Source organism: Ailuropoda melanoleuca, chromosome 3 (assembly GCF_002007445.2).
Source record: "Ailuropoda melanoleuca isolate Jingjing chromosome 3, ASM200744v2, whole genome shotgun sequence".
NCBI lineage: Eukaryota > Metazoa > Chordata > Mammalia > Carnivora > Ursidae > Ailuropoda > Ailuropoda melanoleuca.
The window spans coordinates 106,660,362-106,800,033 of NC_048220.1; the positions used below are offsets into that span (position 1 = coordinate 106,660,362).

The window sequence follows — 139,672 nt, forward strand, 5'->3', positions numbered from 1 at the left end:
AGGGACTATTATTTTTATTATTAGTAGTAGTACTATTTTAATGAGTATTGCTTAAACTCTTTGGGGCTCTGTAAAAGTAAGATGACAACATGCACCTCATTGCAAGGATCAAATGAGGTCATGGGATGGAAAGTGCATTTTGAAATGCAAAATCCTATGTAAACGTGTCAGCTAACGGTCATTGATAATAAATAATGGGAAGCCCTTCTAAGCAAGGAGGCCTGTTTTTCCAGGGTAGGCCACAAGGGGGCACCGTCTCTCCCTTGCCCCAGTCACGCCCCCTCAGCCACTGCCCCGGGCTTCCCAGCAGTAAAAGGAGGCGTAGACTCTCCTGCCCGAAGAGCCTGAGCCTGTGGTCCTTGGGATGTATCACTGGACTTGTCACCGGGGGTGCCAGTTCCTTCTCGTCCCAGGACGGAGGCCTGTGGCATTTAGGGATGTGTCGAAAACTCTCGCTGCTTGCGGGCTGTGTTCAGCAGCGGTCTTAGCGCTGAACTTGTGCAAGGGAGCGCAGGATCTCGTATTTACGTGTGTGGGGGAGTCGGTCCTCACAACGCGGGAGTCCTCTGGTTGCCTCGTTGGCTGCCGGAGCCCCAGCGCCCCAGCGCCGGATGCCCGCACGTGGCCGCGCAGCGAAGGCCGGGGGCGCTGCGCCGAGGTGAATAACGAGGGTCCTCCTTCTGTGGGACAGCTGCTGTCACTCCTGCCCACCGCCAGCACCCGGCCACCTCAGTCTGCGGTGTGGGACCCTGTCAGGAAGGCCCAGCTCAGCCGGTGATAAGTTCCCAGGGTGTGCAGTGGGAATTCTAGAAGGAACCACTGCAAGGACAAGGCCAGTGAGCTTCTGACTGGGCCCTGTTTCGAAAGTGAAAACTGGGGGCGGCGGTGTATGGCAGGGATGGGTGGAGTGGAGTGCACAGCGACAGGGGCTTGCCCTCGGCCTGCCTCTCCCACTCCCTCCCTTCGGCTCCCAAGCGGCCACAGGGACGCCTGGCTCCTCGGAAGAGGAGCACCTGTGCTGGGGTGCAAAGGAGAGACGTGGGGAGGCCTTGTGCATCTGGGAATTGTCAGGTAAGTGGTTGTTTGTCAGGTGGTTGGATTTTTTTCCCCCTCAAAATGTAGCAGAGCTTGGAGGGTCGTGCTAGAGGGGAAGCGATTGTATTTCGAATGGCCCCAAGTGTTGGCCATGATGCTCGTGGTACAGCAGAAGTCCCGAGTTCACTCTGAACCCTACGCCTGTGTGAGGTGTGATTTCCTATTTGACCCGGTCAGTCACACCTTTGGGACTGAAGGGGAGAGGTCGCCATGTGGCTAGTCTCCTCGGCTCGTGCCTTGGTCCCACCCCAATGGATCTTACCTCGAGGGACTCTTTCCATCCCTAACCCTCCATAGCCGAGTGTTCCTAGACGTGGCATGGAAGCTTCCTGGGGCTTCTGACTGCCCCGAAGTGGGTCCTGATTGGTATCTTTACTGGCCTCTGGAAATGGCTGGCAAAAGGAAGGCATCTGGGGATTATCTCAGCGGGGGTTTTGTTCTGGGCTGAACTGTGTCCTCCCTCACCCAATTCGTGTTGCAACCCTAACCCCCAGTAATTCAGAATGTGGTTGTATTTGGAGAGAGAGTCTTTACAGAGGTAATTAAGCTTATACGAGGTCATTGGGTGGCCCCTAATCCAATAGGACTAGTTCACAAGAGGAAATGGGGGTACAGACACATGCAGAGTGAAGACACAGTGAGAACACAGCCGTCTACAAGCCAGAGAGAGAGGCCCCAGGAGAAACCAACCTTGCCGACACCTTGATTTTAGACTTCTAGCCTCCAGACCCTGAGAAAATAAAATTCTCTTGTTTAAGCCCCCCAGTCTGTCGTACATTGCTGTGGCAGCCCAACAAACTAAAACAGGCTGTTAGTTTCTTCCCCTGCCTTCTCCTCCTCCCCCCGCTCCCATGTTCCCAGGAAGAAACAGGACACAAGTCAAAGGTCCAGCACTTTATTAGAATCACAGAGCACAGGATGGACCACTTGGGTCTCACTGAAGGATTGTTTTACCCTCTTCCCCAGGGGAAGCCCCAGGGAGACCGCCTGCCCGGTAGGCCTGGCCCACAGGAGGGAGGGTGCAAGGGCAGGTTAAAAGCATAAACACAGACTTGATGTGATCCCAGCTTATTATCAGGTGGGTGACCTTGCAAGCCTCTTAACCTCTCTGAGCCTTGGCTTCCTCGTCTGTGAAATGGAGACAATGATAGAACCTTCCTCACTGGGTTGTAGTGGGGACTGAATGAGACAACTCCTGGGAAGTGTCTAGCACAGTGCCTGGCAAATTGTAAATAGTCAATGATTGGATGCCATTATTATTATTATTAATTATTAATTATTATTTAACAGGAGCAAGTCAGCTATCTCTGTGGTCTGGCTGGCTCCACTCTGTATAGGAGGAGGAGGGGATCTCATCTGTCTTAAATGTCCTCAATACCGTCTGCTAGGAAGAGAGCTGGAGCCCCATGTGAGAGCCATCTGGTCCCTGGGAGTACGGGACCGACCCGCAGGTGAGGATTCTGGGGCTATGGCACCTACCGTCCCTACCAGCTCCATGGAAAGCACTAATAAGAGTCGGCAAAAAGTTCTAGCGCAGCAGGACCACCTCGGGTCCGTGGCATTGGGTCATCAGCGTTCCCTGTGTCTATTCAGACAGAGTCTTCTTTTTCTTTCTTTTTATAGCTTTTGCTTTTGGCTGAGGAATTGCCACAGGCCCCTGAACTTGGAATCAAATCTAGGTCTGCCTTTAGCTGCCTGCGTGACCTTGGGCTGGTCACTTCACCTCTCAGCCTCACTAACCACACTGAGAGATTTGAGGCCGAAGCCAGGCTATAGACTTAGGACTAAACTCTAAGTGATGGAGGCATCATAGGTAATGAGATGATGGGCGGGCTAACGCGTTCACAGGTGCAAGGTGATTGGGGCAAAAGGAATGTCGGGGCGGGTGTTGTGTGTGTCAGAGAGCCCTGGCACTCCTGGAAGGCAGTAGAGGCAGGTGTCACCACAAGAGGGCGCTCTGAGCTTTTGTTGTCTTCTGGGCTTTGATGAAAGAAGTTTTCATTTTTCTGTGGTTGCATTGCAAATTGAACTAAGACTTATGGTTTTTAGTTTATCTAGCTGATTTAATACACTACTAAAGTAAACTCATGTGCGTTTATTAGTTTATCAGTAATGTAGATACCATATTGTGCCCCACACCACATGGCGTGCTAGGAAGTACAGTAAGGGGCAGGGGTGGGGACGAGAAGAAGCTCATACTTTATGGTGACCTGGTTCAACCACTCCTCAGCTGAGTGCCTGGACAAATTTCCCAAGAGTACAGCCGTGGCGAGATTCCCACGTCCAGCCTCATAGGAATGTTACGAAATGGACAAAATGGAAAGTAAAAGCAGCTTAAAGGTCAAGAACACTGTGTGCGAGCCCTCTTACCTCCAGCGCATGGCCTTCTACTTGAGCCTCATCCCGAGCTTGAGCTGAGGTCCCACGGGGACAGCTCTGGGTGGGGGGGAGGTGAGTCCAGCCGCTAAACCATGACCTCAAGAACAGTATTTCCAGGAATCCCCATCTTAGCATCTAAGGGATTCCTGGGAAAACTGGACCGTGAGGACAAGGTGAGAGAGGGGCCTTCAGCACCAAGGCCCTGCCATGTCCCTAAGGACTGGCGAGAGTCTTCTTCGGCGTCCAGCCCCGTCTGCAGGAGTCAGTGTGGATGCCACGGATCGCAGAACTGGCTGATTGCTCCAGCAGGAGCAGTGACTGGAACTTCAAGTGCCCTGGAAAGTACCTTTCCTGTAGTCAAAGGCCGCGTTGTTGACCAGAAACCATCTGGTGGCATCCCAGCACCCCCGCCCTCATGACGGCTGGGGCTGTGTGTGTTCCTGAGTCTCCAGCCAGAGGGAGGGTTTGAGTCTAAACCCTGGGCCAATCTGCTTCAAGGCAGCTTCCTCCCTGGGGATCGCCAGCAAGCCCGGTAGCCTCAGCTTTCCTCAACTGTCAAATGGGAGAGACGAGGACTTCCTGGATAAGGTGTGACAGATACAGTTTGGGAGGAGGGATAGGAGTAAGGTGGTCCATGGGATTAGTGGAAACTCTCTACGTCTGTCTTTGTGAAAAGTGACCCAAGATGAAAGGAGAAGACCAGATTTATTTATTATACTCTCCTCCTGCTCTCCCACCCCCCGCTTCCAAAATCACATGCACTGGACTGGGTGAGATCACAAACCCGAAAGGAGACCGATTAGACTACAACCCTGCCTGACACTACCATTGCCTGGCTGTGGGGGAATTGTTTAACTGAGCCTCAGTCTTCCCATCTGTAAAATGGGTCAAGAACACTGGCCACCTTCCAAGCTTGTTGGGACGTTAAATAAGACTGCGCTTAGCCCAGTGATTCTCTGCTATTTCTTGCTTGCCTGAAGCCTCTGAGACAGGCTGGACATTTGTGTCATGCCTGGATTGGTTCAGGCAGTAGCCTGGAGCCAAGGTTAGGCACCCAATGCACGAGGAGCCTAACTCAAAGTTCAGGACTTTTGTCCTTAGGGATGCAAGGGCTTTTTAAGAATTATCCAATCCACAAATGACGATGGGGTTTCAGCTCTGAATCATTAACAGGAGCTCTCCAGGACTTAGTGTTGAGAAGGATTCCGAAGGTGCATCTGAATGCTTCAAGAAAGCATGGCCTGACTGATGGGCAGCGTCCGCCATGGGCTCAGAAAGAGAAAGCAGGGGCAGGGTGTCAGGTACCGGCCACCACCAAATGCCCCGACACCTCAGTTACAGATGGGCCAACCGTGGTGCACGGAGGAGTCAGGATTCGGCCAGAAGCATGAAGCCGATCGTGGCACGGGTAGGACTTGAGTCCAGACGCTGCCTCGGCACCAGCAGCCAGCTGCACGGAGACTGGAAATGCTCCTGTCCTTCCCGGTGTCCCTGAGCCCCCGCCACCACTTACCGCGTCCAGGCCGCATTGGGGGGGGGGCTGCAGAAGAGCTTCCCCCTTCCCGAGCTACAGTGCTTCATCTCAGACTCCCAGCTGACCAGAGATGCAGCACTGCACCTCAGGCTGGGAGACAGGGCGTGGCAGAGCTGCCGCCAACGTTCCACCCGAGGCAGGAGAGCGGGCGTCAGCGGGCCGCGGCCCCCCACCCCGCGCAGCCGTCTCCCCCCCACACCCAGACTGCTCCAACGGCCCTGCCGTGCCTCCCTCCCGGCCCCTCCTGGCCCCCCGGCCCTCTGCAACCCACCCTCCACCTGCCTTTCCTGTTCTTCTGTTAAAAACCAGCCTTATGAAGATGGGAACCCCCCCCCCCACTTAAAGTATACCACGAAATGGTTTTTAATCTGTTCACCGAGTTGAAGAAGCGCTGTCGCAATCAATTTTAGAACACTTCATCACCCCGGCGAGAGCCCTCTTATCGCTCAGCCCCTCCCATCTCCCATTCCCCCCCCCCCCCCCCCCCCCCCCNCCGCTCTGGGCTGACCGCCTTCTGTCTCCAGAGCAGCCGATCCTAGACATTCCAATAAATGGACTCATCCGATATGGGGACCCCGTGCCCCCTTCGTGCTCTGTATGCTCGAGCCAAACAGCACGTTCATGGTACTCGATAGTTTACACCATCACACGTTAGCCTTGGCCTCCTACCTGGTGTCCCTGCTTCCACTCCACCCCCCACACCCCTGACTTCCCACCCATCCTTCCCAGACATCCTTCCAGAGTGATTTTTCAAATGTAAATACGGCCATATCTCTTCCATGCATAAGATCCTGAAAGTGCTCCCCTCCTTCCAGCTCACTTCTGAAACCCTCACCAAAGACCGTGATGCGTCTCCCTCTTCTCCCGTGCCCACCACTTCTGGGTTCTCGGGGGCTGAGCTGCTCCCCCTCACGCCCCCTAACCAGCTCCTCTTGGTGGGCTTAGTGCCCGCTCAGAAGGCCACCTTTTCTGGGAAGCCCTCCTCGACTTCCTCAGACACAAGGACACCCCGGTCCACGTCCTCACGCATGCTGTGCCCTCTTTCTAATCCTGCACCACACCTGTGAGCCGCACGCTCCCCCCACCCCATGAGGGAGGGGACCCGGCTGGCTGTGCTCACCCCTGAAAGCAGCTTCCGGCAGTGCAGACACTCAGTAAGCATTGCTCCGATGGCTGAATTATTTTCCTCAGTCACATTCTCTCCAGGGTCAGAACTATTTGCATCTGGGTCTGACTGGGCTAGTATGCAGTTCCCTGGAGATAGTGCCTGCATTTGTTAATTTGGGGGTGCCCTTGGGCCTTGCCGAGGCCTTTGTACATGGCGATGGGCCCTAGGGAATGCCATTTGGTGGATGATTGAATGGCCCATGTAGATAATTCGTTTTCCTCTTGAGACCTGGCTTGGGTGGGAAGCTCTCCGAGCGAGCAGGCAGAGCTCCTCCTGCCCCTCCCGCCCCGCCAAGTTCTTAGGGCGCCCTCGGAGGACCTTCCTGCTTTGCTGGATGTCTCCTGCGGGGGCCTTGAAATGGATGGCAGATACTTTCAGAGATATCTGAAGGCCTAAGGGGGGGGTGGATAGCCTGGTCTTAGGGCTGGAAGAAAGCAAACAAAACAGAACAAAACAAAAACCTCCTTAAAAAGAAGTGTCTCTTATGCCTCTATCAGAAATCCGAAATCTGGGGCACCTGGGCGGCTCAGTCGTTAAGCGTCTGCCTTCAGCTCAGGGCATGATCCCGGCGTTCTGGGATGGAGCCCCACATCAGGCTCCTCCACTGGGAGCCTGCTTCTTCCTCTCCCACTCCCCCTGCTAGTGTTCCCTCTCTTGCTGGCTGTCTCTCTCTCTGTCAAATAAATAAATAAAATCTTAAAAAAAAAAAAAAAGAAATCCCAAATCTGTCCCTGATCTCAAGAGTGTCTCTCTCGGGTGTGCCACTTGGGGCAGGTCAGTCCCCGTGGCCTCCTGCATGGGACAGCCCTTTCCTGCGGTGTTCCCAGCCAAAGAAATGCCTGTAGAATTCTCCTGTAGGAACTCTGTCCAAACTGCATTTGGCTGGGGAAGGATTCCAATGTCGGGACCCACCTTGGGGGTCCTGGACAGCCCACAGCCTGTCTGCTCCACTCTCGGATGGCCCCCCCATCAGCCCCACGAGAGAAAGAAAATGCTCGGCCTGCCCCACTCAGAGGTTTCAGTAAGCAGCTGGGGTGAGGGGTTGTCCCAACAGAGTCAACTTTCAGGACCAGGAGCCGGGCTGATGAAACTAGCTTCCTGAATTCCTTGGTGCACAACTGTCTCCGAAGCCTTTCCCAGACCACCTTTGGAGCAGGGAGCAGCCCTGTGGCTTACAGGGGCCTCGGCACTCACTGCCTATGGGAGACAGTGACTGAGTCACTCCCTGTCCGTGTGCTCTCTGTTTACCATGGGGGAGAAAGCCTGGTGCTCTCCTGTCTCCCACACTTTGCTAGCCCCTGCTTCCTTCTCTCTGGCCTCAGGCCCAGGGCCTTGCAAGCCAGGACCAGGGGAAAGTGTATTAACACTGCTCCGTTTTCACTCCATTTCTTCTTACCTTCATCTCCTCGTGATGGGCAGTGTTACGGGTTTTCACAGAGAGTACAAATGTACCAGTGACTCATCTCCAATGTAGAGATACTGGGACTGTTTGCAGATTAGGGGAGAAATACAAGAGGGTGTATCTGAGTGGCCACGGTTCGGGAAACGGCGCCCCGTGGCATCTAACCTTCAGCGCAGCTCCGGAGGCCGCGGGGCAATGTTGTCACCTGCATGTGGAGGACCTGGATGGGGGGAGATGATTCTACGGGCACAGCCCAGCTTGAAGCAGGAGAGTTGAGGGCTGTTTTCAGCACACCCCTCTGGGCTCCAAATCTTGTTGGAAAAGTGGTGCCTCTCCCGGGGATGGAGATGGGAAGTAGATGGGAGGCAGTCCCACGTTCCTGTGAGAGAAACTCTGACGCAGGGACAGGGCCTTGAAGAGCAGCCTTTGACCAGGGAACCTATTTGCCTCCCTCTCCTCTGGCTATACGCTGTGCCGTTCTGTTCCCTAGTATCTAGAAAAATCCAGTGATGCCGACTGTCATAAGAACAGTTATTTATTGACTGTTTTAGTTGTGCTAATCCTCTTGTGTCCCCAAGGCTCTGTGGGAAGGGAATTTTCCAAGGCCATGGAGTTAGGAGCTGAGTTGGGTTCCTACCTCCGAACAGTCGGCCCCTGGCGCCCTCCTTTTAACCTCTGTGCTGAGTGTCTCCTCCCCCAGCCACTTTACCAATCCTCTGGGTTTGGGACAGGGTCTAATCATTTCACCTGAACATTCGGCAAACCGAGGGGGTCTTCTACCTGCCAAGGGGAGGTGGGACTGAACCTGACTGGATCCTTGCCCTGGAGGAGCACAGTCAGGCTGAGATGGAAGGAAAACATCCCTGGCAAGGTAAATAGGGGGCAGACCCAAGTGGCACAAGAGAGAGCCTGAGAAAGGACTGCCAAGGTCTTAGAGGACAAAGAGGTTCCCACCCCAGGGGGAAGCTGGGAGCGCTTCCTGGAGGAGGAGGGGGTGGTCTGGAAGGAGGGGCAGAGATGCAGGAAGGGTGTCCTCTTGGCTCTCTGGCCCTGGGAACTCTTCCCTTGAGTTTTTCTTACTTGCCCAGCATGGAGACAGTGCTGGCCCTGACCTCTGGTTTCCTTCAAATGAGAAGGGGTTCAGTAGCACTCCCTTGCCCCACGAGAAGCTCCTTCTTACTCTTGGACCCCAGCTGGGAGACAGGGGGTCACTTGGGAGCCCCAAGTTCTATCACCAGCTGGTGTGGTCCCTTCTCCCAGGTGCTCCCCCTCTCTGTGGCTCCATTTCCCCTCTGTCAAAGGAGATGGTTGAACAGGTAGCCTTGGACTCCTATAGGGCAGATTCTTACCTGGTGCTGGCTGGTGGCGGTCTGGGGGGTTGCTCCCAGAGAATGGGCCAATTTCCCCTCCCTGCACCCCACTGTCTCCAGGAAATATCGTGGAGCCCAGCGGGGGGGAACCTCTGTCTTCCTGGGAAGCTCCGGGAGGCTGGGAAGGAGAAAATAAACAGTGGCTGTCTGGGTTTTCTCGCCAGGCCTGAGTGAGGAGGCCTCCCTGGCTCCTTCCCTTATATGGCCAGGCCACTCTGGGCTGGGAGCCCGTCACTGCGCTCCCCCACCCTCCGCCACCACCCACCACTGAGGGCTGGGGGCCACTGCTGGTCACCTGGGACTCTGGTGCTGCAGAGGCCGGGGCAGGGCTGAAGGTGGAGAGTGGGTCCCAGGACATGTCCCCAGAGTCACCTATATAGGCTGGCCGCCTGTCATGGCCTCTGGGCTGCTTGGGGTGGAGCCAGTGGGGAGGATTTGTACTGGGAGGAGGGGCGGGGGAGGGGGGTCTCCACCTGGTCCCGACTTCATCCTTAACTCACTGTGTGACCTTGGCCGAGCCCTTTCCCTCTCTTGCCTCTGTTTCTCCCCGTGTCAAATGGGGGTTTGGAAAATAGTCATTAATCCTCACAGTCAACCCCACAAAAGGGGAGCTTTTGTACCTCCATTTCATAGAAGGGAAAACAGGCTTGGAGAGGCCCGCTGGACCACAGCTCTCCAGCTAGAAAGGGGGCAGGGCAGGGTTTGAACTCGGGGCTGAACTCGGGGTCTGTGTTCTGAGGGGCTGATTGCTGAGGCTACTGCTGGGGATACTATTCAGCCGCTCACGTGTGCCGTATGTAAAAGGCATCTATGGCACTGCTCCCCTGGAAGACCAGGGAGGCCCCAGTGCCCAGTGCCCAAGCCCAAGGGGGTGTTCTGTGTAGGTGCTCTGAGCACCCCACACAGGGCTGGAGCAGACTCGGGATTCAGGGAAGGGAAGTTGTGGAATCACTCAATAGGAAACCGTTGTAGTCCCATCTGTGCTACAGGCCTCATCTCCCAACTCCCAGGCCCACTCTGAGGATTGTGCAAAGCAATGGATGAGAAAGCACGGAGCTGTCACTTTTATAATTGGCATTGTCTCTCTGTTCCTAAGTTCCTTTTCCCTGTGTGGTGCCTGCCTGTGTCTTGTCCCCAGGTCGTTGTCTCCCAAGCTGAGCAGTTCTCGCTTGCCCAGCTGTGGGACTGAGGGACGAGGGCGGATCTGCTCAGGGCCTGGGCTCTGGGCCCTGGCGGCAGCCATCGTGGGAGAGGCTGCGGGAGGGGAGGTGGGGGCGAGTTGCTGGGAACAGCTCAGAAACGAGCCTTGCACAAGCACCGACATCCTGTGTTCTCTTGAGCTAGCCCGTCCATCATCCTGGCATCCTCTCAGACGCCCGGCTCTCTTCCTGGGGCCCGGGGGCAGGTCTCCGGGGCTGAGGACGGACTGTCAGCGTGGCCGAGAGACCGCAGCTGGCAGCTCTGCGGGCCTGCTCAGTGTCGGAGCTGGACAGTGGGGGGAGGGGGGGGGCACAAGGTGCCTGCAGCCCTCCTAATCCAATTTGTTTAGACCCAGGCTCTGAGGCTCATTGGCTAGCGAGCTACGGCCGGGTGTGCGCGCTGTGCGGGAGCACACGTTTGCTCGCACGTGTGGGCCATGCAGGGGTGAACAGGTGTGCTGCATTATGTAAGCCAGGCCTGGGCCTCGTCACCTGTCCTGGAGTGTCAGCTTCTTGCCAGAGCCCTGCGTCCTCCCACCATCAGATCCTCGTCTACTCTTCCCACCCTTATGAGATATAGTGCCAGAACCCCGTGCTGCGACTGACTATCTGTGAGAGTGAGTTCCTTCACTTCCTTGTGCCTCAGTTTCTCTACCTGTCTTATGGAGCCTATACCTCACCCCGCCTGCTCCACACACAGGGAACTGGAACTGGCAAGTGTAGAAGAAAGTGACGGATGGGGGGAAACCTGCTACGGTTTCTTGAGCCCCACTGTGTGCCCAAGCGCGGCACATCCCAGGCCCACTCCTGAGCTCCCAGACCATTTCTAAGCCCCCGGAGCTGGTTCTGTCATCACCAGGCTCACCAACCCCAGGTCCAGCCTGTTCCTAGAGCCCGACCCTGTCTACTCCTTCCCAGGGAAGATTGCTGTCATTCTCCACGTGTTCCCCCAAATCTGTTATTCTCTGTAGCACACAGGCTTTGCCTTGCTAGCTTATAGGGAGCCTGGGGCGGGGTGGATTTTTGCCTCCCGGTTGGTTTTCCCTTCTTTGACTCCACTTCTTTCCACTTACAACCCACATCTAGCTGCCCTGAATTGCCCGCACCCCCTCCATCAGCAGGGGCCTTACTTCAACTCCTCCCATGCCCAAGACCTGGTTTCTCGGTCCTTCTGAGGGTTGGGATGGGGAGTGCGTCCTGAGGCGCAGGGCTCCTGCCTGAGCCTCCAGTGGCAGGGGTCGGGCTGTGGAGGGGGTGTGAGAGCCAGGTGGGGGTGGGGGAGGCACTCACGGCTCTGTTCTCAGGGCCCCTGCTGCCTGGCCTCCTCTCTGGTCCTCAGGAGGGCCCTCTCTGGGGTGCTTGCTCTCCAGTGTCAGGGTCATAGGAGTGGCTCCCACCATCCAGTGCCCTTGCCTGCAAGAAACAGAGATACCGCCTCTCAGAAGCATGCTGGGGGGCCCCGTGGCCAGAACCCCGGCTTCCGGAGAGGCTCCGAGAGCCTGAGGATGGGCCTGGCCTCCTGCGGGGTCCTCAGAAGCCTCAGGCTGAGACTGCTGGGATCTTCCAGGCCCTAAAGAGCCTGCTCCTTGGGCCTGAGGCAGCCACTGCACTGCTTTGCCTGCCCGGCTTTCAAAGGGAGCCTTCTGAGTAGCAAGCAGTTCCCTGGGGCCGCTCTCCCTGCCCTGCCCAGCACACTAAGGCCCATCGTGGAAGAAGGGGTCTGGAAAGAAGCTTTCCAGAGGTCTCGCTGACGAATGGCTCCACCTCCCGCTTCGTACATCAGAAAGGTGCCTGTTAGGGGCAGGTCAAAACTTGCGGTGAACGAGGTGGCCAAGGCCGAAGGGACGGCCCTGGGGCCACCTGTGACGGCTTCCGGCTGCACGAGGCTTTCACCCTACGAAGGGCTTCCTTCCATAACTGAAGGTACGCTCACAACCACTGCCCGGGGTAGGACTAATGTCCCTGCTTAACTGAGTGGCTCTGCGATGCGCCCAGGCTCATCGTCCCCTGGCAGGAACCCGAGGCGAGCCTGACCCCAGGGCTGCTCACGCTCCATCCAGCTGTCTCCTGAGCCAGAGCGGCGGCCGGCTGCATGACCCCGAAACGAAGCTGACATCATTACGGCCATTGCAAAAGCCGCTGTGCCCTCTGCTGGCCTTGCTCATTTCCAGGGAACATGAGGGCCTGGGAATGGGCCACATCTGCGAGCCAGATGGCACGGCAGTGGGAGAGGGCTGAGGTCGGGGCTCCCTGCAGGCACATGAGCGCATGCCTACGGTCGGTTCTCTCTGGACAGGCCTCCCCGCCCTCAGCTCCCCTTCCCTGGCTCGCTCATGCATGTGCATGTCCTACAGCCTGTGCTCTCCTTGGGCTCCAGGGTCCCGGGGTTTCCACCATGCATTTGCAAAGAACAGAGAACACCGGACCCGGAGCCAGGCAGGCCTGCACTGAATCTCACCCCCAGCTCTTTCTAGCTGTGTGATCGAGAGCTGGTGCCTTCACCTCTCTGAACTTGGTCCCCGGCCTCAGCTTGTCTGTGAAGGTCAGCTAAAGTCAAAGTCAAGTGCAAGGTCAGTTGGTGGCACGTAGTGAGCCCACATAAATGGCTGTGATTTCCATTATGAGCCCAGAGCTTGACCCACAGCGAGGCATCGGCATGCGAGAAAGGGAAGCAGGAGGATGAGGGCAAAGGTCCAGAGAGGCATCCAGAGAAGATGTGGAAGCTGGGGTGGGAGCTACCGTGTGGGGCCCCGTTCCATGGCCCCTCTGTTACGTGGCTTCTCTGGGGCCTCTGTTCCCAGGACGCCCTTCCACCCCCTTGACACCCCAGCTGAGTTCACTAGCCTCACACGCTCCCTACTTCCTCCCCAGGGAAGGCTGCTGCTGGGGACTTTTGAGCCAGCCCTGGGAATGCAGTTCGAGGCTGCATGGAGAGTGATGGAGGAAAAAGGGAGGACAGGGAGAGGAGAGGGGCCCCCACCTGCCCGGCCCAGAAGACCAGGCCTGCCTGGAGGTGATCAGGCTCCGGGAAGGGGAGCAAAAGATTCCCCATGCCTCTCCTACACCCTGACCTTCCAGTGAGAACACAAACAGGGACACGCAGTGACAGTGACAATAGCCACCACGTAGTGACTTACACTGGGACATGCTGTAATCATAACAATAGCTTTCAATGTACATCACACATGCCAAGTACTTCTCGTACAGAGGCTTTCTCACAGTCACTTAGGAGTTAGCTACCATTGTCATTCCCATTTTACAGATGAAGAAACTGAGGCTCCCAGAGGTTACAGCACTCCCTCAAGGTCAGGCAGCCCGTGAGTGTCAGGCTCAGGATTGGCTTCAGGCAGTCCAACACGCATTTCCACAGCTCCCCTGTGAGACCGGACTATTCCTAGCCCCATTTTGACAGAGTGACAACCTGGGTCAGTGTCTCATGGCATTTTGTCAGGCCTGTGTTCGCTTTTATGGGAAGGCGGTTGTGAGCAGAGAAAGCATCTTTCAGCGTAACTGTAAGTGTGTGGGCCCTGGCAAGGCCGCATGTCTCCAGAAGCAGGGAGACTTCTCGTTTTGGTTGTTATCATGCCTCTTGTCCACAGTATTTCTCCCTTGCATGCTGTCTGCTTAAAAAAAGCACAAAGGAACATGATAAAGGGATTAGTTCTCCCTTCTGTCCTGTCCACTTTGCAAAGAGCTGGGATCTCCAGGTCCCAGTTTGCTGAGACTGAGTGATGCTTTTTGGATAATATAAATGCTGGCTTCTTCTGGAATGTGTTGGATGGACAGAGCAGCAGGCTAGACACCAGGTCACCTGTAGACAAGCTGTGTGATTGTAGACAAATGTCTTGGGTCTCTGGGCCTCACTGTGATGTGGTGGGGAGGGGTCTGGACTCCATGGACAGATAGACAGGGGGGATGGCTTGACCCCAGGCCATCCCTTCGGTGTTAGTGTCACTGTGAAGGAAGGTCTGCATGGATCTCCATGGAACGAGGAGAAGGAGCATCAAGGGTTGAGGTTGGGGCACCCCCAGCTGCCTCTCAGTCCCTTTCCCCCATCCCACCGTACTGCTCAGCCCCGAGCAGACCCCAGGGACCTGAACCAGCTGGATTTTCTGCAGCCGGACTCAAAGTCTCGGGACAGTGCCGGAAGCATTCTAGTCATGCACCCGTTGCTCAGATAGGGAAACTGAGGTGCGGAGAAGAGAAGCAACCAGCGCAAAGTGATGCAGTCCGAGGCCCAGCCAGGACTGACCCTTTCCACTCACTGAGGGATCCTAATCTGTTAGATCTTAGCAAAGAGGCCCTGGGAGGAAGGCTGGAGAGAGGGGGCCTTTAAGTTCCTTTGGCTTTGAAGATGGAATAATCATGACTTCCTTTTCTAAATATCTTTTGGCCCTTCCTAGAACCAGATGGCGGATGTTTGGAATTTATGTTGTAAATAGTGTTTAAGAAGGGGATGGGGGTGCAGCTGTGTTACTTTCTCCATCCTCCCAAAGCAAGATCTGAAGGAGGGAATTGGGGGAGGGGAGCTGGCTCTGAGACTGGGGAGAAGAGCGAAGTGAGGGGGAGGAAGAGAGAGGAGAGGGGGAGAACAAAGGAGGACAGACTGACTGAGAGTGAAGGCAAGAGGGAGAGAGGCAGAGAGGGGAAGAAAGTGAGGGAAGAGAAGGTGGGGGGTGAGGAGGTGGGGAGAGGAGAGAAGGTGGGCAAGGGAGATGGGGAACGGGCGCCCAGGCTGCAGGCTCAGACAAACTCCATCTTGAGTTCAGGAGCAAACCCTTGAGTTTTCTAAAAATAGCTCAGCCTTTCCCCCAGTGGGGCTGGCAGCAGGGACGGGAGAGAGGCACGCTTGCCCTTTTATGGTAAGAATAATTCAGATCCTCAGAGGGGGAGCTGGGCCAGAGCCTGTAGTTCTGGACAAAGCCCAGCCCTGGGGTCTGGAGTGGGTCAGTGTGTGTGTGTGTGGGGGGGTTGTGATTTGGTGGGATGTCCTGGCCTGGGTAGCTCCGTTCTCTGTGAAGCAAGGGCTGAGGTGACCACACTGGAGAGCTCTGGGGTCCTGGCAGAGCCCTAGCGATGGGGGTGGAAGGGCTTACAGAGACATCTGGTCCACCCCATCTCCCTGTTTTGAGAAGAAACTGTATCCCAGAGATAGGGGAAGAGACTGTAGGTTCCCTGTGTGGACATTTGAGGTGTCAAGGTAAATAGGTCCCAGGCTCACATGGGGATGGCTTCCTTGCCCGTTATTCTAAAGGGCGGTGTGGTTAGTGGAGAGAGCACTGGTCTGGGCATCAGGAGACCCAAGACCCACTTCCCCGTTTTGCTGTGCGACCTTGAGCGATCTGCTGAACCTCTCTGGTCTCAGATCCCCTCACTGGGGTAATGTTAAAGTCCTTCTTCACTTTTTTGCCTCTCTGGGAATTCCAAGGCTGGACGGCAGATCTCGGGCGCAGAATATGCAGCCCCCAGGCAGAGGGGCACCTGCAGACCACTGGTCCTTCCTGGGCCTGGCCCACTTCCTGTGCTGAGGCCAAAGCTCAGATGGACCAAGGCAGAGAGAGACCAGGCCTCACAGGAGACGGAGGCAGATCGTGGATGGATCCTCTGACTGTTTAAGCTGACTGGGGCCAGCCCCCTCACCGGACACACTGAGGCTAGAAAAGGCCTCATGCTCATGGTCATGCTCAAGGTTATGCGAAGGGTTGGGGCAGAGCCAAGAATAGAACCAAGGGCTTCCCCTCCCAGCCTTGGGCTCTTTCCTCGGCAGGAGGCCTCCTGTCTGCAGCAGCCAGCAATCTGGGGGATTCTCTCCGACCAGGGAAAGGGCCTTCCTGGGCAGGGCAGCCAGAACTCAAAACACACCATCATCTTTTGACTCCTTCTTGGAGATAGTTACGTCCCGGTGGGGCACCTGCCTTTCCACTGTCCCCTTCCCTTGGCTTCAAGGACCATACCATAGTTTCCATCTCCGGATAGAGGCAGGGAAGAGGCCAAAAGAAGGATGCCCAGGGCTGGGCAGCCACTCTGGCAGTCCCTCCCTGCCATTGGACTCCAGGTTTTGCCTCTATAACATGAGGAGGGGGCCTGATGCTCTTGGAGGTCCCTTTTAGCTCTAACAGATAGATTATGACTCAATGAGTTTAAAATTCAACATCAGGAATGGTGACCAAGCATCTGCCAGGATCACCAGGGTGAGTGAGGTGGGTCTGGTACTGCCCTGTAGCTTTATCATCCATTGAGCTGGGAACCCTGTGCCCAAGGTTCCTGGGAGCCCTAATCCTGAGATCTTCTGTCTATTCTGAGAACCTGGGCTGATTCTCTGCCCCCAGCCTGAATCCATAGCTCACAGAGCTCTGGTCGTGAGGGTCCGGGAGCATCTTATGCTCACTGCCCAGGACACAGCCCAGGCCTGGCTGACCCCTGGACTCTGCCCTTCCCTCTCCTCTTTCCCACATGGCCGTCTACCTCCCCAGCCCCTGTGTGGTTCCCCCTCCCATCTGCCCACACCTCCTCTCTCCACACTCATTCTTTCTGTGACTCAGCCCACAGAGGAGGCTTGCTTTCCTCTTCCAGCCTCCTGCGACACCCCCACCCACTGCTGGGGGAGAGGAGGGACAGGAAAGAAAGGGGGAACAAAAATAAAGCATCTTGTTCTAAATTGGAAGCTTCCCTGTGACCCTCCTGGAATTTCCATGTAGACTCTCTGGGGCGTGTGAACAGAGCTCCCAGGGACCCTGGCCCCCTCTGTCTCATTCCTGCCGGGGTGGAAGGCCATCGGCTGAGTGTTCCCTGGGGACCTAGTCTTATAACCAGGCTCCAGGTCTCCCTGGTCAGTGCTGGCGTTCCCTGGGAAGGGCAAAAAACAGCAGTGGGGTGAAAGGAAGTGGGAGGGAGGAGGGTCCCTCGAGGGCCCTTGTGAAGTCAGGGCAGAACTGATGTCATGCCTAGCTGGGAATTTGACATCCAGGCGGCAGGGGAGCTCAGTCCCGCAGGACTGTTCCAAGGCAGCTAGGGCTGTGATGTGAAGAGCCAGGCTGGTGGTGGGAAAGGCCATGAGGCCCAAACCCCTCTAACGTTTGATTTCTCTCCACAGTGTCTGTGCTAAGCTTGCATATCTCTGGTGATGGGCGAGCTCACTGCTTTCCAATCACCTCATCTCTCTTTGGACAGACTATTGGAGACTCACTCCTTCCTAATATCCCACTGACATCGGCCTCTCTGGGGCTGCATGTTCTGTCCTTGAGGGCTAGAAGGAATACGTTCCTGTTCCCTAGAAAACTCTTTCAAGGTTTACAGATGGTGACTACAGCCCTTGGCCTTCCTACCCCTGCTGACCCCACTCTGAGGTCTCCTGTCCCATGATTAGACATCTCGGAATCACCAATGTCCAAATCCCCAGGTGTCTTGCCTGCACTGGGGCTTTCGGCCTGGCGGTATGGGGTCGAGGAGACAAACAGGCTAAGAAAAGAAAGGGACTCCCTCCCAGAGCCGGGTACCAAGAAGGACTTCTACCACTCTATGGGTCTTTGGTTTCAGGCTGTTTAAGCCGCTCCATGACCAAACCTTCCCCACTTCGCCAGCCTCAGATCTCACAGAGCTGTTAGGCCTACTCTCTGTTCCGGCCAAACGGGCTTGTTTGCTGTTCTGAAAGTGTCCTTCTAGTCCTGCCTCCATACCTTCGTATGCAGAACTCTCCACTGAGAGCCTTCTGCTTTCTTCTCTGTCTATCCAAAACTTGCCCCTGCTACTCTGACCACCTCTACCCCAGATTTTCTCTCCCCGAGAGTCCGGGCAGCCACCACCATACGTGGGATGACCCGAGCTATCTCCCTTCCACCCCAAATCATGGACCATCACAGCCCAAAGGGCCCACAGGGACAGTGGAACTTACCCGAGCGTGTTGGCTACAGAGCTGGGGTCAGAGTCTTAGCCTGAGTCTTTCCCTTTCTTCCCATCTTGTTCCAGCTTATCTCAGCCGACGCCCTTGGGCTCAATGGGGTTGTCGAGTCACATGCTTGAGATCTGGCAGTCTCCAGGTGGACTGGCTAGTGGCCTTTGAGCCTGGTAGACCAGCTGGGGGGGTGTCATGGGCACTATGGATGCCATCCTGAGATGGCAGCCTCCCTCTGGACGCTTTGCCCCCATCCCTGTTTGCCTGAATGAGGAGGAGGAGGAGGGTATGGGGTGGAAGCTAGTGGCAGCTGAGCGGCGTCCCTGTTAAGCTCACAGGGTCCAGTGTATTTCCCAGTTTGGGGCTTTTCTGTCTCCCTTGCAGCATGGCCTGGGGCAGAGGAGGGCCATTCAGGAGGGACTTGGGCTTGTGGCCGTTATGGGCACTTGACGAGGAGCCGGGGTGAGGCTGCTTCTTCCAGCCTTGGTCTAGCTCACTGTCCCCTCCTCAAATCTCCGATGGGCTCTGCTGGGTCGGGGGCACCCAGGACTGATGGGGCCCCCAAGGGTGCTCAGCCCACACGAAGGGGTGCTCGTTGGCAAGGAAGACTGTTTGGTTGAGGTTTGCATTTTTGAGCAAGTGTGATGCCGAGGGGCTCGGTCTATCCCCTTGCCATAACAGCACTTAATTAAGAAGGTGCCTTTGGGCTTCCAATGGTCCCCTTTCCAAGTGCTAAGAGTTGGGCCGTTTAGACCAGCCAGCGGGAACTGGAACTACTCTTGCTTACAGACTCACTGGGGTGCTGCTGGAGTGTAAGTGGAGGGGTTCTGGAGCCAGCCAGACCTGGGTTTGAGCTCTAGCTTGGCCTCTTACAAGCTCTGTGACTTTGGGCATGTGACTAAATCTCTCTGAGCCTCTGGGTCCCCAGAGAGGGGATGGTACTTACCTCAGAGAGTGCTGGGCAAAGGGCCCGGTGCTTGGGAAGACTTGGTATGCGGCAGTTGTTATTTTTGAGGGGACAAGGGCCATTTATCCCCCCGGGGGAGAGAAGAGTGGGAGCCCACTACGGTGCCTGTTTGCTTCTCGAAGAGCCTGCCTTTAGTACAGCAGTCCCCCTGCTTCTCCGGAGTTCCATTTCCTCATGGTCGACTGCCATCGAGAAGCAGATGACCCACTTTCTGGAGTAGCCTCAGAAAGTCGACGGTAGCCCAACGCTATGTCAGTGCCGACGTGATGACGTGGACACTTTTCCTGTCTCCCAGCATCTCAGGGAGGGGTGAGCGTAGTACAGGAGGGTGTTTTGAGAGAGAGACCACGTCCGCGTCACTTCTCTCCCAGTAGATTGCTGTGATCGTTCTATTATAGCCTTAGTCATCGTTAACCTCTTACTGGGACGCATACATTAAACCTTGTCATCGGTTTGCATGGATAGGGAAAAACATAGTACATGCAGGGCTCAGCACTACCTGGGGGGTCCGCTGGGGGTCTCGGAACGTGTCCCCTGTGGATGAGGGGGACCTCTGTTATCATATTTTAGCAGGTAGCTGTTGTCGAGCACTTCCTGCGTGCCAGTCCCTGTTCTGAGGGTCTCAGGAGTCTTAACCCATTCAATCCAGACAACTCAATACCCTGATGAGACTTAGCGATTTCTTAGCAAGCCTGATGTCACAGGTGCTAGAGGAACAGCTGGAATTCAAACCCAGGCGACCTGACCGCCACTCGGCACCTTTATCCACCAGCCTCTTGCGTCTTAGCCCCTCTCTGGCAGCCCCCTGGCCCGCCAGCCCGGGCCCCTCTTCCCCTGGGCAGAGTTTCACCCCACCTGTGAAAGCACCCTGGCTCCAGGGTTGGCCTCGGTTTCCTCATCCGAGCGCAAAGGGGCCTGGATGAGTCGGTCCCCACAGGCCACGAGAACGGGTGACTCGCGCCGTGCATGGAGGCGTGTTCTGACCCGGATGGAAGGTTTCTGGTGGAGAAGCATGGCTGCCAACAAGCCTCTTTTGCAAGCGGGGAGGGGGCCGCCTCTGCGGGCTCTTGCGTGCGTGGTGAAGACCCGTGGGGCCTGTCTAGACAGGCTGTCAGGAGATGGCAGCCACCGAGGGCTCTTTCCCCTGAATTCCTGCAGATCGATCTGGCAGGCGGCCTCCGCTTGGCGCATCTTGCCTACTGAGGGGCTGGGGGCAGCCACCAGGGCAGTGCCCGCTCCTGCTCCAGGGCCTTCGGCACGCTCTGCGATGTGGTGCATGCAGGGCACATTGTGAGATTCCCATGTGGACCGTGGTGAGCAGCGTTTTTGTTTCTTCCTTTTAGTTTAGTAAGCTCTAGGCCCAACCTGGGGCTTGAACTCACGACCCTGAGATCAAGGGTTGCATGCTCTACTGACTGGGCCAGCCAGGCGCCCTCCTGTCATTCTTTATTATACAAATTTGATAGAGACAAAATAAAACATGTTAACATACATACTTCAAGAAATCTGACAATTTTCAGTGAAGTCAAGGAGGGGGCTGCTCGTATGCAGCTGGTAGGAGTGTAACCTGGTGTGGCCACCTTGGAAAATAAACTGGCACTGTCCTGTCCGGTTGACAGGCATGTGCGATCTCCCTCTCTAGGTACCAGTTCCAGAGAAACTCTGGCTCCTGGGCACCGGGAGACATGGACAAAAATAGTCATAGTAACAACAATCAGGAAAAGCCTTTATCGCAGTTCTTTGCATGACCCCATGGCCCTGAGCCCTGGGGACCGTTCACTTGGAAAGTTGCGGTTGAGGCAGGGCCCAGGCGTAGCCCAGTGGTGAGGACCTCAGAGACCATCTCCCTAGCTCCTCCAGGCTCACGTGGGGAATCAGATACAACCCCGAGAGTCCGTGGTGGCTCTGGGCCTGGAACTTTCTATTCCTCAGAGCTACGTGTACCAGCAATTCCCCACAACTGGCCAGTCTGGGGAAGGGCTGATTTTGCTCAAAGAGCTGCAGTGTGGTTCTTAGGGACCAACGACAAGCAAGGTCCTTTCCATCCTGGGGCAGCAGCGGGGTTGAAGGGAAAGCAGTGGCTTTGACACTAACTAGAACACTCGGGTGCAAGTTCTGGTGAGGCCACCCTCTTAGCCTCATCTCCTGTCTGAAGTGGGGTGCCTCATCACTGCTTTCAGAGGGGCCGTGGTGGGCAGGCTAAGAGCAAACCTTTTGGAGTTGCAGACTCCAAATTGTTTGGACTTGGGTTCAAATCCCCTCTGCCACGTTCTAGTCACATGACCTTGGGTAAGCTCCAGTGGTTTCCTTCTCAATAAATTAGGGATAAGGGAACAATGCTGATTCCTGCCTCTCGTTAATCCTGAAAGGATCAAATGATACCACAGGCCATTCAGCCTGGTACCTGGTTCCCAGGAAATCCTCCGTGAATATTCGTGAGGGTCCTGGAGGGTTGGAGGGTCTGCAGGAAGTTCCGGGGTGCAGTGGCCAGGGGGCAGGGCAGGGGGAGGGAGAGCCCCGGGGACAGAGCAGCTGGGGCAGCTGGCACAAGTGTGACCTTAGGCAAGCCAGTTAACCTCTACACCTCAGTTTCCTCATCTGTACAATGGGGATCGTGATTACACCTATGATGATTACAGGGCTGTTGTGATGATTAAGTGAATTAATTCACGTAAAGGCCTTTGGAAATGCCCAGAAAGTAACAATCGCAAGAGTGTTCTCCTATTTTCAGTTCCGTTCCAGCCCTGTCATCAGCTCTCTGTGTGACCTAGAGCAGCGCTCTCTTATCGTGGATCCAGTTGCTTCAGCTGTGTCTGCGAGGGTCCCAAGCTGTTTGGCAGCCCAGCATTCTCCAAACTCCACATGTGTGCGAATTCTCCTGGGACCTTGAAATGCAGATTTCCGGGGCCCCACTCAGGACTCCCTGTCAGTGGATGCGTGTCTAGCGGCTCAGACACCGCCCTGAGGGACACACTGCCCACACAATGTGCAACAAATTCAGGAAAGGAGACCTCACCTAGCCTTTTAGGCATCTCAAGCTGATTCTTCCTCTGTGCCCCTTAACCTCTGACCTTTGAACTCATGCCTCCTGCCTCTTTCTAGACCCTGTTCTCTCTTTAGCAACTCTGAGCACTCCCTGTCTGGGTCTCATTCCCACTTCGCTCTAAACATAGCTAAGGTCATTTTGCCCCTCAAGTGGAGGAAGGTCTGGTGGTAACGTAAAAGCAGCCCCATTTACCCTGCTCTGTGTGCCTATGTCCCTCACTCTCCATGATAACCAAGCGACATTAGAACCAAGACCAGACCCATTTTATAGAGGAGGAAGCTGAGGCTCAGGGATGGCAAGTGACTTGCCCAAGGTCACTTCTCTGGTATGTAAACAAGCCAGAACTGGACCCAGGCAGTTGGATTCCAGAGTCTCCTTTTGGACCATTATGGCCTCAGGCCTTATGGGATCCGTGTGGGGCTGGTGAGGGTGTTGGGTGGGCTGGTGCTGGAGGGTTGTGTCCACTCTGGACCCTAGATGTGACCAGAGCATATTCACAAGAACGATATTGCCTACATGCCTTCCAGTGCTGCTCCCAGGCCTCTACCCCTGCACAGCCCTACCTCCCACATCGCCTGCCTTCCTCCGAGGCCCCCACCACACCGTGTCACCCCTCCTGAAACCCCTGCTGTCCGTTCGATCTTCCCCCCACTCTGAGGCCCTGGCCCTCCTGATCCAGACCCACCAGAGGCTGCAGAGGGGCCAGGCTCATCCTGAGGCCTCAGGGCTGTGGGCTCTGGCTGGTCCCCCCCTGGCCAAGCCTGTAGTCAGAGACCCTTTAGCTCCTTTCTGTCACTTGAAGCTCAGCCTCCGAGAGCTGCCATGGGCTTCAGCCATCTGCCTGGACTCTAAACCTCTGGTCAAAGGGCAGACTCAGCTCAGGGACTCCACGGGAATATCCCAACACCCGCCATCTTTCAGGCTCCAATAGGGCTCAAGAAACCACATCCTGCATGGACACCATGTTATCCGGTGGCTTCATGGTACAGATGGCCCAGAGAGGGTAGGGTGCCTGCCCAAGGCCGCAGGGCCAGGCAGCGAGAGGCCGAGCTGGGGCTGCAGCCCACGTCCCCATCCCCCGGCCAGCTCCCTGGCCTTCCTGCCTCTCTGCCTGTCTGCTGGAGCCTGAGCTGACATAGCTTTGCCTCCAGCTTTGCTTCTTGAAACCATTATTTGAAAACAGTTTTCCTTGCCAGGAGCCCCAGGCTCTTGGAGCTGTGAAATCAAACCTCACAGAACAAGGAAGAAGCAGTGTCTCTGGAGAAGCCAGAGAGACGGGCCCAGACTTGGGCATGGCAGTGAAGCTGGGGCCGACAGGACATTACCACCCGCCACTCCCTCTGCTCCCACCGCCATTAAACCACAGCCACCTGGAGTCCTCCCGGCCAATAGCACCGCAGGTCAGGGCAGGATGGGCACGTAGAGATCACCCAGTCCAGCTCCTGTACAGATGGGGAAACTGAGGCCCGGAAAGGTGGAAGCACAGAGCAGGTTAGCAAGACAGCAAGGACCAGACCCCTGGCTATAGCGTCCCCAGGGGAGGACGCCAGAGATGCCCCCCCACTCGCAGACCCCGTGTCTGCCACTGGTTCTTACCTCTGCCGGGGTCTGGTCCAGGTGTGGCTCCTTGCAGCCTGGATACGGGGGCCACCAGCCCATTTAGGGGATTGTTGGGGGTGTCATTGCTTCTCAACTAACTTGACCGGGCCTCTGGCACCCCTCAATGCCACGGGGCATTTTTAAACGGCTGGCACGGGGCCCCCCTCCCCTTAGCCCCTTGCCTGCTGCTCCTTGGCCACAGAGGCCCCTCTGCCTTTTACCTTATATGAGCTGAAGAGGCGAGCCTGGTGTTGGGGTGAGGCGGGTGCTGAGTCTTCCCGGGGCCCCCCATTGGCCCGAGCGCCTGCCACGTGACCGCCTCGCCTTGACCTGCCCCCGGTGCCGAATGTTGCTTTTACCCCCTAAGGAAGGAGTGGTTGACAATTTTCATATTTCTTCTAAATTTGGAGATTTCAGACAATGCTGGGAGGCTTGGCTCCAGCTGCCAGAGGCCCATGTGGAAGTCATTAAGCCAGAGAAGGGGGGCTGGGGGAGAGAGGGAGGCAGGGGGAGGAGGAGGAAGAGAAGGAGGAGGAGGAGGAGGGGGAGGAGGAAGGGGGACGGAGTTGTGAGGGTTGCCAGTTGTCAGCCTGGGAACATGAGCAAACTCCCTGGGAGTTTGCTGTGTGTGAGAATTTCCTTCCTCTTTCCCGACCCTAGTGTCCCAGGACTGGAGAAGGAGTTCTGAGATTTTCTGGGAACCCCCGGAGGGGAAGACACCAGTCCCGGCTCCTGAGGTCCAGTGGTCTGGTGGGAATGGCAGGAGATGGGAGACCACAAGGAATTAAATCCCCTTTCCAGAAAGCTGGGACCCAGATAGGCCAACCCCACCATTGTGCAAAGGAGGTCCAGGGCCCCAGGGTGGAAGGGCCCGTCCAGTCACACAGGAGGCTGTGAGGGTGTAGGAGCTGGGATCCAGGCTCTTCCTGCCGGGCCTCTCTTTCCCCACCGTCCCAATGGTGAGAAATGCCCATCTCTCGCCATGTGCCCCCTTTCTTGTTATGCTTCCCATAGATTCCTTAGCGTTTCTCATGCCCGGGCCTTTGCACTTGCGGTCCTCTCTGCCAGAAGTGCGCTCTGCCCAGAGTTTCCCATAGCTGGCTCCTTCTCCAGCATCTGGTCTCAGCTTAAAAGTCATGTCTGGGAGAGGTTTGCCCGGCTGCTGCATTACCCTCTACCACTCCCCTTGCTGCTTGCCTTGCACGGTGCTGATTCTATACGTTTATTGGGTTAGCTGCTCATTGTCTAGCACTTTTAGGAAAGTGTGACTCCCCCCCTCCCCCCGTACAGGGTCTGTGTCCCCAGGCCTCCAACAGTGCCCTTGAAGAATGGCGAGAAAGCTGTCTTCCGAGCAGCGGCCACCATCCTAGCATGGGAACAGCCTCTCTGAGGCCCATGGAGGCCTCCTGCCAGTGGCCAGCTGTGCCCTGTGTCAAGCAAGGCCACCTCGTCCCTGCCCGTGTTGCTCAGAGTTTCCCTTCCGTGGCCAGGCTGGCTGACCCCCGGCTATGTCTGTCCCCACTCTCCTTCAGTCTCCCAGACCCCTGCCCTGCACCGCTGCCCCATCCCATCTCCTTCCTCGGGGTCAGGATTCCCTCCAGCACAGGGCCTTGTGCCACCCTGCGTGGGGTGGCTGAGTGTCCCCGAGGGGGGTGGGGTGCTGAACCCAACACTAGCCCTGACCTTCAGAGGCTCCTTATCTGGTAGGAAGATCTTCACCCCTGCCTCGTTCCTTCTGAGGAAAGAATTCGCTTTATGTCAGGAGGCCCGTGCATTTGTTCCCATCTTTGCCACGTCCTAGTTGGGAGGTCTGGGCACAGTTTTCTAACTGCTGCTCTGAGCCTCCCTTCCTCCTCTGTGGAATGGGTAAAGCCTGCCTTGCAGTGTTGCCGTGGGGGTCGGGGGGGGGGCACCTGCAGGCCTGGGGAAGGCTCTGGAATCAGACTTAGACCGTGCTCAGCGCTACCCCTGCTGCTTCCTGCGGGGGTGGTTGGGGGTGGGCTTGGGAAAGTGATCTCACATCTGTGAACTTCACTTTGCTCCTCTGTAGAATGGCGCAAGACACAGTCCCTACCTCCTGGGCTGCTATGAAGACGAAATGAGACCGTGCTTAGGAAGGGGCTAGCCCCATGCCAGCTTGTGAGTCAGTGCTCAGTAGACGTTAGGTATTATTTGTTAAGGGTCATGATGCCAGACCCAACTCTTGGTAGACCTGCCGTGCCTTTCCTGTCATCCCCTTCCTTCCCGAACCAAGCACATGGGACCCAATCAGAAGCCCATCCCGGGACAGGGAAGATCGTGGACGGGAAAGGCTTGTGACCCTCCCTCCCCACCCTGCTCCGTGTTCGAGTTGATCTCTCATCACCAACAGATCCCGGGCTAAAGCGAAAACCAGCCCGATAGAACCACCAAAATCATGGCAAATCCTCTTTGGAGACCGCGGAAATTTAGTTATGCTTCTGTTAACCCCGCTCCTGTAGAAGCATCAAAGATTTTTTCCGTCAAGGCAGAAGGGAAAAACAGAACAACTCTCTACCGGTTGTAGAGAGACCCACCACTTCACAACCCGAGAACCCTGTGCGTGGCCGAGGAGTGAGATGGCCGCCGGCGAGCCAGCAGGCCCTGTTACCAGGAAGCCCATCACCAGAGGTCAGGACAAGGACTTGAAGTGACCCGGAGACAGATCCTAGGGCAGGAGGTGTCCCGGCACCAAACTGTTTTAAAAGGCTAACTAAATGGCAGCCATTTGTGACTCAGTCTCTAGAAATCCGTCTCAGACATTTTGAAGCCTGTTTCTATTTCCTCCCATACCCCCCCCTTGGGAGTTATGAGTGCTTTACGGTTATTAACCACTCTGTGAAGTGGCTTTTCTTTCCAGACTGTGGCAAAGCAGCCTTGAAATCCCTGCACTCCCAGAGGAAGCAGGTCAGTGAGGCCTGGGTGTAGTGTGTATGAGTAAGGGGTCCTGGGAGGGGAAGGGGCTTCTTGTTAGGAGTGGATTTGAGAGTGTGCTTGGTAAGTTCTATATCCTCCGAGGGCGGGTGCAGCTAGGGCAAGGGGAATCCCAACTGGGACGGTGAACCGGAGATTCACGGGACCTGGGAGAGCTGCCTTATCTCTACAGGTGATCAAGGAAGAGATTGAGGTGGTACAGTTGGGACCTCCAGGGAGATAGAGTTTATAACTACGTAAGAGGGGCTTTTTAATTCAGTGGATCTACCCAGGATGGAATGGGCTAATGAGCAGTCTTGAGAAAGGGATGAATTCTCTGTCACTAGAGGAATGTAAATAGAGACTGGATGGCAAGTCCAGCCCAGAGATCCTATGAATTTTATCTAACACTTCGTGTTCTCACCCCCAACCTTTCCCTACCCACCTAGCCCTGACTTCATACTCATCTGACCCAAACGGGATGAATCAGAGATGATGGGTTGGGAGATAATCATGGATTAAAAAGGGCCATACCCCTGAGTTAAAAATCAAGCTTCATATGTTTTCTTTGGTGAGCGTAAGACTTTTGTGTCATTGATTGAGTTTGATTCTGAGAGAGAAGTAATAGTGAAGAAATGCTTAGGATTGTCATGAAGCCAATTTCTCAAAGACTTCCTTTCTTCTTTCCTTCCTTCCTTCCTTCCTTCCTTCCTTCCTTCCTTCCTTCCTTTCTTTTTAAATTTGAGATGAAAAGAGAGAGACAGAGCATGAGCAGGGGGAAGGGCAGAGGGAGAGGGAGAAGCAGGCTTCCCCCTGAGCAGAAAACCCCAACGTGGAGCTCAATCCCAGGACCCCGGGATCATGATCTGAGCCGAAGGCAGACGCTTAACTGACTGAGCCACCCAGGTGCCCCTCAAAGACATCATTTCATAGACAGCTGTCCCCAGTGTATTATTGAGGTTAAAAATCCTGGTTCAGGGGGTACCTGGGTGGCTCAGTCGTTAAGCGTCTGCCTTTGGCTCAGGGCGTGATCCCGGCGTTCTGGGATCGAGCCCCACATCAGGCTCTTCCGCTATGAGCCTGCTTCTTCCTCTCTCACTCCCCCTGCTTGTGTTCCCTCTCTCGCTGGCTGTCTCTATCTCTGTCGAATGAATAAATAAAATCTTTTAAAAAAATCCTGGTTCAGAAGAAAATATATGGTATAATCCCATTTCAGCGTATGGTGTATTACAATGAGATCCCACTTCACATCCATTAGGGTGGCAATAATAATAATAATAATAGTAATAACCCCTAGATACTTAGATACGTGAACCCTGATGCTCTCAGCAGCGTTATTCATAATAGCCAAAATGTGGAAACAACCCACGTGTCCACCGGTGGGTGAAGGGATAAACAATGTGGCATCTGGCACAATGAACTATTAGCCGGTAAAAAGTACGGAATTCTGGTACATGTAACAACATGGATGAACCTTGAACACATTATGCTACATGAAATCGGTCAGACCCAAAAGGACAAAGGCTGTGTGATTCCACTTCTGTGAGATTCCTAGAGTAGATAAATTCATCGAGACGGAAAGTAGAATCACGGTTGCCCAGAGCCGGCCGGAGCGGAATGGGGAGTTACTGTTTCACGGGTATAGTTACTGTGTCTCTGCTTGGGGTGATGAGAAAAGTTCTGGAAATGGATAGTGGTGATGGTTGTACAGCACTGTGAATGTACTTATTAGGTACTGAAAAATGGTTAAAATGGCCAATTTTATGCTACGTGTATTTTACCAGAATAAAATACATGATGCGTCTGTTGGAGGGGTAAGTGCGAATGTAGCATGGTGTCCTGCTGGAGGTTGAGTCGTGTTCTGTCTGTCCCTGAGGCTGTTGCCCCGACAGACCCGGACAGAAGGTCACTGGGAAGTGCCTGAAGGGCGTGTGGAGGCCAGCGATGGAGGGCCAGCTTCCCATTGTCCTGGGAGAAGGAAATAGCCAACCTGTAACGGCCAGGTCGCACAGTCCTCCCAAACCTCGGCCTGGCACGCGAATGTTGACAGGACGTGGGACAGGTTTGCGTGGAAGGGCCCTGGGTGCTTGGCTTGGAGCCCTTCCCTCGTCTGGGAGGGTTAGCGTCTACCTCTGTGGCCTCCTTGGGAGTGTAGACTTGACCTACAACTTGGGATATGACTCACCGAGACCAGCTTCTGCTGGATGTTCATGTCTTTCTACCCCAGTCTGCACACCACGGCAGTGCCGGATGGGACTGGACGCTGCCCCTGCCCAAGACACCTGTAAGGACTAGGGGCCCAGGATGCCCGTGAAGAAGGTGGCGTGAGCCTTGGAGAGAGCAGCTTTGCCGCTCTTCTGACATCTTGCCGTTACCAGCATAAGGGCCTTGAACATGTGAACCCTTGGGACCAAATGGGCCACAATGACCACACCCTGAACTATGCAGAGGAACCCCCAGTAACACATGTGAGTATGCATGTGATTGCACATGTGTATGAAAAGGCACCCTTAGATTTTTGAGAGAATGTGGGAATTTGAGTGATTTTGCCTTACTTCATTATTGTTTTCTGTATTTGAGATTTTCCTGATTTATCCTGAGCATTGATTGTTTTTCCCTATCAGAAGAAAGGGGAAGTATCACTTTTTAAAAGGCATACGGCATGGAGGGTCCTCAAAAAATTAAAAATAGAAATACCATTTGATCGAGTAATTCCACTGCTGGGTATTTACCCAAAGAAAAAGAAAACACTAATTTGAAAAGATATATGCACCCCTATGTTTATGGCAGCGTTATCTACGATAGCCAAGATACGGAAGCAGCCCCAGTGTCCCTCGATAGATGAATGAATAAAGAAGAAATGCTACATTGCACAATGGAATGTTACTCAGTCATAAAAAAAGAATGAGATCTTGCCATTTGCAACAACATGGATGGATCTAGAGGGTGTCATGCTAAGTGAAATAAGTCAGACTGAGAAATGCAAATATCATATTATTTCACTCAAGTGCGGAATCTAAAAAACAAAACAAATGAATAAACAAACAGCAGAAACGGAGCCATAAGAACAGAGAACAAACGGATGGTTGCTAGCAGGGTAGGGTGGTGGGGGAGGGTGAGCAGAAAGGGGGAAGGGGAGTGGGAGACACAGGCTGGAAGAAGGGATGTCCTCGGGTCTGTTCTGTCCAAACACTGTTGAAGCAGGAGACAGATCCACGGGCCCATTGGGCGCACTGCTGTATTCGTTTCTTAGGGTTGCTGTAAGAAAGTATCAGAGCTGGGGGCCTTAACCAACAGAGTATTGTCTCCAATCCCTGGAGGCTAGAAGTCCAAGAGCAAGGTGCTGGCAGGTTGGCTCCTTCTGGAGGCTGCGAGGGACGATATATTGCCAGCCTCTCGTAGAGTGCTGGTGGTTTTCTGGCAGTCTTTGGTGTTCCTTGGCTTGCGATGCGTCAGCCTGCTGTCTGCCTTTATGTTCACGTGACATTCTCCCTGTGGGTGTCTGTCTCCAAATTCCGCCTTTTCATAAGGACACTGGTCATATTGGATTAAGGGTCACTCTACTCCAGTATGACCTCATCTTAACTAATCACATCTGCAATGACCCTATTTCCAAATAAGGTCAAATTCTGCCATGTTGGGGGGTAAAACTCGAACCTATGAATTTTGGGGGATACAGCTCAGCCCATAAGTGAGAGAAAATTGCTGCGGAAAACCCATAGGATGGTACTTGCCATCAGTTACAATGGAGAAGCAGAGATATGACGTTCATCTAGAACTCTAGGAGGTCTGGGAAATGTTTTTAGCTTGTTGGATTCTGCATGAATGGAGGTATTTGAGGGCTAGGTTGGAATGGGTGTTCTGCCAATCCACCATATCCCCCACCTAAATCCAAGATCCTCCACCTGCCTTCTCAGTCCTGGTCATTTTGCAGCTGACAAATTCACATCCCTTAGCACGTGAACCTAGGGTACTCAAAACAGCACTATCCTTAGAAACCAGGAGATGGGAGTCAGACCCTGGCCTTACTGACTTGTTGGGGGGACAGCCACAGCTAATCAAAACCTACCACCATCCACAATTCACTCAACAAACACTGCAGTGCTCACAGTCATCACCACACTCTAGAATCTGGGGCCACAGGCTGGTAATTCATGAATTTGTTCTACGAGGCTGTCCCACTCAAATGTGCTTCTTTATTCTTTCCATCCTGGGATTTTAAAAAAGATAATTGTCTTTTCCCAACCATGACCAATTTCCTGCCACCACCATTTTTCCTTTTTGTGTCCTGGTTATTGTGTGCGTGTGCAAGCCAAGCCCGACTTTCTCCTGTGATGACGGGTACATGATTAGAAGACAACGGAGCCAGGAGGCCAAGTTCTCCTCCAAGCTGTGCTACTAACTTGCTGGGTGACTAGGACCCCCATTTCCCCACCTGTAAGCCGGGTCATTACTTTCTGCCCACCTGGCAGAACTTGGGCAGGGTCCACAGAACTTTAGGGGAGGGATTGTGGTGTGTGGGACTGCACACAACACTCTTTTATGGAGAGGAATGAAAACTCAACTCTTAGTGGCTTCAAAACCAACGGGAATTCATTGGCTCACTTCACAGAGAAGTGCACAAGGAGATCAGCTTCAGGCATGGCTGGATCCAGGGACTCAAACAATATTCCTGGAATCTGTCTCTGAGAATGGATCCTGGGAAAAGGAGGGAAGGAGGGAGAGAGGGAGAAGGGTGGTGTACAGAGCAAGATGGAGTCACTCATGTCAAGCAGTGACCCAAGCAGCCAAGGGCGTTACAGCCAAGACCAGATATGCTGAAACCAGCGCAGGCTGACAACACTCAGAACCGATGATCCCAGGACCAGGGGACGTCTGCAAAGTCCCAAGACTGATTAAATCCCTTTAAAAAGGGAGAATTCTTACAGCAAACTGTCAGACTTTCAAGACGCTGACCCTCTCACATCCGACCACATCAAAAAGGCAGCTGCCGCTGAAGGCTCTGCCCGATTGAGGTCCGAACAGAACCGCGATCCTCTGCTACTGGGACATAATGAGTGGCATTGCCGAGAGCTGAGCCGGACAGATGGAGGCCTCATCCCGGCTGTGCACTCACGGACCGACCTACCCCTTGTTGTAGCTTGTCTGTTGTGGGACTCGGGATCATGCTTTGCTTTGTGTGACATGTAAAAAGCCACGTTAAACACGTAGGGAAACGTCACTGACTTTGGAATCTGGAACGTGCTTTATCATATGCCAACCTTGCTTTATGATTGAATAAAGCTGACATTGTGGAAAGAAGACACAACTCGTGTGTGTGCCTTCATAGCCTGCTTGCAACAGACAGGAACTGTGAATATGCCCAGAAATAATTACGCTGTAAAGGAAACCGTGCCAAGGGATATGAGAGGTCTTGGTGAAGCCCAAGAGGACTTCAGGAGAGGGAAGAACAAAAGCCTTCGTGCATGCTTTTATTCATTCGTTCAGGTTGTCGACATGAAACTCCCATTCTGGGCTTTTCAGGGGACTAGGCCTGGGGCTCTCAAGGAGCTCACACGGCTAATGGAGAAGGCAGGGAATTTGGTCGGTACCCGTAGGGACGCACAAGGCACGCCTATAGGTCAGATCCAGTCTGGGAATCCGGGGGGCTTCTTGGAAGCAAGACGTTGGACTGGAAGAGTGAAAATAGGAAAGAGCATTCGGAACAAAAGGAACAACATGAAGAAAAGCACCGGGCTCTGTTCAGAACTGCACAGAGGCTGACTTACCAGGTGACCCTGGGCACACGATTTTCCCAAGCTGGGCCTCAGGTTTTCTGTTTGTACAGTAAAAGGGCGTGGACAGCTTGCTACCGAGGTAGGGAAGGAGGAAAGCATGGGACACTTGGATGGGCTGCTTCCACCTCGGCGGGGTGAGACCTGACTCACCAGGTGACATTCATGGCTTCGCGAAGGCCACGCCCCCCCCCCCCCCCCCCCCCCCCCCCCNCAGAGGAGAGGCAGGGGACAAAATGATACACCCCGCAGTAAGCGGTACTTATTATTTGAATAGGGACTATCTACACATTGTGGCCATCAGAAAGGTCTAAATGGCGTACGGTAAAATGTCAGTGCCTGCCCAAGCCCACCCTCTCATCCCAGCACCTCCCTCCCCAGAGCACATCTCTGTAACCCGGTTTTGCTTATACTGGCAGAGGCGGGCTCTGCAGATGCTAGCAAGTTCACCCCCACACACGTGCATCTACGGCCCTGGCATGCTGTTTACACACGGCAGCACACCGTTCGCACCGTTCTGCACCTGACTTCCTTTCCTTAATCACATACCTCAGATACTGAAGCCTGTCATTACAGAGAGGGCCACCTCGTTCTGTCAATGGTTGGAGAGGGGCCCCCTGGGTGGATATGCCCCACCGAAGGCCACCAGTCCTGTGTGAATGTAGGGATGAGCATTTCAAAGCTTTGCGATCCTTTGCTAGTATCAGCAATGCTGCGGAGCCCGTCCTGGTGCTTGGGGTATTTTGCATGGGGTGTCTCTGTCACAAGAAGGCCTAGAAGAGCCGTTGTTGGAGCCGAGGTTTTATGCGTTTGTGGTTCTCACATATTGCTCCAGTCCAACCCCCACCCCCACCCCCACCCCCAGGGGTGGTAACCAGTGTGTTCCTCTCTCCAGGCAGCCTCAAGGAGAGAGGGTAGGGGGATGGAACCCTGGGGAGGAGTGCAGCCCATGGAGGGTGGAGGATGTGCTCCAAAGGGGGAGGAACCTGGAATCTGAGCAGAGAGGGGGCCAGTGAGAAGTCCCTGGGGTAATGACAGCGACACAGGGGATTGAAAAACCAAGGGTGATGTCGTGCGCACCCTGTCCGTGCCCTTCCTCCACCAACAGTTCTGTGAACGGCCTGCTGTGGCTGTAGCCTTGCTTTTCCAGGAATGGCGCTTGGGAGATGAAGGAGTGGGCGCCCTGTGGTGCCGTGTGTGTGTGTGTGTGTGTGTGTGTGTGTGTGTGTGTGTGAGAGAGAGAGAGAGAGAGAGAGAGAGAGAGAGCAGGAACAGGAGCTCTAGTTAGGGGCCAGCGCCTTGGAGAAGCAGACGTGCCAATTGAGGACTAATTCAGGAGGAACTTAAGAGCCCCTAAAACTCAAGCGATAGTGGAGAATTCCCCGCACCTGCCGAAAGTATGGGTAGGGAGCTGAGGCCACTGGGTCTGGACATTAAAGAAAAGTGACATTCGGCAGGCTGGGTGGCTCAGTCAGTTAAACATCTGCCTTTGACTCAGATCATGATCCTGGGGTCCTGGGATGGAGCCCCACATTGGGCTTTCTGCTCAGTGGGGAGCCTGCTTCTCCCTCTCCCTCTGCCTGCCCCTCTGTCTGCCTCTCTGGCTACTTGTGCTCTCTATCAAATAAATAAACAAGATCTATAAAAAAAAAAAAAGAAAAAGAAAAAAAAGAAAAGTGACATTGGGCATGGAGAAGGCAGTCACTTGGCTGACGTGCCCAATGGCTGAGGTTCTCAGCACCTCTAAGTCTGGTGGTGTACCCTTGCCCCCCGGCCGTTCTTCCCGATCCCAGTCCGCCAGAACTGCCAAGCCTCCATCCGTTGCCTTCTTGTTTCAAAAGGGCTTGAGTAAGCTAATTGGCCTTGGTTTCTCGGGGAGGTGAGAAAGGAGGTACTGCTGGGGTGTTTGGTGATGGTTGGGGGGGCTTCCCTGCTGCCAGTCCATCACCAGCCCATCTTTTGAGTTGGGCAGTAGAGATCCTGGACCCCCACTGCCTGGGGTCTGAGACCACCGGAAAGACATTCCTTCCCCGGCACCATTCTTTACCAGACCCCCTGCCCCCAACAGCCTGTGCCCTAGACCCTGTCCTGTACTAGGTGGATCCTCCCACGGGTCCCCAAAGCAGGCAGACAGGTGGGACTTTTGGCCCCACTTTGCACATGAGTGAACCTGGGGTCTAGAGGGCGGCCCCCCAAGGAGACACAGCCTGCCCCCAGCATCGCCTCAGGGAACTTCCTGCTTCCAGCAGGCGATGTGCAAAGAAGCAAAGCCCGCTCTCCCACACCAACAGGACCCCAGAGGTGGCGGGCTGACTAAGGGGACATTAGGAGACATGGAGGGTGGACTGGCCCAATATGTTGACCGCATATTACCAACAGCAAGTCCCATAGCGTTGGGCCATGTTGGTAAATGTTTTGTAAACGTGTCTGATGCTTACTCTGTGCAAAAGTACCGAGGGAGGGGCTGGAAGTAGGAACAGATATATGTCACTAATCAGGGTGCCACACCACAGTGGAGGAATCCGGCACGGCTCAAGCCCGTCGGACCTAGGTTTGAATCCTGGATTTACCATAGTTTAATAATGAATTTACTATTTACTTGCTATCTTCACATGTCCAAATGTCCAAGCTGCTCGGAATGTGAAAGATTCAGAAAGAATGAGAGGTACTTTTGTTTCCCAATTCAGGAGAGCAAGCAGGACTCGAAATCCTGGAGGCTGGGGGTCCCCTCACTCTACCCAGAGTCAAGGAGCACTAAGTTTCACGTCCTGGTCCAGGACATTTTTGATCATAAAACCCTAGAAGCAAACAACAGTTGTTTAAAATAAATACATTTTATTTTAAGTAAGTTGTTTTTCAAGATTTATTTATTGATTTTAGAGAGAGAAAGAGAGCGAGTGAGAGAGCATGGGGGAAGAGCAGAGGGAGAGGGAGAGGGAGAGAGAGAATGTCAAGCAGACTCCCTGCTGAGCTGTGAACTGACAGGGGGCTTGATCTCATGACCGTGCGGTCATAACCTGAATTGAAATCAAGAGTTGGATGCTTAACTAACAGAGCCACCCAGGTGCCCCTTAAGTAAGTTGATTTTAAAAACGAATTTCTATAAATACTGTAAAGTACTATTTTACTACTATATTCTCTTAACAAATAAAAAATAGAAGTGAGACAAAAGAGAAGTAAAAATAGAAGACCCTAATATTTTCCCTGAGCTTTGAATGACCCCCACATTGGAAACCATGAGCCTAGCTCTAAGAAAGCACAGACTTGGGTTGTCCAAGGGACTTAGAGGGGTGTGTGTGTTAGCACATGTGCTAACTCGGGAACTGAGGCACTGGGGCATTTGGGACAAGGTGAGGGTTTGGGGGGTTTCCTTGAGTGGTAGGGGCCTGGGCTGAGCTTGCAATAGAGGCCTGAGTGAGGAGGGAAATGTGTCTATAGTGTAGATGGGCTGGTCCTTGCGTGTCTTGGCCTGGGAGCCGGACCTTGACAAGATCCCTGTACCCTGACTTGGGCTACATTGGGGGGGGACTTTTCTCTTTCCCCACCCCTAGAGTCTCCTTAGATAACCCCCCTTGCCTCCTTAGATGGTGAGCTTAACCATAGAGACTTAGTTACCTATTATATTATCAGTTATGTAACATGAGGGACTTCTCTTTTACTTCCATCTTTTCTAATTTCTATCTGTGTTAAGGGAATAAATATATTCCTATAATAGTATTTTGCAGAATTTATAAAGATTTATTTTAAAAAATAACTTACTTAAAATAAAGTTATTTATTTATATAAGCGAGGAGCGCGAGCCAGCCCCTAGCCCGGAAGGGGGAGGAGGTGTGCTAAGAATGACCTGCTGTTGCAGGGGTTCAGTTTGACAGAGCACCCACAGTAACGTGATCCTGTCTCCCCCGCTTGCCCTAGAGCTCGTTCCTATTTGCTGCCGCTGTATGGAAGGGTTATGCTAGGGTAATGGTTATTGGAGATAACTTCCTATCGGGAGCAACCTGGCTGGGGGGATGAGGGAAAATGAATGCCCCCTAGGCTTTGGCTTAAATTGACCCTGCTTGTCATCTCTCCCTTTGCTGCGGAGGCCTCTCCCTGCCTCACTGCCTCCACCCTGCCTGTGTCTCCCGGCTGACACTCCTCAGGACCGAGGCGGATCCAAGCCTTCGTAAACCATTCAGGACTGTTAAAACAAATCCTATAATTAGAAGCCAGGTTTCCTAAATGAAGTGAAAAATGTAACGTTACCCTTTGTTTGTTCACTGGGTGCTCCACGCATGTCCCATGACCCAGAGGAGCTGTGACTTTGGGTCTTCAAGAAGCCTTAATAAGGTAATGTTTATAAAGTTCTTAACTTTACAACTCTGTTGGAGTACAACTCCGTGAAACGAGGACAAGCCGTAATTCCAAGGAGATTCCACCCCCGTCAGCCCCCCATCCCAACAGCGAAGAATGCTGTCCCCTCATCGTCTTCTGTGGCACGTGGGAAGCCCCAAGACTGGGACTAAAGGGAGTGGGTTCAGGCCTCAGCTCTGACACTGAATTGCTCTGTGACATTGTATCCACCTCCTTCCGTCCCTGGGCTTGTGTTTCCCCATCTGTGAAAGAGAAGAGCTGATGAGACTCGCTAATTCTAAACGTCTCTTCTAACTTGCATAGTGTACGGCTTGATTTCTGTGTCTCTCCACCATTGGGTTTTATCTGAAGCAAGGATTCTTCTCCAAATTTGATCTCCCTTCTCTGGACTTTCCAAAAGGTCTTGGTAACAAACCTGGAACAGAATAAATCTAGTTTGGGGTTGGCAAGACACACAGATCTACCTTTTCTGCCCCAGCTTTGAACCCTCAATCTCCTCCCTCATGAAATAAAATGCATGACAAAAAATGTGAAAATGACCTGTGGAAGGAAAAAGAACTCCTTAACTCTTCCAAGGAATTCAAACTGGCCGAGATGGGGAACAGTGGAAAGAGCGGGAGGTTGTGCTGTCTGGAGATGGTAGCCACGAGGAAGTTAACAATATTATGTTAACATTGTAACAGCTGACGTTTATGGAGTTCTTGTCGTGAACCAGACTCTGTGCTGAGGGCTTATAGCCATCCTCTCTGTTAACCTCACAGCAAATCTGTGAGGTAGGTACCTTCTCATTGTCTTCATTTTACAGATACGGAACTGACACTTTGGGGTGCCTTGGTGGCTCAGTCGGTTACGTGTCTGCCTCCAGCTCAGGTCATGATCCCAGGGTCTTGGAATCGAGTTCTGCATTGGGTTCCCTGTTCAGCGGGGAGCCTGCTTCTCCCACTGCCCGCCATTCCCCCTGCTTGTGCTCTCTCTCTGTCAAATAAATAAATAAAATCTTAAAAAAAAAAAAAAGAAACTGACAGTTAAAGAGAGGAAAGAATTTGCTGGAAGGAAATAAGTGGTTGCAAAGACCATTCTTGACCTCTACAAATGCACGGCCTCTAAACGTCTGATCCCGTTGTGGTGCCTGGGGAAGCATCCGTCACTCTGGGCTCTGAGTGATTCCGCTGAGCAGAGTGCACTCTGGACCGTCCATGGGACTTGTCACAGAGGCAAGAAACACCTGTGCTGGAGTAAGCCTCTGTGATCCGGGGGATGTTTGTTATCGTATCACATCCTGACTGACACTGCTTGTCACGGGCAGAAGGAGCAGCTTTGGTCTGTATGTTCTCCACGAGCAGATTTGTCCTCAGGAGACGGAAAGGAGCAGGGAAGTAGGCATTTAAATCCAGCAGAGCCTGACAAGAGACTTGGGAGCATTTCCTAGGATACCCTTGAGAAGCCGGCAAAATGACTGTAAAATCCTGCTATTGCTGAGATTTGAAGAAACGGTCCAAAACATGCAAAGATGTGTAGGGAATTCTGGAAAAATAATGTCAGAGCGGGGCCTGGGGTTGAGATAAAGGGATAGAATGCAAGGGAATCCCAAAATGGAAGACAAAAGTTGTGGGCACAGCTATGTAATCACCAGACTGAAGAGCCAAACAATCCCAGTTTGTCCAAGAGCGCACTACTGGGGGAGAGAGAGACTGGGGTCAGCCCGACCCTAGAATCCTCTCCAGAGCTGACTCAGAGAACATGGCCGCCTGGCACCAAGCCCTCTTGCCAGACACATTTCCCTTCAGTGTAGGCTTCCTCACAGAGCACAGCCTGGCCCCGTCACAGAGAATTTGGACGGACCTTGGTGCTCTGTGCATACTGCGCACTGACCCGGGTGCTCACCTCTGACCACCACCTCATTCCAAGGCTCATTCCCCAAACTGGGGCAAAGGTTAGGGTGTTGGTCAAAAGTGGCCTCCGGGACCCAGGCTTCCATCCCACGCCCTGCCCCTTTTCTCCTCACTATGTTTCCCTTCCCTGGGCCTCGTTTTACTCTTCTGTAAAAATCTTTATATTCACACGGGGTTGACACGAGGGAGTAAATAAAGTCATGGATGTAGATGTGCTTTGTAAACTGTAGAGTGCGATACACACACACGAGCTATCACTCTCACCACCAGGCAATTATCGGCAGCGTCTGCCTGGGGCCTAAGGCTGCACCACCCCTGTCTCCCAGGGCCCCAAACCTTGAATTTGTCTTTAAAAAAACATTTTTTAAAAAAGTTCACTTATTTTTCTAGTAATCTCTACACCCAACGTGGGGCTTGAACTCATGACCCTGAGATCAAGAGTCGCATGCTCTTCTGACTGAGCCAGCCAGGCACCCCTTGAAACTGTCTTCTAACATTAGAACAATTATGGAGGCTTCTTTCCTGGACTCAGACTTTGGACCTGGTCAGATACCCCATCAGCCATTTCTTCCTCCCTCACAAATACAATATTTAGGAGAACCTAACTTTCGATAGAAATTTGGCAAGATGGTACATTCTGGAGACATTGTACCTGCTTCCACATGACCGAGAGCTGAGGTCATGAGCTCCAGCCATATTCACAGATGCAGGAGGTACAGGAGACTGAGAGGCGGGGCTCCCAGCCACAGTGCCTAAGCCTGGTCCCAATATCTCAATATTGCTGTATTCACCATCCTCTTTAAGAACATGGGCTCAGGAACTGTTTGAGCTGTTCACTGCTGTATGCCCAGTGCTGAGCACAGTGCCTGGCACATTATGTATTTGTCAGGAAGTGAGCGGACCCTCCTCAAGAACATTCAGGGCTCTTCACGGCCCGTACCTTAAGGTCACAGCTCATAGAGACTTAGAGAGCATCCTGGGTACAATATTTAAACTCCCACCTGGGGCAGCTTCTCATTATCCTCAGCTAACAGGGTCATACCATTGAGACAGGAGGTTGGTTCGGACCTCCTTCTAAGGGCCTGCACATTTCTTTTTTCTTTTTTCTTTTTTTTTAAGATTTTATTTATTTATTTGACAGAGAGGGAGACAGCCAGCGAGAGGGAACACAAGCAGGGGGAGTGGGAGAGGAAGAAGCAGGCTCCTAGCGGAGGAGCCCGATGTGGGGCTCGATCCCATAACGCCAGGATCACGCCCTGAGCTGAAGGCAGACACTTAATGACTGAGCCACCCAGGCGCTCTGGGCCTGCACATTTCTGAGGCTGGTTTCTGGGTGGGGAGGCAGGTTGGGGACAGAGGCCTTGGCTACGGCCATCAAGGCTCCTCACCAAAGGGCAGTGGGACTTGTCTCGCTGCCTGTCCCCCAAGTGGTGGGTATTGGGGAACTCTCAGCATTCTTCTTGTGCCCCAGCAAGCCCTGCCCTGGTCACAGCAGCCCCCAGGCTCCTGAATCAGGCCCTGAGAAGCACGCGGGTGAATACGCCGTGTTCACAGTGCGCAAGGGGCTCCCACCTGATGACTCCAAAACACACACATGCAAGACCCTATCCACGGATTTGCACCCACACAGACACCAAGACACACACAATGAAAGCATGGCTATTTGAGCCAGTGACAGGAGCCAGCATGTGAGGCCGACTCTGCTAAGCACCGTGGCTTCCCGCTGTGTTTGGGGAGCAGGCCCTTGAACCCAGGCTATGAAGGAATTCCCCTCCCCGCCCTGCCTGCCCTGGAGGAGTCCCGTCCTGGGAACAGCCGGGAGAAACCACACTCTTGCTCCCCACCTCCGCCCGAGCCCAGGCTTCTCCCTCCGCCAGGTCAGGGCTCTGGGGGTCTGAGGAGCACATTTCGCATGCTGTACCCTTTTCCTGCTTCTGCGGGAGGATGGGGCCCCCCGCCCACAACAGATGCAGACCTGCCCCGCAGGAGGAGGGGCTGACAGCTTTCAGGGGGAAAGTCAGGACTCTGGAACTTGTAAGTCCAGACATCCTATAAACTCTGACGAGAGGATAAACATCCCCCGGGGCTGAGGGGAGGATATGCCGGTGGGCAGGGGGCCCGGCGCCTCTGTCTGCCCCGGGGACAGGCTGTTTAGTCCACATCCCTCACGGGCCTCTGCGCTCCTTCCTGTTCCAGGTGTGGACAAGTGGAGGCAGGCAGGACAGCCCCGCCTGGGAACCTGTGGCCTCGGACATAGGACTCAGACCTCTCGGGGCTGGAAGGGAGCTTTTAAAACTCAACAAGCCCAGCCCTTTCCTCTTTTTTCTTTTTCTTTTTTTTTTTAAGTAGGGTCCATGCCCCATGTGGGGCTTGAGCTCGCGACTGTGAGACCAAGAGGTGCACGCTCTACTGACGGAGCCAGCCAGGCACCACCCCCCCCTTCCTGAATCTCCCCCATACCACTCCCAACTGGTCTTCAGCCCTCTACTGAAACAACTTGGCGGAGGGGGAGCTCACATTTTCCCCAGGGCGGTCTGTTCTGTGACTGGGACTCTGGCAGTTAGCAAAGTTCTAGAAGAGCTGACCAGAATTGTTCTCTGCGGCCTGACTGAGCAAGAGCAAAGGATAATGTGTGCCACAAAAATAAGAGCAGGGCCGTTCCCTGAGCACCACACCATGCCAGGCACATGCTGTTAAATCCCGCTCCTTTCCGGGAGGACACACACAGGCTCAGAGAGGTTAGGTCACTTGCCCAAGGTAACCCAGCTGTTGTGTGCATGGGCGGGGGTTCAGGTCACTCTGGTTCAAAGTCCATGCTTTAAATATTAGTCTGTTCTATTACCATCAAAAAGCAAAAATAGCGTACACACCCACGAAAATACCGCACACCCGACACAGGCACGGATAAAACCAACCAAATGACAATAAAAAGAGTTGAAATTTGCCAAATATTAAGTACTGGTTGTGTGCCAGGCAAATAATTTTTATGAAAAATCCATTTATTAATGTATTTATTTTTAAAAGATTTCATTTATTTATTTGTCAGAGAGAGAACACAGGCAGGGGGAGCAGGAGAGGGAGAACCAGACTCCCTACCGGGCAAGGAGCCTGAGGCAGGACTTGATTCCAGGACCCTGAGATCAGGCCTTTGGCTGGAGGCAGACACTTAACCGACTGAGCCACCCAGGCATCCCTGATAAATTCATTTAAACAAGCCTAGGAGGATACTGGGGCTTACCAAGGTTAGAAGTGGTCATGGTCACATATGAGGGGCCAGGCAAGTGTCCGAGCACCATTTCTGAAGTCGGCCATCTCCTGCTATGCCGTCATTGGAGGGAAATTCAGCATATGAAAGAGAAAACTTTTATAATTATAATTATTATTTCAAGCACGAGAGCTTTAAAGAGCAGGATGTGTGTCCTTAGAGAGAGGATCTCCCTGCTATGAAGGTGTCCAGCTAAGGATGCTTTAAACGGGGACCCTACCCTGGTAGGGGCTGCACAAGACATCCCCTGGCTCTGAGGGTCTATGGGTGGTGAGCGCTAGCAAGAGACGAGGTCCGGGGTCCGGGGTAGAGTCGATCTGTAATTTGGAAACGCAAGCTTGGTGTTTTCAAGGCTGGCTGCTGGGCAGAAGGAAGGCCTCAGGCACCCAGTCCCAGAGCACAAGCCCACCTCTCTGAGTCCTACCCTGACTCCCATTTCCTTGACTGCCTGCCATGGGGGAGGAGGTATTGGCACCTGGCCTGGGCAGAGGACCCTGCCGAGATGGCAGCCCCTCGGCCCATCTTGGGGGCCGCCCATTCACCCAGGCCTTTCCCTTTTTTGAAACTGGGAGCTTGCTGGCTGGGTCTGTTCCCACCAACAGTGTTCCCGTCCAGGGAGCTTAAAATAGTGCCTCTTGGCTGGGGCTCTGGAGTGAGCAGTGAGGCAGGCATTTGTGCAAATATGGGCCTGGGAGAAAGACTCCTACCCTGGAGGGTGGCGGGCGGGGTGGGCCGCATGGCAAGAGAGCCAAGACCTCCTGTGGAGGATGCGCCCTCCTGGCCACAGCTCCCCTCCATCTCCCAGCAGAGGCGCCTCTTAGTCTCCCGCCTCCCCAGACCTTACTGGGCCCAGCAAGTCTTTACCCTGAATCCCGCAGGTCCTCCTGGCTCCAGGGTGGGCCCACTGGAAACGGGGCGGCTGCATTCTTCTGCAGGTTCTATCCTTGTTCCCACCTCACAATGTCCTGCCCACCTAAGAACACTCCAGAAGCATCCTCGAAGGCCCAAATCAAAGCGTGTTTTCACAAGAACGGTGACAACTGCAGCTACCTTTAATTGAGCACTTACTTTGTCGGGCGCTCTGCTAACTGCTTTCACATGTGTTATCTCATTTGATCCTCGCAACGTGCTAGCCAGGCCAAGTTATTATTCTCTCCACTGTGCAGAAGAAACTAGGGCTCGGAGAAGTCAAGTGACTGTCCCAAGATCACACAGCTGTGGATTGGTAGAGGCAGGATTCAAACTCAGGTCTGTCAATCTCTAGACTCAGAACTCTCAGTCCTGGGTAATCAATCCCCCGTCCTATAGGTCCCCGCTGCTTGGGCCTCCCATTCTCCATTCCAGCATTAACACTCCATATTACAGACAGTGGTTTGAGTCAATGCATCCAATATCGTTCTTGTAAATGCCTGCTGTGTGCCAGGAACATTGCTGGGTGCTGTGCTCATTCCCTGGGAGCTCTCAGATCCCCTTGAGGACTCTGGTTTGGGCTTGGAATCAGTGACCTCCCAGCATTCACAGTGCGGGGTGTTTGAGGATACCAAGGTGAGGCTGAGGCAAGCATAGCCCTTCCCCAGTGACCGGCTGGACATCGCTGTGCCTCTGCCTCCCCCACTGCAGGGGACAGCAGGTACAGGAATCAGACAAACTTGCTTTGAATGCTCTGTGACTTTGGGCTCCCTGAGCCTCGGTTTCCCCATCCATAGACGAGGGATAAAATTAGGACCTCGCTCCAGGGTGGCTGGGAGGATATAATGATCCAATGCGCACGAAGGACTCCGCACCGTGCCTGGCAGTCAGTGAGCACGTGATAAGCAGGAACTGTTACTATTACTCATTGCTCTCTTCTGAAAATTGCGATGTCTAGCTGACGAATGCCTAGGGCCTAGCACCTGGTAGATGCTCCTCGTGAAGGGGGTCACTCACACAGCAGAGAGAAGCCCCCCTCAGCATCCCGCCCCCTCACTCTTGGTGGCTGTGCCCTTCCTGCTCTGGCATGGGAGCTGTTCCCGGAACTAGACCCTAACAGTAGGGTTGCTCGGGTGGCCAGGGGCAGGCAAGGGACCCATGCCCCCTCTCCTGGTCCCCTCATTTTCAGCATCAGGGCCCATTCCAGGGAAAGGGATGGGGGAGAGCAGCCAGCCCTTCAGTCAGGGCTTGCTGTGCTCCTTGGGGCTGTGTGGCTTTCTGGTGGCGCCATCTGGTGGCGAGCACAGCACTGCTAACGGCGGGCCGGGCAGCCGAGGGCTCTGGTGGCTCTGAGCTAGACCCCCCACTGCCCCGCCCTCTGCAGCCCTTCGGCCCCTTCCCTCATTTATGAGTGCTGGCCAGCTCCCTTGAAAACAGACCTAACGACCCCAGGGCAGAAGCCCCTCAAGCCTGAGTTCTCGTGCCTCCCCCTCAGGCCTGGGTTGGGTCCAGCGCTGGTCGGCCAGTGTGGTCGGCCAGGGTTCACACTTAGGACATCCCTGAGGGCAGATGACCCTTCAGTGGTTTCTAGAAACCTAGGCTGGAGGAAGGGACTGCCTTTCAAGCCTGCGGTGGCCCAGGAATGAGAAACCCCATGAGGGTCACTGGGCTGGTCTCTGATGCCCCAAGCACCTGCCTGGGTACCCCAATGGGGAGGAGTCTGCCCCCCCCCACCCCAGTCCCAGCCTGGCCTGGAGCTGTGGGTGTAAACTTTGGGGGAAGAAGAGTAAGAATTAGGAGGCTGAGCCCCCCGGCTCTCACGCCAACGGGCCTGTGAGCTTGGGTGAGGCGCACCCCTCACTGGCCTCTGTCTCCTGTGGGGAAGTGGGGTGGGTGGGGGAACGAGGAGAGGATGTGTAAGGACTCCTGTATCCCAGACGGGCTCCTAGTTAGGTGCAGATTCCCGGGCCGGTGCTGTCGGAGTTCCGAGGCCAGGAGCCTGGAATCTATGGACAAGCACCGAAGCTGGAAGCCGGGAGTAAGTCCTGACTTTGGGATACAGAAGTGAGAGTGTGTGTGGCCAGCAGGTAGGAAAGTGTGGCAGTTTCAGGGGTCCTAGGAAGAGGAGGAACCCCCCGGCAGCCACGTCCCTGCCTTTTAATTTCCCTTTCTGTGGATGCCGGGGTGGGGGTGGGGTCCCCCCAGCTGCATGCTGGTCGGTCCCCCGGCCAGCAGCAACAGAAGGGTGGCGAAGGGACTGCCCCCAGCCCTCATGCCCTCACGCTTGCTCTGAGGACAGTGGCGGTGGGGCTGGGGCCGCCCGGGATGGGAGTGGGGCCCTTGCCGCCTGAGGAGGTATTTTCAGAGTGCCCCTCCCTCTGGAGTTTCCAGCGATAGAATAGAGTCCTGTCTAGTATTTGACCAAATATGGTGGTATCTCTCGACAAGCTCCAGCCTCAGCCAGTTTCTCAGTTATGCTGTGGAAACCTGCCCCGGACAGATTAATCTTGTGACATTCAGGAGCGCGTCGCACTCTGCATTCTCCCCCTCTGCCGATTCCTGTAAATGGCCAGGGGTGGCCCTCAGCAAGACGGTGGAGTCCTAGATGTTTGCTCACAGTGTCCCTCCCTGTCCTCTGCACGCTCCCTCCCACCCCTCCTCTGCCTCCCTGGGTGGACTGGCCCGCTCGTCGTCGTTGTCGGGCTGGGCTGTTCACTTGAGGTGAAAGACCTCAACCCGCCGGGCTGGTCAGTTCAGCGTGGGATTCCAGGCCTCGCAGACCCTGGGGTCACCCGAGCTCATCACAGTGTGGCCGGAGCCTGTGAGGCCCAGAGCTCTCTCAGGAGGGTGGGCCGAAGGGGTGAAGAAGGAGGGCTGGCTGAGCAAGGAGAACCGTGCTGGCTCTAATGCTAATTAGAACGGCTGATGTTTATAGTAACAATTATATGATTATTTCATCATCATAATTTTCATCATAAACGGCTGTTTATTGAGCACTTACTACATGCCAGCTGTTAAACACGGCTTATTTCCTTTACTCCTTTTTACAGCCCCAAGCAGTGGCCACTCTGACTGCTCCCCAATCTAGAGAGGTGGGAAGTGAGACTCAGAGAGATTTCAGGAAGAAAGGGGCCAGGCCACTTGTTGATCCCTTGACGTGACTCCCATTTTACAGAGCAGGAAACCGAGGCAGAGAAAGAGTCAAAGTCACAGGGAGCCACACAGGGGCGGGCCGCTGGAGTGAAGACCCTCGGCTCAGGGTGGGGAGCACCACGTCGGGAAGGCCGGAAGCAGCCATGAAGGCCTCACGAATTGCGACTTGGCCCGCGTGAGAGCACAGATTCAGAAACATGCTCACGGCGGCCTGGAACCATGCAGAAAATATCCCAAGACAAACAGCACAGGGTGGGGAACAGAGCCCTGCAGCCGGAGCAGGTATGAATCCCTGCTCTGTCGTCTCTAGCCCACTGTGCCATCCCGGTCTGGTCCCTTCCTCGCTCCGGACTCAGTTTCCCTGCCTGTGAACTAAGTGGGTGGGACTCTAACGCCCCCGGGGCCCTGGAACTCACCTGAGGCTGGCTGAGGCCGGGGTGCCTGAGGCTGTTTCCCTGGGAGATGGGGCCCGTGTCCCGCTCCTGGCTGGCACACTGGAGAACATTTGCTCTCCTGACCAACGGACAGCTCGTCCCTCCTCCACCCTCACCCCCTTGCCATCCCCACAGCAAACGAAGCTGATTGTCTTAGCTGGCCCTGTGGGTGCTGGCCGGGTGGCTAGCCGCAGGCCACAAGCGGGGGTGCCACCCGCCAGGGCCCCGCCGGACACACAGGGCATTGTCCCTCAGTCCACAGCCCCTGGGCACCTCGGCCCGGCTCCTGGCCCGCCCCCCACACCCCTCGCCGCCTGCTACTGCGCCAGGCCCAGCCAGCTGGGGGCCCGAGGCTCGCAGCTGATGACGAGCCCACCCAGCCACCCCCCAGCAGCCCCCTGACGAGCTATAATTGCTTCGCTCCATCCTGTTGCTGCCATTCTCTTGGCGGAGGCATCTGGGCTTCCAGGCGGGCAGCAGCTGCAGGCCAGCCGCCTGGCTCGCGGGATGGACTGGCCGCACAACCTGGTACGTGGCGCTTCCCCACTCCACCCCACCCCCACCCCATTTTAGGGCCGGAGTGTTTCGTTACTTCTTTCCTATTGATTAATGGCTGCCTCTGTTTGGCTTGGAATCTGCAGAGGCGAGCTCTCCCTCTGCCGTCTCCCCCAGGGTGAGAAAGAAACAGAGACGGGTCTCAGAGCCCGCAGCCATGGCCAACAGCTCCGGCTCCTGCACTGGGCTCAGCCCGTCCACAGGGAGGCCCTTTCAGGCCAAAGCCATCAGGGCAGATTCTGGCAAACTCCGTTATCGGGGGTTTTTCCAAAGAGTCCCCGGGGTCCTGAGATCCAGGCTGTGTGACCTTGGGCGAGTCCTTTTGTTTCTGTTTCCCAGGGAAGGGGGGACTTTGATTCTGTTCTGGGTTTTTCTGAGTGGAGAGCCAGAGTTTAAGAATGCCACGAGAGATGCTCAGATGAGAAAGCCAGTAGTTAAGGAGACATTTTTCTGCACCAGAATCCTGGACCAAAAAGGAAGAATTTAGCAACGTGAATCCCTGTGGTGGATTTTGTGCCAGGCAGCGGTGCTGCCAGGAGGGGCGATGCTGAAACTTGTTTCCAAGGGTCAGGACTTGCGGGGTAGCCTGGATAGTTCAGGTGTGGGCCGTGCAGGTGGTGAGGTGAGTGACTCAGCGCAGGTAGGAGCCTGGTTAGATTCAGGGACCAGATGAAACCCTCCTGAAGATTCCTCCCTTCTGCTGAGCCCTGGGCCCTATCCAAGTTCTGGTCCTTGTCTCCCAGGCTTGCTGAGGAGTCTGGGTTCTGCCAGTCCCCCGGGGCTTCTCCTGAGCGAGCCAGCCTTTCCTGATGCTCCCAGTTCTGTGGGAGGAGGGCGATGGCGGTTGGTGAGGTTAGATACGGGTGGGTGAGGTGTGGATGGTGGGCGGCCGGCAAAGGGTTGGATGTGGAGAGGGGAGCACAAGTGTCATGGCGTCCAATGGGGATCCTCAGCTGCGGCCTGCTGTCTCCCCACCTTCCTCTCAGGCCCCCACCTCTGCACACTATTTCAGCCTCAAGGTTTCCCCAGCAAAGCTCTTCACCAACTCAAACCTCCTTTCGTACTGCCCCCCCTTCCTGTGAGATATTTAGACTCCCTCTGCCCACATCTGCTTCCCTCTTATTGCTTCAAACCTCACCTACATGCCCGCTCCCCAGAAAGGCCTTGTGGGACCAATCGACTGCCACCAGGCTAAGCGGCGTGGCCCTGATCGCTAGCCACACACAACCCGCCTCATCACCATCAACAACGAGCCCCAGAGATTTAGGGACTGGTTTCTTGTCCACCGTGTGCTCCCCGTTCCAGACTGTGAGCTACCGAAGGGCAGGGATGGCGGCAGCCATTCCCTGACCCAGCCACGGGGTGGGGGGGTGAGACACTACGTGGGAAACTGTTGCAATGTCTGTCCACACGGGGTCTGTGCTCAGTAGGGGACAGATGTGTAAGAGAACTGCACACACAGACTATAAGCTTGCAGTCACGCAAGGGATGTGTGGTGTTGGGAGCCCAAGAAAGTCCGCTGAGGCACCCCTAAGGACGTGACACTGGGCTGAGACATGAGGGGTAAGAGGCATTTAGAAGGTGAGGGGGGGCAGCACGCTGCAAGGAGCAGCCTGTGCAAAGTCCCTGTGGCAGGAAGGAGCATGGTGGGAAGAAGGGCTTCAGAAAGGGCCAGAGCTGGAGCACAGGTGTGAGAGGAAGTCCTGGGTGATCTGAGGAGGCAGAGCTCAGTCAGGGTGTTGTTACGCTGAGGGTGAACGGGTAAGCTGGAGGGTGACATGATCAGATTTGCATTTCAAACAGTTGTCCTTGGCCATGGCATGGAGAATGGATTGAAGGAGCCAGGGAAGATTTGGGGAGAGCGGGTAGGAGGCTTCTGAGGGAAGCGAGGCTGGCTGCCCAGAGAAGTGGAAGGGTGGGGAGATGTTTAAGGGGTGCTACAGGAGGGACTCAGTGACGACTGTCGCACATACATGCACGTGTGCTACATGTGTGATGGCCTGGTGGGACCAGGCCAGGCATATGGCAGGTGACAGGGGCCCCCACAGAGGCTCTCTTCCCTCTCTCCTCCCTGGGACCTGAGTCTTGGCCCAGAGGGAGACCCAGCTCTCCTACCTTTGACGTGTGGCCTTCTTCCCAGCTGTTCCTTCTCACCCTCTCCATCTCCCTGGGGCTGGGCCAGCCCAGGAACCCCAAAAGCAAGAGGAAGGGGCCAGGGCGGCCTGGCACCCTGGCTGCAGGTCCTCACCAGATGCCGCTGGACCTGGTGTCCCAGGCGAAGCCATACGCCCGCATGGAGGAATACGAGAGGAGCCTCGGGGAGATGGTGGCCCAGCTGAGGAACAGCTCCGAGCCGGCCAAGAGGAAGTGTGAGGTCAACCTGCAGCTGTGGCTGTCCAACAAGCGGAGCCTGTCGCCCTGGGGCTACAGGTAGGCCGGGCCGTGCTGGGCAGCCGGGCGCAAGCCGCGCACCGTGCCCACTGTCCCCACCATTGTCGTAGTGAGACCTTGGATGCGGAGGCCGGAGCGCCTGGTTTGCATCCCGGCTGGGCTTCTCCCTGGCTGTGCGGCTCAGGGCAAGCTCAGCCTCTGAGCCTCAGGTTCCTCGGTGTAAGGGGAGGGGTTACAGGTTCATTCTTCGTAGGTGGGTTTTGTTTTTTTTTTTCACTTTTAAAAATTTAAATACAATTAGCTGACTTATAGTACATCATTAGTTTCAGAGGAAGAGGTCAGTGATTCATCGGTTGCCTGTAATGCCCAGTGCTTATCACATCACGGGCCCTCCTTAATGCCCATCACCCAGCGACCCCAGCCCCTACCCACCTCCCCTCCAGTGACCCTCAGTTTGTTTCCCGTAGATAAGAGTCTCACTTCATAGGCTTTATGGGCCTGTTATTGAATGAGCTACGGGGATTACGGTTCACGTCCCCGCCGAAGCCCCTGCAAGGCTGTCGCTTCCTCCACCTCGGCCTTGTGCACGCTTCCCAGTGACAGTTCTTGCAGACGGCATGGAGTTGCTGCGGCTGCGTCTGTCTCATGTTCCACTGGCACCTTCCCAGGGCCTGCATCAGAGTCATGGAAGGATTCTCGGGGCCCACACAACCGCAGTCTCCGCAGGAAGAGGCCCAGGAGGTGCTGTTTTATACATCTCCGCACGTTTGGGTGCGCAGCCAGTTTCGCGGGTCAAGACCTGCCGTCCCTGCTGATGGGGTCGGGGTCTCGGCTGGGCCGTAGCTCTCCTTCTAGGCACAGACCCTGGCGTGCAGAAGGGGCCGAATGTCTATGTGCTAAATGAGTAATGCGGAAACAGACTAACCTGGAAAGTTCCTCACTCACAAATCAGGCCAAAGATTTTTTTTTTAAGGTTTATTTGAGAAAGAGAGAGAGAGAGAGAGCAAGACCAGGGGGAGGGACAGAGGGAGAGTGAGAATCTCAAGCAGACCCCCCCGCGGAGCGCAGAGCCCAAAGGGGGGCTCAACCTCACAACCCTGAGATCATGGCCTGAGCCAAAACCGAGAGTTGGTTGTTTAACCAACTGAGCCACGCAGGTGCCCCCAGGCCAGATATTTTTTAGCTGCACAACTTAGGTCCCGAGGCTCTAGAAGAACATGTTCAACAGAACTTTCTGTGATGATGTAAAGTCTATGTTGTGGGCACTAGCTTCGTGTGGCTACTGAGCACTTGTCATGTGGCTGGGGCAACTGACGAGCTCGCTTTGGTTATTCATTGATTTTACATTTATTTATTTTAACTGAAGGATGGTTGACTAATTCTGACCAACTTAAATTTAAATAGCCACATGTGGCCACTGGCTACCGTATCTGCAATGTGGCAATTGGAAAGGTCCCTGAAGATCCTGCAAAGCTGGGCTTCAGACTTTACTGTGGCCTTGATTTTGGGGGGTATCTTATAAAAATGCAAGTTTTGATTTGGGAGATCTGGTGTAGGGATGAGATTTTGCATTTCTAATAAGTGGAGATGCAGATGTCTCAGGGCCACTGTCACACGGCCTCCCTCCCATTTAGCAGACCAGAAAGCTGAGGCCCGAGGAAGGCGAGGTCACAAAGCGAGTGCCTACACTCTCAGCTCGAGGAAGGAGCCTGTGTGTGCTGTCCGTCAGCGAACACCTCCTGTCTAGACAGTTTCACCCACGTGGTGGGAGTGTGAAAATTCTGTCTTGAATGAAGAGAAACACAGTCAGAATAGAGTCCAGGTCTCCTGACTCCTCTTCTGGTGACGATTAAGCATCAACGTGCTCATGGCATTTCCTGTGGATGAACTTTCCCGGGAATACAAACACGAGGCGGGGGAGGGGGCGGGACACAGAGAAAGCCTTCGCTTCTTTGCGATCCTGCAGTACAATCTAGTGCTGGGATGGGCAACTTGGGCATGAAAGAAGGGAACTGGGTGACTGACTGGTGACCTTGAGCCTGGATAACCTTGAGGTGCCCTTGCCTTCTAAGATCTTTGGTTTTCTCACCTGGAACCCAGAATTCATCACTCCCCAGCCCCCCCTAGCAGAGCACAGTCTTGCTGCGGCGATGAAAACCCCAGTTAGGAAAGGTAGGGCTGTGGGGCATGGGCACGGACTTGCCCTGTCCTGAGCACCTGACACTCAGGGCTCTCCCCTGCCTTCTCGCAGCATCAACCATGACCCGAGCCGCATCCCTGCGGACCTGCCGGAGGCACGGTGCCTGTGTCTGGGTTGCGTGAACCCCTTCACCATGCAGGAGGACCGCAGCATGGTGAGCGTGCCCGTGTTCAGCCAGGTGCCCGTGCGCCGCCGCCTCTGCCCGCTGCCACCACGCACCGGGCCCTGCCGCCAGCGTGCCGTCATGGAGACCATCGCGGTGGGCTGCACCTGCATCTTCTGACCCGGGAGCCTGCGGGGAGCCAGAGACCAGCCTCCCTGCGCTTCCACGCCCAGCGAGGCCCGTGAAAAGTAAACGCTGTCTTTGGCTAAGCAAGACCTTGGGTTTGCTCCTTGTGACTCTGAAGCCGAAACCAGGGTGGGGATGGGAGGTTGCAGGGAGGCAGATTTCAGATCAATATAAAGGAGGACAGTCCATCACTCAGAGTTCTCCAACACCGAGATAGGTTCATTTAAAAATACCGCATTCATTGCTACCATGTAGGGCAGTCACATACTTCCTTTAATTCGGGTTTATAAGTCGATTTCAAGCAAATTATTGGAGCTGGGTTGATCTAGACCTACACAGGAGTGAGCAAGCACAACTCTCCCCCAACTAGTCGAGGACAATTACAAGCAAGCTCTTAGGAAGCGGTGAGCTCCCAGTGTCTGGAAGGGTCCAGCTACTGCTGAGGTTCTCTGGGTACTGGGCAACCGATCCTGGCTCTGACTGGACTAAGTGACCTATTAGGTCTCTTTCTGCTCTGAGAGTCTCTGCAGGTCAGCCTTAGACGCAGAGAAGAGACTCTGGGTTGCCAAAGAGTCGGGGTTTTTCACCCGGAGCCGGCCAGGTCCTGAGACTTCCCTGTGGGTATGCATTTTTCTGGGCTGGGATCCCTCGCTTTGAACTAACACTCAAGAGTTGAGAAGCACCGGCGTAGATCATCCTTTCCTCCGCCTTATGTGCAAGGGGATCCGGCTAGATGGCTTGCTGATATCAGTGACTCTCAAACCTTAGCTAGCACCAGAATCATCTGGAGGGCTCGTTAAAACACAGGTTGCTGGGCCCCGCAGGCAGTGGTTCTAATTCAGTAGTTTCCAGGTGGGAGCTGAAACTTGGCTTTCCTTTTCCTTCCTCCCCCCCTTCCTTTTTATTAAAGATTTTATTTATTTATGTGAGAGAGAGAGAGAGCACGCGCTCAAGAGAGCATGAGTGGGCGGGAGAGTCAGGGGCAGAGGGAGAAGCAGACTCCCCGTTGAGCAGGGAGCCCAGCTCGGGACTCGATCCCAGGACCCCGGGATCATGACCTGAGCAGAAGGCAGACACTTAACCGAGCCACCCAGGTGCCCCAGAAACTTGGCATTTCTAATGCAGTGTTTCCCAGGTGACACTGATGCTGTTTGCCTAGGGGCCACACTTTGAGAACCACTGGCTTTTTTAAAAAATTTAAATTCTAGTTAATTAATATACAGTGCAATATTGGTTTCAGGAGTAGAATTTAGTGATTCATCACTTACATACCACAAGTGCCATCCTTAATACCCATCACCCATCTCGCCCAACCCGTCCCCTCCATCAACCCTCAGTTGAGAACCAGTGGCTTATATCAAGACACTCTACTGATCAAATAGTCACCTCGGACTGACTTGTCCTAAAGCCTCTGAGGGTTCCTGCCCCCTGGATAACTCCCTATGCCCCCCATTAGCTCCTTGCAATTCAATCCTTCCCCTGACCTCCCAGCCCCTGCAGCTAGTCCTTAATCAGCTGTTCTTGTCTAAAAATACCTTCCCTACCCCAAGACAGCTGAAGGGGTGAGGCTATTTTCTGAGGGTAAGAATAGCTGGCACTTCAGAGATAATTTCAGTAAGAGGCCAACAGCCAATATAGGGATAATTGGCTCGGCCCCTCTACCTTCGGTTTTAGCTCTGAAAGTTTTAAGAGTCTAATTCATGAAAGGGCAATGATTAGGTATGCGCCTGTCTGGGGTGGTAAGCAACTTACCTTTTTTGGTATTGTTCTAGAGTAGATACTGGTTAAAATTACCCCAGGAAGCTTTGGCCTGGTTCCAGACACATGGAAAATAGACTTCATGTGCCAGCCCGAGCGGATGCCTTCCGCAGCCGTTCCTCCTCCCTGGGGCTGTTCATCTCTGAGGCCCTCGCAGCCTGCTCTCCCGGCCTTAGGACTTCAGCGGCACACGAGGGACCCTTGGCCTTCAAGCCTGGTTGTGGGGTGAGGGCGTGGGAAGAACGGAGGTGCAGGAGGGTTGCTCTAGTCCTGGGAGACCCTGGGTTCCCTGGGGTATGGGGACAGGGCAGGGAAACTCCTCATCCGGGTGGGGCAGGCTGTCCGATTCCTACCAGGCATCAGACACACGAGGTCCTCAATAAACACTGGTTAGTTTTATAAGGATGCTGCCTTTTCCTCTGTCTGGGCTTCGGTATTCTCGCCTGTGAAATGAGCAGATGGGATTTAGGATCTTTGGGGTCTTTTCCAGCGTTACCATTCTGCAGCTTAGGAACATGGCCTCGTGAGCCTGGGCTGGCAGCTGGTCCTTCCCGGTCCCCTGGTTCAAAGGCAGCAGCAAGGAGCTCAGGACCTTTGGAGGTCCAGGGAGAGTGCTGGGTCTACACCGTGCCCAGGAACCTCCTTTGGTTGAAGCCTACGTGTGTTTCATGTTTTGCGCTGTCTGGTGAGGAAGCCGCACTCCACAAGAATAGGAGCTCTATCTGCCCCCTCCAGCGCTGCGTCTCCAGCACCTAGCACGAGGTCCAGCGCTGAAGAGGGTGCAGGGCTTGGGGAATGAATGGGTGCGTGCACGTGTGCATGGAGGCCTCTAGGGGGAGTTCAAGATCTGCCCCAGCTCCTGCTGCTCCTTCAAGGTGGCTCAGGAGTGAGGCATTCCTCTCGCCCCTGCCATTCCTTAGTCATCCCCAGCTCTGCCCTCCACAACCTCCCCTCCCTCCAAGTGTTGAAGTGTCAGTTAGGTCACCTGCTCTGGGAGTGGAGTCCCTGCAAAGAGTTTTAAATGTCCACCACACTGCTCCAGGACTACTGCAGAGGAGTGTGGCCTCCGTCCTTCTTGGTTTGACAGCCCTATAATCATAGGGCTCTCTCTGTCCCTGCAAATGCCCTCTCTTCTCCCAGAGGGCTGTGGGCCCTTGGGGGCTCCTGTCCTGGTCTGAGAAGGCTAGGCTGGGTCCTGGGGCCAAGGCTTTCTGCTGGTCCCCATGCTCCCTCTTGCTATCTTCAGGAATCTCTGGATTTTCCTTGCAGGCAGAGAGGGGGTGAGATCCAGCTCTCAGGTCCGGGCTTGGGGAAGCAGGCCAGCAGGAAGTGTGGGCATTTTGGCCGGAGTTGGTTCTGAGCTGTTCAGGCCTGTCTACCCAGATAAAGGAAGTTCCTGAAGAACGAGCCAGCTCTGCTGCAGTCAGGCTGGGGCACAGAGCCAAAGCCCCAGCTGAGGGCTGGGGATCAGGTGTAACTATCCTGGTTTGCCTCTTCTGTGTGCACACTCTTAGGAATGCAAGGGAGGGATGGTTATCAGGGACAAGTTTGAAACTGGCCTTGGCCCTCTGGCCCAATACCGATGCTCATCAAAGACACCATGACAGCCCATGGCATCTTCATTTCCAACATAGACCATGAAAAGATGTCATTACAGATTGAGGCCACTGGCCTTGAGAAGAGGGGAGGGCACAGCCCCATCCCGCATGTGGTTGACATCGAGGGTCTCTCTAACACCCTTTCCACGTTTTCCAAATTTGTAGTTTGGATGAGACCCCCTCCGCTCCAGGGGAGGGACTTGACTGTTCTAAGCCTGTCAGCTTCGTTGCACCCCCTGTGTCCTGATGACTGGGCTAGGCAGCGGAGTCGTAAGCCAATCAGCACGCGCGGCATTTGCTTGGCCACAGCGAATTGGTTCAGCAGGGGCCCAACTGGCCCAGAGCCGGCTTTGGTTCACAGGCCCGAGAGACCTCTTGGCAGCCGTGCTTGACCTGAAGAGAAGAAATGGGTCTGGCACGGCACAGAGCTGATGCTTGCCCTGTGCCTGGACTCCCATAACCCGTAAGACCTTTTTATTGCTGGGGCCAGTTGAAGGTTGGTTTTCTACTGCTGTAGCCAAAAGCATTCTTACTGATGTGCCAGCTTCGCAGTTCCTGTAATAACCGACAAGTACGTGCTAGGTGCACTTCAAAGGCCCCACCTTCTTCACTGCCACCACTATCACCTCGGCACAGCAAAAACTACTCCGAGGCCAGTTTGGGCCTCCACCTACTTGCGGGGCATTTTGCCCCATGCTGAATTCAATTTTTTTTTTTAAGATTTTATTTATATATCTGAGAGAGAGGGGGCATGCGCCAGCAAGGGGAGGAGCAGAGGGAGGAGGAAAGAATCTCAGGCCGACTGCACTGAGCACAGAGCCCAAGGCAGGGCTCTGATCCCATGACCCTGAGATCATGACCTGAGCTGAAACCAAGTCAGATGCTTAATCGACCGAGCCACCCAGGAGCCCCTGAATTTAATTATTTTTAGGGAGAAGCTCCAGATTTAAGCCCTCTGAACTCACCAAGAGATCTTGGGTGAGTAATTTCCTCATGCTGGGCTGTTGTCACCATCTCTACAGAAAGAGGGAAGTTCGATGGATGACCCTGGGAGCCATTCCTGTTAGGAAAGCACAGTATCAGTTTGGCAGTGCTGTGTCCTCATCATTTCTGGGCCTCCCCCCAGAGCCAGATTTAATGGGTCTGGGTGGGAGCTGGGCATCGGCCTTTGTTTAACCTCGGAACTCCATCCCGACCTTTCATCCTTTCTTCTGCTGGGATGAACGTCTGCAGGTAAGGTAGGGCTGCCCTCCACCATCTGGGAACTTGTATTCTTGCAAGAAAGATCCACCGCGTTACTCTTCAACCCTTGCATAATGGGTAGAATGGTCAACTCTTCCAGGTGCCAAGGAAAAGCTTTCCTCTTTCTATAGCCTGGTGTATTTCCCTTTTTCCACTGGTGGCCAGGAAGCTCAGAGTTATACTAACGGCTTCACTAACCATCTCAGTAACCATCTTTTCCTTGGGTCCCACCACAGTCATCTCTCCCAATATGCAGTGTTGTTGAGAGGCTTGGGTGGTGTCTAGGTACCTAGTTAAAAACTAGGACATATCTAGCACATGCACAGGAAATAGGAGCTATTATCAAGTCTTATGTTTTCTGATCTTCCCTTCTACTTTATTTTTAGCCATCTGGTACATGTCTCTATTTTTATTAAAGATTTTATTTATTTGAAAGAGAGAGGGCAAGAAAGAGAGAGAACGAATAGGGGGAGTAGCAAAAGGAGAATCTTAAGCATACTCCCCACTGAATGCAGAGCCTAGAGCCCAACGCAGGGCTTGATCCTAGGACCCTGAATCATGACCTGAGCTGAAATCAAGAGCCGGCAGCTCAACCGACTGAGCCCCTGAGGCGCCCCGGTACATGTGTCTCATTGTAGGTGCTGCCTGGCCTACGTTTTGGGAGTAGACAATGAAAAGCAATAAAGAATGTGATTCAGCATTCTCTGCCCTGTATTTCCTCCCAGTTATCCCCGTCTTCGAGTTAGGAAACCAAGTCAGAAGCAGCTGGAGAGGATGGATTTTTATTTCTTCTTAAAAAAAATAAATAAAATGAATACAGAGGCTTGAATTTCCTTCCCTTCTCTTTTTCTCCCCTTAAAAAGAAGCAAACGCTGTGAAAGTCCATAAGATAGAGAGGCAGAGAGTGGGCCACCTGGACCCGCGCCAAGGAGCAGCAGCTGCACGCAGGAGGATTGGCGGCGGGCGCAGCCTGAACGGCCGTGGCCAGTGTGGGGGTGAGCCATCTTCAGCGGGGGGTGGACGTTCCCGGGCTCTCCCCGGAGCCCTCACAGCTCCGTCTTCACCTTGTGCATCAAATCCTTTTGGTCGATCTTGTCCAGGTCCTGGTACCAGCGGTTGTAAGCCAGCAGGGCCACGTTCTTGGCAGCCACAGCCATCACCTCCACGGAGCTGGCCGCCCACTCCAGGGCATTGAGGTGGAAGAGCTGGTCGTGGAGGGCGAAGCGCGGGAGGGTGGCGTGGGAGCCGTACAGGGGGTGCGCCTGCCACTCGGCTGTCTGCACCGAGTAATAGGAGCGGAAGAGGGTCTTCAGCTGGGACCGGAGCAGGGGCTTGGGGGACTGGACTCGCCAAACGGCGGCTTCCTGAGGCTGCTTCCGCCGGAAGTTGGCCGAGATGTTGACGGGACAGATGTTGTCCAGAGAGCAGAAGAAGTTGGGGAAATCTGTAGTGAGGATGCTGGCAAAGGGGAAAAGCTTGGGGTCGGGGAAACCGAAGTAGGAAGAGTTGAGGTAGCCATGGACCAAGGAGACCACGGTGGGCTGGAAAGAGCCCTGGGCGGCCTCGATGGGCGGGTCGAAGCCTTCAAAGGTGATGGAGCTGCTGTTGTCCAGGTGCAGGGGCGTGGCGATGACCACGATGTCATAGAAGTCGGAGCCGTTGCCCACCTCGTTCTCATACTCTACATAGTACAGGGGTTTCCCTTCTGGAAGGAGAGAATAGAGCACAAAAGTCCCTTTTTTTCTTGCCCACTACCCACTGATCTCCACCTGGGGTCCTGCGCTGAGGGTCCGAGGCTCTGGGGGCAGCAGGGCTGTCGGGACGGTGGGTCCCGGGCTTTTTGTGCTGGCCTGGGTGCAGAGGGAGCACTGGACTGGGAGTCAGGCGTCCCGAGCTTTTGCTCTAGCTCTGCGGCTGACTAGCTGGAGGGACTGAGGCAAGGCTGAGGCTCAAAGTCCTCCGTGGTCAATCGAAGGGGGCTGGCTGAATGCTGAACGCGAGTCTCAGCTTTCTGGCTCTGACATTTGAATCAGGACGACAGTGCCCTCTGGTGTCAATGGGCAGTGCTGGGGCTTCCCATTGGTTTTTTGGAACCATGTGGCAGCCTTTCACAGATCAGGGTTTAGGGAGACTGGTGTTCCTGGTCTAGGACGTGGAGTGGAGAGGTGCCCTGCTCTGCTCACTCACCTGTATTTTGCAGGGTCACGGAGGTCACTGTGGCATGGATCACATTGGCCTTGGTGAGCTTCAGCAGACCGGAACAAACCAGCTTGTTGCCTCCCTCCACAGACCACAGGCTGCCCTGGGCCCCGGCTAGCGACATGGCTCCTGGGCAAAGGGGGAGTGAGTTCTCGGAATCACTGGGCTGTGGGGCTGGAGAGTCTGGCACCATCCTACCTGCTGGGCCTCCCTCTCAGGCCAAGACTCCCCCAGCATGGGCATGGAGGGACACACATACACAAATACAACAGAATTCACAGGGCTATGACGCGAAAACATGCTCAGTGCAAGAACCACCGATTAAAGATCACAGATGATAAGATTCTGTTTCTACTGCCTGCCCAGAAGGGGCAAATCCCTAGAAACACAAAGTGGATTTATGGCTGCCCAGGGCTAGAAGGCGGGGGGTCGTCAGCGAGGCAATGGCTACAGGTATGGGGTATCCTGGAGGCAATGAGAATATTCTGCAATGGATTGTGATAATGGATGCATAACTCAAATCCACTTTAAATCAGTGAATTGGGGGCACCTGGCTGGCTCAGTCGGTGGAACGTGTGACTTTTGATCTCAGGGTTCTGAGTTCAAGCCCTACATTGGGTTGTTGGGTATAGCGATTACTTAAAAATAAAATCTTTAAAAAATAAATGGGTGAATTGTGTGGTATATGAATTGTATCTTGAAGGATACTCATAAGCTACTGGAAGAATGAGCAGGACAGCCTCACTGAGGGGATACTTGGCGGGACCACAAGGCTGGGAAGGAGCTAACCATGCCAGCAGCCAGAGGGGCCCCATCCTGGGCATGAGGGCGGTGCTTGTCAAATACAAACTTTTTCATTCATTTATTCAACAAAAATGGGCTGAGTGCCTCCACTGGTCCAGGCCCTGTTCTAAGGGTTTGGGATACATCAGTAAACAAAGGAGACAGAGATTCCTGCCCTTGGGAAGCCGACATTCTAGTGGGAAGAGATGGAGGCAGGGGGCAGGAGGAGGCATCCACGTGGTTGGGAACTGCGTGGTAGGGTAGCGTCAATGAAAACGAACATCTGAGCAAAGACAGAGGTTACCAGGGGAGCAAGAGTTTATCACGACTGTGTCTCAGGGAAGAATGTTCCAGGTGGAAAAAAAGCCCTAAGGCAAGAGTGCATCTGGAACGTTCCTGGGCTGGGATGAGTGAGCGGGGAGGTGATGGGGCCTGGACCATGGAGGACCTTGCAGGCCACTGGAAGGACTCTGGCTTTTACTTGAAGGGAAGTGGGAGCCCTTACAGAATGTAACACATAGGTCTGATCTGACGTGTGTTTTGTTTTAAAAGGATCATCCCCCTGATGTACTGAGAATAGCCTGCAAGGGGAAGGGGGGCAGTGGTGGGGGAGGGGGGCTTGGCAGGAGACTTGCAGTAATCCGGGTGAGGGATGCTGACAGCTCAGACCAGGGATGAAGCAGTGGTGGGAAGCAGTCGGATTCTGGATATATGTGGAAGGCAGAGCGGATGAGATTTCTTGACATATGTGATGGATATGAGATAAAGCACGAGTCCAGGTTTTGGCTGGAGCAACAGAAAGGGGCTATTACCAACCAGGCTGGGGACACTCTCGGAGAGGCAGGCTGGAGGGGAAAGGTCAGGAGCTCAGGTCTGGCCACCCTGAATGCCCACCGGGCGCACCAGTGGAGACATAAGGGTAGCACCTGACATGTGAGTCTACAGTCCTGCAGGGAGGTCTGGGCTGGGGGTCATGCTTGGGAGTCAGCAGGTGGAAGTGTGAGTAGCTGAGAGGTGGACCGAGGGCTGAGCCTGCACCTTCCATGTCAGAGGGCTAGAACAGAAGCACCCAGCCTGCGCTGGACTATGGCAGGCTGTGCATGTGCCCGCTTGCCCCAGTGGGGCAGGTCCTGAAACCAGCCCAACCAGGAGTGGTGGAAACACATTGGACCTAAGATCTGAGCTTCGCCTCCACCACCTGAGAAGTGGGGTGAACATTACCTCCTGCCAGCCTGGAGGACCAATGCCAGAATCCAATGGAGTTGAGGCAATAAGGTGCTTGGGCAACTGTATTGAGCCTGGTAAGTGTGAGGTGGTTGCGGGGAGCCCAGCCCACTCTGGGCACTGTGGGCCAGGGAAGGGCAGGAGGCAGGCCGAGGGCCAGAGGCTCACCGGCAAAGGCGGGCATCGCTGCAGACTGGCCATAGCTGGCCCGCAGGACGGCGGAGACGACGTCGTCGATAAAGCGCTGCGTGACGCCCACCTGGAGCAGGGACTCGGCCACGGAGCGCTGGGTCATGTTGACGAAGGCAGACTCCCCCAGCGAGTAGAGCAGATCCTCCACGCCCGAGAAGGCATAACCATGGGCCTGGTACTTATAGATCCTGGGAGACACGCAGAGTTGGAGCCCGTGTACGGAACGGCCTTTTGGCTGACCACCCACTCCCGGCTCACCGGACCTGGGAGGCCCAGCCGGGCCCCGCCCCTCCTCCCCATGTAGGGGGTGAGAGAGGAGGCTGGTCACTTGGCCTGTTTGCTAACTCTAGTGGGCCTTTCCCAACTATAGGGATAGCGCAGGAGGTAGGGCAAATACTCTGGGACCCCACCAGACTTGGCTTTGCATCATGGCTTTGCTAAAGGACAACTCTGGTACCTCTAAGAGCCACTCTCTGCCTGAGGACACAGTCCTCACCCAGAGGGGACTGCCAGGCAGTGGGCCACAGCCCACCCCCACTGACACATCCCTCCCTCCAGCAGTATGGGCTCCGCGCTGGCTTCTAGGGCCATGTTGGACCTGATGGCACCTGCCTCATGCCAATGTGGTCACACTCTGTGCCGGCCCAGCCTGGCCTCCCTTCAGGCTCAATCTGACAGGGCTCCCATGCACCCCGAGTTCCCGTCTCGTCCCTCCACAGCTCCCCCAGTCTCAGGGACTAGCAGGTGCGGGGCCTTGTTGGCTGATGGATTTCCAGAGGCACTGGTTTTTGAAATGCGGCCTCTGCTTGGGCTGCTCTGTCAACCTGTTGAGTCTGGTTATAACGGGACATCCAGACAGAGTTCCCCTCCCATGAAAGAAAAAAGTCAGTGTTGTCCATTTGGGTAAAATGGACAAGGGAGAAAGACATAAGAAAGAGGAGTAAGGACACTACGTTTGGGGGACATCTGGAAAGTAGAAGGTAGAGATGCCATGAAGAGCACAGGTGTGGAGGTGGAGAGAGTGGCGAAGCGCCAGGACCCAGCAAGGAGGCCAGGGGGCTATCCTGAATGTCTACGTCTGGGCCAGGAAGCAGGGAGGACCATCAGGAGAAAGCTGGAGTGCCAGTGGCGAGCGGGTGAACAGTGAGAAGTGGACAGAGTGACACTGGACATCTGAAGGAGTGGGGGAGGAGGCCAGGGCCCAAGGCGGCAGGAGGTGATGAACAAAGGAGTTTGTTCTAGATGGGAAAACTGGGGGACGGTAGGGCTTCTAAGTACACGGCCTGAGGCTGTAGGAGGCCTGTAGACGTGCTTCATTCGGCTTATTTCTAAGATTAACTGGTTGCGTGTACTGAAAAACCAGGAGATTTCACACATCATTCTGGATTTCCAGCTGCTTCTAAAAAACTGGGAGACGTAGCCACTGGAGTTGGGCGCTCCCACGTGGCCACAGCTGGCTCTAGCAGAGTGCTGGCCGCCGCCTGCAGATGGGGCCCTGCTCCTCGGAGCACCCCACTCCCCTCTCTCCTCTTCCACCAGCTGCCTCCCAGGTAGGCCCTGGCAGGTGGCTGCGTGGGCGAGCTCCGTTCCGAGCCCTCGGTTTCGCAGAGGGAAGGAACGCTAGCGCGACCACACCGGAGACCCATCCCCACACGACAGCGGCCCGGTCCTCGCGCTGGGGGCTCGCCCAGAGTCAGGACTGGAACGTGAGGGGCTCTCCCCCTTCTCCTGCTTGACGGTTTTCGGGCCAGCTGGTTCCTTCCCCGTCCGCCTTCCTCGCTCCCCCTGGCGCCCCCCCCGCCCCATGCGGCCGTACCTCATGAACTTCTCCATGACCTCCTCCACCCACATCTGCAGCCTCAGGAAGCTGATGCCGTAGTGCCACCAGAGACGGAAGAGGTTGAGCAGGTACCAGTCCGTCTCCTCCAGCACAAAGTGCTCCCCGCTGAAGACGGCGCTCCTGCCCACCACCTCTCGCCGGGGCCTCAGCCCTAGGGAGACAGCGCAGAGCCCCTCAGGTCCCTCTCGGAGGGCCCCCCAGGAGATCGAGCAGCGCCCGAGCGACACTGAGGGTCCTCCCGAAGGATGCAAGTGGACTGGCTCCTTTAAAGGGACTAGGAACACACAACGGTCTGTTGATGCTGCCGGTTTAACACGGCCCACGAACGCACTGGGCAGGCTCGTCGATAAAGACGTGGGAATGAAAATAATGTACCCATTTACAGTTGTTGTTTTTCCCAACAGGGATGCACTCCGCCAAGAGTGCGGGAAATTCAGATGTCATCCCGGAATGTCCAGGGACTGACTGCTTGCTCTCGGATGGCAGCCCTGGGCACCAAGACCACCTGGACAGAGTCCCAGCTCTTTGCCACCGTCCCCACGCGACGGCTTACGGAGCGCTGGGACTTTAGCATCTCGCTCCGGCCTCTCTCAGCCTGGGGAGAGGCAGAACGGGCGACAGCACCCCCAGGTGCAGATGCAGAAATCGAGGCTTAGGTTGTAGGACCTGCCCCAAGTCACAGGTGTTTGTTTCTTCCCCCCACCCCTTCCTGTTCCTGAGCCACTGAGTTCCCCATCGCGGAGGCCACATTCCCTCAGCAATCCTTCCAGAGATGTTTCCTGCCAGCACTCCTAAGAATGTATGCATGTATCTAGGAGTTACTCCTCCTCCGCCCCCACATACCATACGCGGCTCTGCACCTTACTGACATACTGTGTCTCCGAGAATGTTCTATACTTGGGCCTAAAGGACTTCCTCAATCTGGCGGAACAGTCTGCCACGTACTTAAATAGTATCTACTCTGAGATCCCGGTGGGCGGGCAGGTGGGTATTTTCAACCTTCTGCTACCTCAGACAACGCTGTGACGAATAACTTTGTTTGGATGCCACTTAGCACGTCTGCAAGTACACCTGCAGGGCCACTTCTGAGAAGTAGAGTTTGTGTGTCAAACGCTACACCTGTTTGTGGTTTTGCTAGATGCTGCTGGGGTTGAATCCAGCTCTTACTCATCACGGCGGGGCCACAGCAGAGGGGTAGACATCCCCTGAGCCTTCATTTCCTCAGATCTAACACCTGTCTTGCAGGAGGGCGGCTGGGTAGGGAGGACTGGGTGTGACGTAATGCACACATCCCACCTAGAATGATGCCAGGTACCTGGCAAGCCCACACCATGTGGAAGCCATTATGATTATGGCTATCGACAGGCAGCAAATTGAAAGGGAAAGAAACTGGCTGGGGAGTCAAACCTGGGTTCTAATCCCGGCTCTGCAACTAACTCACTGTGTAACCTCAGGCAAGTTCCTTCCCCTCTCTGGTCTCAGCTGCTCCATCTGTAAAACGAGGAGATTGGGCTACATGACCTTCTGGCCTTGACCTTCCGGGCCATGTGGGAGGAGCTCAATGGCTGCCGCCAGCCCTGGGTGCGACACATGGGGAGCCCGGGCACGGTGCACTCACCCAGCTGCTTGACGAAGTCCTGCATGTGCAGGCTCAGGGAGTGGAAGGAGGCGGCCCCGCTCTCATAGTGCTGCTTGTTGACGGAGATGGTGGCCAGGCGGCCGCCCACAGTCCCCTTCTCGAACACGTCGATCTGCACCCGGGGGCCGAAGTGTTGCTGGAGGAAATGGGCCACTGCAGAGCCCCCGATTCCGGCCCCAACCACGGCTGTCAGCAGGCCCGGGAGGCAAAGGAGGGGAGAGAGATAGCACAGGCAGGCGTGAGGCCGGGCCCGCAGGTCCCACCCTCACCGCCCCCTGGGTTCCCTTGCATTTCACAGTTTTATCACCTTTCAGAAAGGAAATTTGCAAGCTAGTTTTTAAGTAAAGCTATTTACAAAGAGCAAAGGACAATCTGAAAATTGTCACCTACCCTAACACTCATTTTATAATGAAAAAGACACATTAGCCAGAAAGAATCTCAACATTCTGGATGATCATTTAAAGAGAATACATTTAGTTTTACACACACTCATTACCTTGTCCCTATTTTTATTTCACTCTGAATTGGTGAAAACCCGGTCACTGCAGGTACTGTTAGGTGAGATCAGCGTTTGGAAACCACTCCTTCATCCGGGGGTTAGCAAACTACAGCCCGTGGGCCAGTTCTAGACGGGCGACTGTTTTTGCAAACAGAACTCTCCTGGAACACATCCGCCCTCTTTCTGGGGCTTGTTTATGGCTGCTTTCACGCTAGGGCGGAAGAGATGAGTAGTTGCCACAGAGACTATATGGCCTGCAAAGCCTAAGGTATTTACTCTCTGGTCCTTCACTGACGAAGTCAGCCAACCCTTGCTCTAGGGCAACCTACCCCCTGACACTTTAATCACTTCTGCATTGGTGTTTGCCAAGACTAGAACGCACCCTGGGAAGGGCTGCTCACTACCGTGCAGGGCGCTCTATGCCGGTTTGGACTCTTGTTCCAAAGTTTCAGCTTTGATGTCTCTGGGGGATCTTATCTACTGTCTTTACTATGCCTCCTGCTTTCCTGCTATTTGCAAACTTGGCTCATAAGTCATGAGTGTTCTCATCCAAGTTGTGATAAGATGTTCCGTTGGCGATGTGCGCTCTGAGGGGTACTAGGCACAACTGTCGGACAGATCCTGATCTAGGCTCATACTCAACAGCACGGTGCAAAGATAGCAAGGCAGACATGAAGCAACTGAACTGGACAGCCACACCGCCTGCAATTAGAGACACAGCTTTCCTCTCATCTGGCAGTCTGTCCAAACAGAAAAGGAGAAAAATCTGGTGTTGGTTTGTCCTTACTAGACCCCTGCTGGAGCCATGACAGACCCCTAGCTCCTGTAAGGAGGCAAAAAATACACGGTTCTTATGATGGGCCTCCATTTACTTATGCACTCCCTGCCCCAACTCCAACACTCCACCTTCTTGTCTGCCTCGACTTCTTTGGCTGTGGAACTCATGACTTTGCTCTCTCATACTCGTGCCTTGGCCTACGTTGCTCCCTTTGTCGGGAAGGCTGCTGCCTTTCGCCTCGCTGCTTCTATGGCCCCCCGTGTGCAATTATAGCTTGGCTTGCCTCGCTCACAGAAGACAAGTCAGGCGTCACTCCCACATATTGCTACAGCATGCACTCCTTCCCAGGGGCCTCGTGCTTGCACACTGTGCTCCACTGGTCTGTTTAAGGACTGAGAGCAGCTCACTAGGCCCCCAGATCCCAGCAGGCAGTAAAGCTAAGTATTTGCTGCATCTTGAAAAAACAAACCACTTCCTCCTTTTCGGTGTTTACAAAGCCATTTCCAAGAGTGCCCGTAACCTTTTTCAACCAGCGCGCTCCCCTCCCCTCCATTTGCGACAGAGCCCCAAATTACCCATTTTTCAGAGGAACTAATATCACGAGGCCTGGAAGCTGCCCCTAGGGCTAGAGGGAAGCAGGAGAGCTCACCTCATTGAGAAGCAGCTCATTCAATGCCCACAAACTGACACCCACCCCCTGGTCCACGGTAAGATGTGCTAGGGCACCAGGGAATCAAGCAGGGCTTTTGTCCTCCCGAGCGCATGCAGGGAGCGGGCAGACAGACTCATGCACAGTGAGCTCTGACGATGTGTGACCAAGTATGACAAAGGGTTCTAGGGACTCCTGAAGAGGAAGCAACGAATTCTGCCAGAGCATGTGAAGACACAGGCTTCACAGGGAAAGTAACATCTAGACCAGGACCCCGGAGGACGATCGGCTTTGCCGGGCAGTGGAAACACATTCTCCCTGGCGAGAACAGCGCGAGCACGGGGGCGTGTGGAACTGTGGGGATGGGGGCTAAAGGGTCCCATGTCACACCGAGGTATTCGGATTGGACCCTGCAGCAGTCTGGGGGTGAAGCCATCGTCACAAGAAGCTCCCCATTGCCGTGCAGAGTCCAAACCACCACGGGTGAACGGACGCTTCTCTCAGACAGCTGAGGACAATCAAAAAAGCTACCGAGCATCTCGGCATTGCCAAGTGTCCTGCCCTGGGTAACCCCTGGGGTGAGGGAGGCAGGGACGAGGCAGGCAACCAGCTCTGCACTGCTGGAAACAGGAGTGCTGGGAGGAGGCCCTGCCCCTTCTCCAGGGGCCGGTGTTAAGTGTCTTGCTCTGTTGCCCCTTTTTGAGAGTTGAAGGGAGTGCTCTGCACCTCCAGACACAGCCTAACTTCCCCATCCTTCAGAGACTGGCTCAACATCCACCTTCTCTCAGGATTTTCTCTCACCTGAAAACCCTAAACTCTCAGGATTTTCTCTCACCTGAAAACCCTAAACTCTTAGTCCCGAACTGATTTCTCGCGGGCTCGCCTGTCTTAACCCTTTATGGCCTCAGCTGCGGTTTTATAATCCAAAGAAGCCTTAGCACTGTAGTAGCCGGGTAAGTCTGTGGTGCTCCCACGGGACACGCCTCCCTGCCAACAAGGGTGCAGAGAGGGCAGCTTGTGGAGTGGGGACTCTGTCCCCCCCACACCAGAAGCCTAGCATCTCTGCCTGTGGGAATTTTATATGTGAGGGACTGGAAAATCTTGAGGAGTCCTGTCGAGTTAAAATGACGATTGTTAAGAGAAATAAACTGCAAACAGATATGGAAATCTAGTCATTGAGATGCATGAGGAAGTATTTAGCAAAGTGTCCTAATGTCTGCAATTTATTTTGAAATGCATTAAGATGTAAGATGAATTGATGGGGGGGGTGATAGTTATGTAATAATGCAAGTATAGGAGCAGTTTGCTAAGGGCACAATCTAGGTGGTGAGTACACAGTAGATCAGTGTATATCCAGTTCTTTCAACTCTGCTGTACATGTGAAAATCCTCAAAATAAAATATTGTAATAAAAACCAAGATGACTGCTGTTAAAAGTTCTCCACTGTCATTCAGCAAACTGATCTCCAGCAGACCTACCATGGGTTCTGTCTCCTATTCTCCTGAGGTTTTGGTTTAGATGTTCCTTCTAGGAAGCCCTCCCTGAGCCTGGTAGATGGACAAACCGCTCTTCCTTTCAGGGTACCTTCTCAGCCTTACCACTGACTTCCCTGTATTGTGCAGTCTTGTCTCCAGACAGCAACTACGGAGCTCTGTGCCTGCTACACAGACGGCCCTCAATAAACCTTTATGAATGACATCACCCAGACCCGGTCCTCTCTGTCATCCATCGGGGCACCTGGCGAAGAGCCAGGTCTACCGCGGATGCTCAATGCCCCTGGACCTTCTGGTGAGATCAGTGGCCAGTCCGGTCCCAAGCTTGCTCTTTTCCGCCCCAGGGAGCCGTCGCCACATGCCCATGCCACCCGGGATCAGCACCTTGCCTACCGCCGGTCCCCTTCCTCGCCCAGTCTCAGTCCCTCGCCCCTTCTCCAGCCAGTTCCTCTGCCGAGGACCTTCCCTCGCCCAGCTTTCTTCCCCTTCCCCCACCCGGTTGCTCCCAGCTACGATCCTTTTTCCCTCGCAGCCCTCCCCTGCGCAGCCCCGCACCCCGTCCTTCCCGCACCGATTTTGCTGGGCCGGGCGTCTCCGCCTGTGGCGGCGGCGGCCAGGAACGCGGCCAGCGCGGCGAGGAGCCGGGCAGCGCGGACCATGGCGGGCGGCGATCCGGACAGCACGCTTGGGCTCTGCGCTCGCGGGTTGGCGCTGGGCTAGTCGCCCCGCCCCGGCGCCCCACTGGCTGTTCCTCCTTCAGCCCGGCGGGCCCCTGCCTCTCATTGGTCGAGCAGCCGTCTTTCTCCAGCGCGAGGCGCTCATTAGCTGCATCCCTCTCGGGCAGGCTCGCTCGGTAGCCGCTTCCCCGTCCCGCCTCCTGGATGCGGCTTCCCCATTGGCTGGCTCGTCCAGCCCACGCGCAGGTGTGCGCGCTCCGGATGCTCAGCATCAGGACCAGGGCCCGGCTGCTGGAGATCCATGCCAGAGGCGGCCGACCTCGGGTCCAGTCCAACCCCTGCGGGTTCCTAGCTCTCTAACGGCCATCTCTGTGTCTCCTTCGGTTTCCCTGCTCCCCCGTTCTAGGTGGTTGTGACAATCACGTGACATCAGGGACGTGATACCGCTTGGCAGTATCTGCCACTGCAGCAAATTGCTGACCAAGCGTGTGCGGCCATGGTGGTTAGGCGCTCCCCTCCGCGTGTGTGGAAGCAAGGGTGGGTGCTTTCGAGACTGCTGTCACTGGCGTGTATTTGCAGGTTTTACATGCAGTTTGTGTCTCTGCCTTCTGCTTAACAAAAAGGGAAGGGTTTCATCCAGTCTCCTCTCAGAGGGAGGAAAGGTAGCAAAGGAGGGAGAAGCTCCCTTTTTCAGCCTCTCAGAAAACAAGAGCAGCTCAGTGTGGTTAGTTCATAACACGGTGAAGGACAGAATACTCTAGCCGAAAATAAAGTTGGGGATGAGTTTCAGGATAAATAAGGAAAACCCTTATTTATTTATTTATAAAGATTTTATTTATTTGACAGAGAGACAGCCAGCGAGAGAGGGAACACAAGCAGGGGGAGTGGGAGAGGAAGAAGCAGGCTCCTAGAACGCCGGGATCACGCCCTGAGCGGAAGGCAGATGCTTAATGACTGAGACACCCATACGCCCTGGAAAACCCATATTTAATTCAGTCAGATTATGGCTAAGAGAAGAAACTGAAAGGCTTCAGAGGATAGTAAAAGAGCATACAGCTGGGATTCTAAGTCAGCTCTCTGAGTCATAAAAGGGCCAAACTGGTTACTAGTGAAGTGGTAGATGAACAAACATGCGTTTCTTATCATCTTAAAATCTTTTTGGCAATGTTTATGTCAGAATGTGAAACGTTCATTCCCAATGACTCAGGATATTCCCTTAAATTTTTTGTTAAATAAGCATTCATCAGTTACTTTGTGCCAAGTGCTCTTACGCGCTGACTTAATCTGATTCTTGTAGCTTTTTGGTAGGGTAAATTTTATTAACTCTAAAATTCCACTTTTTTGTCCCCACGCAAAAGGCCTCACATATTGATTACTGGACCAACCTACTTGTGCAGAAGCACAGGAACAGAGAGAAATCATTTTCCCAATAAAACATGTCTATTGTTCAGGTGGTAGTGATGTTTACATCAGACCAGGAGTGAAGTTGGGTGACTATCAATTACCTATTGCTGCATAACAAACCGCCCTAAAACTTAGTGGCTGCAAGTAACAGTCATTTACTTTGCCCATAAATCTGTGCTTTGGGCAGGGCTCGGTGAGGTCAGCTCATCCCTGTTCCATCGTGTCAGATGCGGCTGTTCCGCTAGGGGCTGGTGGACCCCCTTTCAAAAGGACTCGAGATGGCTGGCCAGATGGTGTTGGCTATCAGTTGAAATCTCAGCGAGGGCCCAGTTCCACTCCACGAGCTGTTTCAGTTTGCTTTTAACTTGAAGGCTGAGTTCTAAGGGTGAGCATCCAGAGATAGGATGGTTTGGGTCCAGAAACCAGCGGTCACTTCTGCTACATTCTATTGGTCAACCACAAAGTCCAGATTCAAGATTTAGCACCATGCTTTAAAACCTCCACAGCGAACTTGACCATGTCCAGTCTGAGCAGATAGTAGTAAGAGTATACTTACTAGTACTGGGAACATGGGAAGCAATGGATCAGGGAGCCAGGGTGTACAGACAAGATTGGAAGAGTAATGAAATCCAAGGCCAAATTGCTGGAAAGGCTGGCTCCAAAGAGGGCCATTCAGCCAGGAGGCTAAGTATGTAGAAGCGAGCTGAGAAGCAGATGTATAGCCAAAGCCAGGCAGAGCTTGGTAAGGACTCGTGGAAGCTAAAGATCTGAGTAAGGCCACATGTCAGTAACCTGGCTGAGAGGATCAGAAGTCCAGCAGTTCAAGTGAAGTGGTTGAAGCGGATACAATTAGAACCAAGAAGCAAGTGTAAGAAAAAGGCGATGCCAGAGAGGAGGGCAGAAACAGGAGTCCAGATCTAAGAAACACATAAGAATCAGAATGAAGCAAGGCCAAGGAGGTAGGAAAACAGACAAGACTTCAACACCAAAGCAGGATGTACAGTGAAAGTCTACACTGCATCCATTTGGCTGGGCTGCTGTGGGATCTCAAGGTACCTCTGCTGAGTGTCGACAAGTTGGGCCAGCAGTCAATGAAGTGACCATAAAGTCAGTATATAGGCAGACAGAGACACTAGACACATTTACTGCAGTTATGTCAATTCAGGTTTTATTGAAGTTGCTTCTGAATATTCTATTTCATCCTTAGTTTTTCCTATTTGACCTGCTTTAATGTACAAGAATGTTTCTTCACTTATCAGATCCTTTGCCATGAAAGAGCACCAATTAACTTATCAGTATCAAACAGATTCCCTTATGACAGTGAAGAAAATCTGTAAAAGGTTTGTAGAATCCATGTACTAAAACACCAGGATCCCCTCTTCAAGTGAGCCAAAGCTTCCTTACATATCTGCAAGCCTACGTCTTTTCACTTTACCGTCAAGATGGAAGTAATGAAGAGCACAGACACTATCTTCTTGCTCCTCCAGTCTGAAAGTGTGGATTTCTTATATTACAGGTAAAAATTTTAACACAGAAAAAAACAGAAGCTTAGAAGGAAAATAAGTCACTGTGATTAATTAAATTACACTTTTTTTTTCCAAAGAGAAGCAGCACTTAACCAGTTTTCCCCTTTCCCTAGATTTTAGGCAGCTATAAAAACATAGGCAAAATAACATGTATAATAAAAAGTAATAAAAATAAATATTTGAGGGCCTACTGTAGTAGACAATTTACACATTTCACTTAATCCTCACAATACTGTGAGGGAATTATAATCATTGTACAACAAGGAAGCAGGCTCAGAAGGGTGAAATGACTGGGGCCCAAGATCACACAGGCGACTGGGCTGGGATTTATGTTCAAGTCTATGCCTCCAGAGCCTGTGCTCCGTTATGCTGCTCTGGCTCCCAAAAGCCCAACTTTTTGAGATTCTTACCATTATAGCTCCATCTTCTAAATTTACACTTTTAAGTCTGCATAACTACTGAATAATAAAAGAACCTAAAATTATTCTCAATCTACTTGCTAAAACAGGAGGTTGCAAGGAATATTAGAAAACTCTTCAAGTACTTGGAACATTCCATACCTAAAATTATGGTTGTTCTCTCACTGACAATGACAGCTAGTAATTCAAGAACACATAGGTAATTGTAATTGGCTCCTTTTCTTGTTGTCACCATCTGTCAATCTCAAAGGAATGAAGGCAAAAAGAAAGACAAATTCCTATTGTGAAATCCGNAACTCACTGACAATGACAGCTAGTAATTCAAGAACACATAGGTAATTGTAATTGGCTCCTTTCCTTGTTGTCACCATCTGTCAATCTCAAAGGAATGAAGGCAAAAAGAAAGACAAATTCCTATTGTGAAATCCGACTGCTCATTAAATTTACAGCATGCACTTAGTGGAAAGCCGAAAGAGGTTCTGGTTTTAAAATCTTACCACCAGTCCTTTGTTTGCTTCTTAAAAGCACACATTTGTCTTTTTTAAGTATCTAATTCTGGTGGAGGTGGCAGGCCCCACTGGGGGATGGCTTTATTGATACATGTGTGGAGNCTTTGTTTGCTTCTTAAAAGCACACATTTGTCTTTTTAAGTATCTAATTCTGGTGGAGGTGGCAGGCCCCACTGGGGGATGGCTTTATTGATACATGTGTGGAGTGTGCTAGAACTATCTATGATGTCTTCAGAGGGTAACTTTTAACACTCCACAGAATGGGGTTATAAAGTTCCAGTAGAAATGGATTTACTTTATGGACAACTAACTTAAAAAACCTGAACCTATGCGATCTGGACATCTAACAATCTTTGTCCGCTGGGGACATATTTGCATGTTCTTTATAGAACTGTTGGATCTTAAATGAGTAAAGTTAATATCCAGTTACTCCTTATTCAAGTTCTCACTGAAATTTAGTTTACTAGTTTTAGACATTTTTTGAGTCCAGTCCTAAAGATGTTTTCATGCATAAGAAGCTGAAAGGGTGAGATGAAATCATCATTAAGGCCTCTTCTAACATTAAGATCTCCATAATTGACCTCCTTTCTAAAGTCTGATTGATAGGTCATTCACTTGCTCATTTATTGAACAAATCTTTTACAGAACACCAGCCATAAGCAAGACTAAAAAAAATAAAAAATAAACACATAGGCTCATTAATTCTAGGAGGTCAATACATAAAGGACAGCTAGATGTTAATATACCTAACACAAGACAGATACAAAAACTAGAAAATAAANCTTATCAGTGTGAGACAGGTAGTGATTTGTGAGTACCAAATAAAAAAAATTCAGCATAACTAAATGAAATGAGAAATCACAAAAACCTAACATTTTTGTCTTGACCACCTCCCTGCATAATCTAACAAAGGATGATGAGGCAAATCCGACAAAGTGGAAGATTTAAGGGCTAGTGGAAAGAAAAGCTATAGGTAAATTACTTACGTAGGCTGATTTGGGTCATTACCTACTGGTGCTGCCTTCCTTGGTTTCCCTGAAATGATTATATACCCAGGGAGGCTGAAAATAATTGGAAGGTAACTCAGCAAAGAAAGCACAAGGTGTCTTGGTCATACTTGCTCGAAAGGAACCTGGTATCTTGAATTTCTTGATACTCCCTGCCTTCCAAGTCTTGCCTGGGCCTTAATTAGCCCTTGTAAATGGGAATTGGAAAAGGACAATGAGTGTGAATATGGTCTACCTGGCGGGGACTACAAGGACAAAAGATGGCTAAAAGGAAAACAAAATAAAAAAAGGGGACGTCCTAAAAATCTATGTGTATAAAAACCAACCCAAATGATCTAAATTCATATAACTCTAAAGCTTTATCATCTAAGTACCCAGATGTTGAACCAATCCCTACCATCTACTTTTCCCATGAAATACAAGATCCTATATAATTCCTGTTTTAGGGACCATCAGAAACATTTAGTTGAAAACACATAAACATATCCTCATTTCCACCTTTTAAAAAGATTTTCAATTGACAGTCATCAGAGTACCAATTTTAAAATAATTTTCTTAAACATATTTGGACAAAGGCCATAGGATCACTTGTCACATTGTTCAAATGCCCAACGGCAAGACTTCTGATGAGACCAAATTGGTCACATTAAATCAGTAGAGTATCTTAGAAATAAAGCCAATATGACTAAATCCAAAACAGATCACATGAAGTACCTCATGTACAATACAAACCTAGTTTAATAAATAAAGGAAACACAGGCGACTGTACTCTGGGAGAACATTCAGTTCCTCATGGCCCATTCATAGTCTTCTCTGAGACTCCACTGCCACTTCCACCCGGGCAAGTCTAATGGTGCGGCCATGAAGCTTGTAGCCATCTTGCCTTACTAATGCCACGGTGCCAGGCTGTACCCCAACAGCAGCTGGCACATGACAGATGAGTTCATGCTCGTGAGGGTCATATTTGTCACCGATGGGTGTCATCTTCTCCAGGCCATGTTTGGCAAACACACTTTTCAGCTTTGCTTCTAAAAGTGATAACCCTCGGAAGATCTTCTCCAGAGTGAGCTTCTGGTCTCCAGGCTCTGTCTCCTCAGAAATGTACTCTGTAGTCTTCTCCAAAATGTCTGCCACTTCTACCAAGTCCTTACAGAAACTCTGAATTCCTAGAGAAACCAGACACTTTTATTGTCTGTGAGGAAATAACTTTGTTCCTGGGGGTGGAGTATGGGGAACGCCCAGATGAGTGGCTGGTATACTTGCTATCCCAGGAAGTGGGAAGATTGCCACACAGGACTCAGGGATCGTCATCAACGATTACTACCTTAACCCAACTGACAAACCAGTGTTTCGCTTGGAAGGCCTAAAACTGGGAAGCCTACTACGAAAAGGGAAAAGATGATTAGAACCTAAGAACTAGGTAAGACTGCATGCAGGAGGCTCAGAAACCCGTCCTGTAAAAACTGATCACTGTTTCTTGTGTTTTTATTGCTATTCACCTTTACTACTACCTTTACTACTATGCACATTTTGAAAATTCTCATACGTCTTAATTTTGCTAAGACATGCATTCTAGGTAGGGGCAAGATACTAGCATTTCACGGGGCAGGGGGCATTAATACGAAAAGTTAGTCGATAAGACCGTGCTAAGGGAGATTCAAGAATGGTTTATTCTCGAGGAACAGGGACAGGAAAGTAAAATACTCCATAGACGAGATGAGTCTCCAACTGCCTGCTTGAAGTTACATGTACTTACTGGAGACAAGTCACAAAACTTTCAAATCTTTTTAGTCACATGAACTGTTCTAAAAGTAAACTCAGTTGTTGAGAAACCCCATTACTCCCAATGTAGCATCTTGATTTTCCTTACAGAAATGTTAAGGAATGTCATCATTACAGATATCCTATGATAACAGCAAAGCCCTGGTGAGAACTAGTGAAGGGTGAAGGACTTTGTTCATCTGCTTTTAATCCAGGGACAGTTATGTTTTCTGTTTTTTTTAAGATTTTATTTATTCATTTGGGGTAGGGGGAGAGTGCATGCACAAGTGGGATGAGGGGCAGAGGAAGAAGCAGACTCCCCGCTGAGGAGGGAGCCCGACTTGGGGCTTGATCCCAGGACCCCGGGATCATGACCTGAGCCGAAGTCAGTCGCTTAACTGACTGAGCCACCCAGGCACCCCAATCCAGGGGTGCCATGTGTCAAAACAGGCAGCCAACTTAACTGTATTCAGAGGTAAAAAGGAAGATCACCCACAGGGAAGCGAAGAAGAGATGACAGAGAAGAAATTTCCTAGGACTTGCTCGCCTAGGTTCTGGAAGGAACAACTGACAGAGGTAGGAATTCTATCTTTAACTTCTGGGTGACAGAGATCCATTATGGCATCTTGAGCAAAACAAGTGTAATAGGATTCAAATTAGTCTAATAATAATGTGCATAAAGGATTTGGGGTACTGGGGCATGAAGGAATGCTGATGTGACCTGGTCTGGGGTAGGAGAGGAGGCGAAGGAAAGGAAAGAGTAAAACCAGCAGACATTTCCAGGGAACCATACTTGGCGTGATCAAAGTTCCACAAGATACCTCCCCCACCTCCATTGGCGATGGCAGCCATAAATATTAATGGCTATTAATGAAATCAGCTGAAAAGGTAGAAGAGATTTGCCGAACGCTTGAGAAGTATGCTGATTATATCAAAACTTCACCCAAGAGAAAAGAATGTCTCATAAAGATCAATCAGGGGGTACTAAACGTATCTCCTGGCTATTAAAAAAAGACATATACTCTAATAGGAATTTTGAGAGCGGTAAGCTTCTGGGCAGACTTGTACATTGTCACGGTACAAAGAACCCTGGCTTCTGTTCAGTCAAAGTGGTATGCATTTGGGTAAACAGAAGCCCAGGTTCTCTTGTCTGTATAGTGAGGGGTTCAGTCTCTGATTCTATTCTAATTACTGTTACTTCAATAGGAAGTTGGTGTCTGCACCATTTCTTGGGAGTGGGGGGTGGGGGAGAATCTTTATTACTGGCCACTAGAAGGAAATGGCCCAAGCAAATGACTTAAGTGGCATACTGCTAGACACATTTTGCTCTCTAAATAAATTAGATTATCAGATTATTTTGCGCTTAGCTAATATTTGTTTGTTCCCGGGAACCTTATCAATTCTTGAGGAAACTGATATAACTGATACAACCCATCAAAGCTTAACTTCTGGTAAGCCAATTTACCTGCTCCCTTCAAGCAGGAAAGAAGTCTTCCCCAGGTACCAGTTGGTTTATTTGCTACAGAAATTCCTTGTAGCTCAAAGATCAGTGAACTTTTCCTATCAAGGGCCATAAAGTAAATATTTTAGGTTTTGTGGGACAAGAAGGAAAAATCAAGGATCTTATGTAGGTGATTATTTAATAAATGAGAAAATTTGTTTCTACAAATTTTTAATGAAGAAATTCAGAACTGTATTTATGGACTAACACACAGGCTGCAGTTTGCTAAGCCCTGTCCTGATGGTTGGAAATAAGACACGAAAACTGGGATGAAACATCAGTAATACAATTTGGGGGTCAGTATTTAGCTGATACTCATACATAGCCTTGAAACGTGATGCCTCTAGCACTGAATGAAAAGCAGAAGACTATGCCAAAGCACTGGGGCTGGACAGGATGAGATAGGAATGAAGTGAACCCTATGCACAAATAGCAGATAAAATCCAGGGAACAGGAACCAGTGTGACGTAGGGGAAAGAGACTGGGGGTCAGGAGACAATGGACTCATGTCTCATCTGTCACCAATTAACTTTTTTCAGCTCACTTGTAAAAGGAGATTGGACTACATAGAATCCAAGGGCTCCTCAAGCACCTTCAATCTATGTGCAGTGAAAGTATAACGCTCTGTATGAAATTGTGAGCAAGGTGAGGAATCGGGAGATTTGCCCTCTACCCTTCAATCCCTATTGTTAACTTTCATGAACACATTTGGGACAACATGTTGTGTTCAGCGAAAAATTTCTGAAAGACTTTATTTTTTTATTATTTTTAACATGCAGCCTTCAAATGTATATATGCATTTATAATTTTATTTTTAAGTAATCTCTACACCCAACGTGGGGCTAAAACGCCTAACCCAGAGATCGCGAGATCGCATGCTCCACTGACTAAGTCAGCCAGGTACCCCTGAAAGACTTCAAATTGACCAAAAAGATTACTTGGTCATCAGTGAAAAAACAGATGCGATCTAGTACAACTTCCAGAGTTATCTGCTTCCAGATGGTCCAAGCCTTTGTCTTTGAGTTATTTTATAACTTAGTAAGTTGTAAATACTGATCGTAATGCAAATGATTTTTGTCCATAGTAGTGAAAGTTGTTGATTACTGCACTATGGATATAGACTAGTTCTGCCTCTATGAAGCAAATTTTAGCATTCCTGATTGTCCATGTGTCTTGTTCTTTGGATTCTCCTCTGAACATCTTAATGATTCACTTGTTTATTAATGAGTTCAACGGAATTGATTGTATAAGCACTAGAAGAATGTTAAGTGTACATGCTTGAAAAATAAAGTAACAAGGGTTTTGGTCAAAACAAAGGTAAGCATTATTTTAGTGAATGGTCCACCTGGCAACATTCCCAATAAAGATCTCAGAAAACATAAGGCAAGAGTGAAAGGGCAGGGTAGGATTGGTTTATGACCTAGATGTGTTTTTTACTATATTCAGTTTGGAAAACTGCTAGTAAGTGTCCTTAAACTAAAAGGTTTTTTGTTGTTGTTGTTTTTGAGAGAGAGAGAGAGTGTATGCCTGCATGCAGGGTGGGGAGGGGAGGGAGAGAATCCCAAGCAGGCTCCATGCCCAGTGCAGAGGCCAACTTGGGGCTCAACCTCCCGACCAAGATCATGACCCGAGCAGAAACCAAGAGTCCGACGCTTAACTGACTGAGCCACCCAGGTGCCCCAAACTAAAAGGTATTTTCATTTTTATCACAAATAAATCTCTCACCAAATATCTTGGCGTCTTCTACACATCTCTGGGTTCGCCGCCGTATGTTTTCACCATCGGCTACAGCTCTCTGGTATCTCATCTGACACCAAAAGCAAAGTCAAAATGATCAGAAAATACATGCTTGCTGATGGAAAAGAATGTTTCTGTTCACTTTACAAACTTCATCCTTGTGATAGGTTTTTATGAAGAAACAAAACAAAACAGGAGCTGTAGGCATCTTCGATCAGCTACTACAAATCCCGAGTCAAAGCAGCAACCTACTCTTTACAGCAGTCCTGACAGGCTGTCATTTAGCCTCCTACTCTGAACACTTAACAACAGTTTTCAAGCTCATTATCTTGAGAGAAAGCTTCCTTTTTCACACACAGCCAATACTGCCACTCTCTTTCTTTCACTGAACTGAACTCCAGGACAACAAACAGTAAATTTTAAAAATGTGTCATCTATTTGAAGGCAGTTAGTTTAGCTCCTTTAATCTTCTCTTTCATTCTTATAATCCTTGATTCCTTTAATTGCTCTCACGAGACATGCTTTCCTACCTCCTTACCATTCTGGGTGGTCTTGCTTTGGAACTACTCTAATTACTGCCCTCAAAGCGTGTTTGTCACCCGGGTATGGGAGAGTATGCCAGATATAGTCTGACTGGCAGAGTACAATGACAAACAACACACTTATACAAAAAATATCTCCCGAGTTTCTACTACATGCCAGGCACTGGGCCTCCTCTGAAGGTACCACAACATTAGCTATTTGTAAGTACTGTGACATCACATGTTTTTAACTACAACAGACTACTTTGTCTAATATACCTAGCAAGAGGGTGGAGATGGGGGAGAGGTAAAGAGCCAATGAGAGGAAATTTAATATAAAAAACTGACACAAAAACTATACGTGGATATTTAAACCAGAGAAGGGATGTGATGTGAAGAACAGACAAAATCTACTCACTGTTAGGTCCTGGACTTCCTTCTCCAGTTTCACAGCTTTAAGCTTTAAGGCTCGTTCTGCAAGAGAGGGCCCAAGCTCATCGGGAGGGTCCTCAGAACTGCAGTCCTCACCAGCAGTTCTCTGGGTGGCAGTACTGAAAGGATGTGGCCATCCCCTAAAGTGGGAGGGAGGGGGCATATGAAGAAATGCCATCACACACGGCCAAACTGCTTGTGGTCACAGTAACAACACCAAGACTTATAAAGGGCTTACTAGTTGCCAGACACCATTGTCAGGTTTTATGTAAATCATCTTTGCATCTCACAGTGTGTGAGAGAAATCATATTATCATCTCAATTTGTTTTTTAAAGATTTTATTTTTTTGAGACAGAGAAAGCATGAGTGGTAGGAAGGGGCAGGGGGAGAGGGAGAAGCACACTCCCAACTGAGCAAGGAGCCTGATGCGAGGATCCTGAGATCATGACCTGAGCCAAAGGCAGACACTTAACCGAGTGAGCCACCCAGGTGCCCCTATCATCTCAATTTCATAAATGAGAAAACTTAGGCTCAGAGAGGCTTATGACTTGCATAAGATCCACACAGCTAGTATTCTGTTGAATCAGGATACTGAACACAAGGCAGCAGAAAGAGCCAGAAGTGGGGACACAAAAGTCAGCAAAAGAAAACCAAGTTCTAATGCCCAGAACCAGCAGGGTAATATCAGAAGCGGGAATTCAAAACACAAAGCCATACATTTCTGCTTCAATCCTTCATTTTACACATGGGAAAATTAAGCCCAGTAAAGGGTCTGTGTCAAACTGGAGTTAGGTCTAGAATTCTAAAGTTTTCTTGACCACAAGCTCCTAAGTAAGGCTCTTATGAAAAAGAACCTGTGTTAAGAGAAATTCTGAGTTGGGAACTCACTTCTGTGTAAAATCAAGTCAATTAAATACTTATAAAACACTATACGTTCCAGACTGTGAACTATAAACAGGTGAATAAAATGGATCTTTGTATTCAATCATGTTTGTAATCTAGAATTTCAGACAGCTCAAATGTCTGAAATATAGTTATTTACAAAGGAAAAAATTTAGAGCAGGGACTACTTTACAAATCTTGGATTGTAGGAGTTCTGACTCCTTCTTCAAGGAAGTTTCCATAACACTTCCTGGATTCCCATAATTTGAAGTAAAATCAACAAAATCACTGTGTGAGTACAAAAGGTCTTTAAAACCTTCTGTACCTTTAAAACCTTTTAAAATAATTCACTCATATAAACTGGCATATGTCGAAGAGCAGTCATTGAGGTGACATCCGTGCAAAGATTTAAAGCGGGTAAAATGAGTTTGCTTCAAGAACGGGGTGGGGACAGTCAGTAGAAAGCTATAGGCAAGATGGCTTTTATGTCCCAGACTTTCCAGGCTAGGCCTCAACTCAATTACTACAATCTGGTGTCAGATTGTATATCGTTCCACATTTTTGGTTCAGAAAATATGGTCACCACAGATCTGGGACAAATCACACAGGGTGAAATACCGCCTTCCAATCCTAACAAACTACATTTATCCAATTGAAAGTAGGTCAAAATACTCCCAGGGCCAGTTTAAAGAGAAAATGGTCAAAGCCCAAGACTGAAGAGGAGAGTTGAGGGTGATCCCTTCAATTCCTCCTGCTCCAGAACTGGAGTGAGGGGAAATTTTATCAGATGGGAACTTCTTTCTTCTGGTCACTTCCCTACATCACAAACTGGCAAAAAGGCTTTTAAAAGGCCCGAAACCCTGAATTCAATCTTGCACCCAGGTGCTAGGTCGAGTGTGTTAAGATAAAAAGGTGACAAAGGGTTCACGAGAAATTCCCGCAAAGAAATTCCTNAGATTTTAGGCAGCTATAAAAACATAGGCAAAATAACATGTATAATAAAAAGTAATAAAAATAAATATTTGAGGGCCTACTGTAGTAGACAATTTACACATTTCACTTAATCCTCACAATACTGTGAGGGAATTATAATCATTGTACAACAAGGAAGCAGGCTCAGAAGGGTGAAATGACTGGGGCCCAAGATCACACAGGCGACTGGGCTGGGATTTATGTTCAAGTCTATGCCTCCAGAGCCTGTGCTCCGTTATGCTGCTCTGGCTCCCAAAAGCCCAACTTTTTGAGATTCTTACCATTATAGCTCCATCTTCTAAATTTACACTTTTAAGTCTGCATAACTACTGAATAATAAAAGAACCTAAAATTATTCTCAATCTACTTGCTAAAACAGGAGGTTGCAAGGAATATTAGAAAACTCTTCAAGTACTTGGAACATTCCATACCTAAAATTATGGTTGTTCTCTCACTGACAATGACAGCTAGTAATTCAAGAACACATAGGTAATTGTAATTGGCTCCTTTTCTTGTTGTCACCATCTGTCAATCTCAAAGGAATGAAGGCAAAAAGAAAGACAAATTCCTATTGTGAAATCCGACTGCTCATTAAATTTACAGCATGCACTTAGTGGAAAGCCGAAAGAGGTTCTGGTTTTAAAATCTTACCACCAGTCCTTTGTTTGCTTCTTAAAAGCACACATTTGTCNTCTTGTTGTCACCATCTGTCAATCTCAAAGGAATGAAGGCAAAAAGAAAGACAAATTCCTATTGTGAAATCCGACTGCTCATTAAATTTACAGCATGCACTTAGTGGAAAGCCGAAAGAGGTTCTGGTTTTAAAATCTTACCACCAGTCCTTTGTTTGCTTCTTAAAAGCACACATTTGTCTTTTTAAGTATCTAATTCTGGTGGAGGTGGCAGGCCCCACTGGGGGATGGCTTTATTGATACATGTGTGGAGTGTGCTAGAACTATCTATGATGTCTTCAGAGGGTAACTTTTAACACTCCACAGAATGGGGTTATAAAGTTCCAGTAGAAATGGATTTACTTTATGGACAACTAACTTAAAAAACCTGAACCTATGCGATCTGGACATCTAACAATCTTTGTCCGCTGGGGACATATTTGCATGTTCTTTATAGAACTGTTGGATCTTAAATGAGTAAAGTTAATATCCAGTTACTCCTTATTCAAGTTCTCACTGAAATTTAGTTTACTAGTTTTAGACATTTTTTGAGTCCAGTCCTAAAGATGTTTTCATGCATAAGAAGCTGAAAGGGTGAGATGAAATCATCATTAAGGCCTTTTCTAACATTAAGATCTCCATAATTGACCTCCTTTCTAAAGTCTGATTGATAGGTCATTCACTTGCTCATTTATTGAACAAATCTTTTACAGAACATCAGCCATAAGCAAGACTAAAAAAAATAAAAAATAAACACATAGGCTCATTAATTCTAGGNTGACCTCCTTTCTAAAGTCTGATTGATAGGTCATTCACTTGCTCATTTATTGAACAAATCTTTTACAGAACACCAGCCATAAGCAAGACTAAAAAAAATAAAAAATAAACACATAGGCTCATTAATTCTAGAAGGTCAATACATAAAGGACAGCTAGATGTTAATATACCTAACACAAGACAGATACAAAAACTAGAAAATAAAGCTTATCAGTGTGAGACAGGTAGTGATTTGTGAGTACCAAATAAAAAAAATTCAGCATAACTAAATGAAATGAGAAATCACAAAAACCTAACATTTTTGTCTTGACCACCTCCCTGCATAATCTAACAAAGGATGATGAGGCAAATCCGACAAAGTGGAAGATTTAAGGGCTAGTGGAAAGAAAAGCTATAGGTAAATTACTTACGTAGGCTGATTTGGGTCATTACCTACTGGTGCTGCCTTCCTTGGTTTCCCTGAAATGATTATATACCCAGGGAGGCTGAAAATAATTGGAAGGTAACTCAGCAAAGAAAGCACAAGGTGTCTTGGTCATACTTGCTCGAAAGGAACCTGGTATCTTGAATTTCTTGATACTCCCTGCCTTCCAAGTCTTGCCTGGGCCTTAATTAGCCCTTGTAAATGGGAATTGGAAAAGGACAATGAGTGTGAATATGGTCTACCTGGCGGGGACTACAAGGACAAAAGATGGCTAAAAGGAAAACAAAATAAAAAAAGGGGACGTCCTAAAAATCTATGTGTATAAAAACCAACCCAAATGATCTAAATTCATATAACTCTAAAGCTTTATCATCTAAGTACCCAGATGTTGAACCAATCCCTACCATCTACTTTTCCCATGAAATACAAGATCCTATATAATTCCTGTTTTAGGGACCATCAGAAACATTTAGTTGAAAACACATAAACATATCCTCATTTCCACCTTTTAAAAAGATTTTCAATTGACAGTCATCAGAGTACCAATTTTAAAATAATTTTCTTAAACATATTTGGACAAAGGCCATAGGATCACTTGTCACATTGTTCAAATGCCCAACGGCAAGACTTCTGATGAGACCAAATTGGTCACATTAAATCAGTAGAGTATCTTAGAAATAAAGCCAATATGACTAAATCCAAAACAGATCACATGAAGTACCTCATGTACAATACAAACCTAGTTTAATAAATAAAGGAAACACAGGCGACTGTACTCTGGGAGAACATTCAGTTCCTCATGGCCCATTCATAGTCTTCTCTGAGACTCCACTGCCACTTCCACCCGGGCAAGTCTAATGGTGCGGCCATGAAGCTTGTAGCCATCTTGCCTTACTAATGCCACGGTGCCAGGCTGTACCCCAACACCAGCTGGCACATGACAGATGAGTTCATGCTCGTGAGGGTCATATTTGTCACCGATGGGTGTCATCTTCTCCAGGCCATGTTTGGCAAACACACTTTTCAGCTTTGCTTCTAAAAGTGATAACCCTCGGAAGATCTTCTCCAGAGTGAGCTTCTGGTCTCCAGGCTCTGTCTCCTCAGAAATGTACTCTGTAGTCTTCTCCAAAATGTCTGCCACTTCTACCAAGTCCTTACAGAAACTCTGAATTCCTAGAGAAACCAGACACTTTTATTGTCTGTGAGGAAATAACTTTGTTCCTGGGGGTGGAGTATGGGGAACGCCCAGATGAGTGGCTGGTATACTTGCTATCCCAGGAAGTGGGAAGATTGCCACACAGGACTCAGGGATCGTCATCAACGATTACTACCTTAACCCAACTGACAAACCAGTGTTTCGCTTGGAAGGCCTAAAACTGGGAAGCCTACTACGAAAAGGGAAAAGATGATTAGAACCTAAGAACTAGGTAAGACTGCATGCAGGAGGCTCAGAAACCCGTCCTGTAAAAACTGATCACTGTTTCTTGTGTTTTTATTGCTATTCACCTTTACTACTACCTTTACTACTATGCACATTTTGAAAATTCTCATACGTCTTAATTTTGCTAAGACATGCATTCTAGGTAGGGGCAAGATACTAGCATTTCACGGGGCAGGGGGCATTAATACGAAAAGTTAGTCGATAAGACCGTGCTAAGGGAGATTCAAGAATGGTTTATTCTCGAGGAACAGGGACAGGAAAGTAAAATACTCCATAGACGAGATGAGTCTCCAACTGCCTGCTTGAAGTTACATGTACTTACTGGAGACAAGTCACAAAACTTTCAAATCTTTTTAGTCACATGAACTGTTCTAAAAGTAAACTCAGTTGTTGAGAAACCCCATTACTCCCAATGTAGCATCTTGATTTTCCTTACAGAAATGTTAAGGAATGTCATCATTACAGATATCCTATGATAACAGCAAAGCCCTGGTGAGAACTAGTGAAGGGTGAAGGACTTTGTTCATCTGCTTTTAATCCAGGGACAGTTATGTTTTCTGTTTTTTTTAAGATTTTATTTATTCATTTGGGGTAGGGGGAGAGTGCATGCACAAGTGGGATGAGGGGCAGAGGAAGAAGCAGACTCCCCGCTGAGGAGGGAGCCCGACTTGGGGCTTGATCCCAGGACCCCGGGATCATGACCTGAGCCGAAGTCAGTTGCTTAACTGACTGAGCCACCCAGGCACCCCAATCCAGGGGTGCCATGTGTCAAAACAGGCAGCCAACTTAACTGTATTCAGAGGTAAAAAGGAACATCACCCACAGGGAAGCGAAGAAGAGATGACAGAGAAGAAATTTCCTAGGACTTGCTCGCCTAGGTTCTGGAAGGAACAACTGACAGAGGTAGGAATTCTATCTTTAACTTCTGGGTGACAGAGATCCATTATGGCATCTTGAGCAAAACAAGTTTAATAGGATTCAAATTAGTCTAATAATAATGTGCATAAAGGATTTGGGGTACTGGGGCATGAAGGAATGCTGATGTGACCTGGTCTGGGGTAGGAGAGGAGGCGAAGGAAAGGAAAGAGTAAAACCAGCAGACATTTCCAGGGAACCATACTTGGCGTGATCAAAGTTCCACAAGATACCTCCCCCACCTCCATTGGCGATGGCAGCCATAAATATTAATGGCTATTAATGAAATCAGCTGAAAAGGTAGAAGAGATTTGCCGAACGCTTGAGAAGTATGCTGATTATATCAAAACTTCACCCAAGAGAAAAGAATGTCTCATAAAGATCAATCAGGGGGTACTAAACGTATCTCCTGGCTATTAAAAAAAGACATATACTCTAATAGGAATTTTGAGAGCGGTAAGCTTCTGGGCAGACTTGTACATTGTCACGGTACAAAGAACCCTGGCTTCTGTTCAGTCAAAGTGGTATGCATTTGGGTAAACAGAAGCCCAGGTTCTCTTGTCTGTATAGTGAGGGGTTCAGTCTCTGATTCTATTCTAATTACTGTTACTTCAATAGGAAGTTGGTGTCTGCACCATTTCTTGGGAGTGGGGGGTGGGGGAGAATCTTTATTACTGGCCACTAGAAGGAAATGGCCCAAGCAAATGACTTAAGTGGCATACTGCTAGACACATTTTGCTCTCTAAATAAATTAGATTATCAGATTATTTTGCGCTTAGCTAATATTTGTTTGTTCCCGGGAACCTTATCAATTCTTGAGGAAACTGATATAACTGATACAACCCATCAAAGCTTAACTTCTGGTAAGCCAATTTACCTGCTCCCTTCAAGCAGGAAAGAAGTCTTCCCCAGGTACCAGTTGGTTTATTTGCTACAGAAATTCCTTGTAGCTCAAAGATCAGTGAACTTTTCCTATCAAGGGCCATAAAGTAAATATTTTAGGTTTTGTGGGACAAGAAGGAAAAATCAAGGATCTTATGTAGGTGATTATTTAATAAATGAGAAAATTTGTTTCTACAAATTTTTAATGAAGAAATTCAGAACTGTATTTATGGACTAACACACAGGCTGCAGTTTGCTAAGCCCTGTCCTGATGGTTGGAAATAAGACACGAAAACTTGGATGAAACATCAGTAATACAATTTGGGGGTCAGTATTTAGCTGATACTCATACATAGCCTTGAAACGTGATGCCTCTAGCACTGAATGAAAAGCAGAAGACTATGCCAAAGCACTGGGGCTGGACAGGATGAGATAGGAATGAAGTGAACCCTATGCACAAATAGCAGATAAAATCCAGGGAACAGGAACCAGTGTGACGTAGGGGAAAGAGACTGGGGGTCAGGAGACAATGGACTCATGTCTCATCTGTCACCAATTAACTTTTTTCAGCTCACTTGTAAAAGGAGATTGGACTACATAGAATCCAAGGGCTCCTCAAGCACCTTCAATCTATGTGCAGTGAAAGTATAACGCTCTGTATGAAATTGTGAGCAAGGTGAGGAATCGGGAGATTTGCCCTCTACCCTTCAATCCCTATTGTTAACTTTCATGAACACATTTGGGACAACATGTTGTGTTCAGCGAAAAATTTCTGAAAGACTTTATTTTTTTATTATTTTTAACATGCAGCCTTCAAATGTATATATGCATTTATAATTTTATTTTTAAGTAATCTCTACACCCAACGTGGGGCTAAAACGCCTAACCCAGAGATCGCGAGATCGCATGCTCCACTGACTAAGTCAGCCAGGTACCCCTGAAAGACTTCAAATTGACCAAAAAGATTACTTGGTCATCAGTGAAAAAACAGATGCGATCTAGTACAACTTCCAGAGTTATCTGCTTCCAGATGGTCCAAGCCTTTGTCTTTGAGTTATTTTATAACTTAGAAAGTTGTAAATACTGATCGTAATGCAAATGATTTTTGTCCATAGTAGTGAAAGTTGTTGATTACTGCACTATGGATATAGACTAGTTCTGCCTCTATGAAGCAAATTTTAGCATTCCTGATTGTCCATGTGTCTTGTTCTTTGGATTCTCCTCTGAACATCTTAATGATTCACTTGTTTATTAATGAGTTCAACGGAATTGATTGTATAAGCACTAGAAGAATGTTAAGTGTACATGCTTGAAAAATAAAGTAACAAGGGTTTTGGTCAAAACAAAGGTAAGCATTATTTTAGTGAATGGTCCACCTGGCAACATTCCCAATAAAGATCTCAGAAAACATAAGGCAAGAGTGAAAGGGCAGGGTAGGATTGGTTTATGACCTAGATGTGTTTTTTACTATATTCAGTTTGGAAAACTGCTAGTAAGTGTCCTTAAACTAAAAGGTTTTTTGTTGTTGTTGTTTTTGAGAGAGAGAGAGAGTGTATGCCTGCATGCAGGGTGGGGAGGGGAGGGAGAGAATCCCAAGCAGGCTCCATGCCCAGTGCAGAGGCCAACTTGGGGCTCAACCTCCCGACCAAGATCATGACCCGAGCAGAAACCAAGAGTCCGACGCTTAACTGACTGAGCCACCCAGGTGCCCCAAACTAAAAGGTATTTTCATTTTTATCACAAATAAATCTCTCACCAAATATCTTGGCGTCTTCTACACATCTCTGGGTTCGCCGCCGTATGTTTTCACCATCGGCTACAGCTCTCTGGTATCTCATCTGACACCAAAAGCAAAGTCAAAATGATCAGAAAATACATGCTTGCTGATGGAAAAGAATGTTTCTGTTCACTTTACAAACTTCATCCTTGTGATAGGTTTTTATGAAGAAACAAAACAAAACAGGAGCTGTAGGCATCTTCGATCAGCTACTACAAATCCCGAGTCAAAGCAGCAACCTACTCTTTACAGCAGTCCTGACAGGCTGTCATTTAGCCTCCTACTCTGAACACTTAACAACAGTTTTCAAGCTCATTATCTTGAGAGAAAGCTTCCTTTTTCACACACAGCCAATACTGCCACTCTCTTTCTTTCACTGAACTGAACTCCAGGACAACAAACAGTAAATTTTAAAAATGTGTCATCTATTTGAAGGCAGTTAGTTTAGCTCCTTTAATCTTCTCTTTCATTCTTATAATCCTTGATTCCTTTAATTGCTCTCACGAGACATGCTTTCCTACCTCCTTACCATTCTGGGTGGTCTTGCTTTGGAACTACTCTAATTACTGCCCTCAAAGCGTGTTTGTCACCCGGGTATGGGAGAGTATGCCAGATATAGTCTGACTGGCAGAGTACAATGACAAACAACACACTTATACAAAAAATATCTCCCGAGTTTCTACTACATGCCAGGCACTGGGCCTCCTCTGAAGGTACCACAACATTAGCTATTTGTAAGTACTGTGACATCACATGTTTTTAACTACAACAGACTACTTTGTCTAATATACCTAGCAAGAGGGTGGAGATGGGGGAGAGGTAAAGAGCCAATGAGAGGAAATTTAATATAAAAAACTGACACAAAAACTATACGTGGATATTTAAACCAGAGAAGGGATGTGATGTGAAGAACAGACAAAATCTACTCACTGTTAGGTCCTGGACTTCCTTCTCCAGTTTCACAGCTTTAAGCTTTAAGGCTCGTTCTGCAAGAGAGGGCCCAAGCTCATCGGGAGGGTCCTCAGAACTGCAGTCCTCACCAGCAGTTCTCTGGGTGGCAGTACTGAAAGGATGTGGCCATCCCCTAAAGTGGGAGGGAGGGGGCATATGAAGAAATGCCATCACACACGGCCAAACTGCTTGTGGTCACAGTAACAACACCAAGACTTATAAAGGGCTTACTAGTTGCCAGACACCATTGTCAGGTTTTATGTAAATCATCTTTGCATCTCACAGTGTGTGAGAGAAATCATATTATCATCTCAATTTGTTTTTTAAAGATTTTATTTTTTTGAGACAGAGAAAGCATGAGTGGTAGGAAGGGGCAGGGGGAGAGGGAGAAGCACACTCCCAACTGAGCAAGGAGCCTGATGCGAGGATCCTGAGATCATGACCTGAGCCAAAGGCAGACACTTAACCGAGTGAGCCACCCAGGTGCCCCTATCATCTCAATTTCATAAATGAGAAAACTTAGGCTCAGAGAGGCTTATGACTTGCATAAGATCCACACAGCTAGTATTCTGTTGAATCAGGATACTGAACACAAGGCAGCAGAAAGAGCCAGAAGTGGGGACACAAAAGTCAGCAAAAGAAAACCAAGTTCTAATGCCCAGAACCAGCAGGGTAATATCAGAAGCGGGAATTCAAAACACAAAGCCATACATTTCTGCTTCAATCCTTCATTTTACACATGGGAAAATTAAGCCCAGTAAAGGGTNAAGAGACTGGGGGTCAGGAGACAATGGACTCATGTCTCATCTGTCACCAATTAACTTTTTTCAGCTCACTTGTAAAAGGAGATTGGACTACATAGAATCCAAGGGCTCCTCAAGCACCTTCAATCTATGTGCAGTGAAAGTATAACGCTCTGTATGAAATTGTGAGCAAGGTGAGGAATCGGGAGATTTGCCCTCTACCCTTCAATCCCTATTGTTAACTTTCATGAACACATTTGGGACAACATGTTGTGTTCAGCGAAAAATTTCTGAAAGACTTTATTTTTTTATTATTTTTAACATGCAGCCTTCAAATGTATATATGCATTTATAATTTTATTTTTAAGTAATCTCTACACCCAACGTGGGGCTAAAACGCCTAACCCAGAGATCGCGAGATCGCATGCTCCACTGACTAAGTCAGCCAGGTACCCCTGAAAGACTTCAAATTGACCAAAAAGATTACTTGGTCATCAGTGAAAAAACAGATGCGATCTAGTACAACTTCCAGAGTTATCTGCTTCCAGATGGTCCAAGCCTTTGTCTTTGAGTTATTTTATAACTTAGTAAGTTGTAAATACTGATCGTAATGCAAATGATTTTTGTCCATAGTAGTGAAAGTTGTTGATTACTGCACTATGGATATAGACTAGTTCTGCCTCTATGAAGCAAATTTTAGCATTCCTGATTGTCCATGTGTCTTGTTCTTTGGATTCTCCTCTGAACATCTTAATGATTCACTTGTTTATTAATGAGTTCAACGGAATTGATTGTATAAGCACTAGAAGAATGTTAAGTGTACATGCTTGAAAAATAAAGTAACAAGGGTTTTGGTCAAAACAAAGGTAAGCATTATTTTAGTGAATGGTCCACCTGGCAACATTCCCAATAAAGATCTCAGAAAACATAAGGCAAGAGTGGAAGGGCAGGGTAGGATTGGTTTATGACCTAGATGTGTTTTTTACTATATTCAGTTTGGAAAACTGCTAGTAAGTGTCCTTAAACTAAAAGGTTTTTTGTTGTTGTTGTTTTTGAGAGAGAGAGAGAGTGTATGCCTGCATGCAGGGTGGGGAGGGGAGGGAGAGAATCCCAAGCAGGCTCCATGCCCAGTGCAGAGGCCAACTTGGGGCTCAACCTCCCGACCAAGATCATGACCCGAGCAGAAACCAAGAGTCCGACGCTTAACTGACTGAGCCACCCAGGTGCCCCAAACTAAAAGGTATTTTCATTTTTATCACAAATAAATCTCTCACCAAATATCTTGGCGTCTTCTACACATCTCTGGGTTCGCCGCCGTATGTTTTCACCATCGGCTACAGCTCTCTGGTATCTCATCTGACACCAAAAGCAAAGTCAAAATGATCAGAAAATACATGCTTGCTGATGGAAAAGAATGTTTCTGTTCACTTTACAAACTTCATCCTTGTGATAGGTTTTTATGAAGAAACAAAACAAAACAGGAGCTGTAGGCATCTTCGATCAGCTACTACAAATCCCGAGTCAAAGCAGCAACCTACTCTTTACAGCAGTCCTGACAGGCTGTCATTTAGCCTCCTACTCTGAACACTTAACAACAGTTTTCAAGCTCATTATCTTGAGAGAAAGCTTCCTTTTTCACACACAGCCAATACTGCCACTCTCTTTCTTTCACTGAACTGAACTCCAGGACAACAAACAGTAAATTTTAAAAATGTGTCATCTATTTGAAGGCAGTTAGTTTAGCTCCTTTAATCTTCTCTTTCATTCTTATAATCCTTGATTCCTTTAATTGCTCTCACGAGACATGCTTTCCTACCTCCTTACCATTCTGGGTGGTCTTGCTTTGGAACTACTCTAATTACTGCCCTCAAAGCGTGTTTGTCACCCGGGTATGGGAGAGTATGCCAGATATAGTCTGACTGGCAGAGTACAATGACAAACAACACACTTATACAAAAAATATCTCCCGAGTTTCTACTACATGCCAGGCACTGGGCCTCCTCTGAAGGTACCACAACATTAGCTATTTGTAAGTACTGTGACATCACATGTTTTTAACTACAACAGACTACTTTGTCTAATATACCTAGCAAGAGGGTGGAGATGGGGGAGAGGTAAAGAGCCAATGAGAGGAAATTTAATATAAAAAACTGACACAAAAACTATACGTGGATATTTAAACCAGAGAAGGGATGTGATGTGAAGAACAGACAAAATCTACTCACTGTTAGGTCCTGGACTTCCTTCTCCAGTTTCACAGCTTTAAGCTTTAAGGCTCGTTCTGCAAGAGAGGGCCCAAGCTCATCGGGAGGGTCCTCAGAACTGCAGTCCTCACCAGCAGTTCTCTGGGTGGCAGTACTGAAAGGATGTGGCCATCCCCTAAAGTGGGAGGGAGGGGGCATATGAAGAAATGCCATCACACACGGCCAAACTGCTTGTGGTCACAGTAACAACACCAAGACTTATAAAGGGCTTACTAGTTGCCAGACACCATTGTCAGGTTTTATGTAAATCATCTTTGCATCTCACAGTGTGTGAGAGAAATCATATTATCATCTCAATTTGTTTTTTAAAGATTTTATTTTTTTGAGACAGAGAAAGCATGAGTGGTAGGAAGGGGCAGGGGGAGAGGGAGAAGCACACTCCCAACTGAGCAAGGAGCCTGATGCGAGGATCCTGAGATCATGACCTGAGCCAAAGGCAGACACTTAACCGAGTGAGCCACCCAGGTGCCCCTATCATCTCAATTTCATAAATGAGAAAACTTAGGCTCAGAGAGGCTTATGACTTGCATAAGATCCACACAGCTAGTATTCTGTTGAATCAGGATACTGAACACAAGGCAGCAGAAAGAGCCAGAAGTGGGGACACAAAAGTCAGCAAAAGAAAACCAAGTTCTAATGCCCAGAACCAGCAGGGTAATATCAGAAGCGGGAATTCAAAACACAAAGCCATACATTTCTGCTTCAATCCTTCATTTTACACATGGGAAAATTAAGCCCAGTAAAGGGTCTGTGTCAAACTGGAGTTAGGTCTAGAATTCTAAAGTTTTCTTGACCACAAGCTCCTAAGTAAGGCTCTTATGAAAAAGAACCTGTGTTAAGAGAAATTCTGAGTTGGGAACTCACTTCTGTGTAAAATCAAGTCAATTAAATACTTATAAAACACTATACGTTCCAGACTGTGAACTATAAACAGGTGAATAAAATGGATCTTTGTATTCAATCATGTTTGTAATCTAGAATTTCAGACAGCTCAAATGTCTGAAATATAGTTATTTACAAAGGAAAAAATTTAGAGCAGGGACTACTTTACAAATCTTGGATTGTAGGAGTTCTGACTCCTTCTTCAAGGAAGTTTCCATAACACTTCCTGGATTCCCATAATTTGAAGTAAAATCAACAAAATCACTGTGTGAGTACAAAAGGTCTTTAAAACCTTCTGTACCTTTAAAACCTTTTAAAATAATTCACTCATATAAACTGGCATATGTCGAAGAGCAGTCATTGAGGTGACATCCGTGCAAAGATTTAAAGCGGGTAAAATGAGTTTGCTTCAAGAACGGGGTGGGGACAGTCAGTAGAAAGCTATAGGCAAGATGGCTTTTATGTCCCAGACTTTCCAGGCTAGGCCTCAACTCAATTACTACAATCTGGTGTCAGATTGTATATCGTTCCACATTTTTGGTTCAGAAAATATGGTCACCACAGATCTGGGACAAATCACACAGGGTGAAATACCGCCTTCCAATCCTAACAAACTACATTTATCCAATTGAAAGTAGGTCAAAATACTCCCAGGGCCAGTTTAAAGAGAAAATGGTCAAAGCCCAAGACTGAAGAGGAGAGTTGAGGGTGATCCCTTCAATTCCTCCTGCTCCAGAACTGGAGTGAGGGGAAATTTTATCAGATGGGAACTTCTTTCTTCTGGTCACTTCCCTACATCACAAACTGGCAAAAAGGCTTTTAAAAGGCCCGAAACCCTGAATTCAATCTTGCACCCAGGTGCTAGGTCGAGTGTGTTAAGATAAAAAGGTGACAAAGGGTTCACGAGAAATTCCCGCAAAGAAATTCCTCGCAGCTTAATTTACATTTCGGAAGTCCAACCTTACTTACCCGACAATTCACTCATTTTTATTCTTTCTGAGGAAGAAACAGTCTAACAGGGAGTCGTCCCTGAGAATAATTAACTTTGCTCGCTAATTAAAATTCTAGAGCCCTGACTGATTTCTAATTTGGGTTCCACGACTACAGAGTATTTGAGTTTGGCAAAGTTACTGAACTTTTCTAAACCTCAGTTTTCTCCACTGAACGGGAGAATAAATAGAACTACCCATAGAGTTCCACAGTCGGCATGATAAGTAATCAATAAAAGGTGCCGCAGCCAATAGTGAAGAGCAGCAAATAGAACTTTATAGACTCCCGAGGGCAGGTGGAAGGGCCGTTTTGGAGACCAAGCCGACCGCCCTCCTTTTACCAACAGGTAAAGTGAAGCCGAGATGACGGGAAAGGGGGAAAAGGACTGGCTTAGGGTCATACAGGGAGTCAGCGGGGAGAATCCCAATTTAACTGCAGACACCCCCGCTGGAGGGAAAGGGGCCGGGAGACGTACATCCCCAATTCAGTCGATCCTCGGGGCTGAAGAGTTCCCACCTCCCAGGAACGTGACCTCGGCTCTTTCTTGGCCTGGCAAGGAGGCGCGGCCGTGTGCCTCAGTCTCCTTCTCTGTAAAATGGGGCCGTGAGCGCCGGATCGGACAGCCGAGAGGCTTGATGGGTCATTTCGCGCCCTCCAGCCCACAGCCGCCCTTCCAGTTTGCTTGTCGCGCACAATCCTCAACTCCCGACCCGCGGCCTGCCTCACTCACCTGCATTCGGACGCGGCACTCGAGGCCAGGAGGCGCTGCACCAGCCGCCGGACCGCCCATACGGACCGCGCAGCCATATTCCCGATCTCGGCTGACGGAGGCAGCGCATGCGCGCTTGCTCTAAACGACGAGATTAGCGAAATACCACGCTTCCCGGCAGCCTTCGCGGGCGCTCCCAGCCCGGGGCCCTGGGCAGGAATGCCACACTTCCGGTTATCCTGGCGCGCGCGCTGCTCGTGCCTATCCGGTGTCCCAGACGGAACGCGACACTTCCGGTCCCCGGCGTGTTGGGCGCGTAGGGCGGGCTCCTCTGGCGGGGCTGAGGCTCCGTGCTGGTCGCGAAATCCGCGGCCAGCCCAGGGGGGTCGCAGCTGTACCTTCAAGGAGCTTACGCGAAATTGTAAACAATAAGTGAATGCAAACGCGACTTAAAGTCAAAATATGACTGGTGTTTAAAGGGGGGGGGCGTGGTCCCCCGGATATCTAGAATACGTTGTGGCCGAGTGTGGGCAGTTTCCCCGGAGGAAATACTTGAACTGAAAGCTGAAGAATGAGTAGATGAAAAGAGGAGGAAAGTGGTTCAGGTAGAGGTAAACATCATCTAACAAGACCCAGTCAAGAGGGAGAGTATATTGCGAGTAAGGCGCTGAATTATTGGAGAAAAGAGGGGCAGGCAACACAACAGAACTAGCGGAACAGATCACGCGAGGGAGTTAAAAAACTTGAAGCCCGACTCCGCCATCACTCTTACCTGCTTTTTTCCCTCCAGGTCCCTTGTTTTCTGACTTCGCTATGTTTTAAAATGTGTATTTTCTCATTTCCCTTCACTAGAATGTGAGCTCCATGAGGGCAGAGATTAGTTGGTTATTGCCAATGAACGATGGAACAGTGTCTTAATGTAGTACACACAATTTTTTGTACAATGAGCTTGAGTCTTACTCTGATTGCAATGGAAACATGATACAAAACCTTCACACGTTTAACGGATCGTTTTGCCTCCCGTATGGTAGAGATTGCTGGGTCTAAACAAAGAGGTAGGGAGACAAGCCGTTGTACTAGTCCATGCAAGGGAGGGCTGTATTCTGTCTTGACCCCTTAATAGACCTTTGTAACACCCTATGTAAAGTAGCTACTATTTTAGGTGTGTCCAGCACATTTCTGGTTCCGTATTTGTTTTTTATTTGTTTTGTTTTCTTTTTGTTTGTTCTCCCAACTAGAGTTTTAGCAAGAGGGTGCGTGTCTTGTTCACAGCGGTGAATTTCTGTGATTTCTGACATCTAGTACAGTACATATACATAGTAGGTTCTCAACAAATATTTGTTGAATGGATTAATGGCTGATGTCAGTGGAGGTAGGAGGAAGTGGATGAATTTTAAAGAGATTTAGTATGGAAAACAGTCAGGAAGTGAGGATAGATTGGTGATTGGGGTTGAGGGCACTTGGAGTTGCCAGACTAGTTACTGGATAGTCCCTAAGGTAAAAAAAAATATTTAAGGAATTGGAAGTGTGCCGTCATCATTCTAAATATTCACCATAACATGCTTGCTTTTACTGTAGCTATTTGGGTCAGATATTCTCTCTGCTTGTCTGTGAGTTCCCTGAGGACAGAGCTGGAGACTTTTACATCTTTTTATTCTATTCAAGGCCCAGCCCAAATGTGTTGTAACCAACACCTGATATTTCCTTTTGGCCTCAGAACGGCAACATGGGTTAAGGAGGGATCATGATCCCCTTTTACATTTGAGAAAAGTGAGGCTCAGAGAGGTTGGTACACCTGCTCAGGGTCCCCCATTGAGGATCCAGGGACACTATAGAAATCTTACAGTCCCAACACTTGGCAGTGTTGGGAAAGATGGAGCTTCAAATCCACCCTAGAGCCATGAGCCTATACTTTGGAAAAACAAACAAACAAACAAAGCAAGGCATTTTAACAGATGAGGACTGGCATCTATGCTTTAGCCATTTTGTTTATACTTCTCTTAGCTAACTAACTTACACCAAATGTGCTGTGTATGTACATTCATCATTCATCTATTTGTTAAGTGCTAGTGTGCTTCTGAATGCTGCAGTGCAAGGGGAGGGGGTGGGGTAAGACATAGATGAAATGGAACCTTGGAACTAAGAGGAAGGACTGCTGGCTCCACTAATTCCTAACTGTGGGCTCCTGCAAGTTACATAACCCCTCTGGGCTTCAGTTTCCCGAACTGAACTGAAACCGAACAGTTTCCCGAACTGAAAACTGGGATAATAGATAATAGATAATGCCAGGAAAAGTGATTAGTTAGCACCAGGACTGGCTACACAATTTAAAGGGCAAAAGGAAAATGTGACAGCCCTTGTTCAAAAATTATTAAGACAGTAACAACAGGGTGCCTGGGTGGCTCAGTCGGTTAAGCGTCTGCCTTCGGCTCAGGTCATGATCCCAAGGTTCTGGGATCAAGTCCCACATTGGGCTCCCTGCTCAGCAATGAGCCTTCTTCTCCCTCTGCCTGCCACTCGCCCTGCTTGTGCTCTCTCTCTGACAAATAAATAAATAAAATCTTTTAAAAAAATACAAAAAAAGGTAACAGCAGAGCACGAAACCAAGCCCAGGACCCTCCTAATCCTTGTGACTGCACAGGTTATGTGCCCATGAAGCTGACTTTGGCTAACACAATTCCTGATGCATGAGTGCTCAATAAAGTTTATTATTAATTCTGTAGTAGTCCCCCTCTCAAGGATTCCCAAGATCTGTCGGTGGGAAAAAATGTTCAACCCCAAAATAACTGCATGAGAAAGAATACATGCTGAGGACATAATTGGATGTTGGGTGTCATTCCAGGATCCACATTTTTAAAAAGAACATTAACAATCCAGATTTTGTGAGCTCTTTTTCACTGGAGATGTTTAAGTGGAATCTAGATGAAAACTCAGTTATGGATTAGTTGCTTTTTAGCTTTTTGATGGCTGTGATTACCATAAAAACATCGTTTCTTCAGTGGAGAAAACACAGGATTTTGAGTCAGACATTTCTTATTTAGCTTAAGAGCCACTATTGACTGAGCATTTCTATTTCTCAGATAGTGTGCAAGATGCTTCTTCCCATGTACTATCTCGTTGAATTTCCCCACTAGTCTTGGGAGGAAAATGGAACTGTTAATCTGGGTTTCATAGATAAAGAAAACAAGAATCAGAGAGGTCAGGTGACTTTTCCCAGAATCAGAGGCAGGGCTCAAACCTAACCCTGTCTGGATCCAGGCTCATAAGCCCTGCCTCTGCCACTGACCAGCTAAGTGATTTTGGTCAGGTTATTTTCCCTGCTCTGGTCTCCAGCTACCTCAAAGGGTGGTAAAATTTGGATAAGGCAAAAGTATATAAAGCCCTAGGTAAGGTAAAGTATGTGAAACCTCCAGCAAAGTGTCCAAAGGTTATTCTGGGATTTTCTTTCTCTCTCCTGGAGCTAACCTTTGAGCTCTTGACAGTTAACTGGTTTTATCTTTTTTTAGAAGGAAATGTAAAGACCTAAAAATTGCCTACAGTGTTGAGAAAGTAGTGAGTGGCACAGCAAGGAGACTGCCCAAGACTTTAGGTCCTTGCTTCCCTATGAAAGTATGAAGTTTTAGTAAAGGGCACTCCTGGCAGAAACAAGCCACCGTCCTTTGATTCTCCCTGATAGTTTGACTTGACAGCAGATATGGAAGTGCAGACTGGACAGCCCTCAAGTGCAAATATCAGGATAAAGACATAAAGAGCTTCACTTGGATTTCTAGCCCGAGTTCCTGGAGCCTGAGTGTCCTATGAAATAGATAAAGGACTTGACTGAGCACAGAGGACCCCACCGATGCCTGCAATATCCTGTGGATGTGAGAAATCCATGTTCCTGTCCCTATCGCTGTGACCTGAAAATAAGTCCACGGCTGAGCCTCCCCTCGCCTGCTGTGTATCAGATCTCTAATTTGAAAACAACTCAAACACAGGGTTCTGGTAGCCGCATCTGTCTGGTTCTGAAGCACATAAGGAATGATTGCAGAATTTGCGTGTTGTCTCTAGTTTTTATGCACCTTTATGCAGGCAGGGAAATTCTGTTGCTTTTGCGGCCTCTTTACGTTGCCCAGAGGTTGTCAGTGATGCCCCGTCAATATGAATCCAATTGGCACACGTGTGATCAGATGATCAAGGCTTGTCTCTTTGTACTGTACTACCTGCCAATGCTTCAGCACTGTCTTCCTTTGCCCTAAAGCCTGGGAGTGGGACGCTAGAATGGGGTGGAATGGCTTATTCACATGTGCTTTCATTTCTTCTTCAGAAGTGAGGGCAAAGACATTTAACAAGCCCTTTACAACCGTGCAGATTTCTATCTCCCTCCACCCCCGTTTTCCACCCTCTGGGAAGTTACAAGGACGCCCTCCATGTCCCTCTCCCCTTCTCCTTCTTCCCGCCCCATAGTCCCCGTAATCATGCAGACAATACAGGCTGGTCTTTAGGGTGCCCTGGAGAAGCTACTTCCAGTGTCCTGGTGTCTCCTTGTGAAAAAAGTGTTTCCAATACAATCTTGCATTTCCTTTGGAATGAAATCTTCATCCTTTTTCTAGGTCTTCTTCATTTCCCATTCCTGAAGTCCAGAAAGACAAGACAAATCAGCTTGCTGAATATTCTAGTGTGACTTGCAGGATAAAAACATTCCACTGCACCTAATTGCTTAAAGATCTCCACTGGACAGATTAGAGAGCCACGGGTCCTAGTCTCACCCTCCTTCAGTAGCCGTGGTAAGTCCTTTCTCCACTCTGGGGGGCCTCATCTTTACGGGGGCTCAAATATCACAAAGTTTGTCTTTCTCAGACAAGGAAACTGAGGCCAGTCTCTGCTTGGCTCTAACGCTGGGGTGGGGTGAGGTAGGAGGCTGATGAGAGAGAAACCAAAGCAGTTTGTTAAGGAAGGGTGAAGGCAGGCAGCCTGCCGGGCTCCATTCTTTCCCCTGGAGCCTTGTAGGACTTCATCTGGGAGGGATACTGAAGTCCTGGCCAGTAGTGAATGGCTTTTTACCCATAAATGATGCATAGGGTTTTCAGCCAGCTCTGGAGGTGATGGTGTGAACCAGGATTAAATGGGATGGCTGGAACATTCTTGCTGGGAGGATTCCCCACTCCCAACCTGCTGGTCTTCTCCCAGTCTTCACCATCTAAACTGCAGTTGCTCAGGGCAATGACTTAGGAGTCATCCTCGATTCCTTTCTTCTCCTTATCCTCCACATCCCCATCAGCAAATCCTTCAGCTCTACCTCCAAAGCCAGACATTTCAAATCACCCCCACTACACCTTTCTCCTCTCTCATCTAGATGACTCCTAACTGGTCTCCCCATCCCCTTATCGGTTCTCAACATTGTTCCAGAATGGTGTTTTTTGTTTTTTTGTTTTTTTCTTTTTTTAGAGAGAGAGCATGTGCAAGGCAGGGCGAGGGGCAAAGGGAGAAGGAGGGAGAGTATCTTAAGTAGGTGCCATGCCCAACACTGGGCTCGACCTCATGAACCTGAGATCATGACCCTGAGATCACAACCTGAGCCAAAATCAAGAGTCGGATGCTTAACCAACTGAGCCACCCAGTCACCCCCAGAATGGTCTTTTATTTTTTATTATTTTTTTATTACTTAAAAAATTATTTATTTTTTATTTTAAAAATATTTGAAAAGACTTTGTCACAGAGAGAGTGAGCACAAGCAGGGGGAGCGGTGGGCAGGGGAGAAGCAGACAGAGGGAGAGGCAGGCTCCCCACTGAGCAAGGAGCCCAATGCCGGACTCCATCCCAGGACCCTGGGATCATGACCTGAGCTGAAGGCAGATGCTTAACCGACTGAGCCACCCAGGCATCCCCAGAACGGTCTTTAAAAAGGTAATTCATGGGGCTCCTGGGTAGCACAGCGGTTAAGCGTCTGCCTTCGGCTCAGGGCGTGATCTCGGCGATCTGGGAACGAGCCCCACATCAGGCTCCTCCCTATGAGCCTGCTTCTTCCTCTCCCACTCCCCCTGCTTGTGTTCCCTCTCTTGCTGGCTATCTCTGTCGAGTAAATAAAATAAAATCTTTAAAAATAAATAAATAAATAAAATAAAAATAAAAAGGTAATTCATATTCACAGATTTTTTGCTCAAAACTTGCCAATGACTTTCCATTATGTTAAACAAAATTCACAGTTCTTCTAATGGCCTACAAGGATCAAAGAGAAACAAACTGGCCCATAGGCCATATCTGGCCCACTGTGTGTTTCTAACATGCATCATCAGCTAAGAATGGTTTTTACATTTCTAAATGTTTGAAAACAAAAGAATAATAATTTTTCTTGATATGTGAAAATTTAATCAAATTCAAATCTCAGTGTCCATAAAGTTTTATTGGGACACAGCCATGTCCATCATTTGTTTACAAGTTGTCTACTTTCCTGCTACAGTGGCATAGCTGAGTCATTCTGAAAGACACTCTGTGGTCCACACGTTCTCAAATATTTACCTTTATAGACAAAGGTGGCTGATGTCTAGTCTAGATGATCTAGCCTCTGGCTGGTTACTTCTCTAATCTCACATCCTAATGCTCAGGTGTTTGTTTTTCAAGTCCACAATTTCTTTCTTTCTTTCTTTCTTTCTTTCTTTCTTTCTTTCTTTCTTTCTCTCTCTCTTTCTTTCTTTCTTTCCTTCTTTCTTGATTTTGTTTATTCATTTGAGAGAGAAAGAGAGAGAAAGCATGAGCAGGGGGGAGAAGCAAGGGGAGAGGGAGAAGCAGGTTCCCCGCTGAGCAGGGAGCCCGAAGAGGGGCTCGATCCCGGAGCCCGAAGAGGGGCTCGATCCCAGAACCCTGGGATCATGACCTGAGCTGAAGGCAGATGCTTAACCGACTGAGCCACCCAGGTGCCCCTCAAGTCCACACTTTCTTATCCCCAATTCTGAAATCCAGAAAGCCCTGAAACCAGATTTTTTCTCAAGTGTTTTGGCACAAACTCAGCTGGGGGCAAAACCTGATCCGAACTGATGTGAGGCTGTTTATAATCTACTCCACATGGTGTGACTATTCAAATGCCTTCTTGTAGAATTCTTAACATGTTTGCTTTCAGGGTACTTCCTGAGAACTTGTTGGGGTTTTTCAGCATATACAGTAGATGTACTATATTACCTTTGTAAAATCGCAGAACTTAGGAACACAGCTGGCCCCAAGAGGATACTGGGCCAGTATCATGGAGTGAGCCCGGGACTTAGAAGTGGAAGAGGCTGGTTTGCATCCCAGTACAGTGACACCCTGCATAATCTTGGGCAGGTCCTGTTACTCCCTGATCTTCCGTTTCCTCGCCTATGAAACGGAGCCTTTCCAGTCTCAAAACCCACCATAGGCTCAGAAACCGGAAAACTAAGTTTGTTAGGACTGTGTATTAAAAGTGAGTAAAGTAGGGGCGCCTGGGTGGCACAGCGGTTAAGCGTCTGCCTTCAGCTCAGGGCGTGGTCCGGGCGTTATGGGATCGAGCCCCATGTCAGGCTCCTCTGCTATGAGCCTGCTTCTTCCTCTCCCACTCCCCCCGCTTGTGTTCCCTCTCTTGCTGGCTGTCTCTATCTCTATCGAATAAATAAATAAAATCTTTAAAAAAAAAAAGTGAGTAAGTAGGTCCTGAATGAGATTTGAGGATCTTCTCTGAGCAAACTTCCGGATTGACTGCATGGATGTATTGGCAATTCTCTGCCTTTCTAACCGGCTGATTTTTGAGTTCTTGGTAAGGTTCCATAGAAAGGAGGCTGCCAGATCTCTGGATTGTAATTTGCTGAGCTATTGCTGTACCTTGGCTTTCTGTAGCACCCTTCCTTGGCTGGAGGTTACGATGGATGGGCTTCTCTTCCTCAGCTCAGAAATACAGTTGACAGGGACAGGTTGCTCTGGGGCATTGTTCTGGGGTTTATTTGCAGTTTCCTGTAGATGAGGAAAAATAGTTACATTGGCAAGGCCTAATGCTGGCTACCCACACCTGGCTTGCCCTCCAAAGAACGCAAATAGAAGGTGCTGCGCACACACGCCAGCACCAAACGGCAAGGGGAGGAACACGCTTGAGGGCCTCGGAATAAAAGTAACGACGTCTAAAATCACCGAGCCCTCACTATGCACCAGGCTTTGCGTGGATTTGCTCATTTAGCCCTTCCAAACCTACGAAGTAGGTACTATTATTAGTCATCCTATTTTATAGATAAGGACAATGGGAAGGTCAAGTCACTGCTCAAGGTCGCACAGCTGGTGAGTGGGAGAGCCGGGATTCAAACCCTACCGCCCTCTCTCTTCACCTCTCCCCTGTATTCCTTCTCCTCTTCTACAGTGCTCTCACCCCTTAACTTTTCCTGATAGTTGCTCAGTCTATTACTGGATGTAGTTACCGAAGTGTGGCATATTAATGGCTAAGCCTGCAGGGAATTTGAGAAGACCTCTCTTTATCTCCAAAGGCCATCAAAAAGGATGGCAAGTAGTAGGAAAAGCCCTCTGGCGTGTGAATTTCAGGGCGCACTGGTGGGAGGAACAGCTGGGATGAGTCAACCACTTCCAGCTCCTCCTCCAGCCCTCTGAGAGTTTGCCTTTGTCCTTTAAGCTCTTTGTCTGTAAATGAGGTTGGAAAGCCCCGTGGAGAGGAAGCAGGGGGGCAGAAGGAACAGCCTGGCTTCCCAGACGTGGGATGTGGTGTGACCAGGCAGTACTGTGGCCTCAGACAACAAAGGTAACAATACAGTTTCCAGTGACAACTGAAACTCATCAGACAAGTTATTTCATCTCTCCGAGTCTCCATGTCCTTGTCTGAAAGCAGGCATAACTTTTATTCATTCAACAAACATTTGTGGCACTCCTATTTTGCAGACTCTGTAAAAGGGCTAAGGCTATAATGATAAAACAGACATAGTCCAATTTTTAATAAAAATACAACCTAGTGGGGCAGACAGACATTAGACAAGTAAAGACACATAAATACACACACACACACACACACACACACATCCATATACACATGTATACACAAATTGTGGCTAAGTGCTATGAGAAAAAATAACATATGGGACTCTCGGTAATTTACACCAGTGGTTCCCAAATGGGGGCGATTTTGCCCTTCCAGGGAAAGTTTGGCAACTTCTGAAGACATCTCTTGTTGTCAACGGGGTGTGGAGCTACTGGCATCTAGTGGGTAGACGCTTGAATGCTGTCAAACATCCCACAATGCATATGGCAGTCCCCTAGGAAAAGAACTATTGGCCCCAAATGTCAGGAGTGCTGAGGCTGAGACATTCAGATGGAGACAGAGATCAGCCAAGTTCTCCCTGAGGAGGTCTCATTTGGGGTGAGAGTATCTACCTTGCACGGTTGCTTGGAGCACTGGAGATAATGGATGTGCAAAACCCAGAGGATGGCCTGGTACACGAGGGACCCTAAGACAGGGCACATGTACTGGGGCTAACGCTGGGCTCTGGAGTCAGACTTCCTGGTTTGGGAACCTGTCTCCCATGCAACGGAGTGACCTTGAGTAAGTCCTTCAACATTTCTGACCACCATTTCCGTTTGTATCCAGTGGCGCCAATACACCTAGCCCTACAGCCCGGGAATGCCGTGAAGATTGTGTGAGATAATGGAGGTTAAAATGCAGGCCTATGGTTATTGTTCAACACACGTTTGTTATTCTTATTCAACATATCATAGTTAATAATTATCAGCAACCCAAAGGCTACTTCTAAGATCACATTCAGGATAAAAAGCGAAGTGGCAGACGCGGGGGAGACAGCACAGGCCAGAACTTGCTCTGGGAGTCCCCTTCCTAGCGGTGCCACCTACTGTTTGGGAGGCTCTCTTCTGGCATGTTCCGCTCCCCTTTGGGCATCCACCTGCTCATCTGCAAATGAGCATAACTCCTACCCCCAAAGAATGACCATGAAGATCTATAGCACGTGAGGGGATTAAGAAGCAGCTGCCCCTGGCCCAGAAGGGCACGGACTCACCCCACTCTTGTTCTTGCAGCTCACGGAGAGCCCCAGGGCTGGTCCGCCTGCCAGGGACTGCTGCAAGCGCTCCTTCACAGCCACCAGCCGCAGCTCCAGGTCGATCCGGCGCTCCTCCTTTGCCCGACACTGAGCTTCCAGGGCAGCCACGGCCTCCTCCAGATCCTTTAACTTCGCTCCTGTGTCCAGAGACATGGGTGAGAAACAGCAGAGCCTAGCCTGGAGCCTCGGGGAATTCGGCAGGACCTCAGGTTCTGGTCTGTCCTTCCCAGAGGGCTTTTCCAGCCCTTAGTCCCGATTCAGAGATGGATTTTGGGCCTGGGGTTCCAGCTCCATGCAGAGTTGTGTGGTTTTTACCTGCCCTGTACTGATTTCCCCACCTTCTGGATACAGAACCCTGATTTTCCCTGGGAAACCACCTTTTTCTTCCCATTCCCTCTAGTTTGGATGGAGCTGACCTCACTTTTACTTCAAGGGGTTGGCATATAACTTAGACCTGGCCCATAATCCCATCTCCATTTTCTGGTCACAGTGGTTGGTTTAGGGATCAAAGTTGGTCCAATCAGAGTGAATCCTGAGGCTTTTGTGGGGTCCATTGAGAAGAGAAGTTTTCTCTGCTGGGGGTGCTGTGAGGATTGGGTGAGGGCTAGAGCTGTGCAGCCATTATGCCACCATGAGGGGCACAGAATGAAGCCAACATAGAGGAAGACAGAAGCCAGAATTTGGAGAAATATACTTCCTGGTGAAATCATTTAAATCCCTGGAACTTGCTATACCTGATTGCCCAGTTTTCCAATTTAAATTTTTCTTTTCTTTTCTTTCTTTTTTTTTTTTTTTAAGTAAGGTCTAAGCCCAATATAGGGCTTGAACTCATGACCCTGAAGTCAAGAGTTGTACGCTCTACCAACTGAGCAAGCCAGACACCCCTACATTCTTTTCATTTCTTTTTTTTTAATAAATGCTTTTTTTTTGAAATTTCTTTCTTTTTTTTTTTTTTAAAGATGTATTTATTTGAGAGAGAGAGAGACAGAGTGCAGGGGGAGGGGCAAAAGGAGAGGGAGAGAAGCAGACTCCCCACTGTGCGTGAAGCTCAACACTAGGCTGGGCTCTGGGCTCAATCTCATGGCCCTGAAATCAGGACCTAAGCCGAAATCAGGAGTCCAACACTCAACCGGCTGAGCCACCCATGTGCCCTGTGCCCCTCTTTTCATTTCTAAGCCAGTTTGACTTTGGTTTCTCTTACTTGCAACTGAGTTATAACAGAGGGTTTTACATCGACCACGGGTTCCTATTGGGATTTTGCTGCTTTTCAATCTAAACTAACAAACCTGTATTAGTATCTTACCAGGTTTAAAAGTTAGTTTCATTCATTCATTCATTCATTCATTCATTCATTCATTCATTCATCTATTCGGTAAATACTTATTGTGTGCTTAGTGCTTTCTTTGTACCAGGTGCTGTTCTAGGTCCTTGGGATAGATCAGTGAACAAAACAGGCCAAGATCCTTGCCCTTATGGAGCTCATGTGTGTGTGTGTGTGTGTGTGTGTGTGTGTGTGTATGAGAGAGAGAAAAAACAGTAAATAAAAATGATAAACATAATAAATAATCAAATGTTACAAAGTGATGAGCTATAGACAAAAATTGAGCAGGATAAGGAGGATAGTCAGTCTGTTCCAAACCTTGTTTTGACTCTTAGAAAGTTCTGTGTATTGAGACCAAACTGCCTTCTTATGCTTCCCTCCCTCAGATTCTGGTTCTTGGCTATACAGAAGAAGCCTTATCCTTTAAGCTAGAAGTTCTCTGTGAGATTCATGGATTCCTAGGCAATCTGTGGGTGAACTCTGGGGGCCTATGAGCTCTTGGCTGCTGAAACTGTCTGCAACATTGTGAATTGTGGGCTTTTTTTCCCCCCTTGGGAAAAGGTTCCATAGGTTCCCTCAGATTCTCACAGGGCTGTGTGACCTTGGATGTATTTTATAAAGGACAAAGCTTCTGTTTCCTCAAGCATGTGTGCAAACCTCAGGCTGAAAGTATGCCCAACTACAGCTATAGAGAGAATTCAAAGGAAACAGCAGAAAGTGGGGCGCACAGGAGCCCAGAGCAGGCTGGGCCTGCAGGAGTCATGGCCCTGGATTTCAGAAGAGGGTCCTGGGACTGTCTCTGCCCGTCGTTCCTAGCACAAGGACCAGTGTCTCACACGGTTGGGTGCTCAGCACTTCTGTGAATGAGTGACTTAATGGGAGGTTCGAAATGATCTCTCTTATTTCCTTGATTCTAAGGCACACTCTGTTTTCCACATTTTAACATTTCTAAAATCCGATTGAATTTTACTACATTAAGTGTGCACATTTTTGTGATGCTTTTTCATCCCTTACCCGAAAGCAGTTGTTAGATTGACGGCACTTTCATCAGTCAGGAAGCATGATGACGATGATGTTGAGGAAGAGGAGAAGGAGGAGGAAGAAGGGGAGGAGGGGGAGAAGCACACATGTCTTGGATAACCAGGTGACCTCTGCCATGGGAGGTGTCAGGGCTGAGCCCGCCCCTGCTTGAGTGCCTAGGACACGCCCACGTAGGTACCTGGGTTGTTCCGAAGGGCTTCCTTCAGCTCCCTCTTCTCCTGCCTCAGTGCCATCAGCTCCGTCCGGATTGTCTCCTTCTCCTTTTCCAGCTTCTCCTTTTCTACCAGGTACCTCCGGGCATCCTCCTCAGCTCGGTTCTTGCCGTACTTGTACTGATTGGCACCTGCAGAGGTATAAGGCAGGCAAAGACCCCCATTTCTGATCTCTGGTAAGGGTACTTGGGTGGCCTTAGCATCTTTCTCAGCCTCAACTTCTCTGTCTGTAAAATGGGAATACTTAGATCTCTATCCTTAGTGTGTGAATCGTCCAAGGAAACAGGAGCAAAAGGGAGGCAGCAGAGCATCAGGACTAGGAACAAGGGCTTTGGAACGAGGGAGACCAAGGTTTGCGTTCTCTTTCGCCCATTACTAGTTGTGTGACATCAGGCAACAATGAATAATGGTGTTTCTCTGCCTTCCCCCAGGCCTTGGTTTCCTCATTTGTATGTGGACATCGATCGAACTTACCTCTTAGCATTGTGATAAGTTTTGTTTTTTTTTTAAAGATTTTGTCCATTTATTTGAGAGAGCGAGAGAGCACAGAGGGAGAATGAGAGGGAGAAGCAGATTCCCCACTGAGCAGGGAGCTGACCTGGGGCTGGATCCCAGGACCCTGAGATCGTGATCTGAACCAAAGGCAGACACGTAACCAACTGAGCCACCCAGGCACCCCAGCATTGTGGTAAGTTTTAAATGAAATAATTCGTGAAAAATACTTGGTACAGTATTTGGTGGAAGTACTTAGCAAATGACAGATAATGATATGAAACAAATTTTGTGATGTATAACACACTTCTGTTTTAAAAGGGCATTTTACAGTCAACTCTCAGGTATATAGAAGACAAGGAGACAGGGACATACAACTCAGAGGTGCAGAGAATCGAGACCTTGGGCTAAACTTAGTCATTGCCCGTTTTATTCCTGGAAGGATATTCCTGGAAAGTGGGGGGAGAGAAGGGCCCAGGAGTCTGTTGCAGGCTCTACGTTATGGTGGACAATTACAAATAATTACGGTAAAAATTCATCACGCATTTACTATATGCTAGGCCATTTACATTCATTTCCACTTAATCTTCATAAAAACTTACTATTATTAGCTCTATTTTGTTGTTGGGGAAACTGAGGCACAGAGAGGTTGGGTCTCACTGCTAATGATCGCAAAACCCGGTTTGAGTGCATATGTGTCTAACTCCGGGCTCTGTGCCATGCATTATTGCTCTAGTTGGGATAATGCCATAGTCCAGTATTTTAGGGAAATTTTTATTTATTTATTTATTTATTTTGTTTCAGACAGTTACTCATAGCCCTTTTAAGTTGGTGGGACATGGAGTTTGGAATGATTCCCTTGGTTTACTGATAATTGGGGTCTTGTCTCTCTAGCTCTTGTAGGGACAGCAGTAGCAAGGGGTGTGCAATGCAAAACTCAATTCCTGTCCCAACTACCCTGTAGTTCAAGCCTAATCATAAATAAAGCATGGAGGGCAGAGAGGGGGAACCATACTTCCCTCAACTTCCCAGATACACAGTGGCATCCCAGGGGAGTTTTCTCCCAGACTTTTGGATTTTATAGACTGGTAAACTAAAAATAAATGGGTAGACAGCAAAGTGTTGGTCGGTGTTCTATTGTATCAGAGAAGGACCTTAAAACCCCCAACCACCATCTGTCATTCCCAATATTTTTCCTCTTTTGTATATCACTCAATATAACATTCGATTTGAAGAAAGAATCCATTTTGTTATCTTTGTTATTGTTGCTTGAATGTTTTATGATGTCTTTAATCTTACATGCTTATTTCAGTTTACTTTTCCATTTAATTTAATTTAATTTAATTTAATTTTTTTTTGATTTTTATTTTTGGAGAGAGAGAGGATGAACATGAGAGTAAGGGAGAGGGTGGGTGGAGGGAGAAAGAATCATAAGCAGACTCCATGCTCGGCACGGAGCCCGACGTGGGGCTCGATCTCAGACCCTGAGATCACAACCTGAGCCAAAATCAAGAATCAGATGCTTAACCGACTGAGTGACCCAGGCACCCCTACTTTTCCACTTGAAAACGGACATTCCATAAAGGCCTGTGTTTCCAGTGGTGCCGATGAGAGCAGAGTGTAAGGAATGTGACCCAACCACTCTTTGACTGTGCAGGGGGGAAACTCAGGCCCAGAGAGGGGAAGGGACTTTTCCAAAGTTAGTAATTTAATGATCCAGTGGGGAATGGAATACAGATCTCCTGACCCCCAGGAGAGATTATCTACATTAATGAAGTGACGATCTAATAAAGAGAAGTATTTTTTAAAATACATCTTCGAAAAGCAAGGAATAGAACTTGATTTTGTTCGTGGGGCAGGGGAAGAACTGTGGAGCAGTAACTAAAGTGCTCTTGGAATATACTGTCCTACAGGAAGCTGGCAGCTCATGGATCGCGCAGCAGCAGAGATCAGGGCTGGGAATGAAACAGAACGGACCAGAGTCTGTCATGCTTAGCCTTCATTGGGCGGTGTGGCAATCAGGCAAACTTCACTGAGCTCCTACGGGGTGCTAGGGAGAGCGCAGGCTGGGACACGGAGGTGAGCCCTGCCTTTCATGGCAGCTGCCTCAAGGGTATTTGGAAGGGTTCATTTCTCCACTTACTCCCCCAGATCAGAATTCATAAATATTTTTAACCTTTGGAACAGGCAGAACTTGAGGATGAATTTTATATTTGTATATATGTGTATCCGTATATATGCAACGTTGCAGCCTAAAAACATGTTTGGCCTTACTTTGTGTTACAATTTTCGAAAATCAGTTGTTAATATTAAGAAGTCAGTAGATTTCCTAGAAAGGCTAGATTCCCGGTCCCGAATAATCTGCAAACCAGGGCTGCCCCACTGCATGGGAGCCGCTGGCCGGAGCCGAGGAGTAGTCACCCGTGCAGGTGGAGCCCGAGCACTCCAGTTTCCTACGGTCTTCCCCACCCCATCCCCTGTCGTCCCCCCTCGGAGGCCATAGGCTAGCTGTCCTTCATCACTAGGCTGGCGCTGTCATTTTTCTTATGGTAGGGTATTCTCTCACATCTCGCTTCACTCATTAATTTACTTGCCTGCTGCCTTCAGGAATCTGATTTGAGATCCCCGACCCCGTGGATTGTTTCTATCCCTTCCTCGCTCCCACCCAGAACTCACTGGAGGCGTGGCGCTTGACTTTGACCTGCGGATCCACTCGATGGGACTTCTCACTGCAGGAGGAGGCGTGGCGTTTCACCTGGGCCCCCGCGGGACGCTTGGGCTCCTCGTCCTGTGGGAGATGGAGAAAGGAGGTGAAGTGCAGGTAGGCTCAGAGCCCTCCAGGCAGGGATATATTCCAGTCCAAGTGTGGTGGGTGAGCATTGCAGGACCTCTAAGATCATGGCCTTACATTTTTAGACTGGGGCTGCACTCAACAGTTTATGGACTACTTCCACCAGCATGTGTCATTTCCTCCCCATACCTTCCTGTTGGGGGCTGCAGAAGGTGCCCCTAACCTGGAATATCTGCTGAGAGGGGAATCTGGAAGTCTTAGAGGGCTCTGGGTGACCACAGTTGATTTATCATAGATATTTCTGTCTTCACGTCATTTGGAAGTATCCTTCAAATTTCTGAAATTGCTAAATGTAGAGTTCCCAGTTAAGATAAAAAGTTGTGGATGACATCAGCCAATGGTGGAAGTTACATAACTTAATAAACCGGCTCTACATTTTTTTTTAAGATTTTATTTATTTATTTGAGAGAGAGAGAGAGGGAGGAGAGAACATGTGAGTAGGGGGAGGGGCAGAGGGAGAGGAAGAAGCAGACTGCCCGCTGAGCAAGGAGCCAGACCCGGGGCTTGATCCCAGGACCTGAGACCATGACCTGAGCTGAAGGCAGACACTTAACTCACTGAACCACCCAGGCGTCGCTAAATTAGCTATACATTTGCGCATGAAGAGTATTAAGAGCACTCAGAATCCAGTCAGAGCTCAGGGAACCATGAATGGGGTACGATAATAATGTAATATAATAATGATATTGATAACAATCATACTAGTTACTCCGTGTGAGACCTTCCAATGTCTATGTGCTGCTAAGCTCTTTCCATACAGTATTTCACTTAGTTCTTGCAAGGACCAATCAGGTAGGTGTTAGAGTATTCATTTGAAGCCAGGAAGTGAGAACTAGAGAAATGAAGCCCAAGGAAACCCAGATTCAACCCCGAATCCAAAGTTCATGCTGTTAGGTACTAAGCGGCCTGGTTACTACTCTCTGCAACTGAGAAAGATCTCAAGCTGCATCCATTGGATCATCTGAATCTGAAGAAAGACCATATAAGCAGAAGAAGGATGGCTGGAGAAGTTTCTAGAATAGGGAGTCTTAGAGGTGATAGTTTGGTGTCATCCGGCACTGTCCAAGGCAGGGGTCCTGGTGTGCAGACATGTCTGCTTTCCGTGGCAGCTTGATCCTCTCTTTTTCTCTCCCCCGGCTATGAGGCCTGACCCACCCACCTGTGTCTGATCAGAATGTGGCTGTCTGGCTCTCCCGTGGGAGGAAAAGACATAGGACACGCTGCCGGAAACAGTCTGTTTGTGTGATGGCTACCGAGGCCTCACTGGCATCTCCTCGATTTAGTGAGCAAGACAGGGAGACTTTGTCCTGGGAGCTGAAGCCCAGACTGTGACGCCACCAGGTGACGGTCTATGGGAGTGGCCACCCAGTTAGTGCCCCACCCCATCCCCGAGGCACCACTGAGTCAGCAGCATCAGTTCCCAGAGCAGTGACCCAGTGGAGAGCCCAGCACTTGCTCAGACCGGCACAGTGCTTTGCAGTCTAGAGTCCTTTCCTCCTCCTGATCTGGGGAGCTTTTCGCTGTACCCCCCTGCCTTCTCTGCCAGGGATTCCTTACCCGGAGCCATGATCTATGATAACAAGAGTCCTCCCTCCCCTTCCAGCTGCTGGTTAAATGAAAATTATCCCTGAAGCACAGGAAAAAAAGGAGTAGTGCCAGAGAGAGGGACAAAGAGCTAATCAGTGGCCTTTGCCATGTTCCCAGCCCTCCCAAGGGAGCGCACCTGTATCTTTTCATAAGGAACATCGTCGTACACACGGGGCTCAGGCCATTGATCCTGGCAGGATCTTGCGTATCTAGAAAATACAATGATGACGGCAATGATGATGCCATGTTGCGGCTTACAGAGCTTTCCTGCCTACTTTCATTTGATTCTGTGATGGGTGTTGGGAGGTTAGTAACAGCAACCATGCCAGGCAGCGCTGGGCCATGGCTGTGTTGAGGGCCTCAGAGGCAGGGACCCACACGATTCTTACAGCAACCCGAGAGGTGAGGAATTCATCCCCTCCATTCTGTAAGTGAGAACACAGAGCATCCGAGCTGGCAAGCAAACACCCCAGGCTGTTGGTTGTGAGAGCCGTGACTTGAAGCCTGCTCTTCCAATGCCTGAAGCAGCCTGGCTGGCCGAGGGTGGGAGGCACTGGGGTTCCATGGCCTGAGAGCCAAGCCCCTGTCACTCAGAAGGGCTTCTGCTTTTTTGCCCATTGCATCCACAGCTTCCCCCGACCCTGGGCTACCTCCATTAGCCAGCTCACTCCTGCCTGCTGCACCCACTCGGACTTCCCAAGGAAGCAGAGCCCTCCTCGGCTCTTCCTCCCTTCCCGCCCAGTGCCCATGGCCAGACTCAGAGCTCTGAGAGGCTGCGGGGGGCTGTGGGGGGCCGGCCTCACAGGAAGGAGTTGCGCCCTGCACTGACGATGCTGGTTAAGGTCTCCACGTCCACGTAGTCGTAGTGCAGCGCCTCGGGAGTGACTTTGGAGCCCATCTCCACCAGCAGCAGCCCAAGCCAGCGGCCCATGTCCTCTGAGCAGTTGGCCTGAGGGAGAGGAGGCACGGGTGATGAGTTCACTTTGGTACTGTTAGGGCCTCAGGCCACCTGCTCACTCTAGCCAAACCCGTATTTGTACAGTACCGGCTGTGTACCCAGTACTCAGGGGTCCAAGAGGAACAGGGCTGCAACACACATCCAGAAATCCAAGTGGCTTCCACCCTTTCTTGATTCAGGTTTTGGCTCTAATGCCTCCTCCTCAGAGAAGCCCTCCCTGACCAGCTCTCTAAGACACACACCTTCACTCACTATCCTCAGAGCCCTCATGACCATTGAGATGTGAAAACAGCATCTGGGTGTTCCCTGAAAAAATTTTTTTTTTAATTTACTTTTTTCTTAGAGGAGACTATTTCTCACATAACCCAATTGATATTTTTCCCTTATAACTGCCAATTATTTGTAGTACTAGTATACAGGAAAACCGCCAAGAAGTTGCTGGTTAACTGAACCCATAGTTCTAGGTAGTTCTCATTTAAAGAGCATTCTTATAAAATCAATGGAGCACGCAAATGCTAGACTTGAATAAAGGAAGCATGCTTCCTGCTGGAAAGCTCTGTGTTTAATTTAGGAGAAATAAGGGACCTATCTCAACCTATCAAAAATAAAAGTGAGTGACAGAGGCAATATTTCTTGAAATTTAAGAACTGGGTGAGACAGTGGGTACGGGGCAAAGCAAACAAGATCAAGAGGCTGGGTCTTTGTTCTAGAATCAGACCGAGAGGCCGCTGACCCCCTTGGAGCCTTGAACCAAGCACCCGGCTGCCCCGGTCTGTTTCCCTGTTTGTAATGTGAGGGGATAGTTCTTTAATTTTCTTTCCAGTGTTTACATTTTAAATCCTAAACAGCCAAACGAGGGACATGTAGAGGAGAGGCTCCACACGCATCGTGCAGGACCTCAGAGAGGAGGGCAAGTGCCACTGGGTAGGAGCGACCGTGAATGGGGGGAATGAAATCACATTTTCATTCAGCCATTTGTTCAACAAATAGCGATTGAGCCCTTAGTATGGGCTGGGCATCATGCTGGGTTCTGGAAAAACCAGAAGTATGCAGAACAGGCACGGTTACTGCCTTCACGGAGCTTAAAGCTTTCAACTCAGTCTGGAGAACACCTTTCTAGGAATGTAGCTGCTTGGTGGGAGGCGCAGGCTGCTTGAAGGGCAGCGGTGTATCTGCGGGGGCCGGCCACTTGGGGGGAAGGTTTTAGAGGGGAGTCCAGAATCAGACCCAGGTTAGATCAGACCAGATGGCTTTCAGGCTTGGGATTTTAAGACAGGGGAGAATAAACAAATTTTGGTTCTAGAGTTGCCAGATTTAACAAACAAAAATGCAGAATGCTCTGTTAAATTCCACTTTCAGATAAACAACAAACACTTTTTCAGTATAGGTATATCCCAAATATCGCATGGGATATACTTGCATTAAAACCATTGTTGTGTATCTGAAGTTCTAATTTAAGTGGCTGCCCTGTATTTTAACTGGCAGTTGTTCTTGGTCTCTTGGCAGCAGGTGGGCTTACTTTCCCTTTCTCCTCGGTCCCTGTAATGTCAGTTAGCAAGGCCCCCAAGACAAAAGCCCACACCCAGGCTGAAGCTCCTCTCAGCCGCCCCCACCAAGAACCACCTGGAATCTCCGCTCTCACCTCCAAGATGGCAACCTCCTGCCGGTTGCGAAGAATCCTGAAGGCAAATGGATGTCTGGGCCCGAAGCCCGGGGCCACCTCACAGCCTCGGAGAGCGATGGCATTCACATGGGTCCGCAGGTCTGTGTGATCCTTGTGGAAGTACAGAGTGCTGTATTTCAGGCGGCACCAGCGTTCCTTCCAGCCCTGGTTCACCAACACGTTCAGGTAGCCTGGGCGGGGGACACGAGCAGGGTGACCTCCTGACAGCCCAGCCCGGGGGGAAGCCCAAGGTGGGGGCTGTGAGTCTGCATGGGTCTACACCCTGGGGACAAGCGCCTGAACAACCCTCGTTCTCTAGCTGGGAAGAGCCCTCTCTTTCTGGGCCTGTGGCCTCTGGTACCCTCTTCTCCCTGAGTTTCATTTCCTTATCTGAAATGGGGACTGATAACCACATGCGTTTACTGCTTCACAGCCTTTGTACCATACCCAGCTTGGTGAAAAGGGCAGGGATACTGCAGAGGTGAGTAAAAGACACAACTACCATCCCTTTTGCCTTTCCTCCGCCGGAAATAGCGGCACTGTTAGTGAAAATAATGGGGGATGCTGACACCTGGTGGCAGCACGTGGGAACAAAAGTGTCTAGCCAAGAGAAAGAATTCTACAATGAGCAAGGTACAGGCTGATGACCAATGGGTTTAGAATTCACTCTCAACATTTTAGATTTACATAATTTTTCCCCATAACACGGACTGATTCACTGGTTACAAAAGAATTCTTTACAGCCATGTGATTTTATAATATTTTTTTCAGGTTTAATGGAACATAACTGTATATCCAAAATACAGAATTTTCTATTGGAGTCCAGTACACGGAACACTGCATTAACGAGAACAGAATAATATGTCTTCCCTTCCAAACTATGCTCAACCCACATTGGAGGCATTTATAACCATGTTTAACTCACATTGAATGCATTTGTAAGTACTCAAATATTTTTATTCACGAAATTTCCTTAGAAGACTGGGTTGTAACTTACACACCTGGCATGTTATGTGCTGGGAGGAAATCAGATGCTCTCCTCCCGTCAGAGCGGAGGAAACTGAGATGGGCAGTGATTGGAGCTGAGGTCACAGGAAACACAGAGATAGGGGAGTCAGGTGGTTTTTCCTTTTGCTGAGTGTTTGGGCCTCACCGGAGGGAAGTGATGGAAAGGCATGGATTGTTGATGGAGTGGGGGTTAGGTGGGACTCTTTCTGCCCTGGGAGCAAGGTGGAAGAGGCCTAGAGGGTTTTCTGGGTCAGCCCAGCGGCCCACAGCAGCACTGTCTGACTCTCCTCCCCGTGCCCAGGACCCACCAGAGCACGGAACCTCCTCGTCGGGGCAGGATGTCTGGGGGTCGTCAGCCAGCGGCTTCTTCTTGGAGAAGCTGATGATGCGGGTGATCTTGCGGCCCGCAGCCCTGCTCATTGAACCCTTCAGCTCTGCCAGACTGCTCTTCTTCCCTTTGCCTGTTGCCATGGAGATGGGTTAGGGGAAGGGAGGGAGCCCCAAGTCCCAGATCCACCTACCCCAGCCTTCCCAACGGCCCTTTCAACCCGCCCCTGCGGCCTGGCTGCAGCTGCAGATGTGGACAGGCCGGGTGACCGTCCCCAGATCTCCAGAGTGCTCGGGACCTGCTTTGCACCGTGTACCGGTGCAAGGCCCCTCCCAGCTCTGGCATTCTCCGGCCCGAGCTCCCAGAGGCTCCTACCGTGGTCACAGGCCTCCCGGCGGCCTAGAGTAGAACAGCTGTCACCCATGCCCAGGCTGTCTGAGTCTGAGGTCTGCTTCTCTTGGGACAGTCTCTGGGGAGGGACACAGACAGCCCCATGTCAGAGGGCACACTCGGAAGCCCCCCTTTGTTTCAATCCCCCCAGCCTCTGCACACAACGATTGCCTAACAAATATTTGTCAGCCCCTCTCCTGTGTCTGGCACTATTCCAGGTAGGTCTGGGGAAGACACACTGGCTGAGGACTGTTGTGCCTTCAAATCTCTCACTGTGTGTCTGGGGAGCCAGGCACCTAGCTGTAACTCACTGTAATAAACTCCTAGGATTTCCCATATTCGGTAGGAGACAGGGTCTGGGAAGGTATTTAAGTGGGATACTAATATAAGGCAACTGGTTTAGGAAGTGACCTCTGGTGGCATCGTGGGGACAGACTGTCAGCCACATAAGAGAGTGTCATCCTGGGTGAGGTGAAATGTGGTAAAGGGAGGAGCTAAGATGACAAGATGTAGAAAAAGGGATGATGAGTTGGCGTGTTCAACATAGTTACGGCAGCACTTGTGAGCGGTGACAACAGAGGGGTTGTCGTGGTCCTGACTCGGTAGGAGGGCGGTGAAGACAAGCGCATGCACCACGGCAGCAACTCCATCACAGCCAACACGGCTTTACTCCTATGCCAACTCTGGCCCCATGCCGGTCTGCCCAGCCATTCATTCGCTCACTCAGACAAGGTCTGTTAAGTGCCTACTATGTGCTAGGGAGGTGGCGAGGCAGAGTCAGATGGACCTTGGAAAAAATTCTGTCCTTGGTACCACCTGTTAGTCACAGCAATGCGGGAAAATCCTTTCCTCTCCCCAAGGCTCGGTCTTCTCGCCCGCATCACACCCTTTTCCAGGGAGCCAGCAGATGGTATCATCTCTCACGCCTGCGTGGTGTGCTGCCACCTCGCTTTGCAGAGCTAAACGGTGCCAGTCAGACTGGGGACAGGATTCAAGGGGCACCAACCCACTTAAAACGTAGAAGAACAGAGCTCTGAGGCCTCTCAACCCTTCCTGCCAACGACTTCCCAGACCGGGCTCAGGCATGCTTGGCCATAAGCACAGAACTTGGGGGCCTGGAGAGACAGGAGAGGCCCTGGGTTCCCCCAATTTCCAAAGGCTGGAAACATGGCAACTGTCAGAATTGGGATTGATCTGTTAAAAGTATAAAGGCTCTCCCCTGTAAATTGTGAAACACCGTACGGTTCTATCTGACCTGCAGAGGTACACGGATGGTAAATTTTTCATCAAGCTAGAACGCAAATACAAAACACACTCTGAGCGCTCTGGAATGGACTTGATGATGGTGACACTTCGCATGCAGGATTCTGTGGAGAGACACAGCCACCAACACCACTCACTTCAAAAATGCCACCCTCAACCTTTGAGCTGCCCTCCCCCGGACCCTCAGCCACAGGAACGCTCCTCTGCACAGGCTAACTTCCCCTTCTTCCACACATACCTGGGCCTGCACCACGCATGACCTGCAGGTGTGGGCACGTGTACACACGTACACACTGTCCATGTTGCGTTCCTTTAGTCCCTACGAATGGCAAGGGCCAGCCTCGGCCTGGCATGAGAGCCCCCTACCGGCCCTCTCCCCGTGACTGTCTGCTGACCCCACATCTTTGCTTCTGCTGCTGCCTTGCAGCCCCTGACCCTCCGCCCACCTCCGCCCCGCAGTCTCATCCATTCTTCAAAGCTTAACACAGATGCCATCAAACCTCCCCCTCCCCCTTCACCCCTCCAGCCAGCATGAACCCCTGTCCCCTTCACTGCAGCTGGAAAGGTCCTGGAAAGGACCACTCTAATAGACCAATGGACCCCCTTCTGTCTGAGTCCAGCCACACTGGCCACCTTCATTTCCAGGCTTCCTCCTGCTCCAGGCCTGCTCCCTCTGCTTGGAATGCCCTTTGCCTCCCCTTCCTTACTAGCTGTTCACCCTCACCATAAATGTGCTCTCTCAGAGAACCTTCCCTGATGCCTGAGACAAGAGCAGGCCCCTGGCAGACGCTCCCAGGGTACCTGGTACTTTTCCCTCCCAGTGCTCCCGCGCTCCCGCGGGGGAGCGCAGGGCGGGTGTGTGTTTCTGTTAGCATTGCGCCTGCGTGCCCAGCACATCACCTGGTGCACGGGGCTCTCAAAGGACTCGACAAGCAGAGCTCAGTTCGCCCCCCTTGAGAGATGGGGTGGCGAAGTCATTGAGAGCCAGGTGTCTGGGTATACATCCTTGCTCTGCTTCTTCTTAACTAGGGGACTTGGGCTAAGCCTCTCTCTGTCCCAGCTTCCTCATCTGAAAATGGAATCATCAAAAAGTTGTCATAGAAATGAAAGTAGGTAATACATGTAAAGCCTACGGGACAATGCCGGCCACACAGTCATATTCTAGAAACACTACCCTTTATTATATCATGCAAGACTCGTGTGTGTAGGTTTGGGGCTTGATTACCCACCGGCACCTGGCAAAGCGAAGGCAACTACGGCCTTTTCCCGGCTGCCTGAGCAAGTGACCACTTCACTCGCATCCCAGTGGGGCACACTCCTCTGACAGCTTCCAATTCGCTTTTCATGGCTCCGTTCACCTGTGACCTCCCCCTATTCTGCCGGGGTTAGTTACTCCTTCCTCTGGCTCACAGAGTGCCTTGGACGTGGGTATTCATTCGTTCACGCATGCATTCATTCGGTAGATGCGGACTGAGGGCAGACCGTGGGCCAGCTCCACGCTGGGCATGCATGGTGTGTATGGTACCGCCACAGGGGCCTGGCTTCACCACTGGCCCGTGGATCCCCCCGGGGCCGAGTGCGGTGCGTGTTCAGTCCCCGCTGCCCGGCACAGAGCAGACCTCGCGGAGACAGACGTACCTTGTCTAGGTCCAGCTTGCACAAGAGGACTGGGGATCTGGGCACATCTGCCCCCTCTGTCGTCCCCGCAGGCCTGCTCACCTCTCGGATGACCTGTGGAGAGGATACATGGCTGTGAGCAGCTGGGCAGGGATACTGTGGAGGCAGAAGGAAGAACGGGGTCTGTGCAGTCAGGGCCATTGAGCGGCGGGGTTGGGATCCCTGGGCAGAGGGGATGGGTTGATGTGGCCTCCTGCACATCGGGGTTCGAAAAGGCTTTTTGCTGCGTCCACCCCTTGAATCGAAAAGAGAAGGGGCTGGGGAACAAGAGGCATGGCTTCTAGACTGGCTCTGTTGCTAATCAGTTGTGTGGTCCTTGTGAAAGCTACTTGCCTTGTCTGGGCCTTGGCTTCCCTGTCTGTCACATGGGGATAATACTGTCCTCTGCTTACGTCCTTGGGTTGCTTTAAGACCAGTGAGATAGTGGGTGCGAAGGGCCGCATGACCCAGGATGCCCCACGCAAGCACAAGGGACTGGCTCCTGTGACTGTGCGGAAACTTTGCAACAGTCTGCAGGCAGCCGGGCTGTCCCCTCCATTTCAAAGATGTGGACATGGAGATTGCAGGGCACTCACTCACACAGCAGTAACATCCAGACCATGAAATAATGGCTCACCCATCTGAGGTTTTACGTGGATTATCCCATTGTGTCCCCACAGCAGCCTCCAGGGTCAGAGACAACTGTGATCCCCAAGTCACAGAATAGGATGATGGGGCTCCGAGAAGCGAAGCCGTGGTTGCCTGCCCTGAACCTCTGGGCTGATGACCTCCCCGTACCGGGACGTCAAGACAGTCTCCAGTCCAGGCTTGACTCCAGTCTCAGTCTCCAGTCTAGGGCTCCTTCTTCTGACCCACCCACCCATGGAGGGCAGAGGCTCCCCCAGCAGGCGGGTTCTCTCCCTTCCTTCCCCTCCTGAGGCAAAGATAATGAGCAGCACTAAACCTCCCAGGGGGAGAGCTGGTTATCACAGGAAGGAAGGGAGGGTGAGGAGGGAGGGAGGTGTCTTGTGTCTTTGTTCCAGGAGAAGATCAGAGGAGGAGGGAGAAAGGTGTTGAGGGGAAGTGCGACAGATTGCGAGGACACAACCAGCCGCTGGCCTGCGGTAAGGGACTGGGGATGGGGTTTCCACCACCATCACACAGTGATCACTTACAGTTACTAGGCACTTCCTGTCCGGCAGGCACTGTTAAATGCTCTCTAGAATCTTTACATGAACCATTTTACAGAAGCGGAAACTGAGGCAGAGATCAGCAAAGTCACTTGCAGAAGATCACATAGCCAGTAAGTGCCACTTAGGCCTGGGACCTGAGCTCAGATCTGTGTGCCACCAAAGTCCTCCCTTGTCATCACTGTGCCACCCTGCCTATGGCCCTTGGAGTAGATTTCCTTGGTAGCTTCTAATCTTGGTCCCAATGACTTGGTTGGGTGACCTTTGGCAAGTCACAGAAGATTCCTGGGCCTCAGTTTCCTCATCTGTAAAACGGGAATGATAACAGTCGCATTGCAAAAAGCATAGGAGGTCAAGTATGTAATGATCTTAGCACAACCCATGGCCCAGAATACGTGCTCAGTACACGGTAGCTAACTGTTCTGCGATTGGAGGCAAGAGGTGGAAGCTGGAACACAGGTGGGGGTTATGAGGATACACATTTCACCTAAGACAGGAAGGATTTTTCCTTTTTTTATTTTTTAAAAAGGATTAGCTTATCCAATGATAAAATGTGTTTCCTTCAAAGCTAAACTCCCCATTCCAGGAGGCGTACATACGCAGGCTGGACCCGCCCACAGTGAGGAGGTTAGAAAGAGGATTCAGATCACTAGAAGGAAGGCAGTACTCCAGCCTGAGGTCTGTCTCCCAGAGATGTCTGAAGCCCACTTCCCCATGTCAGCCCTCGCCATCCAGGCACTGGGCTCTGATCGCCACCCGTCCCCAGAGCAAGGCCTCTTCTTCCAGGGACTGGAGCCCACCTGGCTGAAAGCTGGGCCTGGGGAAGGGGAAAGGAAGGGCAGGAGGGTGGGCCAGAAGGTGCAGGTGCCACGTACCTTCAGCCACTCCTCGGCTTGCTCCCGGCTCTGTAGCGCCAGCACCAAGACCTCGGTGGCCCCCTGGGAGAAGCGCAGCTCGTGCCTTTTGTGCCGGCTGTCCTTGGGCAGGTAGGTGACGCTGCAGACATCCAGCGCCAGCCTCAGATGCGGCTGCCGGTCCTTGGAGCTTTTGTAACACTGGACAGGAAGAGAAGGGGTCACCCTTCTGGGGAGCAGAGGAGGGAGATGCCCTCACACAAAGGGGGAGCTCGACCTCTCCCCCTGCACCCAGTCCAGCTGTGGGCATTGCATGAAGACAGGGGCTGTGGCTATTCAACCCAGAGAAGAGAAGCCTGGAAGGGGGGCATCTCTGGACAACCTTCAGATCTCAAGGGCTACCGAGGGGCCCTGGGGGCACGGTCATCTATTAGGAAGAGGCAGATTTTAGCACAATACTAGGAAGACCATTCTAGTCTAAAGAACCAGAGAAGAAACAGGCTGGCTTGGAAGGAAGCCAGCTCCCCACTCCTAACGCGCTTCCTAGCACGAATGTGGGAGAGAGAATTCTAGCAGAGATGGAGGGCTGGGCTTGGGAAGTTAATAGTTTTCCAATAATGATTCTCACTTCCCAATTCTTACTATGAAGTCAGCATTACCTTGATACAGAACCTGACAATGACATTACAAAAAAGGAAAATGATAGGCTAATCTCAACATGGTTGCAAAAGCCCTAAAACCCCCCCCCCCCAAAACAAAAAAACACTAGCAAACAGAATCCAGACACATATAAAAGCATACTGTATCAGGACCAACTAGGGTTTATTCTAGGATTGCAAGAGTGCATTAGCCTTCAAAAACCAACCCTGTAATTCACCATATTAATAGAAAATAAGGAGAAAAGCCGCATATCTCAACAGAAACAGAAAAGGCATTTGGTAAAATTCTCCATGCATTTGTAATAGAAAGTCTTAGCAAACTAGAGCTATAGAGGGGAGCTTCCTTAATGTGGTAACAAGGAGCTTCTACAAACCACCCACAGCAAACATCAGCCTTAAGAGTGAATTACTGTAACTTTCCCTTTGAGCTCTGGACTGAGACAAGGATGCCTACTCTCACCACTTCTATTTACATTGTGCTGGAGATCCTAACCAATGCAATATGTCAAGAAAAAAATGGCATAAGGAATGGGAAGAAGTAAGTCATGACCTTTGGACTGCTTCTGGCCTGGGTGAGTTTTTCACTGCTCCAGGATGAGAAAAAGTCATGTTGCAAATGGCTATATGTTGGGTAAGCTTGTCAACAGATTTTGGGGGTAAAGAGCTATTAAATGTTTCTGAAATGATGTCTGTATTCCTACTCTGGAATTAAAGGTACATTTTCTTTTATGAAATGATGGTGATGAGAGATGGCAAATTAAAAAAAAAAAAAACCAAGAAAGCAAGTTCCATAGTAAGTGCTGCATGGGCTCAGTTTTAGAAAAGGCAGATGTATGGAAATGAGAGTGGAAACGTGGATATTAAAACGTAACAGTGGTGAGCTCTTTGTCAATGGGATTTTAGGTGGCTTTAAAAATCATTTTCATTATGGTTTTCTCTAGTTTTATATATAAACACATTTAGTTGCATCATGAAAACAATAACGATTTTTTTTAAAGATTTTATTTATTTATTCGACAGAGATAGAGACAGCCAGTGAGAGAGGGAACACAAGCAGGGGGAGTGGGAGAGGAAGAAGCAGGCTCATAGCGGAAGAGCCTGATGTGGGGCTCGATCCCATAACGCCAGGATCACGCCCTGAGCCGAAGGCAGACGCTTAACCGCTGTGCCACCCAGGCGCCCCAATAACTATTGTTTTAAACTGATAAAAAATTCATTCTTGGTGAAGCAAAAACTTGGTAAAGTCTATATCAGGTCTTGGAGTGTGCCTGTGTGTGTGTGTGTGTGTGTGTGTGTGTGTCCATTCTGCTCTAGTGGGAAAGGCCTGATCTCAGAAGCACTGAGCCTCTTCGCACAAAGCAAGAGGAACAGAGGCAGATATCCCTGCACACACACACACACACACACACGCACGTGTAAGTCCACGTGAGGCCTAGAAGCACACTTCCGCGGCCACTCACCAGGAGCTGGTCCTCCTTGATGACGGTCAGCTGCTTGGCCCACTGCCCGAAGCGCTTTTTCCGCAGCAGGAAGGCACATATCCTGCAGTCTCTCACCAGGTGCATGGAGGCCTCCTCTGAGGGCCACTGGTGCGTGGGCTGCACCCCTTTCCCTTCCTCCTCCTCCTCATCATAGGACTCGTAGGAGCTGCTCATCGGGTCAGAGTCATTGTCTGCGGGAGCCACGGGAAGGGACCCGTTACTGTGTCCTCGCCTGGGAGGCACCTTCTTACCCTTCTGCAGGTGTCCTTGCTCTGGGATTCGAGAACCAGGAGGGGGAGGGCATGGTGATCTCTACACTCTCTCACGGGCACTGTGTTGTCTAGATTTACCAGTGGCTTTGCGATCTCGGTGACTTCACTTCTCAGTTTTCTCATCGGTAAAATGGTCACAGTCAATGACGGTATCTACCTCATCAGGCTATTAGGGTCAGTGATGGCAGAGTGTTCAGCCCAGGGTCTGGCACTCAGTGAGTACTCCACTAACACCAGCTACTGTCATACCCCGTCATTTTCGTGTCCTTAGTCTCAGGTGATTCTCATAGCACCCAGCAAATCCCCATTGTATACAGAAGGCAACAGGAGGCTCCAAGAGAATAAATGACTCATTCAAGGTCAGTCACCAAGGGTCAGGGCAAGGGCTAGATCCAGGGCTCCCGACTCCCATGCTGGTGGCCTTTCCACTGAACCCTGGGGTCCTGAGTACAAGGGCTTGGGGCCTCTGTGGTGACCTAGAGGGGCTGGTATGCACGTGCATGCCTACGGCCAGGTCCAGGCCTGCTCTCTGAGGACGGGACCGTTCTGAGCACCTTGCCGGTACTTACAGGAGTTCTTTAGCTCCCCATTCATCCTGGTTGCGGGGTAGCTACCGTCCGCATCCTCGTAGTAGCCATCCATGATGGAGTGGGCTGGGCTGCAGCCATCTGTGGGGTTGGCAGAAGGAGCGGCACCTTGGAGAAAAGTGGGCAGACTGCAGGGGCTGTGTGTCTGGGGAAGACCCCAGACACCCTGCCCCTCCTTAGGGAAGAGAGAGTGCAGCTCCCCCTAGCTCCCTGGCCAGGGTGAGGGGCCTCTTCTCTGCCTGTCATCTGCTCTAGCTCCCCAGAAGCTCTCTGTGCTCCTGTCACCAGGAACTGCCCTGCTGGGCCCTGTCACACCTCCAGGCCTGTGTTCCTGCGATTCCATGTGCTCTCTTAGCTCCTGCTAGAGAACTCCTGCTCATGCTTCAATACCCAGCTCAGAGATCTTCCTTCTGACCCTCTCAGACAGAGAATGGTCAGCACCTCCTCAGTGATCCCACAGCAATGGTGTGTGTGTGCGTGTGTGTGTGTCTTGGTCACAGCCCTGCTCCCTGATCTGCAAGGAGTGGTCTCCAGCTGCCTGGGCTCAGCCCCCTTCATCTTCTGCCACCTCAGTCCTTCTGCTCCCTTCATCATGCATACGCTCCCTCTCGGGACAGTGATCGTTCTAAACCTCTGTGACACAGGGAGCAACTGGACTAGAGGAGTGAAAGGTTGCGCGTACAATAGTGAACACAGCACACCCCCACTCAGGGGGCAGCACAGCGCAGGGGTGGGGGCTCTCCGAAATTGTATTCTGCATTGGAATTACCGGGGTCTCTTTAAAATGCAGATCCCTGGACTGTCTCCCTGGAGATTCTGATTCACCAGTGTGGGATGAGCTGAGGAATCTCCATTAAAAAAACCCCTATTTAATAGGGCATTTAAAAACACGTACAAATAGAAACCATATGGAACTCCAAGAAATTGGATTTTTAAAAAAAACACTTAAGGTTATTTTGATGCAGATGGCCCGAGGGCCCACTCTGAAGGTCAGTGGGGTAAGGGTATGTGCTTTGGGTTTGACCAGATTTGAGGTGAAATCTGTCACCACCATTTATTGGCCATAAAAGCCCCCAGTTTCTCTGCATGTCAGGGTCTTCGCCTTACAGTGATGACAGCAGTTCCCACCTCGGACTAGTGATACAATGCATATAAGGTCTTGGCACATAGAATGTGCTAGACAGATGCCAGATGGCATTATTATTACATCTCCATTGACTCCTACAATGCAGGGAGGTAGGTACGAGCCCCATTGTACAGATGGGGGCACGGCGACTGCACACCATTTGTTAGTGACAGAGCCTGCGTGAGAACTGAGGTTCTCAGCTCAGGGAATAGATGCACATCCCTTCTTCCAGGAAGACTTCCTTCACGCAGTCCAGTTGGCTCTCATACCACACTGTTCTTCAAAGTGCTGTCTGGACTCCCAGCCCCTGCCATCCATCTGTTTCCTGAGGACAGCAGCACTCAAATTCCCAGTGCCTGGGATACCTCCTGCTATCTCCCAAGTGATGAACACAGCCTGCCCTTCCCAGCAGGTCCTCTGAGGCCTCACATGCTGGCAACATCGTGTGAGATGGATGGGTGGGAGCGGAGGGGGGCGGGTGCGAGGGGGAAGAGGGAGGGGACACCCAGGGCAGCGCTCTTGAACACCTGGCAGGGCTGGACCCTGTGTCAGAGGAAGGATATTCCCTGACGGGCTTGGCGCCCTCTCCCTGGTCAAGTTCCCGGCCCTTCCTGAGGTCCGCCCTTCCCTCCTGCCCCAGGATCCCCGCTGCCCCATTGGAGAGGAGTGGGAGCTCCCTGGGGGGGTGGAGGAGCCTCACCGACCCGAGGGCCTTGACCTGGGATTCAGAGCCCAGCAGCCCTTTGTCCTCACCTTTCTCTCCTGTCTCAAGTGGGTAAAATAGAACAAAGTCACCTGCTTCACATCCAAACAGCCGCCTGCAGCCACACAGACCGCAAGGCTTTCAAGGCTAAAGAGAGCCACTGATCACCGGGGCCAAACCCACCATTTCACTTGGTTTTAACTAGTTGATTAATCCTAACAATAATATACCACAGTAGCCCAAGGAGGCAAAAACCCAATTGTCCATCAACTGACTGAACAAAATGTGATCTATCCATTCAGTGGACTATGACGTGGCCGTGAAAAGGAGAGGAGTACTGATTCACGCAGTGACGCGGCTTAACCTTGAAAACATTATACTAAGGGAAATAAGCCAGACACCAGAGGCCACACGTTGTATGGTTCTATTTATGTGAAATAGTCAGAATCGGCCAATCCATAGAGACAGAAAGCAGATTGGTGGCTGCTGGAGACTCAGGGGCAAAGGGGAACGAGAGCGACTGCTTCATGGGGATGCGCTTTCCTCCTTGGGCGATGAAAACGTTTGGGAACGAGGTGGAGCCGATGGCTGCCCAACACGGTGAGGGTACTCAATGCCCCTGATTGGACACTTTTAAAGTGGTTGAAATGGTCCATTTTATGTTATGCATATTTTGTTACAATAAAAAAATATATGCCCATGGTGATAAGCACAATCAGTACAAAAGAGTATGAATAGGAAAATATGATATTCCCTTCACCCAGATTTCTATTCATTCCCCACAGGGAAATACTGTTCACAGCTTCTTGCATATCCTAGAAAAATTGTTAAAATGAATGCATGAGAGTGTGTGTACCCCATTAAGGAACAAACGAGATCCTGTAATAGGCAGTATTCTGTGTTTGAGATTTTTTTTCAATGAAGGTTTCTTGAATTTATTTGATCAGCACAGACAGGCTGTTTTATTTATTTTTTGGCAGGTGGAAAATATTCCACTGTGCTACTGAATGACAGCAGAGCACCACATCAACATTATCTTATAGAAGTTCAACTACAAATGCTGGGTCACCCAAAAACCATAATACAGTCTCTTGTGTGTAATGGTAAGTTCCTATATCCAAGCCAGTGGCTTATCCGATCCTCAAAGAAACAGCTCTTTGTTTTAGTGCCGGAAGGAAGCCCATGGAAAGGTGAGTCCAAGTCCAAAGACTCTCCTTTGTGGCCGATTTAAGAGAGTTTTCAAAAGTAATTTGTACCAGCACCCTCTAAATTATTTTATTTTCTTGTGTTCACCCATCAGTAAAAATGTAACTTATAAGGTACTTCCTTTTATTTACGGGTCAACTATGTATGTACATGAGTAGACCGCTCACAGGCACTATGCTATTATTAGATTGTAAGTGCTAGAACTCGGAAGCATTCACACAGAAATTTTAGAAAAGCGTTGAGCTAAATATAAGTAAACCCTCTAGTACTTCTTCCTACATCGTTTCGTGAATCCCCTGGGGCGCCCACACTCCACTCGGAAGACCTTTGATTTCGGCCACGTGCTTTTTTATCCTACAAGTTGACTTTATAACTTAATCTGCCCATAAGATGTGGCCGGGCTGAAGTAGACACGGGCTCCCTGGGTCCACCGAGGAGGAGCAGCCGGGGAACACCAGCCGCAGCGCTCGGAACCAGGACGCAGGGGCCATCTGTGTACTTCCGACCCTGCACATTTATATGCATGTATCCAGCCGCTTTCTTATTTTCAGGGTAGGGAAGGGGATGGTCCAAGGCTGCACAGATCGGGCTGGGCGGGGGGGCCGCTGGAACCAAGCCTCTGATCCCCTGGGGCTACGCCCACTGGCCTCCCCCAGGCCTTCATTGGAGCAGCCAGGGGCTCAGGCAGCTCCTCCCCAGGATGTGGCTGGGGCTGGGTGGGTGCCGGGCTTGGAGCTCCAGCCCTAGCAGGACACATGGGAGCTTTATAGGAGAGGAGTCCCCCGGGGGGGAACCAGAACTTACTGTGGGAGCTGATGTACTCAGGGGACTTGCCCGGTCCCAGGGGAAGGGCCTCCTCATAGTAGTCCTCTGGCGGGGGCCTTTGGGGAAGCGGTGGAGGCAGGTCTGCTGCCTGAAGGGGGACAAAGGAGGCAGATAAGACCAAGAAGGCCAGGAGAGCAGAGGGAGCAGGTAGAGCAGGGGAAGGAGGCTGGGGCAGAGAGAGGCAGGAGCCCCAGGAGGCCGGACGCAGTCTCTGAACGTGAGGCTGGAACTTCCGACAGAGTGGCAGGAGGGCCGAGGCGGGGAACCCTGAGAGTTTGCTTGCTCCTCTATTTCTTGCCCAACTTATTTCGGCATCAGGGCTTCTCGGTAAGATCTAGAAGTTTTGTGGAGTGCCACAGAGACGTAGTGAGGCTTTTGATTATGTAAGCACATGCAGAATGATCAAAAACAACTGTGAGTTCTGCAATGCTCTGCGGCCACGTCTACGCACCTGTGAGAGGAACAGCAGGACAAGTCCATGGGAGACACATTACCTAGTGAGGCAGCACGGCCTCGTGGCTAAGAGGTTAGGCTCTGGGGCCAGGACACCCCTGCTTCACTGGGATTAAGCTCTGTCACTTACTAGTTGTGGGCACTAATGTGTGCTTACGCTAAGCCTCAGTTTCCTTACCTGTAAAATGGGGATAATGGGGTGCCAACCTCATTCCGTTATTGTGAGCATGTAAAGGACATAGTGAGTGGTCAACAACTGGTACCATAGGACGGTGATGGTGATAGTGAATTACGCAGTTGATGGAGAATGTTTGATGTGATTATGGGCCCCTTGCCTTAATTCCGTGGACGAAGGCTGGGAACCCTAGATATGACCCAAACCTTTATTTATAAGTGAAAAACAGGCTCAGAAAAGGGAGGTGATTTGTCTAAGATCACACGACAGCAGGAGGCGGGCAGAGGGCAAGAGTTTTCCCCACACTCCACGTTTATCATGGCAATCAGAGGTTGGGGCGGGGAAAGTCCTTTGTGCCTGAATGGACAGATCAGTTCACCACGTCATCCCTGCTCAGCATGGGCACAGGGAGCACATCATGAGTCACTGAAATGTTCTCACAGCCTGTTTCTCACCCTAGAACAGGGTCCTGCATAGCCAGGAGGGTCCCAGGCATTAGGAGGAGAGCTTCCCTGGCCACTTCAGAGGGATAGAGGGCTGGAGGGCCACAGGATGTGGGAACCCAGGCCATGACTCACGTGTCTCAGAGATGGGCTCTTGGCTGGCTCAGGGCTGGCTCCTTTGCAGTGCTCTCCGTCATCCTCTGGCATATCCCGGAGGTCGCTCAGGTCACAGTCTACCGAGGGGCAGGCCATTGGGGCAGAGAAAGCCAGGGATGAGCATGGGAGAATGGGAAGAAGCCTGGATCTGGTCTCAGGAGGCCTCTACCACCTTCTTTGTTGGAAACCCTGGGCAAGCGACTTTATCACTCTGAGACTCGGTCTTCTCCTCTATTTACTGGTCCCAGTAATCCCTCGCCTTGCCTGTCCTCCAGGGTTAGCAAGAGGGCCAAATGAGATAATATCTCATGTGGTACTTCAGAGATTTTCAAGAAGCAGGTTATGAAGGCACCATGTCTTCCCTCAGTCTCTCCATCCCGGAAACTTTTACCTGACCTGCAGCTTTCTCAAAGCAGAACAGTGCTGTCTTCCCTCGGGATGGAGCAGGGGTCGCACACGCCCTGCCCACAGCCCCACGTGGCTGCTCCCATGCCCGTGGTGCCGCTGGCAGCCCCCTTTTCTGCTGGGGTGCAGGACGGCTCAACCCAGGGTTCAGGCAGCCACCACGAGTGGATGTGAGCAGCAGGAGAGAGAGCACCTTCCTTGGCCTGTGTGTTCCTCCCTACCTTCCCTCAGATCCCGGGGATGATTTCCTGTGACCAGACAAAGTTTGACTAGACTTTCAGACCTGGCAGGGCCCAGAGAGGCCAAGGGACCTGCCCGAGGTTACTCGGCGTTGCAACGTTAGAGCCAGGCCCCCGACCCATCCGAGGGCCCTTCCGGAGACGGGGGCAGTGGGCTCACACACGCAGGGAGAGGACAGCTTCCAGCCGGGGTTGGGAGAGGGTGGCTTACCGAACTCTTCAAAGAGGGACTCCACGAAGCTCGGCCCGGAGTGGAGGTCCGCTGTGTTCACATACAGGTAGGAGACTTCTTTGTCTGTGAGGAGATGGGAGCATGCCAGCGGTGGGGAGGGAGGGGACCTGAGGACGGCCGGGTCTCCCCCTCCCGCCGCTGGGACTCAAACCCACTCAGGACACGGCACCGTTGACAAAGCACGTGCACATCCTCAATGAGTTCCTTGGTTTTCAAAATCTGTTCTGGTTTTTACATCGTTCCTGAGCATCTGCTTCTTCAAGTGAAAGGAAGCTTGGAGTCCAGTGTAGAAAACAGAATAGAAGGGGACGGCCAGGGGACAGGGCCAAGCATGGTTGGCAGACAGCCGCCCCTTCCACCCTCCCACAGTCCCGTGAGGACTGCTGATGACATCAGCCTGTTTTGTCACTGGAAGTGAGCCTTGGAGAGTCACCCAGTGGTGGCGCCCCCTCCATCACTCAGGCCCCCGCAGCACTGCGGGACCCAGTACAGCTTGTCGGACTTTACTGAGCTCTGGGCTGGCCTGGGGTGTCGAGAAAAGGCGGGAGTGGATGAGGAGGCCTTGGTGCTGAGCAGACAGTGGGGCAGACCAGCTGTGGGGGCTAGTGGGAGGGGCATGACGCAAGCCACCGGGCCGGGTATGCCTGGCAGAGGGTTGTGTGCGAGGCGTGTGCTGCGTGTGAGTGTCGTGGGTGAGAGTATGTGGGGTGGGACAGACGGGCCATGTGTCCCGTGTCATGTGAGCTGCGTATGTGAGAGCATGCTGGTGAGTGTGTGGCATGTGTCACGTGAGAGGACATTTGTCACGGGTGTACTATGCTGGTGAGAACGTGTTGTGCACACGAGTGTGGTAGGCGGTGTGTGTGTGAGTGTGCGTGGCAGGTGCGTACGTGGCTTTAGTGGGTTGAGGATGGAGGGCTGCAGAGAGCACGGCCAGTGTGGAGAAGGAACAAAGCGGATCAGGACACCAGCCAGGCCTTGAATGCCGTGAGGCTTAGGCTGCCTTCGTGCCACAGCCCCAGGGGAGTTCCTGAAGGTTCTTGAGGAGCCCAGGGCAGAGGGCGGATGGCTGACCTGGGAGGGGCTGCAGGCTCTGCAGGATGGAGGCCACAGCCATCTTCTTCTCCAGGGTCGTGTCGCTGAGGTACTCGTGGTCCAGGAGGCTGAGCAGCCCCGTGAGCTCGGGGAGCAGCTGCTCCAGTGCTGAGGAGGAAGCACAGCCAGGGCTCGGGGTCAGGATCCCCGCGCCGCCCCCACCCTCCCCAGGCCAGGGAAGCGGGGCCCCGAGGGCAGGGCGGGTGCAACAGGGAGACCTCAGAAGCCCTCCCACAGCTGTCCCAGAGCTGGCCACCCGCCTCCCGAGGGAGAGCTCTGCTCAGTTAGCCATGACATTCCTCTGGGCCTCCCAACTCCGCCTCAGACCTTGGCCTTGGCCTGAGGCCTGACGCTCCCGGGTTCAGCCTGGCAACTCTGAGCACAGGTAGCCTGAGCAGAGGCTCTTAGGCCTGCCTTTGTCCCAGCATGCCCTCGGCTCTCCAGGCCCAGAGGTCCTTCCTCACTGTGGCTTGAGGCTCAGTGCAGGTCCCAGGCGGGAGGCCCTGGCCATCCAGGACATAGGCAGGAAGGGAGCCTTCCTGTCCCATCAGTTCATACACTTCAATCTCTGGAACCTTCTGTTTCCGGTGCCTTGGTGGGAGCCAAACTAAACATTAACCCTTCCTACCCCAGGCCCCTAACCATTTTCACCAGTCTTTCCCTGCTTTACCAGCATTTTTCAAACTTGAGTGTATGGAGGAATTACCTGGGGATCTTGTCGAAATGCAGAGGCTGGCTCAGGTCTGGGCGGGACCTGAGATTCTGCATTTCCAGTGAGCTACTGGCCGATGCAGACCCCACTGGTTGAGTCCACACAGACTCGCAAAACCTTACAGCACACGGTCCTTTAAAGACTGGAGCATGCTGCAACCATGATGTCATTGCTGTGTCCCTGTCCCAAACAGTAACTTGGGACTTGGTTTGCCTTAGACCAGCTTTGTACAGTAGTACTGTCCTGCTTTGCAACTTGCCAGCCACTTGTGCAGAATAATAAAAGCCAACCATGTTGAATGATTCTTGTGAGCTGTGTGCTAAGCCTTTCATACTTATCATCTCATTTAAATTTACTACCATGTATTTTATGGCTCAGAGTGGTTAAATAACTCCTCCAGGGTCACACAGCCAGCGGAGCCTAGACCGGCCCTGGCTCCCTCCCTCACCTCTAACCACAGCACTAGATCGCCTTGCAGTATTTTCTATAACCCTACCAACAAATTTTGAGATAGGTCCCATGATCGCACCTACTTTTTAGAGGAAGAAATCAAGGCTCAGAGAAGAGAAGTGTCTTGCTTACAGTCACACAGAGGTCACCGAAGAGCCAGGCCTTCGGCTTATAGTCTTTGGACTCCCAGCCCCATGTGCTTCTCTCTACCCTGAGCCCTCCTAAGGAAACAACCAGACTCCGACTTACAGTTACAGGGTCTGGGTGTGTTAGATGGGCGATAACATTGTGCATAAGAGAACCTGCCCTGGCTTCAAGTTCAGGCTCCATTCATTAATTGTGGGACCTTTGCAAGTTACTTAGCCTGTGACTCAGTTTCCTCCTCTATACAGGGGGTAATAATAGCACCTGCCTTGGAGGGTCCCTGAGAAGATTAATTAGGTTATGTATGAAAGTGCCTTGCCCTGTAGAGAGTAAACGCGCACCCCAAGTCGGCTCTTGCTTCTGTCCTTGTATTTGTCATGCCGATCTGTGCTGTGTGGGTCTCTAGGAGTGTCTGCTCCGGCAGCAGGCTGTGAGGCCCGAGATGGGGCAGACTGCTCTGGGAATCGCAACTTCCTTCACATCTAGTCTGGGGTCTGCTCAGTGCCGGTGCGGCAAGTGTGTTCGATGAGAGAGGGTGTGAGCTGATGACCATGCCAGGACTCCCTCTAGCCCAGGACTTTTTAAAAAATAGAATTGTATGTATAGATAGTGGCACTTGGTGGAAAAAATGTGGTGGCAGTCTCTCTGTGGCATTCCGTCATCACCTTGGATGTGCTGGCAATGAGCCAGAGACTGATCCCCTCAGCTGCCACCTCATGAGCTCTCTCTGCTGCTGGGCTCTGAGATAGGGGCTGTGCACGCCTCATCTGTGAGCAGGTCCTGTGGGGAGACCTGTGTTCCAGAGTGTTCCAGAAGAGGACTGAGGCCAGGGCACAGTGTGAAAGATGGGGAGCCAGGCTGAGTCCATGGGTTTGTGTGATTCCTAGCGCTGTGGAGTCGCACGATGCCAGAGGGCGCTCCTGGCCTCACAGCCCCAGTGCAAGGGACCTGGAGGCCCTGCGGCCTCCACAGTCCCAGCCCTGGCAGTGTCACCTGAGCAAGCCTTCTGGGTCAGTAGCTTTCTCACCTCGAAGTAGGAAACCACTTACAAGCATAAAGTCATCTTAGGTAAATTGTGGCTGTTGCAAAGGAAATCTTTACAAATGGAATCACAGACCTCCCCGGCGCCCTCATCAGAAACACTGCAAGTCGGTTAACTCGTTTCAAAGATATTTACTGAGCACTAATTATGTGCCACTCGGGGGATTAGAAAATAAATAAGATATTGTTCTAGTGGGTATGCTCCCTCCCTCTCTGTCTCTGTCTCTGTCTCTCTCTCTTACACACACACACACACACACACACACACACACGGACCCACGCGCAATTACTCACGAGCGAGGCCATGGTAAACGCTACTGGGAAGGCACCGCGGGGGACCACGGGAGCTTTCTCGTGGCCTGCAGCCATGGCTCCTATTTGAAAATTCATGACATTGCTCTGCTACCATGTGGGAATGTCAAGGCTATGGGGTGCAGTGACTGTTTATCCCTCTGAAACTTTTTGGCATCGGGATTCCTTTGCACATTAGAAACTTATCAGGGACTCCAGAGAACTTCTGTTTTATGTGGATCATTGTTATCAATATTGACTGCATTAACAATTAAGGCTGAGAAAATTTTAAACCACAGAACACACAGGCACACAAGCCAGGGCCTCCAGAGCTACTGTGTCATCACACACGGCACAACCTCTGGAAAATTCCCCTGCAGACAGAGACAGAATGCGAGTGAAAAAAGGCATAATGGTTCTGAGTACTAGGTAAAGGTAATTTTGACCTTGGGGACTCTCAGGAGGCATCCCTAACCACACCTTTCTGAGAATCGCTGTCCTTCAATGATTGCTGTCTTGGCCCTGTGTCCATTCCTCCCTTCCTCTCTCCCCACCTCTCTCCCGCCCTTTCTGTCTCTCATTTCGCTCTGAGGTCCCAAAGATTTCTTCTGGCTGTTATCACCCCGAGCTCACGTGTGGCAGCATTCCTGCTTCTAAAAGCTCTCCTGCTTCTAATTTGAGGTTTGTTGCAATTGTTTCTAAAGTAAGAACAATTAGGTTCCGAGTGAGTTCTTTGCTTTGAGAAATGGGAGTTTTAATACCCAAGCTTTCTTCACAACCCTTTAAATTTTTTCCCTGATCGTTCATAGGATGTCCAACATGGGACCCTGACTTCTAAGTGTTCTTGTTGAAAGGAGACATGATCACAAAAGTCCAAACAGAGCAAAGGAGAAGGGGGGAACTGAGTGAACCTGGGAGAAGCAGATAGGCAGAGAGGAACTGCCCAGTGCCTGTGGTGGCGTCTGTAGCCTGGAAGGACCCGACAGGTAGCAGGTGGCCAAGGGAGAGTCCCACAGCATTTCCCAAGTCGGTTGGCGGAGGGAGCATGAGCACGGAGGCGGTCTCAGCAAACGGGCGAGAACCCTCCCCAGGGCAGAGCAGTGACGGTATGCCGGGCCGGCAGGGCGCACCCTCTCATTTCATGCTCATAAACTGCACAGGAGGGATGTAGTGTTGGGCTCTGTGCCCCACAAGGAAGGGAACAGAGGCTCAGAGAAGCGAGGCCACCCAGCCACTAAGGGGTAAAGCCAGGCCTCGAGCCCAGGTCTGTCTGACTTCACAGTACACCCTGTGCTGGAATCTTCCATCAGAAAATGTAAGCTCAGAGCAGTGGAGGCCAGGCTGGGGCAGGGAGGAGGCAAATAGCCCCTCAAAACTCTTCTGCTGGGGGCTCTGGGCCATGACTTCGACAGGGTTCCTGACCCTGGTTTCCCTGCACTGGGTGGGTGGAAGACCCTTACTGGGGGGCTGAATTTCTTGCTCAGTGGGTCTCTCTGCACCGGGCCTGTTTGTGAACTTCAGAGCCCTAACTGTGAAGATCTCATAGAAAAAAAGCAAGCAGCTCAAAGCATCCACCTGACTTAACAGCAGGATCTCACCCCAGAGGGCCCCTTATACCTAATGGGTGTAAGAGGCCTTTCAGCCAGTGCGCGGCTCTTCGAAGGCAGTATGGAGCTCTCCTCCCAAAAGCTGGCCTCAGGGGCAATGGATGTGGCAGTGCCTTCCGTGGCAGCTTTGTCTTTCATGCAGAGAACTGACCACAGGGTTTGAAACTATCGCAGAATTTAAGAGAAATCCTATGTGTACAGTGCGTATGGCGAGTGGTTCTGCCAGGCCTCCAACAGACTGCCGGGGCAGCAGCCTCAAATTTTAGCAAGAATAAGACTCCCCCAGGGGGTTGTTGGAAGGCCGATTCCGCGACCTCCTACCTGGGCCTTCTGATTCCGTAGACCCTCTACGGAGACCCAAGAGGCTGCATTTTAATAAATACTCCAGGTGATTCCAAGGTCCAACCTTTGAAAGCTACTCCGTCAGAAAACACATACTAGAAGGCACGTCTGTGAACGTAAGGAACACGGGAAGACCTTTCTCGTCTGCTAAGAAGTTATCATTAGACCTCACCTTTGAAATAACTGCAGGTGGGAGTAAGAGCTCGCACCGACTATAAATAGCCCGAGCATGGAAGCTTGCTGAGAAGAGCGCGGTGCTTGGGGCCCTGGGGTCAAACCCATCGCCCTGCGACTCTGGAACCGCGCTTCCGAGCTGTAGCAAGACGGCATGCTAGAAAGCTCTGAGCCCTGGCCTTCTCGTCCATCGCGTGAGAACGAGGGGAGGCCAACCCCGATGCTGGCCGAGAGAGGCGGTCCTGTCTGTGAAGCACCGGGTCTTTGGGGCTGGAGCCTGCACTCAGCCAGGGCTGCATTAGCGTGAGGGCTGCTCTCTCCTAACCCTCCCCGGAACCCAACCCAGCTGTCTCACCAGCACCACTCAGGTAGGATTCGGCGATGGATCAGCCATAGCTGTGTAACAAGCTCCGGGAGGACAGGGACAGGGTCTCAGTCTTAGTAGCTGTCCGATCAGCATTTATTTAGTGCACATGGTTATTTTGATGACCTAGGCCAACCTTCTCATTGTAGAGATGGGAGAAGCAGAGGTCCGAGAGCCTATCTGACTTAGCTATGGTCAGCCAATTGAAAACCAAAGTCCCTCGTGTTAAATCCACGCAGAGCTTGCTAGTTAGTGGAGTCATCAAAGAGTGGCCAAGAGCTCGGGCTGTGTACCATCTGGCCCCTCCTAGCTTGGCCGTCTTCCAGCTGGGGCCCCGGGGAAATTTCTGAACTCGCCCAAGCTCCCCGATCTTTATCTGCAGGTCGTGGGGGTAATCACACTAACTGCTTCACACAGTCAGGGTAAAGATGAAAGGAAGCCATGCACAGGGGGCTCCGTGCACTGGACAGGTGCCTCACCATTCATGTGTGACCTCCAGAGAGTTTCGGGTGCAGGGGCACAAGGGAGGGGAGGGAAAGGGTGTCTGGGACAAGAGGACATGGGGACTGTGCAAGCCTCACCACACGGACAGTTCATAGCTCTGGGCCTGACAGTGAGCTCAGGGCGGCTATGGCAGTAGGAGGTGGTGTAACCCCTTCCCGCAGGGGGCTCATACCCCAAAGACCCCCCCATACTAGATGAGAGGACATCTTTCAGCTGGAGGGGAATCCTGTCCCTGCTGCCCGCAGTCAGGAAGGATCTCCTTCACCAATTCCTAACCCGCCCTCCGCCCCTCATCTTCACTCCTGGTCCAGGTCCTGTCTGCTTTCTGAGGACAGACTGGGGCATCGGGACAGCATTATCCTGTATGTCTAAAGTTTATTTAGAACCACGAATACATTTCATTCATCTTGTTTGGTTTAGCTGAGCCTTAGGGAGGTACAGTGAATTCCAGGGAGGAAAAAAAAAAACACAGGAAGAAATGGTTTAATCACTGTTTATAAAACTTCAATCTTTCACTAAGTGGGACAGACAGGCTCGGAAACCCAAGATGGTTGATAATTGTTCTTTGGGATGCAAAAAAGTTTGCCAAATAAAATTAGAAAACTATTTTAAAATATATTTAAGATTAGACCACTAAGTGCTGATTTGGTACTGGTGAATACCCAACTAAGACTAAGATCAGTATTCTCTCTGCTCCTCCACCCTCCCCACTTACTTTAAATCAAAATGAGATGGCAAGGAGCAGAAAATAAGCCACTGGCAAAAAGCCCTGTTACTTGCTCCCAGGATGGCAACCCCCCGGCAGCATGAATGAAGCTTTCAAGCCAAAGGCCTTTATCGTAGTTGGCAGGGGTTCTAACAGGAAGGCTGGATTTATCTAGAGATCTCACAGGTATAGAGTCTAATTTCCATAACAACAGAGAAGTGAATAATTAACCTTCTGCAAACCACAGGAATAATAACCCGTGTTTTGTCACCTACCTAGTCAGCCTAGTAGACGCCCTGACTTGCGATCTCATTCCTGGGCAACCTTCAGACTCTGGAATTTACAAAAATGCTTGGAAACAGCTTGCAAGTTACAACGTCATTAGATGTAAAGCAGTGGGAAGAAATATAATTTCCCTTTCCTCCATCTCCTTAATTGACAAGACTCTTTAGGACAAAGATAACTCATCCTTCTTTGTTTTCAAAGTCAGAGAACATGCAACAAGCACGACTCAAAAATGGAAAATAGAAAAGTTGTCAGTATGTGGTGTTTACAAAGGGCTTACATGTTTTGTTTGTTTACTCAAATTTTCTTTCTCATTTTCCAAACAGTAAAATAACCCAATTTCCAGCCCATAAAGGCCCTTGAGCTGGAGAAAATACCAGTGCGTTACTTTAAAAATTTTTGATCATGATTTGAGGGATCACTTTCCGTATCCTGTGCTTTAACAAGCTATCACAGTAATGACGTATGACCCCATTGTAGGGTGGAGAGGCAAGGCACCCTGGAAAGGAAAGCAGTTCACTTAGCAGGTGTGACTTCAATGTTTGGGTGGGGGGAAGGGAAGGAAGAGGAACCCTTTCCTGCGGCCTTCCAACTCTGCAGGCCCTTCCAGAGAGACTTCCCTCCAGGCTGCCTTCATGCTCCTTTCCTCGGCCTCTTAACCCAGGGCCTTTGCATATGCTGTTCCTTCTGCTTGTCGGAATTCCCTTCTCCTGCCAAATAGTGATGCCCTCTTCAGCTCTCTATTCACTCATGACAGCCTTAGGGAAGTTTCCCGTGTCTTCTCCATCACATCTGTCCCCCTATTTTACACTATGATAGCATCACTCTCTCTGAGGTATGTGCCATGGTGAAATGTTTCATTTAACTATGCATTTCTTCAATTAACATCAACTTCCTCCACTTAAGCCTGAACTCCTTGAGGGCAGGAATAGCGCCAGCTTTTGCTAGTACTTGACACAGAGTACACGCTTAAGTTATTTGTGGAATGAATGAATGAATTCTTGAAGCAAACTTTAGAGTTGATAGTCTAGCAGTGAATGTGATTTAAAAGCCATGTCTATAATAGCGGATCAGCATCGTAAAAAGATGCTTAAAAAAAGAAAGAAAGAGGGGCACCTGGCTGGCACAGCGGTTAAGCGTCTGCCTTCGGCTCAGGGCGTGATCCTGGCGTTATGGGATCGAGCCCCACATCAGGCTCCTCCGCTATGAGCCTGCTTCTTCCTCTCCCACTCCCCCTGCTTGGTGTTCCCTCTCTCGCTGGCTGTCTCTATCTCTGTCGAATAAATAAATAAAATCTTAAAAAAAAAAAAAAGAAAGAAAGAAAGAAAAAAAAAACAGGTAACAATAGTCCTGGGGAACAGAAGGAAGCAGAAACCCAATTTCCTACTTGGCTAAGCTCCACAAACCCTATTTGGTTGAGCTTGTATCCCTGTGTGGATACAGCTGTCAACAGATTCAGTGATGCACATCTTGTAGTTGGCAGATTTTAATCCTAACGTAGAAATTGGGAAATAATAATGACCAAAATATATTAAGCAACCCAAACTCCTTGAGTTCAAGTCCTGTCTCCTCCACAATCCCCTCCCCCATTGCCCAGCTGTGCACCTTTGGGACACTTACATTACCACCCCGTGCCTCATGTACATCATCGGTGACCTATGAGCCTATGCACCTCATCAGTG

General features: G+C 50.6%; 5 protein-coding genes and 2 long non-coding RNA genes across 18 annotated transcripts; 1 reads left to right on the top strand and 6 right to left on the bottom strand.

The window, feature by feature from the left end:
* Positions 1 to 7,976: 7,976 nt before the first annotated feature.
* LOC105237134 lies at positions 7,977 to 23,877 on the bottom strand. The gene is made up of 2 exons (XR_002142462.2): positions 23,648 to 23,877; positions 7,977 to 11,560 (listed from the first exon to the last, which is right to left on the bottom strand). It is a non-coding gene; the product is annotated as an uncharacterized LOC105237134 (long non-coding RNA).
* Positions 23,878 to 26,530: 2,653 nt separating this feature from the next.
* IL17B (interleukin 17B) lies at positions 26,531 to 52,022 on the top strand. 11 transcript variants are annotated; one of them, XM_019798496.1, is made up of 4 exons: positions 26,531 to 26,575; positions 45,950 to 46,209; positions 49,057 to 49,346; positions 51,559 to 52,022. In XM_019798496.1, the coding sequence occupies exons 2-4, from the start codon at positions 46,147 to 46,149 to the stop codon at positions 51,788 to 51,790; spliced, it is 585 nt and encodes a 194-aa protein (XP_019654055.1). In that variant the 5' UTR covers positions 26,531 to 26,575; positions 45,950 to 46,146; the 3' UTR covers positions 51,791 to 52,022. The 11 variants fall into 11 exon arrangements, with proteins under 11 accessions (XP_019654055.1, XP_019654056.1, XP_019654053.1 ...); XM_019798497.2 differs by lacking the exon at positions 26,531 to 26,575 and adding an exon at positions 28,845 to 29,049; XM_019798494.2 differs by lacking the exon at positions 26,531 to 26,575 and adding an exon at positions 44,659 to 44,861.
* Positions 36,897 to 43,012, bottom strand: LOC109489459. The gene is made up of 3 exons (XR_002142463.1): positions 42,934 to 43,012; positions 41,839 to 41,918; positions 36,897 to 37,123 (listed from the first exon to the last, which is right to left on the bottom strand). It is a non-coding gene; the product is annotated as an uncharacterized LOC109489459 (long non-coding RNA).
* A 5,138-nt stretch (positions 52,023 to 57,160) lies between the features above and the next one.
* PCYOX1L (prenylcysteine oxidase 1 like) lies at positions 57,161 to 68,395 on the bottom strand. The gene is made up of 6 exons (XM_002918155.4): positions 68,262 to 68,395; positions 64,251 to 64,457; positions 62,609 to 62,783; positions 60,769 to 60,980; positions 58,582 to 58,722; positions 57,161 to 58,099 (listed from the first exon to the last, which is right to left on the bottom strand). The coding sequence occupies exons 1-6, from the start codon at positions 68,347 to 68,349 to the stop codon at positions 57,441 to 57,443; spliced, it is 1,482 nt and encodes a 493-aa protein (XP_002918201.2). The 5' UTR covers positions 68,350 to 68,395; the 3' UTR covers positions 57,161 to 57,440.
* A 3,964-nt stretch (positions 68,396 to 72,359) lies between these two features.
* On the bottom strand, positions 72,360 to 79,555 carry GRPEL2 (GrpE like 2, mitochondrial). Its single transcript, XM_034656903.1, has 3 exons — positions 79,171 to 79,555; positions 78,220 to 78,301; positions 72,360 to 74,398 (listed from the first exon to the last, which is right to left on the bottom strand). The coding sequence occupies exons 1-3, from the start codon at positions 79,360 to 79,362 to the stop codon at positions 74,034 to 74,036; spliced, it is 639 nt and encodes a 212-aa protein (XP_034512794.1). The 5' UTR covers positions 79,363 to 79,555; the 3' UTR covers positions 72,360 to 74,033.
* A 2,357-nt stretch (positions 79,556 to 81,912) lies between these two features.
* LOC105237135 (grpE protein homolog 2, mitochondrial) lies at positions 81,913 to 94,667 on the bottom strand. Of its 2 annotated transcripts, XM_034656902.1 has the most exons (5): positions 94,487 to 94,667; positions 91,846 to 91,999; positions 90,895 to 90,976; positions 82,493 to 84,084; positions 81,913 to 82,359 (listed from the first exon to the last, which is right to left on the bottom strand). In XM_034656902.1, exons 1-4 carry the CDS (start codon positions 94,561 to 94,563, stop codon positions 83,720 to 83,722), a joined length of 678 nt encoding a protein of 225 aa, XP_034512793.1. In that variant the 5' UTR covers positions 94,564 to 94,667; the 3' UTR covers positions 81,913 to 82,359; positions 82,493 to 83,719. The 2 variants fall into 2 exon arrangements, 1 of the variants encoding a protein (XP_034512793.1); XR_004624277.1 differs by lacking the exons at positions 81,913 to 82,359; positions 90,895 to 90,976; positions 91,846 to 91,999; positions 94,487 to 94,667 and adding exons at positions 87,906 to 87,987; positions 88,857 to 89,225 and having other exon boundaries at positions 83,953 to 84,084.
* Positions 94,668 to 98,736: 4,069 nt separating this feature from the next.
* On the bottom strand, positions 98,737 to 131,925 carry AFAP1L1 (actin filament associated protein 1 like 1). The gene is made up of 19 exons (XM_011223558.3): positions 131,698 to 131,925; positions 131,350 to 131,478; positions 130,255 to 130,338; positions 129,379 to 129,476; positions 128,152 to 128,260; positions 124,295 to 124,420; positions 123,433 to 123,644; positions 121,335 to 121,514; positions 119,252 to 119,344; positions 116,336 to 116,429; positions 115,941 to 116,093; positions 114,604 to 114,815; positions 112,807 to 112,952; positions 112,140 to 112,212; positions 110,242 to 110,353; positions 107,040 to 107,204; positions 104,458 to 104,636; positions 102,275 to 102,403; positions 98,737 to 99,077 (listed from the first exon to the last, which is right to left on the bottom strand). The coding sequence occupies exons 2-19, from the start codon at positions 131,390 to 131,392 to the stop codon at positions 99,054 to 99,056; spliced, it is 2,232 nt and encodes a 743-aa protein (XP_011221860.1). The 5' UTR covers positions 131,393 to 131,478; positions 131,698 to 131,925; the 3' UTR covers positions 98,737 to 99,053.
* Positions 131,926 to 139,672: the final 7,747 nt, after the last annotated feature.

Bases quoted from the DNA above. Each gene is read 5' to 3' on its own strand.
- IL17B (XM_019798496.1), top strand. From the start codon at position 46,147: ATGCAGAAAATATCCCAAGACAAACAGCACAGGGTGGGGAACAGAGCC. The intron at 46,210-49,056 runs GTATGAATCCCT...CCTTCTTCCCAG, and splicing joins GAGCCCTGCAGCCGGAGCAG to CTGTTCCTTCTCACCCTCTC. The intron at 49,347-51,558 runs GTAGGCCGGGCC...GCCTTCTCGCAG, and splicing joins CTGTCGCCCTGGGGCTACAG to CATCAACCATGACCCGAGCC.
- PCYOX1L (XM_002918155.4), bottom strand. From the start codon at position 68,349: ATGGTCCGCGCTGCCCGGCTCCTCGCCGCGCTGGCCGCGTTCCTGGCC. The intron at 64,458-68,261 runs GTGCGGGAAGGA...GCCTGCTGACAG, and splicing joins CGCCCGGCCCAGCAAAATCG to CCGTGGTTGGGGCCGGAATC. The intron at 60,981-62,608 runs GTACGGCCGCAT...CGTGTCTCCCAG, and splicing joins GTCATGGAGAAGTTCATGAG to GATCTATAAGTACCAGGCCC.
- GRPEL2 (XM_034656903.1), bottom strand. From the start codon at position 79,362: ATGGCATTTCTTCATATGCCCCCTCCCTCCCACTTTAGGGGATGGCCA. The intron at 78,302-79,170 runs GTGAGTAGATTT...TTTTGGTGTCAG, and splicing joins AGGAAGTCCAGGACCTAACA to ATGAGATACCAGAGAGCTGT. The intron at 74,399-78,219 runs GTGAGAGATTTA...TGGTTTCTCTAG, and splicing joins AGAAGACGCCAAGATATTTG to GAATTCAGAGTTTCTGTAAG.
- LOC105237135 (XM_034656902.1), bottom strand. From the start codon at position 94,563: ATGGCTGCGCGGTCCGTATGGGCGGTCCGGCGGCTGGTGCAGCGCCTC. The intron at 92,000-94,486 runs GTGAGTGAGGCA...CTCCCACTTTAG, and splicing joins AGTGCCGCGTCCGAATGCAG to GGGATGGCCACATCCTTTCA. The intron at 84,085-90,894 runs GTGAGAGATTTA...TGGTTTCTCTAG, and splicing joins AGAAGACGCCAAGATATTTG to GAATTCAGAGTTTCTGTAAG.
- AFAP1L1 (XM_011223558.3), bottom strand. From the start codon at position 131,392: ATGGCTGTGGCCTCCATCCTGCAGAGCCTGCAGCCCCTCCCAG. The intron at 119,345-121,334 runs GTACGTGGCACC...TCCTCTCCACAG, and splicing joins AAGCCGAGGAGTGGCTGAAG to GTCATCCGAGAGGTGAGCAG. The intron at 116,430-119,251 runs GTACGTCTGTCT...GTCCCTCCCCAG, and splicing joins GCAAGCTGGACCTAGACAAG to AGACTGTCCCAAGAGAAGCA.